At 44.2% G+C, this 144,179-nt stretch overlaps 1 protein-coding gene across 3 annotated transcripts; it reads right to left on the bottom strand.

The window, feature by feature from the left end:
- Window positions 1–31,850: 31,850 nt before the first annotated feature.
- Window positions 31,851–136,536, bottom strand: CYRIA (CYFIP related Rac1 interactor A). 3 transcript variants are annotated; one of them, XM_087437121.1, is made up of 12 exons: window positions 136,491–136,535; window positions 94,049–94,204; window positions 64,005–64,084; window positions 48,505–48,626; window positions 47,164–47,269; window positions 45,178–45,314; window positions 44,627–44,704; window positions 44,337–44,453; window positions 44,167–44,246; window positions 42,589–42,715; window positions 37,320–37,390; window positions 31,851–35,210 (listed from the first exon to the last, which is right to left on the bottom strand). In XM_087437121.1, exons 3-12 carry the CDS (start codon window positions 64,072–64,074, stop codon window positions 35,147–35,149), a joined length of 972 nt encoding a protein of 323 aa, XP_087293247.1. In that variant the 5' UTR covers window positions 64,075–64,084; window positions 94,049–94,204; window positions 136,491–136,535; the 3' UTR covers window positions 31,851–35,146. The 3 variants fall into 3 exon arrangements, with proteins under 3 accessions (XP_087293247.1, XP_087293248.1, XP_087293249.1); XM_087437122.1 differs by lacking the exon at window positions 94,049–94,204 and having other exon boundaries at window positions 136,491–136,536; XM_087437123.1 differs by lacking the exons at window positions 47,164–47,269; window positions 48,505–48,626.
- Between the last annotated feature and the right edge of the window lie 7,643 nt (window positions 136,537–144,179).

Here is a 144,179-nt window from a genome sequence, read left to right as displayed (position 1 = left end):
GCGGTTTTCAGGCGTTTCCACCGGCTTTAACCTCCTCAGAGTTCCTCCTCTCACCATCCTTTCTCCGAGCGCTCGTCTTTGAAGCTCTGGCCCTGTTTGGCCCATCCTTGGCCTCCCCCGAGGCAGGGCTGTGTCTCATTCATCAAGAAGGTCCCCGGAGCCCAGCGTGGTCTGTGGGCGTGAGCAGGAGCGCGGGAAAGGTTTGCTGAATGGACAAGCAAGCAAGGTGGGGCAGGCATCTGCACCCCCATTTTACAGGTGGCGGACAGAAGCTCACTGCGGTGAAGGGACGTGCCCAGGCCCCACGGCGGGCCATGGCCTCTTCCCGCGAGTTATTGGTCATGTCCCTGGCAGCCCAGAATCTGAGGATCAACAATCAGTGAAGAAGTGACAGCCAGAGGAACCTGAGTTGACGAGCGGCACGAAGTGGCTTCCCAAAATGCCAGGGCCTTGCGTGAAGGAGGAGCTCACATCCCAGCTCCCCAGAGGCCCGCTGGAGAGCTCAGCCCACCTGCTTCCGGGCAGCGGAGAGTGGCGGGGCGCGTGGGCAGACGCCCCTGTCCCCAGGCCCGCCCACTCTGTCGCCGCTCAGCCCGGGGCCCCGGCGCGGGCAGCGGTTCCCTCTGCGGGGAAGCGGGAGCTCCGCATTGCAGGGGTCCCCGCGGGCCGCCCGGTCGCCGCGCCCGCCGGTCCTTCCTTTGTCCCGACCCACCGTCTGCGGCAGTCGCCGAGCGTGGCGCTGCCCGGCGCACCAGCACCATCTAGGGGCTGGCCGGCTCGCTGGGGTGGCGCGCAGACAGGGAGAAGAGCGCTCCGCGGGCGGCCGTGGGTCACCGCGTGGCCTCGAGCACGTACCGCTCCAGCCCCGGCCTCGGTTTCGGGGATTAGGAGAGGTAATCATGATACCACCCCTCTGGGCTCGCCTGACTAATCTGTGATGCTGTTTTACTCCTCCGATCGTGTTTGATCATCCCATTGGGCCCTGACAGGCAAGGAGGGAAACTGGCTCTGAGAGGTTAAGTCACTTGTCCCAAAAGGCACAGCAGGTTGGGGCAGAACCAAGAATCCGAGCCAGGTGCATCTGAGCCCCAAATCTGTGCAATGAGCTCCTTTGCTGCACCACCTGGATGAGGGCAGTTTCTCCTGAGATATACATGCTTGTGGGAAAGCTTATCTTGCTTGTTCCTTGTCCTCTGCCAGCCACTTCCTGTGTGATCTTGGCCAAGCCATGTGACCTCTCTGAGACTCAATTGTGTCACTCAACCGTAGGCATCATCCCAGGACCTTCCTTTGTCCCTGCTCACAGGGATGCCTGTGTCAACCATGGGAAGGTTTCTAAGTCAGAATTCACTCCAAGCAGGTAATCAGATGCTGTGAGTCATGGTGAGGATCCAGAAGAAAGGACCTCTGAAAGAAGAGCTAGCTCCATAAACTGTCAAATTACCATTCCCACAAACGCAGAGCTCCGTAACCCTCCAGCCGAGGCAAGCCTCCCTTAGACCCCAGCTTTGAGGCCTGCAGCCCACGTCATTATCTCCATTTTACAGGTGATAAAATCGAGGCACAAAGAGCCATAGACATTTTCTCAGAGTTGTGGTCCTAGGTGAGCCAAGACTGAGGTCATTGCCCGCTGGTGCTGCTCAGGCCCCTCTCCCAGCCTGGGGGCTCCTCTCTAGGGACTCTGGGGCGGTCTGAAAGCACAAGGCCCTCTGAGCCCCCACTGGAGGGCAGCACCCTGAGGATACTCTGCAGCAGGAAGAAGGAAGGAAGTGGGGGAGTTGGATCTGGAAAAGAGAAGACCCAGAGGAACACAAAGGCTATCTCTAGCAGAAGGGCTGACACAGTGAGGCAGAGAGGGGATATATGGGGCGGAGGGCAAAGCAATTGGGTTTCAGCAACAGGAGGAACAGAAGCTGAGACAGACAAAGACCTGCTGCCAAGCGGCATCTCCCTGAAGCCACAGCCCGGCTGTTCCTGGGCTCCTCTGGCATCCCTGCTTACCTTATTCTCAAAGATATCCTGACAATAAGCCTGTGGTTGCCAAGAGCAGGTGCACCACTTGGAAAAAATATTTTTCTCCCCTCCCCTGTGTGGGTGGGTTGGTTTTGATGTGCAGGATAGCCCAAGCGTCCCTGGAAACTGCTGGGCTGGTCATGCATACAGCCCTGAAGAATCCCCATCACTTTGGGTAACCAGGGTGAGTTTATTTCTTACACCCGAGAGCCTAACTGATGCAGCCCACAGTCATCTGTCCTTTCTCAGAGCTGTGGCCTGGGTGTGAGCCTTGTTCCCCAGGCACTGGGGACCTCTGGACTGTTTCTCTCATTCTCTCCCCTATGTATACACTTCTGCCGCAGCACAATGCTAACAGCAAGAGAGAGATTTCTAGAAACACTGTTGAAGTGATAGTGCTTTAAGCCCTTCCCGCAATGTATAGTCACTCTGGGGGCTTACTGCCACAGACGTTGGCTGAGGATCTGCTATTTGCCAGGCACTCTGCCAGACCCAGATGATACACTGGCAAATTCTCCCAACACACCTGTACAGGCGGATTGCATTAACTCCAGTGTACATGTGACTGGAGGAACTATTTTACCAGCTCGGGAATGGATACAGTCAAATATTTCTAATGTTTCCAGTTAACATCCCAAGCCCATTTGCTGAGTTTAGCAGGAAGTTCTTTATCTCCCTCTCAAGGCCAACTATTACCCCACCTCCAGGTATCCACCGACATATTAAGGACCTTTAGGTCTTAGTCAGGCTGAAGAGATCATTCCTACATCCAAATACCAGAAGAAGAGAGAAGTGGAGTCTGGCAGGTACCATAGTGGACTTCAGTGGAAAACTGGTCCTAGACAGACTGATGAGTCCCTGTCCACTGTTTCTATGATGCCCTTACTGGTCTGTGTCCCGCCCTGGCTCCAGTCCTCCCAAGGTTACAGCTCTTGCAGTTTGTAATCACATGCTCAGTCATTGTAACTAAATGTCATCTTCTGGGCCACCGAAGTGGGCCTGCAAGGGCTTCCACCCATCCTCAGCCAAGCGTGATGTAAGATCCCTCCTTTCCCTCACAGCACACCTAGCTTTGCCCCTAAGCCGTCTAGATCCCTCTATCCTTAAAAGAGGAGTTAAGGTTCCAGCCTCTTTCCAGAAGTTTCCTTGGCCCTTGTGCAAACTTGCCCGCTGCTTTCCCATTATTCAACGCTACTAACCAAGGCTATCAGGAGGTGTTGGCTTTATTAAATAGGGCCAGAAAAAGTTCCATAATTCCCTTCGATTCCCAGAGCAATGGAGTACAATTTACCTAATTTTTACCTGACCAAAGGCAGCCACTTGGCTGACAGAGCAGAGAAGATCTGCTGAGCCATCTAAATCAAGACAACCTGTAGTTCCTCTCACCAACATAAACAAACAGACAAACAAATAATGAGCTCTGCCTCCCCAGACACCCTGTCACAGCAGATGGGGAAGCTACAAGGCAGCCAGGCTGAGCCTTACACAAGGTCACACAGCTAGTGGGTGGGAGAGCTGGCATTCAAATCCAGGTCTGCCCATTCCTAGAACCTATGCTTTTTCCATGATTTTTCTTTCTGGTGGGGATATTTACTTGTCTCAAGGATGGCTCACACTTGCAGCCTGTTGGATATCTGGTTTTCTTACTGCCAATACTTTTTAGAGGACAGCTCCCTATCCCGCCCCATCCCTCCCAAACTCTAGTAAAAGTATATTGGAGTCAGTGGGCCTATTTTTGCTCTCTGATCCCCCAGCAAAGTCTGCGGTCAGTGCTGGGCGTTATATCATGCAGCTGATCAAATAGACCAAAATGGTGCTCTTAGACCTGAGCCAGCACATTAAGGTATCCCAGTGAACCTGACATGACCCTGGACACCTTGCTTCTCTGTGCACTGGCAGGTCCAATGGAGGAACTTGTTCAATCTTTTCTTTGGAGGGTGTCCACATCTCTGTGAGGTGAATGGGCAAAATGTGCTGGGTCTTGCAAGAAATCAAGACCCAGAAAGACCCTTAGTCAAGGGTCATAAGCTATCAGAACTAAATGAGTCCCCAAAAGGCATTTGGATCACCCCTTCTATCATACAATTGGAAAGACTGGGGCCTAGGGAGGGGAGGTGATTTTCCTGTGCCCACATAAAAATGTTGATGGGGCTAGGGTTAGAACAAAGAGGTTGCATGCATCATAGAACCTCTTTGATTCAGCATTGCCCTCTCCAGATATGGTATTTTAGATACATTATCACTGAGAAGTATATAGGGTACAAATTAATATCACTAATTTGTAAATAAGGTGCTGGGGCCCAGGTAGTCAAAATATCTTGCTCAGAGCCACTTGATTGGTTGTGGAGCCAGAACTAGGATCCAGATCTCGTAACAGGGAGGTGTTTATTCCCTTTGCTTCTCCTGGCCAGGAGTGAAGCTCTAAGAAGGTTGTCAACCTGTCAACTTGCAGGTGAGGTTGCTTTCCAATTCTTTCTTTCTGGGCAAAAAAAAAGTGACATTCTGGTACTATAAAGGAGTTGAGACTTCTGGGCATGGCTCAGCAAGAACCCAACTTTCTCCACGCCCCATACTCACTTGCCTTTTGACTATAGAGAGTGGCAAGGGGAAAAGGACTCGGGTTTGGTATCATAAAGACTTAAATTAAAATCCTGACTCTATTTCTTAGGACTCACATGCTCTTAGCCACAATTCTTCAAACCAGAGCGTCATTTCCAGTTCCCAGAAACTAATGAACATCTTTGCTTCTTGGCCTTTGCTGCTGGATGCTACTTGCATTGTCCATGTCCATGCGATGAAATTTCGGTCTCTGTTTCTGGGCCTGGGATTTGATAGGAGCCCTCAAGGTGCCTTCCTCTGGGTACAAAGCTTTGGGCGCAGCAGGCACAGAGCCCAGCTTGGCATTGTTCCTGTCTGATTTTCACTTGGCATAGAGGTCTCTTAGTTCTGGCTGCCAATGAGTAGACCAGGCCTTCATTAAGTTCCACATCTAAAGAGGCGTGTTATTCATTCCTTGTAGGATAACTCCTTTGGTCGAAACTTAAGATGATTGCTCAGCAATTAAGCCTACCACCTTGTCCTGGCTACAGTTGCTGCCATTGATCTTTGGGGTCTTCTAGACTGTGAACTACCTGGAGACTACACCCAGGTGGAGTTGAGGGCAGCCACAGGATGCTTACTTAGTGCTAGGTCATCTGTCACTCCCAAGCATCCTTTTTTTCTTTTAACATTATTTTGCAGACCTGCATTAGTGCAAGGATTGAGTCTATGCATAAGACAGCCAATAAAGAGTTCTAAGGCAAATGAGAAGGAAGAACCGGCTTTAGCTTGAAGAAGGACAGTAGAGTGAAACAAACAAATGAATGAGAACTAGTGATTAAAGATAAATGAGCTACATTGCACTCATTTTTTTAAGCTTGTACTGTAAAGTATCTCCATAAATAAGAGGCTCTAAAATGTTATATTTAGCTAATGAAAAATATTTCACTTCTTTTCAAAGAAAAAGACAAGTGTAAATTCTTTTGTTCTGATCTAAATTTCAAATTGAAGCATGAGCCTTACAGTTTATACGGCCAATTAAGTTTGGTGGATGCTTCTCTATATTGAGCTGGCAAAGATAAGCACCTAAGTTAATTACAGAAATATCACTAGCTTATTTATTAAACATCTTCAAATATGATTTTTTTTAACGGGGATGGAAGGCAGACTGCACTGTATGTGAAGTACACTAGGCAGGGCCTGTCGCATGCTGGGGTATCAGGAATCAGAGAAGAATAATTAGCAAAGTCATTTATTGAGCCTTTATTCTTGTTCCTTCGGAGGAAGGGTCATGCTTCCTTAATTCAAGTAGAACATTTGATGTCTTGATCCTAGGTACCAGTACAAGAAAGTCTTGGCTGAGCCTTGGTCCCTCTTGAGCAAGGCAGGATGTGTGACCTTCAAACGCACATGCGCCCTGTCGTCTTAGTCCCTCTACTGATTGTCCAGAAGTGAGTTTAATGAAGACAGAATGTCTCCTGTAAACAAATCATTATCCCTGATCAAGGAAGTGTAAACAGAACCTGGCCTGGGAGGCAGGCTCTTTGTCTCTCCCTACCACAGACATGTAAAACGCCGGGGCTCTGGGGATTTGCCGGAGTCTGGAGTCAATAATGAAACTTCCTGGAGCGTAGGGGGAAGACCCAAAAACCAGACATGCTGAGAGCTCCAACACTGTCTTCAACATCAGATCTTATTCGAAAAATTGGAAAGATGGAATTCAAGCAGGAAGAGGTGAGCCTTATTAAAAAAATTCGAATGATCTTAAATGCTTAACATGCTGATATGTAAAGGGATAGAAATGCATCACAAAAACATTTGCTACAAGACTATGTGGATTTACAGGACCTAGAGTGGGTTTCAATTCACCTAATCTTACTTAAATCAACAGTTTACTTTCTGTATGCCCTTAGACAAATCATTAGAACCTCCTAATTCTTCATTTATATTATGTACTCTATGTACTTTGTTTCTATTTATAATAGATACTCTATAAACTTCATTTAGTTTTTTGATGAAGATAAAGCTGCTTAGACAATTATAAAGTGCCAGGTAAATACACGAGGTTATATTCACACAGTGTCTAGCACATTGGTCCTTAATAGATGGTTGCTCTTATAATTGTAATTATAATTATCTTGATCATCACCTTTCTCATCATTTAATTACCTCTGTGTAAAGTGAAGCATATAAGAATATTCTAATTAGTAATGTAACAATGGGTACCTCTTATTGATTGTAAACTATGTGCCAAGTCCTATACTAGTGCTTTGTGTACAAATTAACATTTTAGTCATCTCAAAACCCAGAGACAATGATGTCATGATCATCATTTTACTGAGGCTCAGAGAAGCCAGGCATCTTATAGACAGTCCATGGGGCCATTTGGAAGAGCCGTGACTCAAAGCCAGGTCTGCCTGAGTCCACACACCTTGTTCTTTCTACCATCCTGTGCCACCTGTTTTGGAGAGACTGACAATGCATTTTAGAACTATTTCAGGTTTTTTTTTCCCCCTTTAAATGTATATTATTCACACCAACTGTAAAACCATCTGAAATATGGGATGAGCCTCCTTTCTGAAAGACAATGTAAGCCTAGAGAAGTCCCTTGGAAAGCTCAAGATCTTCCTTCCCATTTCATCACCCTCGTTGTCATCCTGATTGTTGTCATTCTCACATGTGTTGACTCCACATTTGTTTCCTGAGCATTGTCCCTATGTCAGCTATTTGTGAGTACTTTACACTGTAAACCTGCCTTCCCACCGTGGATCTAGCCACCAATTGCCTGCAAGGGGTCCTGTGGCTCCAGGTTCTCTCTGCAGTCATAAACAGCCAGAACCGTGGGCAGGATGCAACAGAGATGCTTTCTGTGTCCTGCATTTTCTCCCCAAACTCAGGGAGTGGCTGCATATCAGTTCACACTCAGCAACATGCTCTTTAGATACACTTGAATACCTCTAATAACAAGAAGCTCACTACCTACTAAGGAAGCCCATCCAATGATTGAAAAGTTCTGGTGATTTGGAATTTGGGCATAAGCATTTCTATAAAAAAAATTAAGGGAACACAAATTGGTACAGATTTTCTGGAGGGGAATTTATCAATATGTATCAAGAGCTTTAAAATTATCCCTACTTTTCAATCGGTTGATTCTAATTTAATCAGCTAATTCTGTTCCTGGAAATTCACACTACCAAAAGAATCCAAAATAACAGAAAAACTATTATATTTTTAGATGTTAAAATTGCATTATTTATGATAGCTTATATATTAATTAGTATATGCATAATTAAGTATTTCAGTTATCCTAACTCTTGCTCAGACCACATGGTACGTCAATCCTAAAAGTGGATTTTCTAGAGTCATGTTTCTTCATAACTCCCCAGACCAATTAAAGGAGAAACTCTAGGGATAAACCCAGACATGAGTATTTTTTCAAGTTTCCCAAGTGATTCTCATTGTGTAGCCAAGGTTAAGAGCCATGTTCTAGAAGTTTTATAGTCATCAAAATGGCTTGTTAAAATGGATCTAGCTCATATTCTTCAGAAAGGGAGACAGACGAAAAAGCATGTCACTTGCTTTCTATTGGGCTGTTGTGGCAAAGCATGACCAGCACTGGTACCCCAGCAGCTAAGGCATTGAGCACTTGGATCATCTCATTGTGTCATACTCACACCCCACCATCCACAGCCCCTCGTTAGCCCCTCATCCAGATGAGTCTGCTGTTCCTGCTGGGAAGCGAAGGTAGTTTTGAAGAGAGAGGGCTCGGGTATGACAGGCAGGCTGGGTCTCTTTAACTTGCTGCAGGATCCTGCGTCTGTCAGTTCCAAACTCTGGGTCTCCGTTTCTTTTGTAAAATGAAAATAGTAACTGCTGCCTTACTGGGGTGCTGCGAAGTTTGCAGCAGAGAGTGGGGTGGAGCCACTATATGCTCTATTCCGGCTAAGGAATGCACACCCACTGGAAGTCAGCTGTGTGAGGCAGGAGAGAGAGCGCTTTACACTACACCAGAGTGTGTGAAGTGAAGAGGACAGACTGAGGAGCCCAGGATATGCCTAGCCAACCTGGGTGGGTTTTACTGAGACCAACCTGTAATCCCCCTACCTGTAAGAACCCTGTGCTTGCCCATTTTCTCCAGATGGAGCCTGACCACATCAGAGCCTCCCTCTGGTGGTTTCTGTGCCAATCAGCCAGGCTTCCTGGTCCCTCACTGCAGTCTGCATTCCTTACAGGTATTGGCCTTTCTCTTAAATGCCGTTCAGGGGGATCAAAATTCCCACTTTTATCCCCTCTGGTGATTTCTCTTGCACAAATTGGAAAAAGCAGCAAAAAATGAAGTTAACTAGCTCTGTTTTTTTCCTTCTTCAAAAACAGCTCTTCTTATCCCACACCACAGATAGGGGCATAATTCACAGTTTCTGTTCCTTTAGCTTCTATGTCCCTCAAAGTGGCAGGTGAAGGCCAAAGGGAGACATCTGGGAACACATCTCTCAGAAGCAGCATCTAGATCCTCCAGATCTGGTGCATCTGCTCGTTTGCTTATTTGTTCATTCTTTCATTGAGAATAAAAAATGTCGCTGCCCCACCGTGCAGTTTCAGGCACATGGCAGCGTTCTTGAATCAGCACTTGCCTGGAGTCAGAGGACAGATAATTGGGAAGCAGACTGCAGACTACTTCCAGGATCCGACCATTTTTCAGCACTCACCATGCCCACCTGGTCCAAGCCACCACCACCACTGCTCTGGATGACTGTGCTCTCTCCTAACTCCTCTCTCTGCTTCCCTTCTTTTCTCCTGCCCACCTCACAGGCTAGTCTCTACAAAGAAGTTGGAGTGTTCTTTTTAAAATGCAATTTATAATATGTCGCTCCTCTGCTCAAAACCCTACAGTAGCTCACCATTTCACTCCGAGTGGAAGCCCAAATCCTTACTATGACCTATAAGGCCGCTGGATCTTGCCCTGCCCCAGATGGCTGGTAGCTGTCTGGCCACACATCCTCATGCTCACTCACCCCAGCTACACGCGGCTCCTCCTCACTCACCCTCCAACACATCAGGCATACGCCTGCGGTGGGGGGTGGGGGGTTGCTGTGCAAGGCCTCTACCCTTCCTCCCTTTCACTTGCTTCTTGCATTTCCAATCCAGAGCGCTTGATTGTGCAGCCCATTTAAGAATGTTGAATTCCCTGCAGCCTCGGCACAGGAGACAACAGGGCAGTCTGGAGGTTGGACATGTTGAGAAACACTAGTCTGTTCATTAAGGATTTCCTAGTCTGCTTGTACCTGAAGCCAAACATCTGGATGGAATATGCAAAAGCCAGACCACATATTTGGGTGTTCTTCACATGTGAGTGTTTGCCAGCGGAACGCAGACCATCTGGTGACTGTTGCAGTTTCACTCTTTATCCTTGGGTTAAGGTTCAGTGACTTTAAATTTAACAAACATTTGTTTATGCCAACTTTTTGCTAGACTGTGTGCTGGCAGCAGGGGATATAGAGATGCATGAGTCCCACTGTGGAGGAACTGGCAGCCTAAAGGGATGGGTGACAAGGTCCCAATTAATTCTACCCAAGGCAAAAAGTGCCACATGAAGGTTCCAGATCCAGATCCAGGGGCTGCTTCGTGGCGGGATTCCTGATAGCCAAATCATAGGCAGTCAGTGAACTGGAACTTTGGAAGTTGTAGTCTGTCAAGACCGTGAGACATAGCCTAAAGCTCAGTTGTTTAATCTGTAGAATGGGGGCAACCCCCCCAGGGGGTCCAAGGTTGAGCTGGACAGTAAGGAAAGAATTTAAGGTCCATGGTGTAGCAGCACTGCTGTCCTTATCAGCAAATGGTGGTGTGTCACTAAAATAAAATCTTCCCTATGTTTGAAAGTACAGTATAACCCATGCGCTAATCAAATATAGGAGTTTTCTCTCTTTTGAAAGTAGATCCTTTCACTGCTCTCTCTACTGGGTAAACACTTAGTCACCACTTAAGACACAGCATAACTACCCCCACCCTCCTTGAGAAGTCTTCTCTGATTGTGAGTACATTATCCACTTTTATTTGTCTGCGGCCACCTCTTGCCAGGCTAAGCTCCACTGTAGTTTCTATCCCACCACGTTCTCAATGTCTATGTCCAGGACCTGACACAGACTAGATGGAAGGGAATGCATGCCCCCCTCCCTGAACACTTCAGAACTCACCATCCTTTACATTCCAGTGTGGTGGCTTCTCGAGACACTCTCTAGGGAGCAAGTCCCGAAGGGACGATGAGGAAGGGACATAAGGACCCTGGATGGCTGGGGCGGGGGATGGGGGAGGAAAGGGGCATTGCCTGGGAGCAAATAGCACCAAGCCCTTTGGCTTTCCTGCCACAGGGGGCATGGGGAACACAAGAGGAGAATTTCTGACATGCACCGTTCTGCCACGTGTAGATATGTCTCGTGAAGCTGGGTCTCCGGGTGCTCAGGGCAGCTCTCTCTCGTTGCTCCCTTCCATTAACTCCACATTGATTTTCGTTTTCCTTTCTCTTGCCTCCTTTTTCCTTATTCCTCGTTTACTTTTACTCTGTCTTTCTTTTCCTTTTCCTTTCTACCTACCCATTTTAATTCCTACATCTTAGAAAGGCCTGGGCTCCTAGAACTGAGGAGAGATGTGTAGGAAGAGGGGAGCAGCACTTTTGAGCTAACTCGGGGCTTAGCATACATGGCCTGATTCAGTGCTCATCACCGCTCTGTCAGGCAGATTTTCGTGTTCCTACTTTGCAGATGAGAAATATGAGGCTGGAGAGATAAAAGGGTGTTTCCAAAATCACATGTGTAGTAAGGGGCCTTCATGCTGTTCTTTGAGTGCCAACTGCATACTGGGTCCTGTGCGAGCCCTGGGGTACAGAGACAAATACAGCATTGGCTGTCAAGGCCTCATAATCCAGCAGCAGCCAGTGCCCCTCTGATTGTGCTGAGATTCTGCTGTAGCACTCTGGTTGGCACAATCAAATCCCAATCTGGGGGAAAACATACCAAGTAAAAGTGTATGGGAGTTATAGATGAAGCAAGAATGGGCAAATGTTAGTAATTGTTGAAGTTGAATGATAGATACCTGGAAGTTCATTGTACTACTTCCTTTACCTAGTTAATGTTGAAAAACCCCATGTCAAGTGGCTTACAATTGTGTCCTTTCAGAAATAGAGATTCCCAAATTCAAAAAGGAACATCCCTTCTCAGAAATTAGGATTCCTAGAAACAGAGACCACCAAGACAGGTTTATCCTTATGAGCCCTGTTCTCTCTCTGGTTTACATTGTGTCCTGTGGATAAACACGGCCCTACGGAAAGGAGGAGACCAAATGTCATGAGCAGCATACCCCGTTTGCCTGTGGTCATACACAGGAGAGCCACGTGGAATGAGAAGGTTCTTGTCTAACTGGGACATTGTGGGGTACTCTATCCTCTGTGTTCCAAGTCTTCCCTGATATGTGTTCTATTTATGATGATTGTTTTAGAAGACACTAGAAAAAATTATGATACTCTCAGACACATAGACCATTGTTCTTTGGTCTTGCAGGAAACCATTTTCCTCAATATCAGAGTCTCCATTTCTGAGAAGGCAATAGAATAATCAATTTCCTACAAGATTGCTTTCCACGGGAAAGAGCTTGATTAAAAGCTGAAGTAGCTGATTCTATCTCCCATCTGCTGTGAGCAGGCTTTTCCTCCTGGTCCTTTGAAATCTTTGGCTATGATGGCTTGTTGGATGCATGGGTCTATCTCTACCCTGGGGATGGCAAAAGGCAGATTTCTGAGCTAATGCTAAATCTCTTCCCACCCAAAATGCTACCATGTAAAAATGTTAGAAAGCTGCCCTTCTGGTTCTATCTGGGTTTAGAAACTGGTTATAACTGCTGACGTGGTACTTCCATGGCCTGCACAATCTGGATGCTGAGTGGGATCAAACCCAGCTCTGTGGGTGGGGCAAGTCTCTTAGGCCACGGGGAATGGGGTGATTATACTAATCTGTCACTTTGGGGCTTTTCCCTGAGTACATTCTGCACTCTGCGGCTTGTGCTAGGAGCCTGAGGGGAACAGAGAGGAGCATGACTGAATCCATCCACATGGGAGCTGGGTGGCAGAAATAATGTAACTCAACTGAACATGTTCAAAAGCAAGGTTCACTGGTTTCCTCCACAAACTCACTCCTATTTCTGTGAATGATCCCCCACCCTACCCCCAGTCACTCACATCGGAGACCTGGGATCACCCTGGAATTTTCCCTCCCTTTCCCCAACCCCACATAACAATCCTAAATCCTCTAGATGGTTCTTCTGTTCTTCCTTTCCCATCTGGTGAGCTCTGCTTCTAACCAGCTGTCTCTCCTGACCTCCCTCCCTGATTTTCCCTGCCACCCCTTCCCAGATGATAGTTCATGACAGTTTACTTTTTAAAACTGGTCCGTGGCTCTCCAGTTCCTTCCAGGTCAAGCCTGCCCAGTCATCTGAAAATCAGGAGCTCTCCCTGCTGCAGGCTCATGAAACACTTCCCATCTCAGTTCCCACTCTTCTCCTTTGGGAGTCAGACTAGGTTCTTTACTCCTTTAGGAATTCCATTCACATTTCCCTGCCATCTCTCCTTTCTTCCTGACTTATCCTGTCTGGAATGTATCTCCCTTTATCTAAATGCTGCCTGTCCTTCACTCTTAACTCAAATGCCACCTCCTATATGAAGCCTTCCCTGATCTTCCAGTCTGAAGGCATCTTTCTTTTCTCCAGATCCCTTGAAGACTTCTGTTTGTAGAAGCGTTGTGGCTAGAGGGGAAGCTTGAGATAAAACAGGCTTGGGCTTAAAATTTGGTTAAGCTGCTAAATAACCAGGGGCTCTTAGGGAGTTGACTTCTCTAAGCCTCAATTTTTTTAATCCATGAAATGGGGAATAATCATACCTCATACATTTGTTGTGAGAGTGAAAGAGAACATAGGCAAAGCTCTTAGCACAATGCCCATTGTAGGTGTTTGATAAAGGGTAGGTGCTGTTGTTATTATTATTCACAGTCATTGTTATGCATTATCTTTAAGTTATGTTGCTGTTGGCCAAGGCTCCTGGCCTCCAAAACCCGAGTCCTCACAGGGTGGCTGCCCCAGGGCCTGTCCGGTGGGTGTTGGGTGATGGCTGCATTTCCTGCAGGGGGTGGGGGAGTCTGCTCTGGGGCTGCTGAGGGCACAGAGTGGTCACAGAGAGCAGCAGGCCCAGGACCGACACTCTCAAAGGCCTGAGGCCCCTCAAGGATCAGCTTATTTCATTAAAACAAAGGGAAGAGTTTCCTTGAAAATCCCACCTTTTCCCCAGATTTTCCTCTCGGCTGCTTCTGTGGCCACACATGTTTCCGATGAATCCACATTCAGATGAATTTCTGCCGACAAATAACTCGATACAGCTCTTTGGTGGGAGAGAATTCCTTCGGGATGAGGTCATGGTTTGGCTACAGTAAAATTAAAAATAACCCAGAGCCCCCTGCCGCCCAGCCTGGCATCAGCCCAGGACAGTGCATTTGGGAACCATTATCGGGTTTATCAGGGTAACGTATCGCAGAAAACCTGCTTCTGTTTATAGACCATTTTATTATTCCGTTTTGACATTTCCCTTTTTTCTTCAACCTTTTTCCCCCTTAAGCAAATATCTATTAGACTGAATTGAAATGTGATCCAACCAAATATACTCTTTTTCAACTTCAGGCTAAAGCAGGTCTGACTAGAAGCAGAAATGCTTAAGTGAAAAGTTATGATTTACTTTCTTTCTAAAGGGAAACAGTGTCAGAAGGAGAATTTTATGTGACAAGGAAACTTTCAGAGCAGAGAGCAGGGCTGGCAGCTGACAATGACCTTGCCTGGGAAAGCGATAGTGCTTAGAAGGCGGGCCACAGCCTTGCCCAGCGCCCCCAAGAAGTGAACTGGGAACAGTGCACAGGCAGAACCAGAGTTAGTTCCCAAATGGCAAAGTCCCCAGATTGGATTTTTGGCATATGGATGGTGAGGTCAGGAAGAGAACTTAGAGATAATGCACCCCCCTCCAGCCTCATTGTCTACTACTGGGTGAACTGAGGCCCACCGGGCTGCAGTGGCTTGCCCAAGGTAACCACGCTGAGATATGGTGTTGAGGGTGGGGCTTAGACTGGCGCTAGGAAGGCATGAATTTGAGAACCAGCTCTGTCACGTGATCTTAGGCAAGAGACTTGCCTTTATTATGCCTTGAGTCCATCATCTATAAAATGGGGTGATAATTTCTGCCCTGCCTATATCGTACATTTATGGAAGGATCCAATGAAGAAACAGCTCACATAGCAAATGTTCACTGAGTACTTTCTGTGTGCACTATTCTAAGCCTTCAGACAGCCCATCTGCTGTTTACAGCAGTCCTACCAGTAATGATCCTGAAGATGAGGCAGCTGAGTGAGGCTCGAAGATTCCGGTGACATGACCAAAGTTACATAGTTGGAGGATGGTAGAGGCTTTATTTGAACCTAGAGTGTCCGATGCCAGAGTCTGTGCTCTTCACTGTGACACGATCAGATCTCTGTGACCAGTGAAATCAGAACCCAGATGCGAAAGTGAAAGGTGAGATCCGGGCTGAGCCAGAACAGAGACCGGGTCTCCTGACTCCTGCTCCTGTGTCCTTCTCCAGGACCCTGCACTGCCCCAACCTCTGGAAAGGGAGACCATTAGGCTGCTCCCCTGCCCTTTCTGTCAGGCCTGGAGCAACAGATTAAATTATGAAATGGGAAGATGGTTTGAATTCTCTTTAAATGCATCAAAGTACAGACCTGAAAGGAATGTGTGCTGGTGAGGGTTGGGGGCTTGAGAGGCGGGCCTTCCCTGAAGGCTGACACACATAACAGCATTTCACGGGCCTGGCTGTGAGGTTGTGAGGGCCCCTGTCCTCGCTGAATTGGGCTTCTGCCCTTGCATTTGCTCCCCTCTCCTCTTCTTCCTTCCCTCCTTTCAACTTCTGATTGTTCCCAGGCGTGCCTACCTCCTGGCTTGCCTCCTCTTAAGCCCCTGGATGATCTGATGACCTGGCCCCCAACTTCCTCTTTAATCTCTGTGTTCCTCTCTCGTTTGCCCTCTGTGCTCCAGCTCCACTGCTGTGTGTGCTGTTGTGTGTTGACCGCTTCTTGAATGCGTCAAGTCCTTGCCCTCCTAGGTGCTGTTGCCTCTGCCCAGAATGTTCCCTCCTCTACTCTTTGCCCAGCTGACAACTCACCCTTCAGGTCCTGGTCCAAATGTCCTTCCTCAGATACAACCTCCCTGGTCCTCAGTCTTAAGTGATCTCTCCTACATCTCCTTACTTCTCTCATAGGACTGTTTCTTTTCCTTTGTATCCTTCTTACACTTTGCACTCACAAGTGTATTTATTTTTTATCTATCTCTAGCTAAACGAGACATCAACAAACTATTACTATTACATAAACTGTGTATTACAACTTGCACAGCCTCTGAGTCAAAAATGATTTTTACATTGTGAATGGCTACATAAGCACCTACATGATATCCTTGTTGTTGCTTCTTTGCTCTGCTAAACCTAAAATATTATTCTTTATATTTATCTTTTAAGATAAAGTTTGCCAACCCTGTTCGCGTCTGCAAGCTCCATGAGAGCAGAGACCACGTCTCTTTTATCTACTCTGCATACCCAGTACCTGACTCAGTGCCTGGCATGTGTGGGTATTCAATAAATATTGGGCTACTGAAATTATTAATGGATTCTCCTTTCCTTCTGTTCCCTCCAGGAGAAGGCAATAAGTTCGATGGGAAGAATTCACGTTGCATCCAAAATCTCGTTTGAATTTCAACTCGGCTTTTACTAGCTGTGGGACTCTGGATAAGTCAATGTCTTTGAACTTTAAATTCTTTGTCCTTTAAGTGAAGTTAGTAATTGTAGGGATGAAATAAGGTAATAAATATAAAGGTGACTTGACAAAATGCAAAGACCATATGAAATGTTAATTATTATCACAAATTGATGCTATTGTATCAAATATCAACTTATCATCTCTCAGCTGCCAATCCACCTATCATTGCCTGCTCTGTGATAACCGAGAAGGACCCTGTAAATATTTCCTTTGCCAGCTCACACCATGTATAGGGTGCTCAGTAGAGGGTGTTGAACGGACACGTCAGGAGGATGGGGCTTCTCTTCTTGATTCTGGTGTAAGGCTTCTTGCTTTTATCATTCTGCTGCCAACTTCACATGTGGGGACATCCACTGATGCTCACCCTTATCAAGTTTTGGTGGCACCCCTGTGGACAATTTCCCCTTGATTTTCAGTAGTACCTCTGTGGGCAGATTCCCAGCGAGTCTCACAGGCATTCCAGTGGCCAGCTTCCCATCTTTGCCTGAATCGCGGTAGCTTTCCAGCTTGCAGTCATGGCTGTGGGTGCTTGCCCATCTGTCTCAGCCTACCTGTACCCAGAAGGGGCATTTCCTGTTTGCTACTCTCAGTTGCAGTTCCCTGCCCACCAGCTGCATCCTGGTATCTGTGGACCAGCTCTGATCTGGGGCAACCCAGTGAACTTCCCTACCATGCAGCAGAGTACAAACCACACCTTCTCCAGTGAGGTGAATCCTATCTTTGTAGAGGATCCCCTGCCTTTCAAATTTATTTCTTCCTTAGATGCTCTCCATCAACCTTAGGGAATTCTTTAGAGTACTATTCACTCCTCTATAGATTAACTATAACTGTTATAGTTAATAATTCCTTATATTAAATTTTCTCTGTTCAAATACTGTATGCTTTCTGTCTCATGATTCGACAGTGACTGATATGGAATTGTTAGTGAGAGAGAGACACACAAAGATGGGACTTAGGGATTGGTTTGGTTGTGCCTTTGAACCTGAGTGTAGGGCTGTTTGTTGTCAATAGGAAATGAGATGCTAGTAATCCATGGCATGCAATGGCATTAGGATTAGTCAAGCTATTACTTGTGGTTGAATGTGATGAAGTACCAACTGAAGACGTGCCTTGGAAGCCCAAGTGGCTACTGCCCATGACCATTACGGCAGTAATGATGACTATAGGGACTGTGGTGTGGAGGGATTCTTCTGAGTGCACTTGAGCAATGGCAGAAAGAAAATGACAAACTCTAGTCCTTTAACTGTCAGCTCATGTCACAGGTTGAGGAGAAGAGAGCCTCCAAGACAGCCCTAAAATATGCTCTTATCTCTCCTAGCCACTGGGCTGATACTGTGAGAAATCAACAAAAATTTATTGTGCAAGTTGCTGAATTACAATAACAGTTGAATTCAGAGTCTTGCCAAGTTTCTCATGTGAAAGTTAGGAAATTTACTGGAAAAGATTAGGATACTAAAACTTGGAATGGGAACATCTGGTTTGACCCAAATGAAACTGACAATCTTGAGCCTCCAAGTCGTGCTGGATTTTTTTTACCACTGAAATTAGTTTATTCTTCTTGTACTCTGAAATTAGACACACCTTCTTGTGCCTGAAAACCTTATTGTAAACTTACCTCGGGTAGATGCCTTAATTGTAGATGATCAATCTCTTCAAAATCCACCACAGCCATCCCCTGTTGCCACTAGACCCACAGCTAGAGTCACATCTCTTCATGCTCCAGAGGTATAGATACATACTAAGGCCTAAGTGGAAATGGCTTACACCAAAAAGGATGGAAATTGTTCTCATATATATTGGCAGAAACCTGGAGAACATGAGTGAGAGTGGATTTTATAGGTGCTAGACCAAGGAGGGTAGAATATAACAATAGATTTGGCCAAATCCACTGGTATTGCTAGATACTCCAGATAATGTGTTAGCTCATGCATCTAGAGGTGGCTCTAATAGCTTACTTGGAAACTATAAGCCAGCAGGAGGGGTGGGGTTTGTGCAGTGAGGAGATACACAAAATTTCAGGCCTCATCTCCACCCTCAAAAGACCATAACTCTGCTGGGATAAAAGACACATAAATCCAAGTGAAAAGTGAATCAAAAACAATCTCTCAGGAAGGCAGCCACCTTGTAACAGTAGGAAAATTAGCAGCATAAATAGCCAGAACTGTGGTGTTTGAGGGAGAGAAACTCTTACAGGCTGGAGGAGTCAGAGACTGTTCCTTGGAAGGGAAGGAAAGGGCTTTTGTTGGAGCTGGAGGGATGCCTAGGTTTGAGGAGGCCAAGACAATGGAGTGGGGGCAAGTGAAAGGGGGAGGCAGGCTTTTAGATCAAGAGTGAAAGCATGGCCACAGATCAGGGATCAAGAGACCTGCGGAGCTTGACAAATGTCCCACAGATGTTTGGGGAGACTGGAGGTCCCAACAGGGCACTTACTCCCAACGTGTAAAGCATGACCTACGACCTCAACATCTTCAGCCTGTGTCCAGGGCTGCAGTACCTCCTTTTCAGATCCTAACATGTGGTGAGCATGATCTTTGCACTTTACTCCCATGTGCCCACACATCTGGATATTTACCCTCGTCAGTGTCTGGATCCAAGAACATTCAGCCTCCGAAGAGTAGGAATCACCACAGCTGCAAGTTAACCTCCTCATTGATTCTAGTTTCTTGTCTGAGGAATAGACCTCTCCCCTGAGGCAACTGACAAATAGGAATGTCTGTTCCTTTCAGGAGATATGCTGCTTCTACCCTCAGAGTGTGGCCAACACTCATACCAACGGCTTACAATCCAGAAATAGCATTTTGACAAGATACAATAGTTCTCTCAGAAGAGAATACCCACATATAAATCATCATGGAAAGAAAAATCAGTGGGCTCTCCTTGTGCTGCTTTTGGACACTGATGTTCATAATGTTGCCTCGCTTTAGCCTTCCAAGCAGTTGCAGTAGTTGGTTAGTCGAAAATGCCACTGAAGGCGTGACAGCCTCCTGGGCCTATGTGCTTGGGAAAGGTGAGGATATGTGTTGTGTCTGTATCCAGATTGTGGTGCATTAAAATCTGTTGCAGTCTGATTCTGGGTCCTTCCTATGGAAGCTAAGCTGTTCTCCAGCTGGAGACAGTCAAATAAGCGCTCTTGGACTCAATGGGACAGAGTTGGGCTGAAAAGTCCAGCTGACTGTCCCCACAGGAGCTTCTCCTTCCATTCTTGCCTTGCATGATCTGATTTATATCTTTAGTAATAAAGGAAGTTCCATGTAAAGGCATCTTGTTTTGGAGAGAGCAGAAATCAGGCAGGGATCTGGCCTTCAACAGTAGGTTGATCACCGTTTCAAATTGAAGGAGAAAGACCAGAGTGGTGACGGAGCAGGACAACAGGCCACAGGAAGGAGAGCTAAAGAAACAGGGGAAAGAAGAGAAATGTAGAAAGGGCTTAGTCACTGTCCTCAGACCTCTGAGAACAGGGGGTAAACTTGCTTTGGCTCCAGTTTATATCGTTACATTTCATTCCACTGGAATGTAATGGAGAGTAAATAAATATTTGAATAAATGAATGAAGAGTGGATCCAACAAATAGATCTAGAATCAAATGAATGTAAAGTAAAAACAAGACATATTTTAGCTGAATATAAAGACTGTATTAAAAATCACTGTCAAATAGTTAATTGACCAGTGTTCCTTTAGAGGTATAAGCTCCCCCTCACTGGAGTGTGCAGATATCAGCAGAATGCCCCTCTCCTAGGTGCATTATCCTAGTCATGAAAGGGCATTTCCGAATGGCATAGACCAGGGAACACATGCCAAGCTGTCACTGTCTGGATTTATGCTGATTAAGCTGTGAGATATATATGTGCAGTGGTGACTTGGGGTTGCCTTACTCCACCTATCACAGCAGGGAAAGGAGAACTTCCTTTGTTCATGGGTCTATCTCTGAATTTCATGGATATTACAACCCTAATATATCAGTATCTCAAGGTTTTTTCTTAAGTAAAGCACAGACTTGGGAAAGAAATAAGAGAAGACACAGAAAGCTGGGTGACTGCCACAAGGCTAAATTGGATATGTCATGAATAATAAAATAAAGATGAAATATGCCTTATTATTTGCAAATTTTAACTAAATCTATTAGAAATATTTAATTATAGCTATAAAAGTTGTCATCAAAATGGCCTACCCTAATATGAACATAAAGAGAGTAGACAATGAAATCTTCATTAGTTAATTAAAATTTCTTAATTTAATGAAGTAAGTGTCGTTCTGATAGATTAAGTTAAATAAATATGGTAGGCCCTACAGTTTACAAATGAAACTCTGAAAATAAAAATGGTTCAAAAGAATAACATTCTGTCTTTGTTTTGTTCATTCAGTGTGCTCACTATAGTTTAATATAACGTGCATGCTATCAGATGTGAGAGCTGGAAGATCCAGACAATGGATGACTCAGTAAACAGTTCTGCATACACAGATGATCATCTATTCCAGTACTCAGCCATGGCACACTCAGAGGAAGAAACACCAGGTGCCAAATGCAGTCGCATTCTACTAAGGATAAAATATGTCTACAAGGATGTTGCTGTACTGGTGGCTTTACAGACTTTATCTGACATCTTTGGATGAATTGCTCAGAGCAGACGCCAATGGCTGTTAGATTGAGCCTGAGGTGGAAGTATGAGGACGATTGGATGCCTGTCTTTCCCACACTGCATGGCAATCATTTCTCAAGATGGTAGAAAATTCATTAAGTGATAAAAGTCCCAGTTCAGGGCTTGCTGCAGGCGAATGCAATAACATTGGCTCTTGTAGGAAACTGGACCAACTTCAAGAACCCAGCAGGAGGCAATATTCCATCCTTGGAATGTATGCAGTGTTCACCAGCCAGGATGTCCAGATCCACTTGGTGAAGGATTCCCTTTCCCCTCCCGTGCAAATCTGTCCTTTGACTGAGGTGATAGTTGTGTATACCACCTGAGCTGAAATCTATCCTGGATCCAGTCTTCCAATGATCAGAGATTGACTGAAGTCTCCATTTCCAACTCTCCGTTCGTATCTCCTCACTGCCTCATGAGGCTGTCTCTTCCCTTGCTCTGTGACATATCAGTCCCTAGGTTGTGGAGACCCCAAGCCCCAAGATCCAACTTTGAGGTTACTTAGGGCCATAGCATGCTAAAAACTAGCATGTTGAGAAGAGCCCCACGAGATGTGTGATTGGAAGCATACAGGCTAAGAGAGGAGCATATGACCCAACTCCTCACTTCCTATCGACACAACGGTGATTATCACCAAGCCTGGCTTACTGCAAGACACTTAACATTTAAACCTTCACGCATATTTGTTGTGCAGACACACATGTTCAAATATTGCCCATACTTCCAGGCCCAATTTATGCATCATGCGCCTTAGGGTGACGGCCCTAATAACCCCATCTTTACATCGTCTATCTTCCAGTTCTTTAAGGAGTTAGAAGCCTAGAGCTGCTGGGAAGCTCCCATAACCTCTGGACGGGTAGTTTTCAAAATGTGGAGTTCAATATCTTTGCTCTTGCCTGTGCCGTGGAGATCAAGCAGTGAGCAGGTAGGTATCCAGAGCCATCATCCGTCATCTCGCCCACTGCCGCCCCTGAAATTGTCCTTGTTTCACCTGCTGGGCTTCTAGGGACATTTTTGTTTGAACAAAGGGATTTTTAGGCAAAAATATTGAAAACCAAAGGTCTAAACCAGTGTTTCTTAAAAGAAATCATATAAGTTCATATGAAAAATGAAGATTCCTTGGCTCCCTGCAAAAGACATTCTGATTCAGTAGGTCTAGAACAGGACCCAGAAAACCACCTTGTAGAAAGCTGTCCAGGGGGGTTTGACACAGACATTTCAAGGCCTGTGGAACATGCAATTCCTCTTCAATAGAACTTTCTGCCGTGATGGAAACACTCTCTATCTGTGTTGTCCACTACAGTACTCCTTACATGGGCTACTGAGCATTTGAAATGCGGCTAGTATGACTGAGGAATTAAATTTAAAAATTTACTTGATTTTGCCTAATTTAAATTTTAATCGTATGTGGTCAGTGGCTGCCATCTGGATGGTACAATACCAATGTTTTCCCTGTGAAAGAGTCTGCCTGTTAGCATTCTTAATAGGCAGACATTCTTCCTTTTTTATTCAAAGACTTCTTTGCCTATGCTGAAACATTTTTGAGTTGGGTAGCATTAATTAATTTGCTTATCTCCATATTTATTATGTATCTGGGAATATATGGTCAAACAAATTAGGGTTCCTTTCTTCAAAACCTCAGAATCTAGTGAGGAAGATTCTAGTGAGGATGATTCTAGTCAGGGAAATCGGAAAGTCCAGTCACGTCAAGGGAAGTAAAGAGATTCTGATCTTGGCAGGCTGACTTTAATTCATTCTGGATCCTTCATTTTCTAACGTCCATGATGGCTTTATATCAGGTAGGTTTCTGCATCAATAGTCAGAGCCACTGTGGAATTACAGCAGTCGCTTCCTGAATGAGAAGTACCACAGTGATTAAAAGCACAGGCTCTGAAATGAGACAGCATGGATCCTAATCCTTGGTCTGGCCCTGATTAGCTGTGTGCCCTTGGGAAACTTATCAACCTCTCTGTGCCTCAGTTTCCTCATCTATAAAGTGGGGATAATACACTTACCTACCTGCCATCGTTCTGAAGAGTAATTGGGATAAAGTATGTTGAGTGCCTAACCCACCACCTATGCATGGTGAGTGCCGTAAACATTCACGTTTCTATAGCACAGTGATGGAGAGCACGAACTCTGGAGCTCAGTGCCTGGTTCAGAATCCCAGACCTGCCTCTTGCAGCTCTGAGAACTTGGAGCATTTACTTCACATCTCTGTGCCTCAGTTTCTCCTCTGTAAAAATGGAATTTTTAAATAGTAGGGATCACATAGGGAGGGTAATATGCATAATTCACTTACTGGGCCTAGCTCCTGGTAAGTGCTGCATAAGCAGTTAGACTTGTTTGTACCCTCACTGCTGATTGCTGGTTTCCTCTCTTTGGTCTACATTTTCCAAGTCATCCTCCCACTTAGCAGCCAGAATGATCTCTGGAAGGCATAAATTTGGCCTTGTCACTTCTCAGTTCAAAGTCTTTCTCTATCTTCCTATCACCCTCATATCCTTTCACCTTCTTGTCCAGCCCCACCTCTCACTGGGCTCCCATCTTTTATCCTCCTCCAGGAAAAAAAAAAAGAAAGCAAACCATGTGCTCCAGCCATAGAAAGCCCCAGATGGTGTGATGCCCTCTTGCCTTTACACATGCTGCTCTTCTGTCTGACACAGTCACTCCCTTGTCCTCGCCCCTCTCGATGTCTCCCTCTAGTCTTGAAAACTCAGCCACCACGGCCAGGATGACTGCCTGGACTTCCACCAACCCAAGCCGGCTCGCTGAGGTTTTCCATGTCCCTCCTCTCACATGACTTTGTGTCTATCTCTACCACAATAATTATCAAATGGAATCATATTTTTATGCCCCCCCACTAGAATGTGAATTCTCTGACTTCCACAACCATATCTTTGGCAATTAGCACATGGTTTCATACTCAGTAGAAGTAACTCAGTAACGGAGAAATGAAGAAAAGGGACTGAGTTCCAGAGAAGAAATGAAGGATGTTTTCACTGAGAACTTCCTCCCTTTTTATCCCTGGGTCAATGATCTTCATTTATCACCAAGGAATTCAGAGATGCTAATTTGACAATCCTTTGAAAAAATTGTGTGTGGGAAATTATAATTCTACAGGTACAGTCTAGCAATCTATCTGGAGGCTACAAAATGAGTTAATAACACGTAGTTTAAGTCAACATGCCATGCATCCCACTCTGTCTAAGGCCAGAATGGGACATTTATTAAAAACACTGGCAAAGTCTGTCAAAGTGAAACCTTTCATGTCCATAATTCCTACCATCTGTAACATCTTATGTTACATAAGATTCCCAATTACCAGTAGCAGTGTTAATCCATCATCTGTCCTAAATATTTTTAGATGTTCTTTATATACTCTACTTAGCTCCCCATTCTGTTTTTATAAGTGTATGTTCTTTACTTGCCACAATTCATTTTATGCTGACTTTATCATATCATGGGGCTATCCAAAATCCTTTGGGAATGATTTTTCAGAAGCAGTATAGGGTGTAATAACAATTTATAGTGAAATCAAAGAAAAAATTACAAGTCTCTTAATTAAGGAGAAGCACTCAAGTTTTCCCCTCGCATTATATTACATTACAAACATAATTTCCTACAGGATTAGTATTTCTGCCTAGAAAAGAAGTTACTCTATAAAATCTATGTTATTTTTCATAATAATAGGAAAGACAATACATTTTCAGGAAATTTCTAAAGCTAATGATTTCAGAATGCATCTGTTCTATCTATTCCTAATCAGTACTAGAGAGTTATTTACTCTTCAAGTTCCAGTTTGACATAAAGAAACTCTTAGTCAAATAAATATGAGCAATTACTTATCATTTATTAAATAAGAAGAAGGTATAGAACTGTACCTTTATTTCTTTTGAAATGCTAATACTATCATAAATAGAATTGTCTGCCTTGTGAGGTATTAAGCTTCTCCTTGATACAAATTCAGAAGCAAAGAATGGAAATCATACCCCAAAGAGCCTTAAAAAATAAAACCTTACTCTTGGCACACTTTAAAATGGAGATGATTTATGTGCAACATACAATATGGGCTCCCACACCAGACCCCCTAGGCCTACCCATGACATCAGTGGCAGCTGTGGTATGTGGTTCCCATGCGCCTTGTCAGTGGCCTGTCCAGGAGCTGAACTAATGCTCTCTACTTTTCTGTTTCCTGGCTTTCTCTGAAGTCAAGGAAGCTTGCTCAGCCCATGCACAGGTGCAGCCCAGGGGGCTGGCAAAGAATGGACAAATGTCCCAGCATCCAGCACTTCAAAGAGAGGATACTTAGGAGTTTTTGACACAGTTCCTTGGAGGGTTTTGAGAGGACTGGGCCCTAGTTGCCCTCAGAATGCATCTGTTCTTAGATCCTCCTCCTTCTCTCTGTTCACTTTCCCCTGCTCCCTGGTTCATCTCCTAAATAAACTGCCTGTGCCTGAGTCCTGGTATCAAGCTCTCCTTTTGGTGGGAATTCAAACTAAGATATTAGGCTACAAAGAAAACCTTGATGAATTCCAAAGTGGTAGCAATAATATAGATCACGTATTCCAATCATGATACAATAACACTAACATTAATGACAAAAATTAGAGTGCAAAACTTGACAAAATCCTCAACTCTGTAGATATTTAAACTTCTAAATAACACTTAAACGAATGAAAAATTACACCGAGTATAAAATAGCGTAGTAAAATGATAATGAGGTGCAGCTAAATGTATTATCATAGAAAACTGCATTTTCTGAAAGTTTTTCAATGAACAGAGAAGAAAACACTAAATATTTCACATAAGACATTATAAAAATAAGAAATAAGTTAATAAAAATAAGGAAATTTGACTAAGAAAGCAGGAAATAATGAAGATAAAAATAACTACAGTAGACAATAATTATAACTAACAATTAATGATTAGTTACTATGTACAAGGCCCTTTGTCAAGTTTTTATAATTAACATCACTTTACAGATGATAAAATTGAGACACAAATAAAGTCGCCCAAGATGACACATTTAGTAAGTCATGAGACCTGAACGAAAATCCAGGCTGCTGTTTGGATTTAGGGTGGCCCTCTTTCTCTTAAACCATGAACTGCTATCCAATAGCTACTTCTTACAACATACACACATATACATGCATGCATACACGCACACATGCATGAACAGCTAAATCATGTATTTGTCTAGTCAAAGTAAAAAAAAAAGAAGAAAGACACATTCAAAAATATTAATTCCAAAGAAGTAGATATAACCTCAAGTAAAGAGAAAATAATGAAATGTATCCAAAACCCAATAATAAGAAAACAATCAACACAATAAAAAAAGAGAAAATATGAAGAGACTCTTCCCCAAACAAGATATATTGATGGCAAATAAAGCACATGTATTATATAGGTATATGTGTGTGTGTGTGTGTGTGTGTGTGTGTGTGTGTGTATACATACTCATTCCCCATCCTCTCCCATGCATATGCATGCACACACACTATTCTGGAAAGATGTTCATTATATATAGTTTAAATGAAAAATTAGGTTACAAAATTATATGTATATAATGATCCAATTTTCATTAAAATAAAATCTTTCCATGTAGACAACAGAAGCAATGCATGAAAAGATGTCAAAATATTAAAAATAGTTTTTTTGAGTGGTGTATTATAGGAAACAGTTATTTTTTCAAAAAAGATATTTTCCATATATCACTTTATCAAACCCAAAGCCATATATCCCAGGCCAGTGGAGTGGGATCAGTCCTTGAAAGTGCTTTTAGTTGTAGCTCTTCTGCTCCACTGGCTAATCCTCCGTTATCTTATTGGTGCACCAGTCATTCACTGTTGTTGACCCAGGAACCTCACAGATAGTCGATTTTCACAGGCAAGCAAAGAGAACTGTTCTCCAAATAAGTGCACTTTCCATTGTGAAAGCATATCCCCTTATCTGCCAGCGTGTCTGTATTTTTCCCTCTTGTTGAGAACAATTTCTACTTAGACCAATCATCTTAAACACTATGCCACCTGTTGTGTCTCTGTGTCCATATAATCATGATTGCAGTGGACTAGGACACTGTGATACAGCAAGGTCCGTGGGAGTATATCAATACTGGTCCTCTGAAAGCCTTGGTCTGGCCCAGGCAACTTTCAGCATTTAAGGCTGCTTACCCTTGCCTCTACCATTCCATCCTCAGATTTAGGCTATACCAAGGAGATTCATGATGAACAGTTGTGCCTAGGTCTTATTTTTTCTCTCTTGCCCAAATACATCATTGAATAATAACCCATATCTGAGGCCTGCTTTAGTTTGAAAGTCTTGGAGAAATGTTCTCATTGGAACTCCCTATCGTACATCCTGGGGAGATTTATCTAGCCGAGAGCAGCAGAGCTAAGGAGAACCAGATACATTGGTGGGAGTGACAGGGATTCAATGGATCCTGGCCTAGAGTACAGCTGTTGTGGCTCATACTTGTTGTTGTGAATATAGAAAGATGCTCCTTCCTCCAGGGTGACACAGCCATGCCAGGATCATGGGCTTAGATAGTAGAGCAAGAACCAGATTATACCCCTCATCACCATGCTCTATTTCAAATCGTACATAGTGGCCCTGGACCAGAGTTTTTGGCCAAGTGAAACTCCAACCAGGAGGCCATCAGGCAGAGCTGCATTTGTGTAAAGCATGAGGTCATCCTGCTTTGAGAAGTGGCATGGCCTGGGCTTCAGCTCTGGATGAGAGGAGGGAATTCATTTAAACATGCCCTGAGTACATATTGAGTGCCAGGCATTCCACTAGGTGATGTGAATAGGGAGATAAATTAGACACAGGCATTGCCTTCAAGGCATCCATTGTCCAGTGAGAAAGAGATAAATAAACACATAAATGCAAAATACTATGATGAACATCTCTCTCCTGTATATTTTACGAGGGCGAGGGAGATGGGAACATGAGAACATACAGGAAAGAGTAACTAACTCTGCTTGGGTGAGGCAAGGAAAGGTTCAAAGAAGAAGAGATGTTTGAGCAATGCCTTAAAGGATAAATAGGATTTCACAAGACAAATGAGGGGAAATATAGTTTCAGGCAATGGGGTGGTGTTATTAGCAATATATAAATAGCAATATATAAATAAAAAAATAGATGGTATGTCAGAAAACTGTGAATGGTTTTGTGGTATGGGAAAATGGGATGCACGTTTGATAGAAGATAAGTGAGATGTGAAAATTAAGCAGAGTTTATCTCATAGAAGGCCTTGCATGTTAAGCTATTGGGCCTGTTCCTGACTTAGCAGTGTTTTTGCAGAATGCTAATGTCCATGAGAAATTATAGACGTTCTGTGAAATAAAAGAGTTCTGTAACAAATACAATTGAGAATTGCTACATATCGTATGCTCTAGCCTCCTGTGGAGATTTATAATGAATAAAAAATTCTGTTAGTAAAAAGAATAAGTAAATAAAATAATCTGTTTAACCTTGTTTCACAAGTACTTGAAAATTGAATTTTTTTTTTTATGGGACACTAATTAACATTTCCCAGAACATATTTCAGGAAACTTGCCAAGGGCAATAGTATGACACAGACATTGTCAGATACATGTCACAGAAGGATGAGTGTCGGCTGTGCAGAGAACGGGTTAGAGGAGGGAGAGAGTAAAGGCTGAGTGATCTTGTAAGAAGAGATAATGAGGCTTGGAATAAATAAAGCAAATGAACTAGGGAGAAGTTGATAGATTTTGAGAGCCTTTTAGGAAGGATATTTGTTAGATCTTAGTGATCAGCTGGAAGATTGAGGGTAAAGAAGAACAAAGAGTCATTCCCACGAATTTGGCTTGAATCTAAAAACATTGCAAAAATAAAAACCCGAGATGATACCTGGGCCTTTCCAAAACTACTTTCTGCCCATCTTAGGTGATATTCAGAAGACACGGGACAAAGAAAAATGCTTTTTCAGCTACCTAGCAACTTTATTTTTAGAATGAACATATTATCTTTGATAACCAGAGTTCTAGAGACAAAGTTTAACCAACTAGTAGGGCTTACAGATTCCAGGTTAAACGGCCCTGGACTGTTAGAGCAACACTCCCAGATTGCTATCCAAGGTGCTGAATTTGATTGTCTAGTTTGTGGAAACTCTGCTTCTGTTGCCCTTCTGCCTCTGCCTCAAGCTCAGCTCTCTGACGGAGTAGCAGCCTTGTCTCAGACAGAGCAAGGTTTCACCTGACTAGCATTGCTAGGACTAGCTGACTCTGACTTTTGATCAAGATAACAGCCTGATTTCTCAGCCGGACTCTTGGCAGATCAGCTGCAGGCTGCAAGCTCACTGTGTCCACAGAGGTTAAAAATATCCTGACAGGTAGGTAAATATTTTCTCCAGGAATAAAATTGACCAGCCAAGGGAGAAGATAATTTGTTACTGTGGATGGCTTTGAGCTATAGAAATTAATTGTCAGGGTTTCATTTCAGCACACTCAGGTTTAAGGACCCTGTAGTTTCCCCTTTGCAGGCAGCTTCTATTGGCCACTGGCCTATGTTGAGCTCAGCCCTGTAAGGGACACATTTTCTGCCTTCAGAATCTTAAAATATAGTGGAAAAAACAAAACACATAATTTAAAGTAGTAGGCAGTAGCCTAAATTTAGCATCAAATAAATTAAATGCATTAGAGACCAAGAAGAGACAGGATTAGCGTGGATTGGGGTAGTTATGGAAAGCTTCATGGAGGAGGTGGAGTATGCCCTGGGCCTTGATGTACTGGTAGATTCCAGGTAGACAGCAAGGAAGAGGGTGTGCATTAATGACAGCATCACGGGAGTGGAAATGCCCATGGCACATTTTGGAGATGGTAAATACTCACCTGATTCAACCAAGAGTTCCCTATTCTTCCATCCTCCCCACCCACATTCACACGTCACACCACCACCTTTATACCACTCCCCACAGTGATTGCATTATTTCTTTCACACAAAAGGAAGAAAAATCCTTTCAAACATATTGACACTTGGAAGAAAATAATTTTATAGCCTCCCCCAAGTATTCTTCATATTTTCTAGAGACATGCTTCTTCAAGGTGTAAGGAGCCTTGTAAAACTACTAGTCCTTAAGTCACAACATTGAAGACTTTAGCTCCTGGGTGGCTTAGGAATGACTAATGAGTATAGCTCCTGACTTGAAACAAAGCTTGTCATGGTGCAAACAAAGACGATTTAAAAATGAAGAGAAAGTGCAGGCAGAGAGGAGGAGGAATCTGGAAATACGCTATTTGATAGGAAAAATTGGAAGATTTCACAGAGAAAAGACTTGCTTAAGTGAGTTTACAAGAACTTTCAGCATAAAAGACTCATTCTAAACTAAATTCTGGGGCTTAATTAAAGCCCTACTATCACAATCTCAAAGGGTATTTTGATGGAGGTATTTTGTAGAAGGTATTTTCAGAACATCCATCTCTAACAATTTCAGGATTTCTAGACTTTGTGTAAAAGAAAACAGGAAAGAGAAGAGCTAGAATAGTAAAAATACAGTCCCAGGAACTTAATGTGACCAGGGCAGAAAAGCTCCCTTCTATGGAGTTTGACTATTGAGCTTAAGCAGACCAAATGGCCAAGACCTCTCATTATTGGCTATGTAAGAGGTACCATACAGGCGTGATCAGCAGGGTCTTTTTTTACTAGTAGAGATCAGGATTTTGGCACTGGATAGATTAATGTACTTAATGAATATTATTAATTAAATAAATTAGTCGATATTATTTAGTATTATTTAATTAGTCACTTAATTTGTGATGACTAAATATACTACAGATCTTTAAAACAGTAAATGCCTGGAAATTCTATCTACTCATTGATAACCCAAAGCATGAAATCAGGTGTAATACAGATTGTAGATATTCGCCAGGTTTCATGAATGTGGCCAGCTGAACTCCTTATCCCCATCTTTCCAAGAGAACCCTGATTAATAATCGACTTTCTGGCTGGTATGAAGTGTCTTCAATTCCTCACTGGCTGTATTCCTTTTGACAATCACACATACACTCTACTCATTTTTTCCTGTCTTTTGACTCTCAACACTCATTTAATTAGGCTCTCTCTGTCTCTCTCAAGGTACCTTTCCTCCTCTCCTTCCAGCTTTTGTCCACTTACAATTTATCCCTGTGTCAATTTACAGAAAATTTCCAATTTCTATTCATTTCTCTTTGTCTTTTGTATAGGGCATCATGGAAGGTCTTTCTTAGGGACTCTGACCCATTGAGAACACACACAATTGGGTCTCATGTAATCAGCTTAGAAGTTGCAGGCATTAAAAGTAATGTTCTAGAACAGTTTCAATGTTCAACAGTTAAGAGAATTGCTCTAGTGCTTAAGTTGCCTGAAAAATGTACTTACATGGAATAGCTTATTTGATGATTTTGCCAAATCTATAAAGTGCTACTGCACTCAAAGAAAGATTGAAAGAGCCTTTATTAGGGTTTCTTAACCTCCTTGGACAAGTAGATCTCTCATGTACTTCTCGATTACAATTGTCTCTCTGTTTACTTTATGCCTTTTTATAATGAAGGGTCTCTGCTGAAATGAGTAAGATATAGCTGGTACCAAGAGCAGTACATTTTGAGTATTTCATGTTGTATATGAAGAAACTGAGGCATAGGGAGGTGAAGGACAGATGGTGTTGTTTCCTAGTCCCCAAAACAGATGTTTGGCAAATGTCTATGTTTACCATGTATTTATGATTATGTGCTTATCACCCATTCAACCTTGAACATCACATAAAATAGCAGTGTATTTTTAAATATATGTACCAAACTTTAATTTTCATTTCACACCCAAAACTTCTGTACAAAAAGAGGCAAAGCAGGCAAAAAAATTACAATAACTTTAGCAAACAACATGTGACAACTTTAAAACAGCTTTGTGTATGCAACAGCCTTTATAGATGTAGTGGGGAAACTGGGCCTCTAAAGTTTTTGTCTTTTAAGATAAAATTCCCATATTTATTATTAACATCTAGAAAAATTCATAGCTGTCTAGGATACAAGATGGAATGAAAAGTCTCTGGATTCTACTGGACAATTGGATCCCAAGACTGAGTAGGCTTCATTTTTCTTTGAAGGAAGCATGAAATTATTTTTATTTAAATGCGATGATGTATCAAAAACTTCAGTTTACCATTAATACCTTGACATAATGGTGATGACTAGGAGCAAACGTTGATGAAGCGTGATACTAACTAATAGTTAAAAGATAGTATCCAAGACTTTCTTTCTTTGTGGTTGTCAATTAATATTCTAGCCCTAACGGGTCACCACAATTCAAAACATTCTTTGCCACTTTTTTTTTTTATTACTAATTCCTCGTGGCACATGAAAGCTTTCTGAGAACAATGTTATAATGCCAAAATAACAGTGCATCTGAGAAATGCAATTTTCACCTTGTTGCTAGCCCAAAAATAAATATCTGAGTAAAGGAAAACAGAGTTTGTTTGAAAACTATGAGACACCAAATATGAAATATAGTTAACATTGACATGGATACTGTCGCTAGCACTTTCCCCTAAACCACCCACAGGTCTTGGACACATGTGCATGCAGCACAAAAAAACATGATTGTTCAAGGACTTCCTGATGCCTGGAGGACAATCTGTTAAAAGAATTTGTCTCCCACAATAGTTCTGGAGTGGACCCAAGATCCATGACCTGTTTGTGATCACAGACATTCAATTAACTTGTCCTCCTGATAATCTCAGGCAACAGTTCAGGCCCTGGGCCTTTGAGAATCCATGTACTGGTGAGTCTTGGCTTTGAGAGAAGATGGCCTGGCTAAATTAGGGCAGGCCTGCAGCCCCTCCTCTATGTTTGGTCCCATTTTATAGAAAGTCTAAGGAAAAATTATAAATATGCTCAACTATTTACTCTGCAAGTCCCTTCCTCTCCCCAAGACTTCATCTCCTCACCTGATACAGGAGGAAAATGGACCCAATGATGATAAACATTGAGTGCCTCTATATTTCTGGTCTTGACAGTTGTTGCCCAAGGATAACATGTGGCTGCCAAATAGAAGAACATTTCTTAAGTTGAATGTTTAATGAATTTGTTGACTAACTATTACCCCATTTTCTGGCTTCCTCTGGGATTGTAGAATCCCTGAGTTTGAAAAGGTCTTGAAGGCCGTCGAGTGCATTTCTGTTCTGATGAGAGAAGCCCGATCCAAGCAGCTGTACTTGTTCACCTTGAAAAGCTCTAAGGAAAGGGGTCTTTCCTCTCTCTGTTGACTAACATTTAGATACAGTCCAAGGAATCTCTTCTGCCACTCAACTGGACTTCTTTGTTAAAAATAAAATAAAATGAAATTATGTCTCCCTTTTCCTTGGAGGACTCAAGGGAATGCCAGCTGGCCACTAAAGTCCAGAAAGCAATGGTGTGACAGCTCATTCCTTGGGACATTGTGAATGACGCCAAACCCTGATGCACCCAGACCCAACTTCTGGAATTATCATTCACTGGGAAACTCTTCCTTTCTATCAGAAATACATAAGTAATTTTGAAGGCCAGACTGAGGATTTATTTAAAAATGTCCAGTCTCATCCCATAGTATGTATGTATAGGCCACGTGGTGAAAAGGAAAGAGCATGGAGTCAGGAGTGAGGCATCTGGGTTCTAGTCCTACATGCGGGTGATCCTCTTTGACTTCATCCTCTGTCTCATTTTCCATTGGAAAGCAGAATAGAAGATTTCCAAGATTCCATTCTAAGCTCTGATCTGCAGGCAGAACGACTCTAGGCCTTGTCATATTGTTAATCATCAAGACAAGGTGGGGTGATGCTTACTGGACTTTACTTACTAAGGAAGAATGTCAGAGTCAGTCATTTTAATGGCTCATAGCCTTGTAGGGCTCCTGGAGATTGTCTGTTTTAATTGTCCATTTTACATATGAGGAAGGTGAGACACAAAGAGCTTAAGTGAATCTCCTAAGATCACACTGTAAATCACTGATAGGGCTAGGACTAAATCTAGGCACTCATACCAGAGCTTTACACATTGCAACAAGCAGTGGGGTTGGAGAGGAGCTGCATTTTAAATACCAGGTAATCAGAAAATGTAGACATTGCCCCCTCCAAATTCTCCCAGTTTTCTGGTAACTCATGAAGTAGCCTAGACCCCTGTTATCACATGAATGGTCCACACAGGACAAGGCTCCAATTAGGAGGGGCTGTGTGCCCAGCACTCCACAAACAACTGGAATGTCAGCAAATTTACCCACAAGTTCAAAGCCAGAGCTCCATTTCCCTGTCCCTGTGGACAGAGGGTTGAAGCAGAGAGCTGACTCTCCTGTTGCCTGCGTGCCCTTCCTCCCAACCTGTCCCCCACTTCCGAGACAATCACCTTCATCAGCCCAGCTACCACAGCATATCCATCTATTCTTGCTGCTCTCTCATGAACTGAGTCAAACACAGCTGATTTTCCTCTTGCAAAATTGAAAGGGAACTTTAGAGGGATATAAATCCAGACAGAAAGGGAATATGCTGATGAATAAAATATGTGCAAAAGTTGCACGTGTGGTTTGCAGTCTGAGGAAAGAGAGGGGGCGTGCTGAAGTCAAAACACTTCGGTTTGAGTCTCCACATGCATTCTTCCTTTCTTGGATTCCTCTCTCCCTCTATCAGGATAACAGTTGTGTTTCTTGCAGCTGAGTAGACACAGGAAATCAAATACTTTGTGTTTCTATAACTATACTTCCCAGAGAGATTACACATCTAGAATTAAAACACTACCACAAACTATTAGGAATTTCTGATTGTTACAGGTATAGTTAAAGGACTCCAGTAGCAAAGATCAAGGTCTCCAAATGCTGCCTTTGGAGAAGGGAATTTTGTTTTAGACACCAAAGGTAAGGCTCTCAAGTCAATTTATGCTCTGCTGGGTTGAGTCAATCAGGATACAAATGAAGGTCCATATATTTCAGTGACAAGAAGGAAACGGTTATGTAAATACACAAGTATTAACATCAATCTGTATTAAATTATGTAAACATATACATCTTCTGAGGTCAGTACATAGATCCTCTTCTTTGAGCAGAGTTTTACTGAAGCATCGCTCTAATCTGTTTGGAAGTCGATTCATCATTCAAGTGCTTTGTAGTGAACCTGGATGGAGAGAAAATGATAGAGTTCAGTGTGTAAACAGTACTCAAAGCTCCGATGACTCACCAGCCCATCTTTACCTTGGGAGACACAGTTGATATTTATAAATCAAACTCCGGCTTGGTTCTTTAGACAAAGAACCACACTTCAATGCCCAGAGTATTCTCAGACAGATTTAATATTTGATTCTTCCTTCCAAAGGAATTTTGTCTTCTGGTTATTAAACAAGTAGATCTTTTATCTAATCAAATAATTTCACAGAGGACATATAAGCCATCTCATTTTCCAGGAGATAGACTTCACAAGATTGAATGCAGAATCTTGGCCATTTATGCTACCCCTGCTGAGCCACAAATTTCAAAATACGGATTTGCATAGCAACATTACCCAAAACTTAAACGTTTATGGTTTTCTACTTTTGTGGCAACGCTTATCCTCACTGCCACCACAAGGGGGCACAAGGGCAGGTAAACAAACCAGGGAAAGTGATGCACTCTGCAGCCTCACATTAAACTGGTGTAGAAAGTTTACGAAAAGGAAGGAAAGGAGAATTAACAGGTAACAAAATCTTGCCCACGCCCTAGGCACTCCATGTAAGTTTACATTTCACTCACACTAACTCTTTGCAGGACGGATTATTGCCTCCATTTTACAGATAAGAAAACTGAGATTCAGAGAAGTTAAATGACCCATTCCAGATCAGAAATATGACAATGCATGATTTGTGAACAATTTCTGATTTCTGATTTGGACCCAGGTCTGCATGCTTCAAAAGCCTGTGCTCTTTCACTTCATCCCAGTGCCTACAGGAGACACAAATGCCAACACTCAGATGGGACTCACAGCCTACCACAGTGCCCTGCTCTCAAAGTCTTGTTTCATTGAATCAAGCTGGAAAGTTCAAGAAATCCAGAAGCTAAAGTCTTACTGAGTATGGAAAGCTAGACTTTTGTGAAGTGGGCACCAATGGAGAAAACCTTAGTTTACCCACAGAATCTGGAAGGCTCCTATATTAATGCTACATCTGTTCTGAAGAATGATGACTTAGCAGCTCCACAAAGCAGCATCAACCTCGGTGTCTTGTTTATTCATTCCCTGTGCATCTCAGTGGCTTCATTTATTAAATGGGGATACTAGATCAGCCTTACCTCTCTGAGTCGGGATGATTAAATGAGACAGTGTGACTGGGAGTGGAGAATAAAACATAAGTGTTGCACAGAGGTAGAGGATTACTGGTCCATTCCACTTATACTTATTGAACACCTACTGCATGCACAACGTTGAGTGGAACTGAGGGAAATCAAAGATAAATAAGACAGCAGGGACCATAAACCTTCCAGATTGCAATCCAGTACTAGAATGATTTACAGAGTAATATGATTCAACAAACTGATATAAATTTGTCACAGCAAAAAAATAAGAATCCCTTCCCTGAAGTGGCTTAAGCACATGTATCCTTGGGAGAGAGGGTACTGGGCGTTACTTGGTATCAGTGAGGGGCTGTAACAAGCACAGGTGGCCAAATACTTGGCATCCAGACAGTGTGGAGCAGGGTTCTCAATTCTGGCAGCTGCACATGTGAACACCCAGGGAGCCTTAGAACAATCAAACGCAGAACGGATGTGTGAGCCCCACCCCAGAGATTCTAATTCATTTGGTCTGGGCTGGAGCCTGGGTATTATTGCTTTCAAAAGCTACCCACATTAATTCTCATGTGCAGCCAGGTTTGGAACACCAGTGAAGGGGGAAGTGAGACCTGGGAAGCTGCTTCTTCTGACGAGTCCCCACTAACCACAAAGCAGCATGGCCAGGAGTTAGGCCCATGACCTGCGGGGTCGCAGAGACCGGGGTTTAGGTCTTAGCTTGGCCATCTGCTATGTGACTTTTGACAAGTTATTTGACTTCTCTAAATCTCAGTTTCTTCCATCTATACAAAAGGAATGATAAAAATGGTGCCGACCTCAACAAGTTGTTGGGAAGATTAAACGTGTTAAGACATGCAAGAGGTTAATCCTGGGGCTCTAGCCCTCAGTCCCCAACAGCATCTAAACTTGCAATCGATATGAAGGGTTGGCTGCCCCACGGTGAGTCTACCCCAGGACTGAGGCTCACCTGAGGGCATTCAGCAGCCCCTCCACGCTGTCCGGGGCCTGTTCCTTCAAAACTTTTATACAGCCTTTCATCTAGGAGGAAAAAGTACAACATTCTGTTAATATCCTAGAAATTCTGTCCATAATAATATCTGTCCATAACAACATCTGTCCATAACAATATCACACTATTTCTGCCCACAGAAATCAAACACAGAAATGATCAACAGACTTTCCTACCCCTTCTGGCCAGCGGGTTGCTCCTCTGGGCTTCTAGAAGGTTCTGTATCAGTTTTCATACTATACTGCATTTGAACATTTCACATGTCTGGCATTTGGGGACAAAGACTTGAGGCTTTGATCTTCTTGTCTTGGACTCCAGAGCCAAGTGTGGGGCTGTCCCTCCAGTCAGTGCTCAGCTGAGATTGACTAAATAAATTACAAACCCCATCATTTTGTGCCATCCTTCTTCCCAGAATGCTTTTCCTCCTTCAGCTGTTTGACTGACAAACTCTTAACAATTTCTTTTAGGACTCAGCTGAAGATCACCAACACCGGGAAGCCTCTTCTGACCTCATTAGCTTCACCAGGTAGAAGTAACCACCACCTCTTTGTATTCCCAAATTCCACTGGCATTTTTTTTTTTAAAACATTTTATTTTTAAATTTTATTTATTTTTTTCCCCCAAAGCCCCAGTAGATAGTTGTATGTCATAGATGCACATCCTTCTAGTTGCTGTACGTGGGACGCGGCCTCAGCATGGCCGCAGCAGCGGTGTGTCGGCGCGCGCCGGGAATCCGAACCCGGGCCGCCAGCAGCCAAGCGTGCGCACCTAACCGCTAAGCCACGGGGCCAGCCCTCCACTGGCATTTAACAGAGAACCCTGGAGATTTTAGTGCCCAGATTAATTTGTCTCCCTCACTAGACCAGGAGAGCACTGGTGAAGGACAGTGGTTAGGAATGTGAACCACATGTGGGCAGCTTGGCTGGATTTCATCCATGCATGCTTGTTTAGCATCTTCATGAACCTAGGCAAGTTTCTTAGCTTTTTGTGTCCTTGGAATATAATATATTCATAATTTGGGAAGTGCATGAAAGCTAAATTTATATAGATCACATTATATTATGCATATCCTGGAATGTTTTTTTTTCCACTAAAAGAAGAATTTTTCTGCAAAGAATACAATCATTCATTTTAAACTCAGATATTCATGCACTGTATTAGATTTGAGTATACTAACGGCCTCTTTTATAATGGTCATTTATAAATATTTTCTGTGGGTATAATTTTGGTATGTTGAAAGTTTTTTCTTAAAGGCCTGATAACCCTGATAGATTGATGGAGGCAGCCGGAACACAGGTTGAGAATCATTTGGGGCTCATGTAGAAGCTCATGAAGAAAGAATGTCGTGGTCAATCAGAGATGTCTGTCACGGGTGCAGGATGGGATCAAGCCTAGGCATGCAGAGATTTGGTCCTTCTCCCAACAAAGCTCATAGTCCAGTGGGAGAAGAGAGACAAATGGCTCATTATTATAGTGTGGTATGTGTTCTTGTAAAAAATGCCACAGGAGCAGTGGGAACATAGATGAGAAACGGGAAGGAAGAGCAGCGGGTACTCTTTGGGAATTTCCGGTTCTATTTCAGGCCGATTAAAGCCTTGGGTGTGAATAACAAGATGCGGTCAGGGATGTGGTCAAAGCCAGCTCTGCTGTAGGTTTAATAGCATGTTAGGCAGTTGGGGGGCTTTACCTGTAGAAAACACACTTGATAGATGTTAAACAATTAAGCAACGTGGTTAATATGGAAAAGGATCAGGGGAAGCAAGACTAGAGGTAGGAGGACCAGTGGGAGCCCTGAGGGTGTGGCGTGTGGGAGAGCAGTGGGCATGGAGAAGCAGGCAGAGACGGGAGGATTAATCTGAGGTCCAGTCCATAGGACATGGTGACTGATAAGATATGGGGGTAAAGAAGAGGGAAGAAGACAATTCCTGGGTTCTGAGGGAGAATTCCAGGTTTCTGGCTTAGAGGCTGGACTGGAGGAAGGTGAAATACCTAGGACAGGAACCCAGGAGGAAGAACAGGTTTGTGGGGAAGGATTGCCTTTGACTTGAGGCCGACCATATTTCAGGTGTCCAGAGGAGGCGTGGTCTGGAATTCTGGGTGAGGTTTGGGCTAGGGGCCGGGGCTAAGGAGTTATTCCTTATTGAATCATTCCATACAATTCTAAGGAAATCAGTTGAAAATGCCATCTCACTCCAGGCTGCCTTTCCTGGCACCCGAGAATAGCCTATATTCTCTAAATGATGCATAACCGCTTGCTTGGGCCTTGGTGACCCTACTCTGATGATTCCCTCTGCCTGGAGTACTTTTCCTTCTCTCTGTCCATTTGGTAAAATCCTACCTCTTCTTCAAGGTCCAGCTCAAACATCACTCTGTCTCTGCCTCTAAGCAGAATGAGTTTCTCCCTCATCTGGGTTTCTAGAGCTCACTGCACGTCTATTTTGCACTCCAGGGCACGTTCTTTATAAGTGCATAAAACAGTACCAATTTCAGGATATCGCAAGTAAATATTTGTTTTTTCACGGTTGATGCTGATGCCCTAAGGATTTATAAATCTAGTGCATGTAACGGCTGGCTTACAAGCAGACTGATATCTGGAAAAAGACCCTTTATGTCATCAAAGAAAAAGGCCCATCAAACAAGTGTTGTGTTTGGTAAACCCGAAACATTCTTAGAGACGCATGCAAACTTCAATATGAACAAACTTTTCTTAGTGAGACCTATATGAACAAATAGACTTCATCAAGACTGTGTGTGGTTAGATTTAACATTATATAATATTTATGACCTCAACAGAAAGACTTAGTAAATGACAAACAAGGACAAGCTTTTGAAAGGTTAGGGCTACAAGACATAATTGTATCCAGTGTATTTTTAATTGTTGACTCTGTGACAAGTTAAGAGATGGCTATGGTAAATTAGAATGTCCTATGAGTACCAAGTAATAAACCTTATCCATATTCAAATGATATTCATGGAGTTATTAATAGAGTTTTTAACACTCGATCTATAGTATAAAAATGTTAAAATCTCACAAAGAATATAGTAAAAATATTTATTGGTATGAAAAAATTTCCATAATATACTGTTATGCAAATTAAATTGTTTAAAAATAGCAATTATAGCAGGGTGCTAATTTAAGTACATACACACACATACACACAAATATCTATATAAAAAGAAGGGATATATATATATGCTGACATATTGACAGTGGTCATCTGTCTATGGTGAGGTTATTGCAGATACATTTAATTTTCTGTATTTTTATTTCCTGTATTTTCCAAAATTTTTTATACTAAATATTTATTTTCTCAGTAAACAGAAATATTTACATTAAAAATAATGAAGACTCTATGAAGAACCATGACTAGCTGTGCTAGGAAGCCAGAACCTCAAAATGAGTAATCCAAGTTGCATTTTTAATTGATAAATTCTTCTTACATTCTTCAGACTCATGGCCCCTCAGGGCATGTAGACTTTCTGTCTGCACAGTACTAGAGCATCAAAGATGCTGTTCTGGGAAGATGAATGAGCATAGAGTGTGCCGCCCAAACTTCACCATGTCAGAATAAGTTAGGACCAAGAGGTCCTATTTTGTACTTAAAAGGCTTTAAATTTATAATTAACAAGACAAGAAATAACAAGTGTTGGAGAAGATGTGGAAAAAAGGGAATTCTCATACACTGCTGCTGGGAAAACAGTATGGAGATTCCTCAAAATATTAAGAATAGAACTACCATATGATTCAGCTTTTCCACTGCTGGGTATTCATCCAAAGAATATGAAAACATGAATGCATAAAGATATATGCACCCCTATGTTCACTGCAGCATTATTCATAATAGCCAAGACTTGGAAACAACATAAGTGCCTATCAATAGATAAAGAAGAGGTGGTATATATACACAACGGAATACTACTCAGCTATAAAAAAGATGAAATCTTGCCATTTGCAACAACATGGATGGACCTTGAGGGCATTATGCTAAGTGAAATAAGTCAGATGGAGAAAGTCAAATACCACTCATAAGTAGAGGATAAAACAACAACAACAACAACAAACAAACACATAGATACAGAGATTAGATTGATAGTTACCAGAGGGAAAGTGGGGAGCAAGGGAGGTGAAAGGGGTGACAGGGCACACATGTATGTGACGGATGGTAATTAGTCTTTGGGAGGTGAACATGATGTAGGCTACACAGAAATCGAAATATAATGATGTACACTTGAAATTTATATAATGTTATAAACCACTGTTACATCAATAAAAATAAATAAATAAAGAATGAAGAAAAAGGCTTTAAATTAATACGTGGGATACACTATTGGGTGACGCTGCAGGCAAAGGCTGGATTGAGAGGAGGTGTGCTTTATCTCATAATTAGCAGGAAATCACTTGTACCCCAAAATCATTTGTTTTCCAATTATATTCTTCATTCAGCAAAAACTCTACAGAGCATGTATTGAATGCCATGTTCTATGTGCTGAGTACAGCACGAGACAGTACAGTGCTAGCAGACATGAGGTGTACAGATCGTGGTCTCTGGCCTTGTCAACAAACTCGGAGTTTGTGAGGGAGTTAGGAAATCCAAAATGGTAAGTGCTCTGGGGACCAGAAGAGAAGGAAGGCTCTGATCCATGCAGGGCACAGGAGATGTGCTCCTAGATGAGGTGACATTTGAGGAGCATCTTAAAGGAATCCACCCATCACAGAAGACGGAGGGCACTATGGGCAGGGAAAGGGGATCGAGCATATTCCAGTGACGACAAAAGCCACAGGAGGCAGGTGGAGCAACTAGCAGGGGTGGTAGGAGAAGAAGATGAAATGTCATTTGGGATTTGACCATGGCGTCTTGTGACCCAGTATCTCCCAACGCTTTTCACATTAAGACACATATAACATACGAAAATATATATATGTACATGGGATGCTGGATAAACCGAAGGGGCAGCTTGCAACTAAATGACTGCTGACCTGCTCAGCTCTACAGGCTGAGGGGATCAGCATCTCCGTGTAACTGCTATGCTTTTGAGGTTGGATGTTTTGTTGGACGCATGTGAAAAAGATTGGACTTCTTGCTGTGAGGAGAGCTGCCATGATGGGGCTTGCCTTGGAGAGATCACACTTAGTGGGGGATGGAGGAGAGAGAGAGAAGGAAGCAAGGTCCATCTGGCAACATTCACGAGCTCTTATTTGGAAAGCACATTTCGTAACTATTCTTACATCGATCTTGGATGTCTTGCAGAAAGCTCCCATAGGGTGGACGTGGTCGTAGAGGATGATGACCCCCACCATCACCCTCATGCAGAACATCAGTGTTTCTTCACTCGTAAATCTACTCCTGTACTCCCTGCAAGAGAGAAGACATGGCAGTGGCATTACTTCCTTGCCAGAGCACATTTGTTTCTGGCTCCACAACTGGCTACTTTAGACTCCTCCAATGCCCTCTTGAGAACAATCCCAGACCTGCAACAACCAGGTTAATATGCTCTTAAAGAAACCCATGATGATAATTCTCCTTGAATCTACCCAACCAGCAATTCAGTGTGAAAATAAGGTAAATTAGAGGGCAGTAAATTCTTTTCTCTTCTGCTCTTCAATGGGCCAGCTCATCACGTACATCACTCCCCCATCCATCAATCTTGAATATTTTATAGCAGGCCTCTCTGGCTGTCCAAGATTATAGAGAATAATGGCTTCATTATGGAGAAAAAGAATCAGGCTCATTTCTACAAGAGCAGCTATCATGTCTCCAGTCAAAGTAACTTCCTTTGTTAAGACACAGGTTGCAGACTGAATTAGATTGGTAAAGATACCTAAAAGAAATTATATACCATTCACTGGGCTGAGAGTATTTGTGGAGTTTCAATTTTTTTCACTTACCTTGACAGGGTCCCCGATGATTCCGATAATTCAGGGCAATTCTAGAGGTATTCTTAACATCTATTTCATTATGAATTGGCCCCTCAATGAAGATTACTACTATTTGTGTCTTGGAATAAATCTTAGCTTTGGTATAAGCGAAATATTTGAAATTAACGTCATCTTACATTTGAACAGAGCAACAAATTTTCTCAGGCACTCTTGACAACTTCAGCCCTCCCAAACACTCTGCAAAGTAGATGGCATTATGGGAACTTCATCAGATGAGGAAATCAAAGGCCAAGGCAGGTCAGACCACCTGTCTACGGGCACAGAAGGGGCTACAGACATACAGGGAACCCTGACTTCTGAGTGTGGATTTCCTCATTGCCATGCTACCTCATCCTTAACAACCTCAACCATTTTTTAAATCTAGCAACTAGTACAAAGAAACTGCTGAGAGAGAGAGAAATCTCCATTATCACTCTTGCAACGGCCTTACCACTTCTACTCTTGGTTCTAAGTCTTCTCCCAAATCTTTTCTCCAATATATTTACAATAATACCCAGTCTTTTAGCCCAATCCTCCATTTGGTCCTTCCACATCTTCTACAGCATCTTTGATTTGAGTCTTGGTTCTGCCATCTAACAAGCTATGCAACTTTTGGGAAGGTTAACCAGTCTAACCTTTGGGACCCCAGCTTCTCAGCTATAAAATAGGGATAACTACATCTATCACCCAGAGTTCTTTATGAAACTAATTCAGTTAATATACTTGTAAATTTTAATGTCCTGACCCAAATGTTAGATGTCATAATTGTCATCGTCATCATCATCATCCTCATCATCATATTAACAGTCATCATCATTATCATCCTCATATTAACAGACCCTGTCTAGGTGAACTCTAGACCATGAATACACCTCTGATTTAACTTACGGAGTTTCCAGCATGACTTTACAAACACTTGTCATCGTACTGAGGCAGTCTGTCGTGTTCTCTATTGGCAGGGTTTTGTTCTAAATGGGAGACACAAATGTATGTTAGCCCTGCCAGCAGCTTTTACGTGCAACTAAGAAAAAAGCACCTTGTTGTTCAACTTCACTTACTTCGGAGACAAAGTGCATCGTGGCATTGCTAAGGGTTTTCAGCATTGGCGTGGCTTCTGCATAGAAGAGAGACATTCGATTGGCCATCTCATTATTGACTTCATTCTCAATGTCTAGCTGATGAAAATAAGAAGAGAAGATGCAACTGATAAAGAGATGGTCAAAATCCCAAAACTTTGGAAATTGAATTACAGACAAAGACTCTGATCATCTCCCTGTGCCCTCCCTGATGCAGAAATCAAAAGAGACATGGAGGATGGCGTATAGACCCAGAAGACCCAGGGACTCACATGCATGTTGTTGATGCGATTGCGACTTATTGTCCTTCTGTAGTAGCTGAAGTCATTCTGAATAGCTGGGTTCCTCATCTGAAATTCAGAAGAGAAGAAAGGTCACTTCCTAGCATCAGATGGGGGATTGCATTAGGAGCCTAGACACTAGATTTTGTAAATACCAGACTTCTCTTTGTTACACAAGAGTCAAAGCAACTTCTAATTAAAAATAAGTATTCAGAGCTTCATTATTTTAAAATATGCCCTGTTTTTCTGTAGGCTAGATTTCAGGCAAAGTATATTTGTTCTCAATGAGGAACAGACTACTTGAAAAGGTTTTCTCTTATTGCATCTTAGCAGATTTTGAATTTCCAAGTACAAACCACCATCTTAAATCACTTTTACCACAAGGAACACAAATTGTCACTACAATATTGTCGCTGTAGGGAAGGGGCTATGTCTTACTCATCTCTCTATTACCCTCTCCCCCCACAGCATTAGCAGAGTACATGTACACAGTAGGTAGCCAGTTCAAGTTTGTTAAATTGTCACAGCGTATGTGGCCTAACCTTCAGCTCATCGAATCGAAGGGTAAAATGTAGAATTTCCGCAAACTCCTTTGCCAGGGCTTGCTCCCGCTCCAGGTGCTGGGTTGGCGTATAGGGTGGACAGGTCAGAGATTCTAATAAACTCTGAAGAGCTTTTTCTGAAAGTCAAAGGGATAAATATATATTTAAGGTGGCCCACAGAGGTCCTTCAAAAAGCACAATTCTTAGACCCAGTTGACATTCTCAGAGAGAACCTGCTTGGCTCTTTCTTCTCTATGTCTTTCCCCATAACTGTGTGAGATGTGTTGCATATGGATAAGGAGAGAAGAAGCCCCTCAAGTCCAAACAAGTTACCTCCACTGCAGAAGACCCCCATGGCCACACAGTTTTGGAAATGTCTCTCAAAGCTCAGCGGGACCCTCACATGTTCGGTAGTCTCAATTCCCTAACACTGTTAGAAAACTACAAATACATGTTTTTGGATCATGTGCTTCAAGATCCAGGATGAGATAAGACAGCTGTGGATACGTGGGTTAGCTCACCTGTCTTGCAGGGAAAGACTTCTGGTCCCATTCCAATTCTTCTCTGCATCTACACTCTAATCTAATCCCAGGAATATTCTTCTGCGAACCCACCGCTATATCTACCTCCATTATCATCCTTGAAACAGTCTCTACTCCCTCTTGCCTGTTTCTAAACGTTCTCTCCAGTTTTTCCTTCGATATATTTCTAACAGCACTGAGTCATTTAACCAACCCTCTATAGCAGGGGTTGGCAAACTATGGCCCACAGACCAAATATGGCCCACTGTCAATTTTTGCAAACAAATTTTTATTAAAACATAGCCACACTCATTCCTTTATGTATTGACTAAGGCTACTATTGTGCTACAATGGCAGACTTGAGTAGTTGCAACAAAGACAGGATAGCCCGCAAGCCTAAATATTTATTATCTGGCTCTTTACAGAAAAGTTTGCCAGCATCTGCTCTATAATCCTTAAATGTCTTTTACACCATCTTTAAAAGGGCATCTCTAGCCTTTTCCATCTATGGGAATGGGCTGTCTTCTGAGGCAGCTAGTTCTACCTTGGCCTGCTCTGTCAGACAGATCTTTTTCCTTCTGTTGAGCTGAAACTTAGCTCCTTAGGATTTCAGTTCATTGGATTTAGACATACACTTTGAGGAAACAGAGAAGTCAATCTCTGTTCAACTTGAGAGTCTTCAGAAGATCCCTCTTCTTGAACAATTGGTTCAACTCATTCAACTACTGCCTTTGGGTCTTGGCTTCAAATTTTCTCAACATTATGGTTATTATTCTGAAAAGCATTTCAATTTCTCTTAAAATGTGGCATTCACTTATGGCAAAAGTAGAGTAGAACATGACTACCCCCTTTCTCATTCTAGATATATTATATTAACTAATGAAACCTCAGCTAGCTTTACTGTTGGAAGGAGCAGTTATATCACAATGGTGGACACCCTGAGCCTACTGTCAACCCGACTTGACTTTACTCTTCCTTCTACAAAGCCACCTGCACCTGTACAGGTTTTTTTTTGTGTGTGTGTGTGTTTATTTTGCTAAAGCTTAAGGGCAGACGCTATGTTTGTTTTTCTTGTATTTTACTATATTAAATTCATCACATGACTATAGCCAACCAAGTTATTTTTGGGTTAGCAGGTCACCTGTGTCTTCCAACTTCTCTCTCTCTCAGAAACATGCTCAGAACACAGTAAAACCGTTGAGAGTCAGACTTAGCTGAGAACAAGACCAAAGGGACATCCACCATTAGAGATACCTTAAACGTGCCAATAACTTCAGGAGAAGAGACTTTGAGATAGATTGAAAGAAATGAAAATATTAGGTGGTGTTGTCCATGGATGCCTCTTATAAGACACACTGGATGGATGTAGGACATTTTCCGATGCACTGAGCTCTTCTTCCTACTTTCCCAAATGCTATAATGGAACTTCATACACGGGACATGAAAACTGTAAACACACACTCACCTAGCCTTATGGAAAACTCATAAAATCTCTTTAGCCTCACGACCAGAGGACACACTGCATTCCAAGCTTTTTCTTGAAGCTGAATGTCATTGGGATTTTGAATTGCCTACAAAAACATGATAGAACTGCTTAAAAAAATAAGCTGCACGTTAAAACGCCATAAGATTGAGAAAGGATTTTAGTTAAAAAAAAATACAATTCCTGATGTACTTTGCTAATGCGTACTTCCTAAATTGACATCAGTTCATCGGACTCTCCTTCAAGATCCTCAATTAGAATGGAGATTTTAGTACTTGAATATAGTGCAAATGACTCTACAATTAGATCCCATGTCATCTTACTTGTTTCTCTTCTCTTAAATGCAAAAAAAAAAATACATATCTAATTGGAAGCAATTCAGCCCTCCTCCATCACCATTTGATTCTTCTAAAGCAGAGCTAGTGCTCAATATGAAGTGCAGATTCTGTAGATATTTTCTTTTCTCTATAATATGTCCTACATTCTTGCCAGTCTGTGATGTTACCTAAATCACCTAAATTAATGGTGACCCCTTAGTACAAAAACAACCTTTCCATAGACTACTACTTTCTTAGAAATGCTGTTTTGCCTGGGTTTCAGCAGCTTGAAGATTTTGATGTTAATGGTGTTTTTGCAGAAGGATGACCAGCAGTGGCAGTAGCGTGTGTGCATATGCGCATGTGGGTATGTGTTGATACTTCCACAAAACTAGATTATTTCAAACAAAAGGAGTGTGAAGTTTCTTGCCTTTAAGGCATTATGAAGTCTCAAAGCCACACTGACAGTTGCTTTTTTTGTTTTGGTGTTGTTTTACAGTTTTTCATGTATTTATTTTTTCAATCTCATAAGTCATTTCAAGATGGCAGACCTGCAGGCTACTTAAAGCAAGATAGTTTATGGCTGTTATTTGTGATACTGGTGGAACCTGCCAAAAGTATTACAAAATGTTGGAAAGTTCATGTAAACTCAGATCTCATGACTTATATTTCAATTGTTGTTCATAGACTTTATATGTACTTTTCCCTTAAATGAAGTTATATACTGACAAATTATTGTTTAAATGTGAGTCCTGTGATATCAAATATGTCTGAGAAGAGAATGGCTAATGTTTTACATAGTCTATAGCACTGTGTGCTCAGATTAATGTACTAGAATAAAAGCGGTCATTCATATATTTTTTTAAGGACACATTACCCTCCTTGTTCTTCCTACTACGCTAGGAAATAATGTTAGGGCTATTACTTAATCTTGCTGTGTGTGCGCGTGTGTGGGTTCCCCTTCTCCTCCAAGGGTGTTGTCAGCTCAGTATTATCATTGACATACGTCTCGGATCTCTGGCCCCGCGCCCTTGTAAGCCTGCAGGTCTGCGAGGATGCTCTCGGAATCCTGGAGGACGGCGCTGATCTGGTTCCATATTTCCCTCTCTCCTTCTGTGGGCTGGGCATCTAAGCAGAGGGGAAACCAAAAGACACAGAGGGTGTGTGTTCACGAACAGCTTGGGAAGAGGATCAGCATTCAGTTCTACCTGCTACAGAACCCTATTTTGCTCCTGCAGGTTTGGTATTTATCCTTTAACATAATAAGCTACTAGGAAGGGAAAACTAATACAACTTTTGCCCATTACTCAATTCAAATAGTCACCAATCTTCCTGCACACATTAAACCAAGCATGTTGGAATCATTGTAGGCACTCCTTTACTTATTTGTGTAAAACACATTTTTTGCACACGTACTATGTGCCAAGTTGATGCACTGGGTGATAGAAGAAATAAACATTGTCTTTTTGAGTCCACTTTTAATAGCAGAAGCTATTGAATATTTCTGTTATGATTGAAAATCTGTGAATCTGAGTATAGAAAAACCATCTCCCTTATATTTCCATATTCAAAAAAGCTTAAAATATTGGATAATTAACTTCACGGCCATGACAGAGATGTATCTTTCTGGAACACAACGATATATAGAAAGCATTGATTGAAAACGAACTCAAGAAGTGCAGGGAGTCCATTTTAAAAACACCTGTACTGTTCATCTTTGGTCTTGACTGGGAATGTTACCCACAAAAATAAGTGACACGTTCAAGCTTACATAAATGAAGAATGTATTCTAACCATCACAGAAGCATCCCCTTAGCTCTTCAGTGAATTCCCACCTGATTATATTCCTACAGCCAATGTTGTTGTTCCCAGCTGCATTTCGGGGAAGTTGGTGGGTGGAAGTTGAGTGGTGGTAGGGACTGGGCTTTATTTATCTCACAATACCTATACTACAGGCTAACTTGCCCAGGCTAGTAAGGAGGTTAGTCTCCATCTAAAACAAAGGCACCACTAATGGAGAAAGGGAGTAGATATCACCTCCCAAAAATCTGTTTTCAAAAATCCAAGTCCAAAGGCACTGAATTCTCTCAGCAGACCTCACTAATGAAAGGGTAGGATAGAGTGATGCCTGGTCTAACACTCCTCAGATCAAATTCCAGTTTTGACTAATTTTGGTAGGAGCACAAAGGATTGATCCTGTGAGAAGCAGTAATTCACTAGTGTTACTCTGGGGTATGAAAGACAGAATTCACAAGATAGGTGATAACTAAGTGACGCATTGACCATGCTGCCAGGGCCTTCAGAGAGACTGAGCATCAGAGCAGGGATTGGGCCAGACTTCACTGCTCCTGCCTCAGTGGTCATCTGCTGGGCCTACACCAATTCAACCCAAGAGCCTTGAGAAGTGATGTCCATGGAGACTTTATACCATTTTACTTCCCACTCCTGCTAACACCTAAGCAATTAGTAGAGTTACCTGGGAAATGAAGGGTAAAATTCATCAGTGTATGGTAATTCTCTTTAGAAAAAAAATTATAGGCCCTCATAGATCATCCAGAAATTTTGTAAACTATACCTTCTAGGAATGAGATGGATTTCAACTAAGGAATGATGAGGGACTAAGATTCATGTGCACCAGGGTTCAGAGAAGGAAAGGATGAGTGTTGTCTGAGAGGAGTGGAAATCACTTAATGTAGGGACGGAACTTGAGCTGGGCAGATGGAAGGCTGAAGGGAGTGCATCCACGAAGGGCATGAAAAGGGCTTGGCAGCTCGTGAAGGCAAGCCTGGGCCTGGAGGAGGAAAGAGACCTGCCAGGTTAGAGGACGGAATCTAGCCTAGGAAGCAAAAGGGGAAAAAGAAACACGTTACTCCATCCTTTTCTATGCTTCCACTGTTTCCCACAAACACTTGCTAAGTTTTCTCAGGTACGATGTTATTAACAATATTAACCACTTTATATTTTATCTTTTCCTGCTTTTTCAAACTTTTCTGAAAGTGATACGGGTGTCTTAAACAGAAACCTAAAAACCCACGAGCTAGGCAGTCTGTAATTGAAGAAAGCATTTCAGTGGAACAGAACTCCAGGGTAATGCTGGAAATTTCCAAGTAAGAAGAAAGTCAGGGAAGAGAATAGATGACAAAAACACAAAGTAAGGTCCTAGAAAACAAATAAAAATCCAAAACTCATTCACTCAAATCCTTTCCCCTTTTGATGAATGTACTGAAAAATCACAAACTAAACAAAGAGAATTTTCTAGAGAGAGAGAGATATTTGAAGAGGAGGAAAAGAAAAAGAGCCTGTGACCAAGATTCTGAGGGGTAAGTCTATTTGAATATAGTAGAAAGTATATCTGACGAAGAAGACACCAGAAAAGGAAGCCTTCTAACCTTGACTGTCACATGGCTCCAACATAGCAAGTCACCACTTGATAAGTTTTAGACAAAACAGAATTACAGCTAAGTAGGCCAGAAGAGGAGTGCTGGAAAAACAAAACCAAAAAACCCACCCTTTTGATGATTGCTTAAACACAAAAGGAGAAAGATTTTAAAGTCAGTTTTTTAAAGTAGAGTTCTTTCTTAAGTGCTTCAAAAATAAGACAGTTTCTGATAGAATGGCCTAAAAGTAATTCTGGCTACAGAGAGGGGAGCATCTCTTTCCCTCCCAGGTGAAGTGACACTTTCGGATACAAATCAACTCTGACAGAGAGTTGGACGAGTAATGTGGGGGTGGTGTCACTTCTCTCCCAGAGGCGGTCGAGTTGGGGGGCTGTGGTGAATACCTTCCATCACACAGTACCTCTCTCCTGGAAACTGGAATGATCTGTGAAACAGGACCCTCAGTCCCTAGCCTCCCTCTCTGGGAAAATGTTTCTTTTGGCAGATATCCTAGTGTCCTATTTGAAATGCTTCTCATGTGGCCCCGCGTAGCAGGGGTGGGTGGGAGAAATTCAATCCGTCCTTCCTTCTTTCAGCCAGACTTAGAAATGTGTTGCCTCATTTTCTTCTATAATTTGTTAGTCTTATTACATACCCTATTTTTTCCTCCTTCTCCTGTCATGGAACTGAAGTCACCTCTTCTTCCAGCTAATGATTAAGCCTTTGGCGCCGACAGCACGGTCTCTGCCTTCTGGGCCAGGGAGCTGTGAGATTCTCGGGAGACTCAAATCACTGGTGGCATCAACTTCCCAGGTAGAGAGTGCTGCACGGGAGAAGCCCTCATCTGTTTCTCTTTTCAAATGGGAAAAGGACTGTGTAACCCTAAGTAACATTTGGCATTGGCCCATATCCCTATGGAAGTTCATGATTTATCCTACTTTGACCCCTCAGCTAAATGATCAGATAGTCAGGACTAATTAATGAGAATCTGATCCATTAGACTGTGGGACTCTGGCCCTGTTTGTTTCACTTGACATTCTATCTCCAAGACCTAGCACAGTTCTTAGCACATAGTAGCTGCTCAAGAAAAATCTGCTCAATCAACAGCTGAGTGAATGACTTAAATATACTTCTCACACTGTGTTTTGTGATAGTTTTTCTGCTTGTCTTTGAATTCTGAAATCTTTGGAGACAGGGTGTGTATTCTGTCCTCAGTGCCCCCATATGCCTTACCCATTGGAGGCAGTCAATAAATATGTCACGACTCAATGAATAAATGAAGAAACTGACCTGGTGGTGGAGAATGTGAGTGTTGGGAAGCAGCAAAAGAAATGAAGCTCCTATCACTTCTAGATCCTCTCCTCTGTCTCTTCTCCCCACATGGCTTTTATACTGACATCTCTTACCATTCAGATATATGTATTTGCCCACAATCAAATTGGCTAGTCACACCTTCACTAACACTTGTTTAAATCATCCATCATTTATCTATGGCCTCAATGTCTCCTCAGTGTGGTTTACACACTAATAGGATATTTGTTGAGTGAAAAATTGCACTTATATTTATTCTCCTGATCCTAAAGCTGTTATTTTGCTTTCTGGAATATCCTTTAAGAGGCTTTGGGGTCCATACTTTTGGCATTCTCCGTATTCAGATTCAGTTGGTAATCATGTTTTTAAAATTTATTGTGTCTTCAGACGTCAGAGATATCTTGAAAAAGACCTTGAAGAATTAATGATTGAAAAGGTTACTATATTTAACCTATAAGCAATCTCCTAAAGCATTTGCTGAGTGAACAGAAACTCTGAATTATGGGTTTTGTTTTTCTATTTTTAACACAAAGATTGAACTGCAGTCAAAGATACACACACACAGGCATACCAATAATATTACTTATGGAAATGGGTCCTTACCTCTACTAGCAGCCAGAGAATTCTTCTAAGAATCTCATTCTAAACCAATCATCACCAATTATTTCATCAAAATTGAGAAGAATGGTTACATAAAGCTGGTCTGTTTCTGTCTAATAATGAAGCTGTTAAAAAAAAATCCCTGTGATTTACACAGGCAATTTCAGAAACCAATACTTCTAGAAGCCCTGGAACAAACCTATGGAGGCCATTCCCCGGGTGATGATTTAAACCCTGTTCTGGACTTGCTATTGTGGAAAGTATGAAAATGTATCATGTGCACTGTGACCTTGAATACATGCAACTGTTGTCAAGAATTCACTGAATTCCAAGTGCCTAGAATTTTTGATGGAAAAAATTCCCTCTTATCAATTAAGATAGTTAAACAGTATTCATTTTTTTTTACAGGGAATCTATTTATCCTCCTTTGGCTCAATTTGCTAGTGACAGTGGATATTCACTGTCAGCATGTTGGTGTCACAGGGTCAGGTGGAGGTTTCACTGTGGAGGACTATGGTATTTACCGAAAGCAGAATGCTTGGCATTCCACGCCGGGATAGAGAGGAAGGTGGCTATGTGCTTTGTTGTTAGGAAGGAACATCTTGGGTGAACATACCCCAGGGCACAACTACAAGGCTCAAACCAGAGGAGGGCTGTCCAAAGTGTTCTTATCTTTGTAAATCAGCCAAGGACGCACTCTGTCTTCACAAGCACCAGGAACACACATACCTTCTCCTAACAACCTATTCAGTACTGTATGGAAAATCTGACAGAGAATCAAACAAATTAACCACAGATAATGTGAGTAGAAGACACAATTTATTTGGAGCTGTCTTTGTCTTTGAAGGAAGCCCCAGCATTTCGTCAATAGGATATATCGCTATCTCTGCACCCCACCAGCTTTTGTAAAAACACCGAAGAAAGGTACAGAAAAAGGATGTGCCAAAGCCATAAATAAATCTATAGCTCTTCTTTCCCACCCACTTCCTCCCTTCTCCACTCCCTCCCCTTCAGGATAAACTCTAAGCAACATAAATATCTATTATTAACATTTGGGGATGTAACATGGTAATGATTAATGGCAGAATACTAACTGCTTACAGAAACAACATAAAATTGCAAAGGTCCATTGGAAAATGTAAGTGTGACTGGGCTGACATATTTATTTGTACAGGAACATTAGCCATCCTGTGCCACAGCCCAGAGCCCTTTCCCATGGAACAATCAGATGAGGGACTGCAAAGAGCAGGGAGGGTAAAGGCACTTGAAGGCTTGTCTATTTCATTCACATGCAGTGGGGTCCCTGTGATATCATGGGGGAAGGATGGAGTTTTTAGAGACCCAGGTCCTACTACCAGTTTTGACACTCACTGAATATTAGACCTCAGGGCAAACCAGTTAATCTCTCTGGGCCTCAGATTAATTCTTGGTAAAGGGAGGGAAGCTAACAAGAGACTTGTCTCCTCCCTGTATGGTCCTGTGGGGACTATGAACTGTAGGATTATAATGAGGGTGTTGACATAAACGAAAAGCACTTAAAAAGCAAAACTGCTAGAAATTTAAGGAATCTTTGTGAATGATGTTGGCATAAATTCTTTCCCAAGTCTGTTCTGTTCCTTTTTTGTTTGTTTCATTTGTAAAGTGACCAAAAACATCTCTTATTTTCCCCCTTTCCTCTCCCAAGATTATCTAGCCTCCTATGAATAGCCATAGCAGATGTGAGGGTACCAGAGAGGGAGAGATGAAAGAAGGGCCAGTAGTGGCAAGAAGTGGTCTGCGTCAACAAAAAAATCCCAGACAATCAGTTCATCCGACACCCTCCTTGTTTTAGAGTCGGAGCTTGTAGCCCTAACAGGTCAAAATATTCAGAGCCTTTCTGAAAGTGCAATGGTTTGGAGGTGTTAGAACTTCCTTCTCAACACCGCCCACCCCCAACACACCCCCCGTTACTGTTCTTGGCATTCCTATTATACTCATAAAGCGGGGTTTGTCTTATAAGAAAACCATTTCTCAGTTACTGTCTTCTACGAAACATGTCTTCAGCCCAGCCCGGAACCAGCACTTCTGGCTAGCCCATCACCTGCTCTTTGTTCTAACTATTACAGACTTCTTCTCTGCTGCCTGTACTCATGTCTCATCAGTGTGCTTGCATCTTACCTCCCCGAAAAAATGATATACTCCTTACAGAAGAGGTCACGTTCTTCTAATGTTCTTATATTTATGTGCCCTATGTCATCCCTCTATGCCTCCCTGCCCCACTAAGACCCCATCCTCACTCCTGCTATTTTTGCCTGACGCTACAGTGCAGGAGGTGCTCTGCATATAGTTACCAAATTCCCGTCAATCCAAAAATCAAAGCTCGTAATCTAATATTTCAAGCCCAACCCTATGCTGGACACTGGATACGAGATATAATGATATAAACATAAGCTGCCGTCCAAATCCTCTCTTAGGGGAAGTTCTTTAGGCTAAAATGAAATGATACCAAAGAGACCTGGTTATGTGAGAAGGAAGGGAGAAAGCCAAAGCAAGTAAATATAAAAGATCTATTGAAATTATACACACAGACACACACACACATTTAAAAGACTGTTGAGAGTTGAAAGTAAAAAAAAAAACACATTGCAATGAGGAGTTTAGCAAACATTGAAGCAAAACGGAACAAGAGCACAAAGGTAGAAGGGTGGTGATTAGAAATATACTGTGATAGGTTCCTAAATTCTTCATAGAGTAAAGAATACATTTTGAAGATAGATTGCAGTAAATTAAAGATTTATATTATAATCTCTAAAGTAAGCAGTAAGAGGCATAACTAAAAAGTCAACAGAAAAGAAAAGAGAGAATACCAAAAATTATTTGTTTTAATCAAAAAGCAGGAAAACATTGAGAGAAACAAAGAGCAAATATAACAAACGGAAATCAACACCAAGATAGAGTCAAATACAAACATTAATTAAATGTACAAACAATAATCAAATGTAAATGGAGTAAACACTCCAATTAAAAGTTAGATATTATCAGCTTGGATGAAAAAGCTAGGGCCAACTATGTTTTGTTTATAAGAAACACACTATAAAGATAAAGGCACAGATAGGGAGGGGAAACACATACCATGTAAACACTAAGCATAAAAAAGCTGTTATAGTCAAAATATGAAATGTCTAGGGATATATTTATCAGAAGATATTCAGGACCTCTGAAAACTATAAAGCATTGCTGAGTGAAATAAAAGAATATCTAAATAAATGTAAAGGTATACCGTATTCATAGCTAGAAAGAATCAATATTGTTTAGATGTCAATTCTCCCCAAATTGATCTACAGATTTAATATAATTATAATCAATATCCAAGAATTTTTGTAGAAATTGAAATAAATTATAAAATTTATTTAGAAGTGTAAAGGAGCTAGAATAGCCAAAACAATCGTGAAAAAAAAACAACCAAGTTGAAGGACTTACTCTTCCTGACATTAAGACTTCTTGTTTGTTATATTTTGGTATTAATTCGGAAAAGGATCAACAAAGCAATGGGAGAAAATAGAAAGTCCAGAAGTAGTGCCACACATATTACAGTTGCCTGATAAGGGTGTTAAAGCAATGCACCTGTGTAAGAACAATTTTATATCACAGGAAAAAACATAAACCCAACACTTCTCTCACAACATATACAAAAATTAGTTCAGGATCAGTCATTGACCTAAATGTAAAGCTTAAAATTGTAAAACTTCCAGAAGGAAACATAGTATCTTTACTAATGTCTTTATGATCTTGGGATAGTCCACGATTTCTTAAAGAGAATATAGTATGCACTTAGTATAAAAGAAAAAAATGACAAACTGCATTTCATCAAAATTTAAAACTTCTGTTCATGAAGACATAATTAAGAAAATAACTAGGCAAGCACTGACTGAGGGAAAATATTTGCAAGCTATATCTCACAAAAGACTGGTACCCAGAATACAGTAAGAAACTCCTACAACTTAGTAATACAACGAAAAAACAACCTAATTAAAAATGGGAATAAGATTTGAGTAGACATTTCCTAAAAATGATAAGCAAATATCCAATAAGCACATGAAAAAGTATATATTACCAGTTATCATGGAAATGCAAATTAAAACCATAATGAGATACCATCTCACAACCACTAGAATAGCTAAAAGAAAAAAGACTGACAATGCTAAATGTTGGAGAAGACGTGGAACACTTGGAGTTCCCTATATGGCTGGTAGGAATGTAAAACAGTACATCCCATTTGGCAAACTGTTTGACAGTTTCTTGAAAAGTTACATATAACTACCCTATGACCTAGCAATTCCACTCTTAGGTATTTCTCCAAGAGAAATGATGCCCACAAAGACTCTACAAGAATGTTCATAATCAGATTACTCATAGCAGCCAAAACCAGGAAATAGCCCAGGTGTTCATCAACAGGAGAATGAATACACAAACTGTCATACAACGGAGGAGAACTCAGCAAAAAAGAGGAAGAAACTATTGATACATGTAATAGCATGGTTGAATCTCAAAAACATAAGGTTGAATGACAAAAAAATACAAAAAAGCATATACTGTATGATTCCATTTACATGGAGTTCAATAACTTAGAGATTAGCTAAATTAATCTTTGAGCTAGAAATCAGATCTGATCAGTAGTTGTTTTTGTGGAGTTGTAGTGGGGTGGATTCACTGGGAAATGGCATACTAGAACTTTCTGGAGTGATGGAAATATCCTGTTTCTCGACAGGGTGTGGCATTTGTCAAAACTGATTGAAAAGCACACTTAAGATCTATGCATTTCAACACATGCAAATTGTGCTTCAGTGAAAATAAATGAAACGAAAATAAATTTATAAAAGTAGAATAGTGAGGCAAAGACGAGAAGTTGTCTATTCTGGGCAGGTAGAATGGTGTTAGCATTAACCAGAAGCAAGAAATTGAATTTTCCAAAGGAATCCTTTGTTTTTTTTTTTTTTAGAACAGCTTTATTGGATATAATTCACATGCCACACAACACACCCATTTAAAGTGTACAACTCAATGACTTTTAGTATACTGCAGTGTTGTGCAACCATCACCACAATCAGTTTTAGAACATTTTCTTTATCTCTCGAAATACTTTATCCCCATTGGCAATCGCTCCCCATTTCTCCCCAACCCCTCCATGCCTAGATAACCAGTAACCCACTTTCTAACTCTATAGATTTGCCTATTCTAGGCAGTTCACATAAGTGGAATCATACAATATGCAGTCTTTTGTGACTGGCTTCTTTCACTTAGCAATTGATTTCAAGGTTCATCCATGTATCAGTACTTCATTTCTTTTTATTGCTCAATAATATTCCATTGAATCCATACACAACATTTTATCTGCCCATTCATGAGTTCGTAGGCATTAGGGTTGTTTCCACTTTTTGGCTATTATGAATACTGTTGCTATGAAAGTTCATGTTCAAGTTTTTGTGTGGACATATGTTTTCATTTCTCTTGGGTATATACCTAGGAATCATTGGGTCATATGGCAATCTCATGTTTAACCTTTTGAGGAACTGCCAGACTTTCTCCAAAGCATCTGCACCATTTTACATTCCCACCAGCAGTGTATGAGGGTTCCAATTTCTTCACATCCTCACCAACATCTTTTATTAACTCCCTTGTGAAGTGCTATCTCATTGTGGTTTTGATTTGCATTTGCCTCACGGCTAATGATAGTGAACATCTTTTCATGTGCTTATTGGCCATTTGTTTATCTTCTTCGGAGAAGTGTCTACTCAGATCCCAAAGGAATCTTTTGATAGATCGAGTTATTTGTTGAAACAGAGTTTCTTTGAAGCAAGGTGCCCTTGCATGGATTTCAATCTACTTAAACTTCTATCTATCTTGGACACCTTCCACTCCAAGGTAGATATTGTGTGAAGGCCTGAGGAAGTGTGTCACTCTAGAGTCATAGCCCTGATTCACAGCTGGCTCTGTCCTGCTTGCTTGGCAAGGGAGAATGGGGAAACAGGGACTAAAAGAGGCCCTCTGTGACCAATTCTGGAGACCTCAGCTCTCGATCTTGGATCTCGAAAAGTTGCTTGGCTATCTCCCCTGTCCCAAACACTAGGGTGGGCTAGTGCCTCACTTGGATGCATGAGTTAAATGTGGTTCCCAAACTGGCTTATCATCAGAAGACCTGAGAAACGTGGGAAAAACCAGATTCTTGGGAATAGACCCAAGTTCTGAATCAGAATTTTGGGGTAAGGCCCTGACAACTCCATAAAGAGAAGGCTCACCAGATGTTTCTAATGATCATTTTGGTCTGGGAATCACTGGAACTGCTTCACTGCAAGGCTAATGGCTGCTGCCCAGTTTTGTTACCATAATGGGTGGATCTGACTGGACAATCATCAGCAGACCTTCAGCACACATCTCCCAATACACTGTCCCTAAAACCATCACTCATGAAAAATTAGGCTGCATTTTATTCCCCTGCCCATTCTCCCAGCCTTCAAAGAGGAAATAGAGACAAGACAAGGAAGTGGAGAGAGAAAAAGAAAAAAGCAGTAAGGATGAAAAAGCAGTAATGAAAAAGATGTTAACCGGTTTGGAGAAATGTGAGCATAAAGTGTAGAACTCACTGCAAAGGTCAAACAAGAATTTACATCAGATCTATACAACTGGAAAACCTAAGGACAGATGTGTCTAATTTTGTATTATATTTTGACCCAGCTTAATTATATCTATTTGACCCAATTCAATTATATTCCATCACTGACTTCAAAAAGAATATTCGGCACTCAAAGTAGAGGTGCCAAATTCATTTAAGCTGTTGCCACATGCTGTTCAGCCTTCTTTCCTCCCTCCACTGCTTACTCCTTAACTCTTTGCCATCCAGCCTCTGTACTCAAAGTAATAAATCCTGAATCTGTTCTCCCAGTGGCTACCAGTGGTTGGGCGGCTCACTGCCCAATTCGTCATCCCCTTTTCAAGCTTTATCCTTGTTGACTACTCTGCGGCATTTGATTCCATTTACACTCCCTCCTTCTTGAATTTCTGTGCTTTCCTGACTGCCTGGATCTAGCTTGTTCTATTCTGCTCCTTCACACAGCTAGCATCTGTTACTAAGGCTCATTCGGTGCCCAATGCTCTGTGCTCAACACAGGGCTAAGTGCTGGGTCACAAAACGAAGTGGTGCCCCGGCCCTGCCTTCGGGAATCTCAGTTTAGCAAAATGTCCTCCTTTCTCTTCAATTTAGCCTCTTTCCTGGATCCTCTAACTACTCAATCTCCCCTTAAGCATAAGCACACCTGAAGTTCCCATCTGCTCAGCTCTTTTCTGCTCTCTACTTTTCCCTCAGAGATTTCAGCTACTCTCTTTGGAGATGAGCTCCAATTATGGACCTCTGAGCTTCCATACCTGCTGTGGTTTAACCCAAGCCAGGCTTCTATTTCTTTTCAACAAGCATTTGGTGCTCTGTCTAAATTAGGCCTCTAGCTGTTCTTTAAACACGCCTTTCCTTTTCCTATCCCGAAGTTTCCATCTGTTGGAAAACTCCTCTTCCCGTCAACGCCTGTAGAAAAACCACTCATTCTCCAAAGCCCATTCTAAATGCCACCTCTTGCAAGAAGACTCTCCAATTCCTTCTATAGCCTTCCATTTACAGAAACGAGATATACACTCTTTTTCCCACTTTACTCCCAAGCCACACTGTGCCTTTCTTAAGCCCCTTATTTTATTTTGTCTTAAGCTGTGTGCCTGTGTTGTCTTCCACACTAGACTTCAATAGGCAATTACTGCCCTTGTTTAGCTCTGTCTCTTTGATGTTGCCTGGTTTACACAGATGCTTATAACCGTACTCAACGTACTGTTACCGTATTGAGCTAACGTCTACAGACTCAAGGAAAAATTATGACCACGGCACTTCCCTTCCCTACCTTTCCGGTCCATCATAATCCTTTCTTGAAAATCATCTTTAGGAAATAGGATTTGCAGAATCAAGAAGCCAAAATTATTTTTTTTCCGTGAGACATCTTAGTTTGTAGATGATAAAGATGTCCCTCTCTGGTCAGGAACAGAATGATGGCTGTAGCTCTTCTAGGAAGCTGCTCGTGATGAGCACTTAAGGGAAGCAAAGCAGAGGGGGAGGAAAGCCAGAGGGATCTGAGTTCCCTAATCATTCCCTGTGTGACTTCAGCCTACTTATTTATCTTCTCAGAGTTTCAGTGCAATAACATTAATCTTCTCCTTGGGATCGATGGGGAAATAAACAGGATTTTATATATTTTTATCAATTTATAGTTTTATATTTTCCTTAAATACTATTGCTCTAGCCCTAGTACTGAGTGACCAGATATGGGAACTCAGTCCACATTTCCTCTTCTTAAAAAAATTATATCTACAAATGGAGTTTTGGTACCATAAACCATCATCAAAGTTTAAGAATTTTTTTTGTGAGGTAGATCAGCCCTGAGCTAACATCTGATGCTAATCCTCCTCTTTTTGCTGAGGATGATTGGCCCTGGGCTAACATCTGTGCCCATCTTCCTCTACTTTATAGGGGACACCACCACAGCATGGCTTGACAAGCAGTGCGTCAGTGCGTGCCCGGGATGCGAACCTGCGAACCTGGCCACCAAAGCGGAACGGGCACACTTTGGGGCACCACCGGGCCAGCCCCAAAGTTTAAGATTTTTAAATGCTCTCTTCAGCCACAGCGACCTCTATAAAAAAATGTTAAGAAAATGTCCAAAACACAAGATTGAGCAGATCAGAGTACTCTGGTTGTAGGAGAGAGAAAGAGATGCTCCTCTGCTAAGCATTGGGGCGTGGGATGTCCTGAGGCATAATCTCAGAACTCTGGTGCTCCAGAGAACACCAGTTGAAAACCACTGCTTTAAATCCCTGCAGATTTTACTTTTGTCACTTCAAATGCTCTTAAAATTAGACTTGACAAAGAACTCAACACTACTCTTTGTGGAAATATGGAAAGCCAAGAATCCAAGAAAAGCTAAACAGGCAAATGGGTGCCACTGAATCTGGTAAGCATTTGCGAGCAGCATGCACAGGTGCATGTGGAATTTAGAGCTTCCAAAAAACAACAGGCATATAACTCCCCTAGGAGTTTATATGCCCCCACAGTTTTGAGTGACTGGAGTGTTTTATCACTATTTTGGCCTTTGTATATGCCAGATGCAACAGTGTAAAATGCATGTCACAAGAAGTGGAAGGAACCAACTAAAAATGCAAGTAGTAAAATTAGGGTGGTGGAATAATAGGTAATTTATTTTGTAAAAATTCTTTACAGTTATTAATAAATCTTCATTTTTACAACAACAACAAAGATATGTATATTGTAGAGGAGTAGCAAAAGTTACACAAGTAAAAAAGCCCATTTTTTTCGGAGTATCAAATCAATCTGTTCTTGAGCTCCCAGCTGCACCCCTTACCAAACCCAGCCCAACCCAGCAAACCCAGCCTAACCCAGCAAACCCAGCCAAACCCAGCAAACCCAGCCCAACCCAGCAAACCCAGCCCAACCCACCAAACTCAGCCAAACCCAGCCCAACCCACCAAACTCAGCCAAACCCAGCCAAACCCAACCAAACCCAGCCAAACCCAACCAAACCCAACCAAACCCTGCCAAACCCAGCCAAACCCAGCCAAACCCAGCCAAACCCAGCCAAACCCAGCAAACCTAGCCAAACCCAGCCAAACCCAGCCAAACCCAACCAAACCTAGCAAACCCAGCCAAACCCAACCAAACCCAGCCAAACCCAGCCAAACCCAGCCAAACCCAAACGCAGCCAGACCCAGCCAAACCCAGCCAAACAACAAGAATACAAATACGAACAACAGAAAACTGAGTTAAATCAGAAGTGAGATATCTTTCATTGAATATCATATAGATTAAATATTTTTTTCAGAACACATGAGCTTTTGGGGCCACTTTTCCTTTTCAAGTAGCTATTTTAAAAACACCAAAGATAGTGAAAAGATACACTAGGGAGCTTTTATCTTTTGGTTTACTGCACCCTGGAAATGTCTTCTAACATTTACTTAGAAAATCTCTGCTAGAAGGTTTAATCTACACATAATGAAATCGCAACTATTATTATTATTTTTTGTATGTGTGAGGAAGATCAACCCTGAGCTAACATCCATGACAATCCTCCTCTTTTTGCTGAGGAAGAATGACCCTGAGCTAACATCTATTGCCAATCCTCCTCCTTTTTTTCCCTTTTTCTCCCCAAAGCCCCAGTAGATAGTTGTATGTCATAGTCGCACATCCTTCTAGTTGCTGTATGTGGGACTCCGCCTCAGCATGGCCGGACAAGTGGTGCGTCGGTGCGTGCCCGGGATCCGAACCCAGGCTGCCAGTAGTGGAGCGTGCGCACTTAACTGCTAAGCCACCGGGCTGGCCCCGCAACTATTATTTTTAATATAAATAAAATACTTCAAAAATTAAAGCAGATTAAAATTTGCAACAGATAGTGAATACTCTGGAAAACAACATTTAACTGTGCTTGGAATTGTAATTCAAAAAAAGGGGAGCACAGGAGTGAAGGTGGAAACATGAGCTTAGTTGATTAAACATGAATATGTCATTTATTTGTAAATATATTAAATCAAGAAAATAAACAAGGTAAGAAAAAATCTCTGTATTTATTCAGTCCTGATTCATAAGCCATTTTACCTTAGGAAAAATTTTAAAATTTTTGATAAAAGAAACATAACCTTTCAGATGAAAAGAGTATATCTCAAAATCCTAAAATGGTTTTGTGTAATCAAATAACATATAAAGAACAGACAGAGATGACTCAAAAATAAATCATCTGGAAGCCTTGTTTCTGGTATTGATCACTTTTTCTTTCACATCTAGTGATATCTCTTTTGTATTAATCCATGTAAATTACTATGTCTACTATTTTTCTTTGGAATATGACACAGTGTTTTAAGAAAATTATTAGGAAAAATACATGGTGATGATTTATGCTAGACCTACCAAAGCTTATCACTTCTAAAATCAAAGAAAATTATGTACACATTACAAAGATTTTTCTCTTGGGTTTATTGAAAAAATAGGAAAACAATCTTTGAAGACTTAGAAACAAATGCACAGTGACATCTGGATTTGGTTTAAGTATCAGATAACATCCTTATGTTAAAATTTCTCTATCAACAAGCTACAAAGAAAGTGAAAAGTTTTCATCATTATCTTTTAATTTTTGGAACTTACTTTCAAAATCCAGGAAAAAATGTGGATAGTTTTCAATTTCCCTGGTAAGGACTTTGAGCAGGTTTCCCATCCCAGCAAACCTAGGAGAGGCAACACAAAACCAAATACCATTAGCAGTATAAAAAATAGACTTCTTAAAGGGCTGGACATAGTTGATGAGCTTCCATAAATACCACTGGACCCCCAATAACTACACTCAAAGACCAGATAGAGCAGTGATTCCAACACCGGGAGATGACTAATAACTTAGCAACTCATTCCTGAATCAGTGGCTGATAAATATCTCTGAGGTGCTGCATCTCTAAAACTTAGGGACATCTGGCCTAAACCATGCAAAGTATAACAATGAGAAAAACGTCATAAGCTCTCTCTGGAGAATACACTTGCATCCTGTGTCTCGTTCACTGTAAAGAAAATTAACTGAAGAACACTCTATTCAAAGAATCAGGAGGTGGAGTTTAGGTATATTCTATGAAGTGTTTCCATTTCCCCTTCACTAATCCCCTGAATCCTAACAGTTAATATTGCAGCTTTGCTATGTTTCTGTTCCATTGATGTGGGGATATACCATGTCAATGGACAGGCACAACACTGAGGCCATTATTAAAATATCTGTCCAGAAAGGGAAGTTTCTTAATGTTCCTGAGGAAAAGGGATTAGAAAACACAGATTTACAGCCCCAGGGACCCTTCTTGGTCTGTACAGGAGGCCAGATTTCCTAGAACTGCAACTTCCAGGCAAGTCAGAGGCTCTCATAACTTCACATTTCAATAGTAACGATCTGGGGACATCATGAAGCATAAAAAAGAAAAGGCATAAGATCCAAAAAGTTATTCTCAATGAAATTGCACAGGTGAGTCAAATCAACAGAAAAATACAAATTTGTTACATATTTGCAATCTCAACCTAACAAAAAGAATAGGGAAAATGTAGTTATTATTTAAGTAAACAGCAAAATTTCTACTGCTCTCAACTGTAGACATTAAACTATCTTCTTCAGGAGGTCATCATCCATTCCTTCAGTCAGCATGTATTTATGGAGTCACAATTCCATGCTGGGTGCTATGCTCTTTGGAAGGCATTTCTCTAACTCACAACTCAGATACCTCAGTTGTGAAGGATCAACTTGTAAAATCACTAGACCAGTAGAAGGGAACTGCAGGGCTGCAATTTCTATGCACATGGCTTCTGACAGTGTTTATGCTGACACAAGGAGTTTTTTAAAATATGCCACTATCAGAAAGATGCGGTGAGAGAAGAATGCACTAAAAGGATGATTTTGTAGCCAGCAGCTCCCTTGGGTGCAGAAGGTGGTGTAATCTAGTCTCCATAATCCTCCCCTGAGAAAACACTCATACACTTGCAGACATCACCTGGTATGGTATAAGCTGCTAAAGGGAAGCTAGAAAAGAGACTGCTTAGGGAGGTCGATTTCAATCCTAGCTCTGTTTCCTGCTAGCTCTGTTATTTAAGGCAAGCTACTTCATCTCGCTAAGCCTCAGTGTTCTCATCTGTAAAAGGAATTTTTGAATGTAGCTATTTCATCAATTCATGAGGATTAAAAATACAAAAATATAAAATGCTTAGCACAGCACTTATAGGAAGTGCTCAAGAATGTTATGTGCTTTTACCATTGATGAAGATGATGATGATAATTACCACCACCATCATTATCATGATTATCATAACAGCCTTCAAATACTTATTTACGATTTTCCTATGGAAGATGGATTAGATAGGTTACGCGGCTCTAGGGAAGAGCACTAAGATCGTTGAGGAAATAATGAGACAGATCTTCATTCAACATCATGAAAAAATTTCTAACCATCAGAGTTGTCTGAATATTGAGTGATTTGCCTTGTGCAATAGTGAGCTTCCTGTCACTAGTGGTTTTTAAGTAGAAATACACTATATCAGCTCTTAAAAATATTGTAAAAATGAGCTATATGTTGGGAAGAAGGTTGGATAAGATACTTCTTAGACTTCTTCCATCTTGAGGTATATAAATATTTGGGCAGGCACGCACATGTGCACACACACACACACACACACTACATGCACACACACATGCACAAAATGGGAAGCAAACACCACGCTTGTCTCTTCCAAAAGATTCTTCCTTATTCTTTCTGTCATTCTTCTCTTCCTCCCTTGCCTTGATGCACATTTCCTTTTAAGATATTTTTGAGCAAAGCCCTGTTTGAGGTAGGTTCTGCCAAAATAAAACTCAGAACTGGTCTAGTCAATCCCTGCCACTGAGCAACATTCACAAACCCTCCTGGATCTCTCGGAAAGAATCTGTTTCCAGCTTAAGGAACAATTCCAATTCAGACCCAGAGGCATTTCTTGTAGGAAGATGATTCTACTGTTTAGGAGCAGCCCCAATTTTGATACAAAATGCCTTAATGGAAGTTAAATATTCTTAATCTCCCTAGTTTGGTGCTATTAATGTGTCATAAGAGACCCGAATGGATTTAGCTTCCTCTGAAAATTCTGTCTTGTGCACGATTTTACTGTCAAAGTATCTAGCTGAGAAATATGTCAAGCCTTTAAAATTAGTTACAGACTGAAAGGAACACACGTGGAAATACATCCAAATATTAGCTGGCTGTAGAATTCTATCTGTTCAAAAGGTTATTTAAGCTGGCTGGCTGATATGGTCAAATATTTTGGAACATGATTCTAACATCAAACAAGGTCAATTAAGGAACTCTTAGCATCCTAGATGTTTCACATCTGAAACAGGAACTGTCTGGAACAACAACTTCAGGACATTATTATAGTATTAGGGGTCAAGTCCAGTCCTATGGAACCTAGAAAATGTGCATTTCAACACAAACTCCTTGAATAAGTACAGAAATACTTCATCTCCTTCATGGCCAAAAGATTTGATGCTTACTGCTCTCCTCCAAAAGCAACAAGAATTCATAAAAGTATATTGTGGTTTAAGGTCTACAAAGTGAGTTAACATCACACAGATGATCACTGTGTAGAGACCATAGTTGTTTTTAATTGGAACCAGGGCTCTACTTGGAAAGGTCCCTTACTCATGGGGCTTCCACTACAGCATCAGCCATATTCCTCATGATAGAGACTCTCCAATCTTTTCCAACAGCTCCTCAGTGCATACAAAACACATTGTCATGCACCACATTATTGGAGAGGTGGCTTAATTAATTAAGAAGGAGATTATTTCAAAATATTTTATCTTGTTCAATAAAAGATTTTAAGATAAGTTATTATACACTATCAGAGAATGCAAATACTTACGTAATGAAAGTGGAGGGAAGAGAAGAATACCAGTAGAATAGGAAGATGAAAGTAGAGAGGCAAGTAGTACACAAGCTACAGGTCATCTAGGCCATAAAGTCTCCACATTCACCGGACATGACTTATCAATTTGGACCTGAGCTTCCAACAGCCAAAGCAAAGGAGAAACAATGGTCTGTTTCAAGATTTGGTATTCAGAAAATAAAAACAAATGGGTTTCACTGAATCAGTACTGCATTTTTTGATTCAAAAAAAAGAAAAGAAAAGGAAGTCATCATGGCTAAGAGACAGTTGAGACAAAGAGAAATCTCCTCCGGCCAAGAGGAGACTCACACAGAGGAAGCCATATCGGAGGAAGGGCTGTCTCAGAGTTCCAATAGGCACAGCGGTGGTTTTGCAGCCAAATGGGTGGCAAAGCAGCCTGGTCGGCAGTCCAGGGCTGTATTTGGGAAAGCTGGAAATCTGGTTTCCAGGTTCTATTTGGTGACTCCATGGCTACACTCCTAACGTGACCTGCTGCTGTCTGTCCCAAGAGATGTCAGCTACTTGCCACTCTCCTTTACGGTGCAGAAGCTTATATCAGAGAGGAATACCTCAACCCAACCGGTGTTCTGAGCCCCCTGGGAGGACTTTAACCCGAGGACCTTAGCCTGAGTCCCTTAAAACGATGATTCTGATGATGATTCTTGGCTGTTTCTATAGGTAAAGGAACTGCTTACGTAAGTTCCAGGGATAGGAGAAGTCTCCCCAATAATAAAGGAGGGGGAGGAGAACCAATCTGAAGAAGGAAAAAAATAGAGTAAAAAATGTAGATACAAAGGTACTCAAATATTAGAAACAGAAGTCATAAAGGAGGATAAGAGGGATTCCAGGCATAAAAGAGCTCAAGCAATAACGTATAGAGCAGGTTTATTCTTTAAAGGTAGCATGTTATCTATATTGTAAAGTTTAGGCTTACTTTAAACTCACACATACACACACATCGACTCCCTTGGCATCTTCAGAGACCATCTTAAAGTGAAACCTCCCTGGGACGTGATATAGTTACAGTGTGCACATGAGTGTTGTGAGATCTGAATTCATTCCTGTGAGGAGGGTCTGGTAGGGGCGCAGCAAGGGAAGTACAAGGTCTTGGCTACCAGGTGGAGAGACAGGAAAGGATATACCAGCTGGATAAGTACTCATGAAGGCATGGGCCTGCAAATACACTCACTGACTCTTTTACTTGAGATGTTTCCTGCTTTTGGAGAATGGCATTGGAAAGTGGTCCTCTTTTCATTGGTGACCACTCTGAATGGCCTTTTGCTCTTAGAGGCACCAGTCTTCCTCCATGGCTGGATTTCCCAGGACTGCTCCTTCTCTACCAAAGTGAAGGTATGTGGGCATCTGGGCCACTGGGTCTTCAGCATGACGGCTTTAGCTATTTGCTGAGCCTGTTTTCCTGTGGCATTGCAAGCTGGAAGTTACTGACAAAGATTAAGACATAGGCTTGAGAATGTGAAGCACAGAGGAGGCCAAAATAACAATATGACCAACTGATATTTTCAAAAGACATATAGTGTAAGTAGCAGATGAATGAGATCATAGAGAAAAGTTTGAAAGAGCTGCACAAATATAAGCACATCTAATTCTCCCATTATTCTGGAGCAACTCATTTTAGCTGTGAGTCTTGGGTCCTCAGCTATACAACAATCATGTAATTATATCTCCTGCATGGGATTCTTGCAAGGACTAAATGAAAGAAGTGTAAAAGCACTGTGTACGCTGTAAAAATCTGTGCAAACATTAGCTATAATTATTCAACATTACAACTCATTTTATGGTTTAAGATATTCAGGGAACCAAAGAAATGTAACATCCCCAGAATCATATAAGTTGCGTTTTTCTTTATCTTTCAGGTTCGGTCTCCCAAGATCCATGATTCTTTATGCAAACCGCTTTAACTATAATCAGGGAAATATTTAAAGGTATTAATAGCTGGCACTGCAAGCTATTTTTCCATGTCTCAAACACCTTATGTTAGATACGTTTTCCTATTTTATCTTCAAAATATATGAAGGGGAAGATATATTTTTTAGGGATTAGAAAACTTAGATTTAGCAAAATTAAATATAGAAGCTGACTGAAAATATATAAATCCTTATGAAAGAAAATTAAATTTTCAAAAGAACAATATTTATGTAAGTTTGTGATAATTAGAGGCTGGGGTCTTCAGATAACTTTATATAGATTAATACCCATTTTAAACACAAAAAAGCCCAAGCATAAAAAAATGCTTTTGCAAATAGGAATAGCTAGGTTACTCTTTCAGCAAATGCCAGAAAAATCATCGAAAACTGCAATTTTTAACCAAATGGTTGTGTCTATGCATACCCCATTTGATAAATACAGCATCAAGCCCAAGGAAAATACAAATATGTAACAATGAAAAGCCGACCAAAGTGGCTCATGAAATATCTCTATTGAAAAGGAATGAAATGCTAAAGGACGGGGTAACACAGTGATTGCCAGCAAACTACAGAAGAGGGGGTTGGGATGATGGCCAAAAGACTTCCTCGGCGCTGACTCTCTTGGTGACCATGACCTATCTAAACAAAAGGAAGAAGCAGATTCCTTTCCCAAGAAAAGGGAATCTGTAACAGTGTTGTGGGACGTTTCCTCGTCCCCTTTTGGTTTTCTAATAAAAACGCCACCTTTACTAATGACCCTGGGGGAATTAGTCGATCCTTGTTGGACACTCTGTATACACAGGGCACCTCGGGGTGGGGATGCAACGATGGAAGCCAGAGCCTGGAGTTCAGGGGATACACATCCTACTGAGGGAGACAGCCTAGGTTTAATTTAAGAATGTGATCGACCCAGAAGCACGTAATAAGTTTCTGATAAATGGCAAGTGCTCAAAAATGTTAACTGAATGTGAAAATAGTATGTACCAGTACATACTATGTACCAATCAGAGTGATTAAAGTTATTATTATTATTGTTATTCTGTATGAGAGGCACAAGAACATGCACATTTTACTGAGTGTCTCCGTGAGCCTGGCCCTGTGCTGGATCTTTCACATACTTTACTTCACTCAAAACTTCCAGCAACCCTCAGATAGCTATAAGTATCTTCACATTTATTGGAAGAAAAAGAGGTTCAGATGGTTAAGCATCTTTTCAAAGACTACAGGAGAATAAAAGATAGAGTTACATTTGACTTACAGGAACCCAAAATCTGTGTTCTTTTCTGCACAGGAGACCTGGGACTCCAGACCCCTAGGAAGTCCCTGTTTGGGGACTTTGAGAGACTGTGGTCTGTGGAAAGTGCATGCAGGGTATCACATGATTATATGTACATTCTCATTTTTCTGGGAGAGAGTCTACAGTTTCTGTTAGATTCCAAGGTGGCCAGCTCTACACTAGTACCACTCGATGGCATGCATAGGGAGGGACATATTTCTTTAGGAATTTAGAGAAGAGAGAAAACCATATGGGGTGGAGTCTCCCAGAAAAGTTAGCCTCATAGAACAGGTGAGCTTCCACCCAGGCATGAAGGACGCTGGGAATCTGGATTGGCTGGGAGAAGCTCTCCAGCTTCCTGGGGGAATTAAGAGTGAGAAGAGAGCAAAAGACACAAGTTGGGTGACTCGGCAAGTCTTCCACAAACAGAAGGCTTATTCCTCAAGGCTCATTTACTGCAATATAATTTTGAAACGAATCCTTTCACATTTTTTCCCAAATATTTTAGAAGGAGGGCGTTTCTCTAGTCACTGTAGGGGTGCTAAGAGTGCCTGTGAAGACTGCCTGCATGTCCCTGCCAAGGGAGGCTCTTATCCCACAGGGGTGACAATTTGGGATGTACACATGGTACTATGACTACTTTCTTGGCTCTGAGCTCAAAATCACTTCCATGGGAGTTGGCTCTCAGGCTGCTCAGTAGAAAACACTGACTCTCTTAAAGAAAGAGTTCTCTGCTAACATTTCCATTTCCCCCAAAGAAGAGAGAATTAAAGCACGCGTGCACACACACGTACACACACACACGGCCCCACCTCCACAACCACATGTATATTTTTTTCCTATCCGGAACTCTGTTTTTGTTTGAAAGAAAAAAATTAAATAATAGCATTAGCTGTATTCCCAGAGTGTAAAACCAAATAAAATCAACCAGAGCTTGTTTTAAAAAGATGTGGCCATTAGTTTGTGAGGAAATTTATTGGTTTACTATCAAACAAAGGACTCAGGCCCAGGGTGCAGGCCTGTGAAGCTGACCTTCGCCTGGGTACGCTAGAATTTCAATGCCCAATTTTCATGATGAGAGAACAAGCATTTATAATATTTCTTTTGTGGCTTTGACTATTTGAAAGGAGAATTCCTAAGCCCATACCACCTTTTATCAATAAAGCACAGAAGGTGAGAAAAAAATAGATAAAACAGCAGCCCTTGGGATTTTATTTTCTAATATTTTTCTTAAGATGATAAATGCCCAATGCCTCTATCAGAAAGGATGGGTTTTGTTAGCACTTTGAATGAGCCAATACATTCTAGAATCTACAATATTTAGCAACCTTTGTGCAAATACTTTAAGAAATCAAAGACTTAGATTCTTTGATCTATAATTCAATATTTGGGAGATTAAGAAGTCCTGGCTGATCCTAATGTTTTTCTGCAACATAGTTAGCATACAAGCCACAGACCAGTCATGAATACAACACTGACGTATATTTATGTAACATCACATCTTTGTCAAAGATGAGTCTGACCAAATTTATCCTCCAAGGAGCATGTGTCGAAGGTAGGGAAGGTATTATTGGACCCATTTCACAGATCAAAACTCATGGGTCAGGTAGAGTAAGTATCCTTCCCAAAGTCTTCCAGATGGATTCTGGACCTCCCAATCCGTAGTCCCAAATGTCATCAGAATATGTTCTGCATTAGAATGCAAATTATCTTTTTAAAGGCCGCATTTTACAAAAAAGCACTTGCCCAAAGACCCACAGGACATTAAGGCCAAAGAAGGGACCAGAACGGAGATGTCCTGGCTCTCAACCTCAGGCTATGTTCACTAACACAAAAAGTAAATGAGACATCAAATCCATTTTTTAAGACACAAAAATATAAGGCGCCGTGTATTGCTGCCACTGGAGGATTTCTGTTGTATGTTAGTGGGGTCTCACCAGAACGTGCTCAACAGCGGACATCCCTCGGTGGTTCATAAAACTGTGCGCACTTCTCTCTGTCCCTACCCTGATTATCCTAATGCAGACCCTCAGCAGAGCTTGCCTGCGTCCTGCAAATCGCCTCCAATCCGATCTTCCTGACTCTAGTCTTGTCTCTCTCCCATTCATTTCCACATTGCTGGCAGGGCCATCTTTCTAAACACAAATCTGATTATGTTACTTCCTTGCTTAATCTGCTTCTGTGGCTCCCCAGTGCCTGCAGGATATAATGCACCCAAATGCGTGCTCTGGGCACAGAACACCTGGCCTCTTGCCTCTGCTTCTCTCCTCTGTCCGCTCCCTTCCTCCATGCCCCTGGACCCTACACTCTAGCCACATCCTGCATTTCTCAAAGGAGACCTGCTCTTTACTGCCTCAGGGCCCTTGCGCATGTTGCTCCTTCTGTTTCAATTATAATGACAGCTAACATTTTTTATTGATCTGCAGGCCATAGTGAGGAGAGCTTTTCATGTATTATCACGTTTTAATTTTCACAACAACCACATGAGGTAGGAACTGTTATCCCAATTTTAGAAATAAAGAAATAATCTTAGAGATTTAGAAACGTGCTCAAGCCCACAAGTGGCAGAGCAGGGTCTGGAATCCAGTTCCATCCAAACTCTGAGCACTGGCTCTTGGCAACTGCCTCCCCAAAATTCCCTCTCAAGTACGAGTTTGGAAATCAGGGCCTTCAGAAAGAACGTCCTCAGGCCTCCTTACCCTTTGACTCCACCTCAAATCAGACAAAACCCACACCCTTGAGTGAGGTCTGCCGCTCTCTGCTCACCTCATACGCTGAGTCTACCATGTCACACGCACAGACCGTGATTACACGCTCTCTCTCGTGTCTGTCTGAGGGTAAGGCCTTCCTGGGCAGGGCTGTCTTTACATCTCATTGTGTTCCCAGTACTTAGCACAAGGCCTGGCACACTGTTGGCACTGGAAAAGAAATCTTTAAGATTGCCCTGTCCAGTGGATCCACAGCAGCAATGGGTCCAAGGGAAAATGAGAAAAACAAATGCTATGCCACGAGCCTTGCAGAAAGCTAAAGTTATTCCAACATTTTTGTGCTACAGTGTTTTTATTTTACAAAATGATGGTGATAGCTGCATTCTAAATCCCCAAAGTTTATTTTGAAATTTTGGTTTATGAAATTCAAAAGTCTAGGAGCTGCTAACCTAGTCAGTGACTTGCCCGGGCTTGGTAGCGGAGCTACAAGGGGGACCTGGTCTCTGCTGTCAGGCCAGTGCCTCCAGCTGCATCCTCCTACTTGCCTTCCTTTTACCATCTGTCTGACCTCCTGACTGCAACGGTGCCCCAAGATTTCCCCAGTTCTGGCTCGAGGAATGTTTCTGGGGACGGGATGTGATTTTAGGAGGGTTGTGAAGACAACCTACCTTTCAATCCGATCAACAAGGTTCAGGGTTGGAGAAATCATGAGGGCAGCCAGGATGGCAGCTGCTGTCAGTGACACCAGCTGCTGGCAGACTCCCCACACTGCCCAGCAAAGCCAGCAGCCCCGGGCTTGCCTCCCATGAACCACGAGCAGCGTCCAGGGAGCTGTCCCAGAGGAAAGGGGACAGCCCTGACACTTCTGGTATTCACACGGCTCAGAGACACTTCCTCCTGGTAACCACAGAACCTCCTTATACAACATTTACACTGCTTGATTGTTTTGAATTATACAGAAAACCAGTTAACCATTAACCTGCCTATAATATATCAGATACAAAACAGGTGGTTTAAAAAAAAATACTTCTCAACTAAAGTAAAGGTACATTTCTTAAATTATATAAGCACCTGTTTTTCTGGGGGGAAAAATGCACCAGTGGAATCAAGTAGGTCAGCTTATAAATTCCAGGAGCCTGAATCTGCTAAACCAGGTTAGCGATTTTCCATAGCTGGGCTGGGCTGGAATTCCCTTCCCCATCTGCCACTTCTGCAAGGAACTCACAAGGTTTTCTGTTCTGTTGCCGAATGTGTGGCCAAGAATCCAACAGATGATTTCATTCCAAGATAAAGGAGGAAAACTGAAGTAGAGTGAAGTCTATTAAGCACTTTCATCTGACAATAAAGATGAGTTAATGGCTAAAATGTGTTTTCAAACTGTTTTAACACTACAAGTAATGGCACTTAAATGGGAAAATGCCTTGAATATTCTCATCGATCATTAACACTACGGTGTCCCTCAAAAGGGCTTAGCGTTCCCCGTGGAATACAGGCTGCTCGAGTCCAGTTGTAAGGCAATCCATGGGAATTCTCAAAAAAGTACCGAGAGACCATTATGGAGCGGAACGATTAAGTGCAGGTTTAAAATAGCCCTTTCAATACCTGAGTTCAGTTTTCTAAATTAGATTATTACCTCATCATAGCTAATTTCCCCATAAACACCAATATTACAGCAGCAAAAAGCCTCCAAGAAATGAGGGCAATATTAGATTCTTTTTTAGGGAATGAAAGTCAATGCGCCCCCCAATTTCCAATGCTGGTGAATATGGAAACAATCAAACTGGGACTTAGTTCTAGACCAGGCCACCACAGGGAAGTAATTAGTGAATCTGTTGCCTTTCACTTGTGAAATCAAGGACATGGTTATGAGGAAGCTGCTTGATAAGTCTGCCCCTTACCTAGAAGGAGGGCTTACAGTCTGGGCCCACTCAGGCCAGTCCTGCGAAAGGTCAAAGGGAAAGTGACCCCTTGCAGAGCCAGCAGCCTAGGGACCTAAGTGCTGGTCTCGGACATGCCTTTTGCTTACTGAGTAATGTTGGGCAAGTTATCTATACTACCTCTCTCAGATGGCCTTCACTTTAGAAAATGAAAGGAAACACTGAAAAGTTACCTAAAGTTTGGGCTGTTTGAGCATCAGTGATTTAGATTAAACAGACTGTCTGTTCTCTTGGATGACAAACCTCCTTTTTCCAGAATTCCCTCTCAGGTATTTATTTATTTATTTATTTATCGGTGAGGAAGATTGGCCCTGAGCTAACATCTGTGCCAATTTTCCTCTATTTTGTATGTGGGTTGCCACCACAGCATGGCTTTACGAGTGGTGTAGGTCCGCACCTGGGATCCGAACTCATGAACCCTGGGCTGCCGATGTGGAAAACACTGAACTTGACCACTATGCCATCGGGCCAGCCCCAACCTTCTCAGGCATTTAAATGAGCAAGAGCAGGCCCCTCTTCCTCAGAGCATGGAGCTACAGAGGAGGACTCCCATCTGCACTGTTGACCCAACCATCCTCCCTGAGATGCCTGATGACCTCTGTCTCCTTGCTCCTCTCTCATCTCTCTGAACGCTTTTCTTAAATTTCTGCTTCCTCCATCTGACCTTTAAATGTTGGTCTCTAAGATCTTTGTTCACACCTTTTCTCACCCTCCTAGGCAAGACACTCCCAACGCCAATTTTTGCCCTGTGCTGATGACTGCTCAACTTCTAGCCCCAAACTGGACCTCCCTCCTCAACTCCAGGCCCATAAATCTAAGTGAATTTGCTGCAAGCATAGAAATTTTGGAAGGGCCTTGATATCCTCACGTTCTGCCCTCCCCAAATACCCTCCTCCTCCCTCGTTCAATGAAAGGCATGATCATCCATCTCATTACATGAGCCAGAAACCACAACGTCATCTGAGATTTCTGCATCGATGCACCCCTTAGATCCATTCTCTCACCAAATTCTATCCACTGAACTTTCCACGTCTCCCTTAGAGCCACCTCTTCTCCATGCTCTTCTCCTTGCTGCTATCTCTCTTGATCACCTCCAGTCACTATCTTCACCACTCTCTCACCTCCCACTAATCCAGCACCAGATACACGAAGCACCTCAGATCCCCCACAGTCTCTGAGCGTGTTACAGGAAATGTCCGTGGAAAATGAATGCTGGTGAATTAAATGGCTTCCCTTTAATTAAATGGCTTCCCTTTCTGTTATATTACAGTATAACCTAAAGAAAAAAAAAAAGGCTTTGCCCTTGTATCTGCCTGGGTTTCATTCCCTGGGCAGCTGCACCACACATTTGTGCTTGAAGTTTCTCTGCCTCCATAGTTCACTGGCAGGTGGTGAGATACGACGGAGGAGGTCGAGGCACAGGGAGGACAGAGCTATTGGAAGGAGTCCTTCTGGGAAGTGAAAGCCCCCAGGAGAATCCCCCTCACCCTAGTGCCATGGATTGACTTGATTTTTAAGTCCAGGTTTTCAGATGCTGAGTTTTCTTAAACTGGGGTCCACCTGTATACCAAAGGAGGCTTTGGAATTGACATGTCAAAGCTTTAGGGGTGTTACATCACAGGTCAAATTTATTTCAGGGGATGTGGGATGCCAAAAATTATATAAGTACCAAAAAGATCAATCAAAGCCATTTCTCATACTAAAAACCTGAAGAATTTGAAGCCAAGGGAAGTTGGCATACTCCACTACACCTCAAGCATCAAGGGCGTCCAAAGGGCCAAAACCTCCCTAGAAATCGCACAGGCAGTAGTGGCTCTATTTCTGTTTCCAGTTTCTGGAAGAAGCAATCACCTTGATTTCAAAGTCCTCTTCATTGCAAACCAAACGAACATTCTAAAATAAAATCCCTGGCTTGAGCCCCAAGCAAGTGGCGAAGACCATCAGGTAAGCTGGGACAGGAAAGGTGAGGGAGGTGAGAATCTGCCAGCTGCCAGGCCGGGACGCTCTTGTGCACAGAGGTCCTTCCAAGGCGACTCCATGGCCCAGTGGGACATGGAGTTAGCTGGGTAGAAGGAAGGCAGGTTTTAGCGTAAATGCTTTCCAAGCTGGCTGTTAAATTAAGATGAGTACAATTTTTTACATGGTATTCAGCGCCATAAAACCTGACCCGAAGCTCTCTTTCAATTTTTAGCTCCTCTGAACCCTCTGCACTTGGGTCACACCAGAATATGCACAGTGCCAACAGCTCTGACCTCGTTCTGGCTTCTGCTTTTTTTTTTGGTCACGCTGTTCCCTTTGCCTGCAATGCCCCTGCCATCTCCTCTGCCCGTGGATGTCCTGTCTATCTTTCAAGGCCCAAATCAAATAGCATTTTTTCCCTGACACCTCCTACCTGACCCTCAGGCTGAATTAAGAAGCTTCCTTGCTGTGAATTCTTTCAAGGGTTGTGTCTTTTTCATTTTCAGAATGTTACCCATTTCAGCTCCTCCTCCCCCTCCTCCCCACCCAAGCACCAAGCACAGTCAGCACACGGCCCTCGTCATTCACGTCCCCTGAAACGGACTGGAAGTTAGGTAAGCAGTCATCGCATGGCAACAACCATGAGGGGGTCCACTGCAGAACACCTGAGCGTTCTAGAAGGCAGTCATTGGCAAGAGGGACAGGTCAGAGAAAATCCGCATTTCCCTGACTCTGATATTTTATGATCATAGATGACTTTGAAAATCTGATGAAAATCAGCCTTCTCAGAAAAATGCACACATGCACAGATCCACGTAGTCTGGGGAGTATAATAAACACACTGCAGCCCAGGAATGGAAATTCCTCATCTATTTTAAAATCACCAATTTCAGTGCATGGACAGCCAGGCAGGATGAGGAAGGTGTTTCCAAGTATGTGGACCATGGACCACACTGAAAAGGAAAAGGAGTCATTTAGTGAAAACAGCACAAGCTTTGGAGACCCTGGGCAAGTCGTTCTGCTTGTCTGATTTTTCTTCATCTGTAAAACGCAAATCATAATACTTCCTTTGCGATGTTATTGAGTACATAATAAGATCAGGCAGGTAAAGTACCTAGTGTAGTATCTGGCACGCAGTCAGCCCCAGACAACAAATACTAGTTTTCTGCACCTCCTATCTTGCATATAAAAAATTGCAACCACAATGCAAACAAGTCATTTCCCTTTTAGCAATAAATTCCGCACTGCTGCTTTGGAGGGAAGGAAGAAAGCCAACTCCGAACACCGCCTCCGTGAAGACATGAAGCTGGGTGCTGAACGGCTGCTGCAGGCTCATTCGCATGGCTATTCATCATACAAGAACCCATTTATGACAAACACAGGTCACTCCCTTTGCATGACAAGGCGTATAGGTCCACAGAGCCCCATTATCCAAAAAAAACAGAGCATTGTGGGAGACGCGGGCGAAGCCGAGTGCACACACACAAGCAGACATTGTAAGGCTGTTTGCACAACCCCGCAGTGCTCCTCGCGGATTTCCTGCCAAGGAGACGTTTAGATCTCACAGAGTCTGCTGCAGACATTTGCTCATTCAACATGGCTTCAGGCAGTGGGCTGGAGAAACCCGGGTGCGCAGTCCCCTCTGCTGGCCACCCCAGGAACTGCATTCTGGCGATACTTGGATAATAAAGCACACAACATGCTCTCCGGACCCCAACCTCTTCTCTCCTTTCCCTTCTTAAGGAGTGCAGTGCAACAGGCATGAGCTTTGGGGTGTGGAAAGCCTAGTTCAAATCCCCACTGTAACACGTATTAGCTACAGGACCTTGGAGAAGTCGTGTCACCCCTCAGATCTTGCTTTCCTACATGGAGTCCGCAGCACTCAGCCTTCTCCACCTGCCTCCAGCAGAGTGGGCATCGTCATCAGACCTCTGGAACCAGGAAATGAAATCAACAAGCACCTGTGCCTATGTCTTTGCGTAAACTGCAGCCACTGGTTAGAGCAGAAACGTGACTTTATCTTCCTGATGTCTCCTCTCTCTCTTTTTTCAAATTGTTCCCCCTTGCTTTACATAGTGTGTTGTATGTTGGCCTGGGCAGCATCGTGTGTCCTGACGTGCACTATTTCAACAGGCATGTGAAATGCCTGACAGGCTCAACTGAAGATGGGGTGGGGGGTGAGCCAACAGAAACTCTCAAGTAGGTGTATTTCTCAAAGATGAGAGAAAGGCCATCTCATTGAACTAGTTAAACTGAACTGCGATCTGACTTCTGACGTTCAGTGTGGCAACAAGAATATGAACTTGGGTTTGAATCTAGCTCAGCCATTTATTAGCTAGGTGGTCTTAATCAGTGTCTTTAACAACATTTACTTAACCTCCCTGAGTCGGAGTTTCATTATGAGTAAAACAGGGTCTATGGCAACCTCTTCAAGGGTAGATTTTAGAAGTAATGAGACAACATATTTAAATAGCCAGACACATAAATGATAGTTGCCATAATCACTATTACTACTGTTATTTTTATTGTTCTACCCGCTAGTCTTAGTCTTGCCCTCCTGGCCATGAAGAAGAGTTCTGTATCTATTAACATCTACAAAGGCTTTAAATACCATCTTAAAGCATGCATGCTGATGACTTCCAAATTTATAACTGTCGCCTCGATCCCCTCACTTGAACTCCAGACTCACATATCCAACTGACTACTTGACTTCTAACAGAAACCTCAAATTTAACACATCCAAACTTAAAGTTTTGGTTTCTCCCCTCGAAATCTGCCCCTTCTCCAGTGTTTTCTATCTCAGTCAATGACAATTCTGTGTTTCCAGATGCTCAGTCCAAAAATGTTGGCATCATCCTTGACTTCTCTCTTTCTCTCATACACCATACCTGAGTTAACAGATCTCATGAGCTCTCCTTTTAGGATCTACTTTGAATTCGATCATTTCTCACACCCTCCATCATCGGTGCCATAGACCAGGCCACAAGTCATCGCTATCTCTTGCCCAGAATGTCATACCTGCCTCCCAAGCAGATCTCCCAGCTCTCCTCTTGCCTACTCTCAACCCCTCTGGCAACTGCCTGTGCAGCAGCTGTAGCGATGCTTTCACAATGTATCCTGTCAGTCCTCTGCTTAAATCCCTTCTGTGACTTCCTGTTCCACTTAGAGTAAAATACAAGATCCTTGTCACAGTCAACAAGGCCCTGTGCGGTGTTATCCCAGAGTAGTTCGTCTCCTACAACTGCCCCTCCTGCACTCGGCTTCTTATGCTTCCGGCCTCCTCATCTTTTCTTTCTTGAACCTATTGCCTATGTTTTTGCCACAGGCCCTGTGCACCTCCTAGTCCTTCTTCTTGGAATGCTTTCCCCCACTGTATCTGCATTGTTTTTCTTTAGGCCTTTGTTCAGGGTTTACTTTTCAGTGAAGCCCAACCTAACCATCCCATCCAAAACAGTACTTCACTCCACCCCCCAGTCATTGTCTTTATTTTTCTTTTTAATCTCGATCACCATTGACATATGTATCCCCTACTCCTAGACTAGGGCCTGACACATTGTAGGACCTCCATACACACATGTGGAATGAATGGAGTCATTTTTTCGTAAACACAACTCCCATGACCCCGGGAGCTTCTCTTTCAACAAAACGTAAGTTTCTTCCTCCATATCCCATGGGAGGAGAGGCTCTCAGGTCATCGGATATTTTGGTCATACACTGTCATTTGGATAAGAAAGGGGGAGAAGTAGTCATTCCAGGGGATGAGGAAATGCACAGTCAACGAGCATGGTCCTAATGAGGGGCAGCATGAAACTATAAAATAGAAAGCGTGCTTTGGGGGACAGAGGAGGGAGAGAAGTTCAGGAGAATCAGCTGAAGACTGATTACACGGGAACTCTGAAACCAGAAAGCAGAGGAGAGACACTCCTGGGCAGAGATGCAGCCTGGCACCTTGGGGGAGTCTGATGGCTACTGTGTAACCCTGGGTCTGACGGACACGGGAGAGACCAGTGACTGTAAGGCCACCGAGTGCACAGGGAGACACAGTCTCTGCGTCCTAATTTCATTTCAGTCACCTATGTGCTATGGGGCCTTGGAAAAGGTCACTCCCCTGCTCTGAGCCTCATTCATATGGTCTGTAACCTACCAGGACTGGCTAGATGATTTGGGAAACTCCCTGTATCAACATCACAGGGTTTTATAAAATGGCAATGCCCAAGAAGCTCCAAATATGTATCCAGGCAACCTAATGCCAAACTATTAGCTAAGTCAATTAGAAATGGGATGCAACTTCCATTTAAGTAACAGAGCTGCACACCAACAGCACTTCCGCAGAGCATCCCTGGTCTTCTTCCTTGAAGCTCTTTGGATTTCAAGTTATTTGGGAAGGGCAGTGATGACAGAGTCCCAGCATTTTTGAATGTACCATGCTATATCAAAATTGGCCACTGCTGCAATCAGAGAGTGCTATAGAGTTTATCTCTGTGAAAAAGCAGTGATTCAGAAATCGGGTGGAACACTTAAACTACTAAGGAGAAACTGTTTGCAAGCCTTTGTGTACTTTTGAAGCATCAAACACCATGAAATGCACAGATATTGCATTACACGTGAAAAATGACAAATAATTTTCATACATTCAATAAAGCGGGCCCCAAGGTCTCTATATTAGGCAATGCGTGGACAGCCTGGTTTAATCTATCATGTGTATTCAAAGGTCTAATATGACGTCCTCTAATTCAGACTCTTTTCCTTTGGAATTTGAGAAGCAGTTGAGGACCTGCTACAGTCCCAGTCCTAGGAGCCCAAATCAGGTCTCACTGCAATTACAGTAATAGTAAAAGTGTAACATTAAGGCACTGGGTTGGGGATAATTTGCAAACACCAAAGCTATGTCCATTGGCTTTCAAAAAAATTCCATGAGATTACAAAACAATGCTGTTAATACCAATCCCAAGGCTTTGGAAGTCTACTTACATCGCCCAGGAAATGGCAGCACTTAACTGGAATAAGTAACAAAGTTTTTCAAAATTTCCAGAAATTACCAGTATAACCAAAGATTCTGTTTAGTTGGCAAAACTCTGTTGGCTCTTTCAGGTTATCTGTCTCCCCATATTTCACTTCATATTCAATATAATTCAGCTGATCTCCCTCCCCCATGCAAATGCAACACCCCTCCTCACCCTTGCCACTTGCTCCCAAGTTAGAACTGACCTCTTCCTTCCCATGGCCCTAATATGGACACCCTGTCTATCGTGCATATATTTCCATCAAAAATATAATATTCATCCGTGTCTGCGGAGCTCCTTGAGGGCAGGCCTTAATCATTGCTCCATATTCCATACCTAACACAGTCCTTAATAGAGTATGGAAAGTTGGTAAACAGTCAAAGAAACAAATACATGAACATTTGCTCTGTTCCCTAGAGCTAAATAAGACATGGTCCCTGAGCTGGTCTGGGAGCACAATCCAATGAAAGTGAGAGGCTGTGTTCAAAGATGATTGTAAAGGATGGAAGGTTCTAGTGAAGACTGTTATGTGGTTGAAGGGAGAGTGTTCGAGGAAGGAGGTGCAAGAAAGAAGGTGACTCACCTGGGCTGGAATAATCTGGGAGGGTTTTCTGCAGAAGGGGGTTGAGGGGTGGGATGGAGGAGAGGGAGAAATGGTCAATGGATATCGGCTGCCAGGGAGGCCGGGGAGCTGGGAGGAAGGGAACCCAGATCACACACTCGGCGGGGTGCGTGGAGAGGAGGCGCCTTTAGAGTGACAGCTGTCACAGGCTCAGCCTTAACATCCGTTGGCAGATCCCAGTCTTCTGGTTATGATGAAGTGGTGGGACCAGTTTTCCTCTGTGGCTTTTAAACCTGCTCTAAACTGCCAGGCAAACTTACATCCTCCACCGGCCCAGGGCCTGCCATGATGTCTGTCTGTGCTGGGGGGACCCCCTGCCCTCTGCAACTCTCCTACATCCCCGTGAGTCCTGTCATAGTGCCTTTCCACATCCTGTCACTCTCTCTTACCTGTCTGCTCCCCTCCTAGAAGGGGAATACCCCAGGATGGGAACTGGAGCTTACTTATGTTTGAGGCCACAGCAGGCCACTCAGGGAGTGTGGGTTTGCTGGACACATGAGAAAGTGAACGGACACGTGATGGTATGAATGCCAGATCTGTATCCAAGGACCTGCTGTCTGAGTCCCAGATGTTTACTTAGAAAGAGAGAAAGAGGGAAGAAAGGAGGGTGGGTGGGCGGGAGAGGGGAAAAGAGGGAGAGGGAAGGAGGAAGGAGGGGAGGGAGGAAGGAGAGAGGGAAGGAAAATTGTTTCCCTACCTTCACACCTAGTTTAATAAAGACATAACTAGTTTCAGGCATATGAAGAAACAGACTCATAGGGATCTCATGCTATGCTTGAAAATTAAGAGAAAGAAAACTTGGGTCATCGGAAAGGAAAACATGGCCTCAGTGATGCACAAATTAACCCATGAAAAAGACAACAGGATTTGAGAACAGCCCTCCTGCTGCTAGGAGGAGATGACCAGTGACTCATGTTCACGAAGAGAAGCTTGTGAAGCTGTCTCAGCACGGCCTCCCCGCCTCTGGCCCCACCAATCAGCTTCGAGAGGCCGAGTTGGGAGAAGTCCAATGTCAGGGACAGGCGTGGTCAGTACCAGGGTCTCCTCACCAAGTAGGGGTGGAGCTGGATTTTGTGGATGCTCCTCTCAATCAAAATCCCTGCACAGAGAGAATGCATCTGGCTGAGAGAGCTGCTGTACCTTCAGAAGTGGTACTCACCACCTTCTGGCTCTGGGCAGGTGGGCCGGCAGTAGGAGTCCTGTCTCAGGTAAGGATATGCTACTTTTCAGCCACCTGTCCTAATACATGTCAGAGCTGACACAGAGGGCCCTGAAACCGAAATCCTGAAGACTCGAAAGATCGCTCATTCCCCTGCTTCCAAAAATCCTCATTATCAGATAACCACAAAAACAGCAGCTGTGGCTTGAGGGTCAAGCCTGCATTCAATGCTATTTTAAGTGCTGCCCACAGATTATCTCACTTAATCTCAAAATAACCCTCAAAAGTAGATAAGTATTTTAGTTTTAAGAGTTACTAAAGCGATATATTTCTGCTAAAACAGAGAACTTTTCTTTGAGCAAATGCAAGAGCTTGCAGTTAAGTACTTTCTCCACTAAGGGGCATTATTATCTCACATCAAAAACGCCAGACCCGGCAGGGTAGGCCTTTAGTACAAAAGCAGAAGTTTGTAACAAGGACAAAGCAGAGGGATCAATTTCAATGTCCTGAATATTTTCTAAACGTTATTCCTCTTAGTAGTAAAAAAGTGTTCAAATTCACAGTGTAGTACCCAATGCTCACTTGACACGGTAACTCAACCTGTTCAAGGTCATTTCCCAAGCACTGATCTTGACTAGTTTGCCAGAAATGGAACCATGACATTTGGGGGAAAAACATTAATAGATTCAGCCATTTGGCTTAGTAATCATCCTCCCCAGTCCCTTACGCTAATTTCTTAAATCACGTTTTCCATTCTGGGAAACATCTGTCTTGTGGCTGAATCAACTTGACTCCAGTTGTAAAGTGTAAAGAGTAAAAACAAAAAAAAATACTGAAATCCTACCCCAAGCTTATCCAAATGAGTTTCTATAGCTCACTTTGCTGAAACTTCCACTTAAAATTATATTTTGGATCTGGAAAACACTCTGCAAGTGCACATTGTGACAGTGGGAGATCCTCCATTAGCAATCTGTACCTCCAACCCTGAGTACGAGGTTTTTTTCACAGAGGATGCTCCTTCAGGAAACCCTCAATGCACAGAGAAAGCAGCAAAGTCACCGTAGAACTTCCCTATCTGGACTGATCAACCAAGACCACAATGAAACCAAACAAACGAACTTCCCAAGTTGATCTCCAAATTTGTGTTTAAGCCCAGCCCTGCTCTTGATGAGTCAACCACACACTATCCTGATTGAAACTGCACCCTGCAGCCAAGGTTCCCAGGCTGGTGTCTGTGGCCACAAACGACTCTAAATGTGAAAGCTTTGCCCTTCATCCGCTGTAGGGCTCGCAGGCCTCATAGACAGATCAAGTACTGTTTAGGTTATTCCTTAATTCCACTTGAAGATAGCAAACTGTCATCCAAACACTAGGGCTGGAGCTGCTCCTCAGTACATACCATCTGAGAATCCAGATAAACAAAATAATCTCAGGTCACGCGGTGTCCAGTGGAGTGTGGGAACCACGTGGAAGTGACAGTGGAGACACTGGCTCATCCTTCACTTACATGGCCTGGGCCATAAGTTTGAGAACCATTGCACTAAACTAAGGATTTGAAGTTCCAGTGTCAAAGCCCCTTGTAACATGTATCTTGGAAGTAAATGGTTGTTTTAGCATGGGTTGATTTAGGATGAAGGAAATCAGGAGTTCCCCTTGTACTGGCTTAATATGCATTTTGTTTTATGAGCGAGTTCATTTATTGATCCCACTTGGCACAAATGAAGGTTCCAGAAGTAACCAGGGGTCACATTTTTTGAGCCCGCACTGTGGACCAGGTCTTGCGCTACGTGCTGTACATACAGTATCCCAGTCCTGGAGCCGGGGACTGTATGGCTATAAAGGCTTTACTCTCCATTTTCAACTCTGCCTCTCACTCTCCCAGCCTCAGTTTACTCACCTGATAAAAAAGATCAGACAAAAGCTAGACCAGACGATCTTGCAGATCCCCCTCGAGAGTAAGCTTTTATGAAATTTCCAAGGCAAAACTCTATATAAATCTTTGTTAAAATAGAAAACCCAGCTGCTTAGATGCAACACCTGCTTATTTCAGATAAAAAAAAAAAAAAAAAAAAAAACAGAAAACAATCGACCCATTGTATGCAGCAATTAATTAATCTGACCCTCTAGTATTTTGTCCATTACCAACCAGGCAGCTAGCGTCTGCTGGAACCGATCCCAGCAGCTCCCGTTCAGGGCTCTGACCAGGAGCTCAGCAACTAGGGGCTGTCCTGGGGTGTGACCTGGAAGGTGCACAGGGTGCTCCTGGCAGGCGCCATGTTCCTACGCTCTGCTCGGGGAGCGGGTTGGCATGGTGATGCTCCAGACAGGCTTCACTTGCTTCCTCCCTTCCCTTTCACTCCATTATCACTGTGTGAGATCTTGCCCCAGAAGAACAGAGAAATCCTGAGGGCGAGGTCTGATGTCAGGGGAGAACAAGCGAGTCTTTGTGGGGTGCTTCTAGGAGAGGAGGCCCGGCCAGGGCTCTCAGGCGGCACACACAGGGGCTGTCCGGCCTGGAGCAGTGGGGCCTGCTCAGCCCTGCGTGGTGGGGGCCTCAGGAGCACATCATGAGCCCCTCCCTCCCTTGACACCAGAGCTGGGCAGAGTGGAGGGATCTCTGCCCGGTGCCTGCAGGCATTCACACTGAAAAGGCTAAGGCAGAGCTTACTGCCCCCACCAACACCAAAACCTCACTAGCAAGCAATTCCTCTCTCATCAGCTATTCTCCACCCTCCCATTCAGAATGACGCCCCATCCCTAAGTCATCCTTACTCAACTCCTCCGTCCTCTCTCAACCCAGCATCTGCCCCAGTCTCCTGCCTCCATCTGCTCCTTGCCACCACCCCCACTCTGGACCTCTCAGCTCCTCTGAGAAGCCACCTGGTTCAGGGAGCTCTCCTGCCTCTGGTGTCCCAGATGCTTTGGCTGCTCTCATGGCACAGAGGGTGACACACACTAGTGATGTCTGATGTGTTTATCACTGCTGCTGACTTCTGCTTTGAAACTCCATCATCTAGGACTAGTTCTGCACACAGGAGATGCTTAATAAATAGCCATTAAATGACTGAACCCACAGCACATCCCAGACACTTACTTTTCATAGAATATTCACTGAGGCTTTAGATCAAAATAAAAACAGCTAACACTTATGGAGTCCTCCATACTTACGGAGTATATGTGCCAGGCCCCCCTCTGAGTGCTTACATATATTAACTCACTTAACGATCAGAGCAGCCTTATAAGGCAGGTACTACCGGCTTTCTCATTTTACAGAGGAGGATGCTGTTGAACAAGAGGTGCAGTGACTGACTGCCCGGGCTCACCAACTGGTAGGCGGCAGATGAGGATTCAACCCAGGCGGTCTGGCTCCAGTCTGCGCTCCTAACCACAACGCGACACAGCATTTCATGATGACCACAATTAAAACAAGTCCCACCTAAAAAGTCCACCCCAATGCACAATATTTGTCATGTGGCATTCCTTAAACCTGGAGACACGTGTCTTTGCAAATGTCATCACATTCCGAGGCTCCTGTATCCCACGTTATGGGAACTGAAGAAAATTGAGACTGCCATTCCCCTGCTTCCTTGACTACCAGCAGAGCCAAAGAGAAAGAGCTGACGAGCTGGGAAGGTGGTCCTTTTGGGGGCACTGATGGCCAAGCAGAGGTCCTTAGAGCAAACACTTTCCAAGCCTGCTTTCAGCAGTAACAACTCTGCAGAACTCCTCTGCCCGTCTGCAGCCTCGTCCTGACCCCTGGATTCCTTCCTCTTTCCAGGCCAGGTAAAGCCTCCCTCCTGGGGCAACTGGGCCGGCAGCTTACAAGTCCCAACAAGGAAAGGCAGGCTCCCTGTCAGGGCTAAGCCAAACACTCCAAGCTGAGTCTCCTATTTTCCAGCCCAGAGAAGAAGCAAAGTCAGATCTGCGAAGAAGGTAGAGGGCTGGAAACGAAGGGACGGCACAAGAGCTGTAGCTACACCAGGGCTCACGCACAAGGCTGGGTAGGGTGGATGCAGCCGAGCCCCCTCTCACTCTGTGAACTGGATCAACTGCTCTGCGCTCAAGGGCTAACGGAAGCCCTGCCTGCCATGAAGAGGTGAGGGGTCCAGTTTCTTACCTTCCAGGGGCGCTTCCTGGTGGTGGTGACACAAATGCGAACCTCACACTGGGGTCCTGCTGGACCACGTGGGGATTCAGCGGGATTCAAGGACTCTCCTTGGAGACAAGTTCGGAAATGGAAGGCCTGGACAATCAAGGCCAACTGCCTGGTAGTGAGCATGGAGCAGGGGAGGGGGTGCCCAAGGTGAAACGGTGAGTCAGGGCCAGAGCTTGGCCAGAACCCAAGTCAACTCTGATGCCACAGTCACCTCTTCTTTCCCTCCTTCATTTTCCTTCTCGTCTTTCTTTTTGAACTTCACCTTTTGTCTGTTAAAGGCACCCAAAGGAAATGCTTACTCCCCCTGGGTACAGCCAGGGTTCTAGAGAGAAGGGGGTGAAAGAAAATCATGTTGAGGTCTCCTCTTAAGGGAGAAGAGAAGAAACCTAGGTACTATGTCTTCCACTTGGCCTAGCCCATCAGGAAGTGCAAATAGGTCCCCCAAGAGCATGAGACAAGGAAGCTCTGGTGAGGGCAACTGGTTCTCAGAGGAGAGATGGAGAGGAGGGCATATCATGAGGCTGCCTGTGTCTCCCAGAGACTCCACTCAGAGCAAAGCAACCACCCCTTAAGCCACTTGCTGTTGAGATGTTTAAGCCAACTAGAAATGAGACACAGTTAGGTTTAGAGATGGTCTGTAAGGAAGGAAAATTGTCCAGCTGCCTTGACAGGTAGTGAGCTCTCTGTCCCTGGAAACATGTGAGCAGACACCTGCAGGGCAAGATGTAGAGAGTTTGCCGGCACCATGGGGAACTGGAGAGGACTTCCAGACACACGCATCCCTGACTCCATGACGGGATGCCACTGCTCTGCCCAATCCTGCATTTTGGAGCTCTAGATGAGGGCCATGGTCAAGGATGATTCTTAAATGCTCCTCCTTGGTTTACCAGAATCTTCACCTATTTATAGACAGGGTGACACAGCATGTACAGTGGAAGAGGAGACAATTAGAGAGAGTTTGAATCCTGACCACCTAGTAGCTGTGGGCCTTGGATAAGCCGCTTCATCTCTGAGTCAGTTTCCTCTTCTGTAACTGGCACCGACACTCCTCCTGGGGTTCCTGTGAACATCTGAGACCACGAAGTGCCTAGACTGTGGCCCAGCGGGGAAAGTGTGCAGGTTGGCAAGGTAGATTCTAACCCATCTGTTCGTCTTCCAGCCAGCAGGAGTGACTGAAGGTCATCAGCACCAGGCTCTGCGCTGGGTTGAATAAATTCTATATAATATACATGTATGTAATACATATACACACACACTTATATATATAGCATACACATATACACATGTGTATGTGTCTATACATACACGCAAAGATATATTTATGTTAATATGTATATATTAATTTTTTTTCCAAGAGGAAGGAGAGATAGTTTTAAAAAAATCTCTCCCAGTTTCCACCGGAAAGAAGCAGACCCAGTTCTCTGCAGAGTTGACTTTCGCCACCAGAGAGCTATGGCACAATCTACGTTGTTAAATCAGTGTTTCTGGATGATGGAGTTGGATTCATCCTCCTCTTTCTACTTCTTTTTTGGTCCCCCCATCCTATTCTGCTCCCTAACACCTCCATGGGGTCAGAGAAGAGATCAACTCAAATTAGTCAATTTGATTATTTTTAGTCACAGTCGGGAACAAGGTGGGAGGATGAGGAGGTGGCTACTAATAGATTTTTTAAAAGCAGAGTTGAGGCATTATCTGTGCATGATGATCACTCTTTCTTCCCCACCACCATCACAGAGAATTAGTGTTGGCCCTTACCTATAGAGTGCTGTTCTGTACTAGGAGTGTCTCTCTTCCAGCTCCCAACCCCTACTCATTCTTCAGTGCCCAGCTCATATGGCGCCTCTTGGAAGCCTTCTCTGACTTCCCTAGGCAGAGAGCACGCTCCCCTTCTATACTCACATCACTCTGTCTGGGGCTCTTGCCCACTATCTGCTCCTGTGACTGCTGGCTCCTCTGTCTTTGTCACAAGCTTATGGACTCCTCGAAGAGCTAACCGTGTTTGCTTTGTCTTGATGTTCCCAGGCCTAGCAAAGTGTCTGGCTCATATAGGTACTCAGGTGTCATCTGTGTAATGAACACGCACATTTCTAAAGAGAACGCTCATATTTTCGTATTCAGTGGAGAGAGGGTTAAGAGATGAGTATCACCCATCCATTTTCTGACTAGCAGAAAACGTATCGAGCCCTAAGTTCCATCATTTCCACTAGAACAGCATGGGCTTTTGCCAGCCACTCCCTGCTGTCAGAATCAAGGCTCATGCTCTCACCATTTCCCAGCAGTGTGTACGCCAAGACCGCACGTGAAACGGTGTCAACATTTCACATCTGCTATGGCACTGAGTGGTGGAAAAGGCTGCGTATTCGTCCATTCTCGACAACCACCTCATTCAGTCAATCTGGATGAACCTATTTTACAGCTGAGGAAACTACAATCTTACATTATTACAAAGAGTGGGTATAAAATCAGCACTTTAAAGAACCGAGGGTCAAGTAACATTAGACCCTTTGCTTCACAAACTCCAATCTTATCAGGCCATCAGTCTTTGCCTAAAGAACTGTTAACAGCTCTGAGTTGTCCTTGGAATAGACTCAAACCTCGTGGCCTGGCATTCAAGGTCCCTGGTCCATCCTTCCAGCTTGCCCCTGTGAACGTGTCCCTCAGTCTCTCAGACTCACTTCCCCTCAGACTCCACAGCCATGATGAATGATGGTGCACACAGTTGCTCCAAGGGGGGGCCTTGCTTACGCTTCTTCTTGCCCTGGAAACTCCCGCACCCTTCTCTGAAGTTTCCCACCACCCTGCTATTCGCCTACCTGACCAATCCTTATCTCTAGGACTGAGTGGAGACCACACGTTCCAGAGAACTAGCTTCCCGGTTCTGCCCTCGCCTGGGTCAGGGGCCCCTCCTCTGGGCTCCCTCACACCCACTCGTACCACAGCACTGATAAGTGTGTGTTGTCTGGTCACCACCAGGTCTCCAGCAAAACCAGAAACAACTCGAGGGCAGGGGCTGGGTCTAGTTGTCATTCATCCTCAGTGTTCAGCACTGGTGCTGACATATACTAGGCACTCAAATGTGTGCTGAATGAACTGATCCTCCCTCTACTCTGAAGGCAGGTCTTGGCAATAGTCTAGGTGAATGAATTCCATGAGAACTGTAGAAGAGACCTGTGGGAGGTTCCAGTGGAAAGTTCCCACGCTAGTAAATTGGTCCCACAATGACCAAATTAGGACAACTGCTCACCTTGACCTAGTTTATCAATGCAACTTCCCCAAGCAGCCTTGAATTAGTGCTGGACCACGGGCTCCTAGAATGGGGCCAAGCTCATTCATCTCCAGTCTCAGTACCCAGGTTTTTGAATGAATGACTAATAGTCTATTGGGCAAAAGCATCCATCCTTATTTCTATTTAGGGATGCTTTAGGGATGGGGCCTTGGAGATGTTCTGGGATGAGGGAGGAAGGGTAAAGAATCTCTGGCAAAGCCAGCCAGGACATATAAGCCCAAGTCCTTACAGGGGCTTATGAGGCCCTGCACGATCTTCCTACTCTCCTCTGCCCTTGCCTCCCTCCACTGTCCCCTTGTTACTTCTGCTCCAACCCTACTGCCCACTTGCAGTTCCTTAAAGCCTAAACACACTCCTACCTACCTCAGAGCCTCTGTTCCTTCTAGTCTCGCTCCCTCACTGTGTTCAGGTCCTCCTAAAGTAACGCTTGATCAGGGAGACCTTCCCTGGCACCCTACACAAAACAGAAATGCCTGTTTCCCCAACTTCCTATATCTCTGGCTTGGATTTACCTTTTTTCTGCTTTTTTTTACCCCATAACACTTTACGCTGCCTGATGTAAGGTACATATGTTTGTTTACTTGTTGACCATCCCTTGATCAATCCCACTAGAGTGCGAGCTCCATTAGAACAGGAATTTAGTTTTGCTCCGTGCTGCATCCCTAACACCAAGAAAGGCACCTGCCTGCTCCATAAATATTTGTTGAGTGAGTGAATGACTGATGAATGAATACCCCATAAGAGCTAACAGACAAGGAAGAAGGCCAGTACTCCGCCCTGAATGAACATGTGCGTGAAGCCTAACTGTCTTGCTGAGTGCTGGGCCAGGATGCCTGCCCCCAGATCAACTGATCCCAGCTGTCTGGACATTCCGTCTGGGTCTCGGGAGTATGCTGCTCTGAAGTGACAAGCTTCTGGGAGGGAGTTAGTTTTTAGCTAATGCCTCATGGGACAAAGGATGGAGTCATGGGGCTGGGAGAGTGGTGGGCCCTGAAGTTGGCTACAACACACAAACCTTCCAAGTGGCCGTGTTCGAGAGGGCAGTCTGGCCTAAGCCAAGGTGAGAGAGGCTGCTATTGAAGAGGAGCTCTGAAATCCAAAGTCTGTTAACAGCTTCTCTCTTTGTAACTGATTGGGACCTAGGGTGTGTGCAGACAAAGTCTGTCCATAGATTTTAGGCTCAAGGCTCAAATGGAACCCAATGGGGGATCAAAGCTATATTTAAATAGCTCTAGATAAGGTTGGGCAGGAAAAGAAGCTAATATTTTTCGAGGTCTATTATAAGCAAGAAACTACGCTAATGCGTTATTATCCTTTGATCCTCTCCACCAGCCTACAACATAGGCTCCTGTTCCCATCTTACAGATAGGGAAATGGAAGCTTAGGAATTTAAAAGGATCTAGGCAAAATCACTCAACTAATACATAGCAGAACTGAGATTTGAGGTCAGGTCTGTCTAATTCCACAAGCTCTTCTCCTTCTTCTGAATTACGCTATAACTCAAGGACCACTCCAGGGAAAGAAACCATCAGAGGAAGAAAGGAAGGGAGCACAGAGAAACTTATTTCCCCAAAGAATGAGAATCTGGTATAAAGAACAAATCTGGGATAAGATGCTCCCGGGAACTCAGAATTGGAAAATACTTTAGAAATCACCTGGTCTTACCTTCTGTATCGTGCTCAGCTTTATGAAATGCTTCTGGTTATAGTTTTCAAGGAAACTCAAGATATCGAGATGAAGAAGAAGAGCTTTAGGACAGAGGACAGTGAAGGTAACATCAGCAGCTAGTGAAAGAGTAGCAGATGTGGCCATCTTGGTGTACTGGCATCTGGATGTGTGGGTGCCCTGGACTAGCTTAAAGGAGATGTGTTAATATAACAGAGCCCAGGGAGCCAAACCCTCAGTAGATCTTTAGTCATCTGGGAGGGATGTCAGCTCATGTCAGGTCCAAGTTCAATGAAGAAGTTCAAGTAGACGTGGCCCTGTCCTTGCAGATAAGAAGTGTCCATAACTGACTGGGAGGAAGTGAGAGAGGAGGCAGGTAACAAGAGAGACCGACACGCTGGCGGTGAGGGAAGAGGGCGAGGGGAATGGAGACCTGCAACTTGTGCACCACAAGTGCTCCTAGATGATAACTTCACAAACTGAATTTGCCTCTAAAATATGTTATAGCAACTGAGACGCCAGACAGTCCTCTGCACAAGATCTACATTCCATCCCAGGTTGGTAACTTAAGGACTTCCTCCTCAGCTCCTCTACATCTGGGTGGCCAGGATGGGCAGCAAGGAATCCCGATTGTGCTTAATCTCAAATGGATTCTGCAAGGAAAAAGGCAACCTCAGTCTACAGCTCTAATCTGCTCTCCTCCTGCATATGGTTCTAGGCTACTCTATTTCAAGCCTAAACACTCCAAAGACTGAAGATAGCAATAGCTCCCACTCAGAATGCAGTTAGAGAACCCAGGGACCTCTAATCACTTCAAAATTACAGTGACCTCGAAATGCATGACAATTATTATGAATCATGACCTTGTTTTTTCTCTTTCACATGTATGTGGTGTTAGGAGGCATGGCTTCTAATCAAAGATGACAAATCTGGTGAAATGACTGTCCTTAATACTTCCAAGTATTCTATAAGCATATATAGCACACATTCCCTACACTAAAAGTGTTGACTATCACTGTGCTGTCTGCTAAAAGCAAAGTCAGTTGTTTTTTACCTGGAGATCTCTCCTGTGATTCAGGTTCACCAATCCAGGCTGATGTGACGAACCAGCTGAGCAGCTGTCTGGCCAAGGCAAGTCTGGCTCCCCAAATCAGGGCTGTAGCCCCCTAGAGTCCTGTGGTTTCTCTGTCCTTAAGTGGGTGATAATCTACTGAAAGGGAATACAAGTCACGTTACTATGAGAAGCCATTTCCTGTTCTCCTTTGTAACAACACATTTTTTAAGGAGAGCAGAGAGAGTCCCAGAGTCATAGATTGCCGGGGCTCAAAGACATCGAGGCCGTAACCCTGTCTAATGCTTTCATTTTGTAGTTGGGGCAACTGAGGCTCAGAGAAGAAAACAGCCTCATTCACTGCTTCGGCAACTTGGGAGGAGAATCCAGATGAGAACATGTCTCTGACTCTCCAGCCTTTGGAATTTTTTAAAAAGCAGCCACATGGTCAGCCTGACTTCTCAAACAAATGGTCACTGACCCTGAATGGGAAGTCTTTTTTTTTTTTTTTTAAACACATTTTCAAAAAGGGAGGTGGCACTTTTTCCAGATTGCTATTTTTGTAGTTTTCCCCCTGGGAGCTAAATTAGTAAAACAGTCCACCTCACGCATGTGGCTGTGATGGTTCTCCCTGCTTCCCATTAGAAAAATATTGTTATGCAATAATGTGACCCATGAACACAGCAGTGGCCGGGCCTTATTTTCAGTGAGAGGTATGTGTTCACCCGGCTGCCAGGTCTCTTGGTCTCTCTCTTTCTCTGTCTCTCTGTCTTTCTCGGTCTCTCTCTGTTTCAGGAAAACACAGTAACAGACATGGACTCTTCTCCCACATGTATCATTTATTATGTGATTTTTCTGGCTACTGTACATTTGAACAGCCACTCCTCTGTGCACAAAACCAAAACCAAAGAAGGGATCTCACATTTGTTAAGCAAATAATATCTACCAGGCACATCATGTGACTCTTACAGGCATATTTTCCTAATTTTTCCTGAAAAATTCCCCATGAGGTAACAATAACTCCATTTTTTCAAGGGGTTAGGGAACCAAACTTCAGAGAACTAGAATGATCTGCAGAGTCATAAAAAGAATACGCTGCAGAACCAGAAATGAACTCATATCTAACTCCCAAATCGACGTTTTGTCCATCTCAACTGGACTATAGTTATTAGTCCAAAACACTAGGAGTTGTCTCATTTTTCTGGTGTTTTAGCTTGAATGCAGGACATAGTTCTTTGGAAGGTAAATTGTTGTAAGGACATGAAGGATTATTCTCAGCAGATTCTCTTTCAGATGGGAGGTAGGCCTCTGAAGGCCATGGCTTCCTGCTGTGCTCCAGCCAGGCTCATGTGCCCCAGAGATGTGGGCTGGCCCTGGCTCCGAGCAGCGAGAGGGCTCGTCAGGAAATCACGATTATCAATGCTCGGCACTTTGTTCCTGTTCTCAGACAACAAGGGACATGGCTGGAGAGATGGGGTGGGGGTGGAGAAAGAGGAAGAAAAAACAGGAAGTGAAGGGGGGGAGGAGGGAAGGAAACGATAGAGAAAACACAGCAACTTTGAAAAGTCCTTGGCCTGACTTGATATCTGAGCCGACGTTGGTAGAGCTGGCCCTGCATTTTGGGAAACCAGGTCATGATGGTAGCAGAGAAGAGAAGTTTGTTTCCTCCAGATTTGGGGTTTTACCCATAAGTTCCCACCGCAAAGCATAGCCTGAGGAAAACAGTGCCCTGGCACAGGTGCTGTTTCCCACGGACACTCCAGTGTCGACTGACACTGAACGAGGTGAATTTCCAAAGAAGGATCCTGGGGTAGGACCACATCGCTCACCTCTTGGCTGTGGCTAAGAGGCCAGATGTGCCACAAAAAGACCTGGAAACCAGAGAGAAGCTCTTGAAGTGATGGGTACCAGGGGGCGCGGTCCCATCCCCATCACTTTCTTCTCAAATGCCCTCAAAATGATAACGCGTTTTCAGAGTTGTATGATTGGAACTTGATTTACCCAACTGGGTCCAGCAAGAATCCCGCTTTCTTCTACCACAAAACCAAGGCGGTCAGGCCAGAAGAACGCTGAGTCTCCTCCAGACCATGACTCTAAGGTACTTCCACAGTTTTTTCCTATCCATTTTGTCCACTCTACTTATTTATAGATGTTTACAAAAGTTCTCCAACTCCCAATGCACATCATTAAGGATGGCAGTCACCTGGTGAGTTGAACCATCACACAAAGAGATAACTTTAATCACAGCCTAATCATACTTTAATGCTAATACTAATATTTTACAGTACCCTGGGTACCAGGAGGGTACAGGGAATGCAGAGACCCCTAACAGGCAAGCCCTCAGATACTAGCCCCACCCACCCTAGTGGTTTCCCAAACTGGCTGTGTGCCTGGAAAAGCTAAGAAAAAAGTCGCAAACCGGGGAAGGGGCCAATGTTTCCGGAGAATTTTGATGTCACCGACCTGGCTCTGGTCCCTGACCAGCATTTGGATAACTTGGATTCTAATCCAGCTCTCACCATGCCCACCTCCTCCCATCTTATAGATTCCAACACCGAGGCCCTACCAGAGAGAGGCTCGCTCCACAGATCTGCCCTTGATTCTGTAAATTATTGCCACATCATCTAAACAAACACAAAGCCACAACAAGTAAGCATATCTTTGAGAGGATTCCAAGCTTTTTGAAGTGATGGCTGGTGGTTTCCTGTTTGAGTCATCCATGGGCCAGATGTTCATCAGGAACAGAGATCAAGCAGGGAAAGACACTTACAACTCCCATCTCGGGTCTCCACAAGCAGCACAACCTCACACAACACCAACACTAATTTGTTTCCGTTGCTTGCACTTGTGGACGGCTGGAGCCGTTGCCACAGTCCCTCTGCTCCATGCCTGGAGGAGACTCACAGCACCTGAGGCCATCAGGAGAGCTCACTTCTGCAACACCTGGCAGCCAGCAGAACGCTTTTCAATATCTTGTCTTCTTTGATCATTTTAAGAGAGGTACAAAGCAGAGGGGTCATTAGTCCATTTTAAAAATGAGGAATCTGAAATCCAGAAATATGACATGACTTACCGAGGGTCACACAACAGAACCGGGACTAGAACAGGCATCTCCTGACCTCCAGTCTAGTGACCTGTCACTTTTTCACTATATCATGTGCTCAACCCCCATTCAGTGGAGGGGCTGAGGAATAGCTTAGAATAGCTGCCTGTCTTCCACTTTTGAATGGTTCTAGAAGTGGGAGGGCAAACCAAATAGAAGGCAAAATAGATGATGCAAGAACTAAAGAGGCTGAAAGATCACATTCCCACCCTCCAGGCTCAGCAGATAAGGAATCTAAAGACCACAGTGGGAGCACGCTCGTTCAAAGTCCCAGCTAACCAGGGGCAGAGCCTAGACTCTGAGTCAGGAGACGTGAGTGTGGCCTCCTTCCCACAGCTCCAGGAGCACTGGCCAACATGAAGAACTATGAACGGGCACGCTTTTAGATAATGAAACAGCATCCATTCATTGAGTACTGTGGGGGATCAAGATTTGGCCACCTGAAATATATCTCTTTACCTCGATTGTTTTCTCTGATGGACACTTGACCTCCCCCACTAACTGCCTAAAGAATTTGACATAGTAACTCCTTCCTGGAACAGATCTTCTATCTGATGGCTGTAATACAACGTAAAATAGATGTTACAATAGGAAAGGCACCAACAGGCCCATCTTATCGGAAGTTGTGTCTCTCTGGGCACATTCTCTGGATGGCCCTGCCAGGAGTTGCCAGACAAACATTTACATTTTTAAGGGAAATCTCCATTTGTAAAGGTATCTCCCTCCCTGTATGGGGAAGAGGGGGGATGACCTCATTTCTAGAAACTTATCAATGTGGAAGGTGAGGCCTTAAATCTGCATAATAACCTTACTCCTGTTTACTGTGCTTTAGTGGTAATCTCCTGTAACTGACTCCCCCCACCCCCAACATCCTCCTTTGTCTTTAGCTGAAGATGGTATTTAAGACAAGAATTTCTGCTATTGTGTTGAGAAACGCAGTGTCCCTGCTTTCTCCCATGTATACATGTTATTAAACTTGGTATTATTTTCTCCTGCTAACCTGTCTTGTTAATTATTTGGCCAGCCATAAGAGCCTTAAGGGAAAGGGCAGAGGGGGATTCTCCTTCTTCCCCAACAGTACCTACTGTGTGTCAGGCTTTGCTGAGCACTGTCCATCTGGTAACTCCCTGAAACTCACAGCGAGCACGCTAGGTAGGTATAGGCTGCCCCCTTTCACAGGTGAGGAAACTGAGTTCTTTGTCCAGGGGATTCAGCTTTTGGGTGGTAGAGCCAAGATTTGAATTCAGACAGTCTGGCTCCAATTCCTGCTATCAACTACTCTGTAATACTCCCTCTCAAAGCAGTTACACTGAAAGGAAAAACAAAGGAAAGAAAGGGTGAGGCTTGCAGAGAGGCAAATCAGTGGAAAGAAACAGAACAAAGTAAGTGCAGCAGGAAGAGATGACACCTTCATTCAAAAGGCAGAGGAAGGGAGGGAACTCTCCAGGCGGGGAATACTGAGAGGTGCTGCCCAGGCAGGACCAGGAATTTGGTCCCCAGCCCTCTTGGGTGGTAGCCTCCCATCAGTCAGCACCAGTAAATGACATCGTGGTCTTGGTGTTTACACAGCACAGCTCGTGGGAGGAGGAAGTGGGCTCGGCCAGGGAGGGGATGGAGGGAGGGCCCGAGCTAGGAGAGTCTTCAGGGAGAGTGGAAGGGATGATGTCTTGGGAACCCAGTGACCATGTCACAGATGGATGGAGCCGCTGGGCAGGTGGGCAAGCGGGACTCAGCTGGCAGTCCCCAACTCTAACAGTGCCCACACTCCCAGGGACACTAGGCTTCTGGGGATGCTGCCTGGTTTCAGCCTCACGAAGACCTGGGGAGCAGGGCAGAACAGGGATCATCTCTCACCACTTCACAGATGGAGAGATTAAACCCCAAATAATAACAATCATGGAATAACAATCATAATAATTTCAGACACCATTTGTTGGCAGCCTAACACGTGTCAAGAAATAAGCTAGATGCTTCACGGAGGTTATTCAGTAATTACCCAAACTCTGTGAGGGCTGAATGATTATTCTTAATTTGTAGTTGAGATAAGCTAAGTAATTTGCTAAAGGTCAAAAAGCTAGTAGTCCATGAGAAAGGGTCTGAACCACTGCCTATTTGACACTTTGGCCCACAATCTCACCTCTAAGCCGCATGTACTGTGAAATGGTGAAATGCCTTACCCATGATGGTGGTGCAACGGTGCTAACCCACAGCCAACTTTGGAGCTGTCACAGCACACAGACACAGATTTTTACTTAAATATATTATCCTCACTACATCTGTACTAAGTGCATGTGCATGGTCACACACAATCAGGGTGACCACATGATTTATCATCCAAACCTGGATACTTCTGAGAATGAAAGGGGCCTATTGATAATGCCACTGGGACAACAGGCATAACCCAGGACTGTCCCAGGCACACAAGGGCATAGAGACACCTTGACATGATCCACAGTCCCATGGGGCCGGTTATTGTTACACCAGTTGTGCTGGTAGAGAATTCTCCTGGACAATCTCCCGCTTCCAAACCACACAAACACTCCTTTGCAGCCATTCATTCTAGCTTTACTCACCAGAATGTCTTCTAAATCCACTGAGCTTGTAGACTTTACATATAAAACAAGCCACTGCAACTTGATTAAAAAGCAGTCATGCTATGATTTGAGAAGTGAGGGTGTGACCAGTTTTAGCAACATATTTTAAAAGGACAGTTGAATTCCTTGTGCCCTGGCACCCAGAACCTGAATGTGCAGCTGCCCTGACAACCAGCCAGTCCTCCAAACGTGGGGGCTTGGTGGCTCTCCTAGCTGGGGCGGCCTAAGGCAGCTGGACGGGCAAGCAGTGCGGGGAGCAGCTGCTGCCCAGACCCGCTGGAGAAACTGCAGCCCACTCACAGGACACGAGGCCGTTTCCTCAGGGGGCAGTGCGTCGCAGGCACAGGCCGGCCTTTCTCCACTGCCAGCGGGCATGGACCCCTGCCTGGAGACTGGGGAGCTGGAGGCCACTGGCTGGGGATCTCCCCTTTCACCCCACTGGCCTGGGGATGAAGGAAGTGGCACTTAAAGCCTACTTTTGTCTTACTCTTTCCCCAAGAATCTGCCTTCCCAAGAATCTCTGACCAAGAGCAAAAAGAATCTTCTGTTCTTTCGAAACCAGGAAATCGATCTTGACTCAAACTCACACATCAATACAGTAAAGTGAAGCACTAGTTAAGAAAGCAACAGGTCTCAGTCCATTCTCTGAAGAGCCCGTTTCCGGCAGTTAGTTAATCATGGGCATCACAGGACCTGTAGTCCAGCGGTTTTCTGACAGCTCTAGAGAAACTCACCAGTCTGGGGAGCCCCAGGGACGCCTAAGGGGCTACTTGGCAAGGCTCTGGGCCCTCGTCCTGCAATAACGCAAATAGGGAGGCTTTTTAGCTGTTTTGCATAGAAGCTTCTGCAAATGATGAATTTTGGTAAATAAGACCCTTTTTCCAAATAAGGTCACATTCACAGATTGTGGGGGTTAGGGCATGGACTTATCTTTTTGAGGACCACGATTCAACCCACTACTGCTATTATCGGTATTATTATTACTACAATTAATATTATTATTAACGTTACTCAGGGGATACCTGAGTTCCAGAGAAGAGAAGAGACTTGTCTAATGCCGCTCAGCAATTAGGTGGAGAAGCCAGAACTGGAACACTGTATGTGAGCCCAGTATGAGAGCAGCCTAGAGACCAGATAGTGGCTGACCAGGGTGGCCTGGGCTCAGGCAATCCTAGACCATCAGAGGTCAACAAGTGGATGATGATAGCACAGAAGAAGATGGCTCTTCTTCACTGCACACCACTACATGCCAGGCACTGTGCCGAACATCATGGGACTATTTCCCTTGGCCCTCATATCAATCTTAGTGAAACTGGCGGTACTTTCATTAGACACATCTTACAGATAAGGAACTGGAGAGTAACTCACAGAGGTTGAGTTACCAGCCTAAGGTGCACAGCAAGTTGGTGGTGAAGTGCACATTTGAACCCAGTTTCAATCTCACCACCCTCGCTCTAACCACTGTGCTCTATGGCAGTAGAGGCGCCCAGCCCATCACTCCCAGGTGAGGTATCTGACATGGGGCAGGGAAGGCAGTCACAAGTGGCAGGTGGTAGCAGAACCAGGACCAGAGCCCAGGTCTCTCCTCCCAGGTTGTGGCTTGACATCTGTGTGTGATCTCTGTCACCCCTAAACAGCCATTAAGATAAGTGCCCCCATGTGGATGGTGAGAGGACACTGATCAATGACTTCAGAAAACCCCACCCAGCGTTTCAGCTGAACAAAACTGCTGGAGTGAATCCCTTCTCTCTGCGACAATACTTCACAGTGTTGGTTACACCAGGCCCTCCTCCGGAGAGGGGGAGTGGGAGACACTTTAGAAACTGCATGAGATCAGCCTCCTCCTCTCCCTGACAAGCCTGAGCAGCAGCACAATTAAATCCGAGACCACTGGGGTGCTTTCATGAGCCCTCTTCCCTTCCCAGGGCTGCCACTACAGGCGCATCGCCTTTCGGGAGGGAGAGGGGCACAACTTCACAGGTTTGAGGCGTCAGCAGCTGACACCACCTTGCCTCCATCAGGCAGGCAGCAATAAAACAGAGACAAACACGGTCCAGGCTGCGACGCCATGCTTGAGCACCATGGGTAACACAGCCAGGAGGACGCCTTGATATAGAACAAACACTTTGGGGGGAGGGCAACGAAACCTGGGTCTACCCCCGACTTAGCCTTGGCTGGGCTGTGTGACCTTTAGTCAGTCACTTCTCCTTTCTGATTTTCAGATGCAACGCTGTTAAATGCAGACATTACGACTATGTACCCCAGCAAGCCTCGTTGGGCTACTTTGAAGGTCAAATGAGCGTTCTCTTCTAAAAACCACCTTAGCTATTTACGTTCACATTTTATCTCTGCCGCTGGATGGAAAGTTCCTTAAGAGAAGAGCCCTGCACAAATGACGAGTGTTGATGGTTGAATTTGTACAATTCTGCTTCTCTGAGGGCAGTAAACAGCTCCATGTGGCTGGGGAGGGCAGAAAGAGGTGGCAGAGATACAGATGGAAAAGAGGCTGGTGTCAGGCCATGGAGCACCTTACAGGCACTGCTCCTCACTGTGAGGCTGAACAGGAAGCTTGTATATCAAACGCTTCTGTACATATTAGTAGGAGAATGGGGCTATGGAAAGAACCTGGGGTCTCGGGCCCAGCAGTTGTGAACTGTAACTTCCGTGAGCCTTGGCTGCCCCATCCGTACACTGGGAACAATAGCTCCATTTCAGGGTCATTAGGGTTGCCCGACATTAAAAGGACTGGTGCAGTATTTGGCACCTATTTGAACTTCAGCTGGTATGATGGCCCCTAAACAAGCTGGGCAAAGCTGACCTGGACTGTCAGAGTAAATGATTGTTATGGAAGTTCAAAGCCAGTCCTGCCTAGGAGTAAGAAACTAAGAAATGGTGCTGTGACCAGACTGCACTAAGCACGACCTGAGAGCCAATCTGGCTGGACTCACCTGTCGTCCAATTTCCCGACGACTCTGGCGTGCTCCAGCATACCGAGCAAACACTTGCAGCACTCAAGTACCCAAAAGCCACGTGGGTCCACACAGCAAACACCACCGAGTGCCACAAACCACCTGTGAACACTCCAGCGGCCCCTGGACTATGGTACCATCCACAAAGGGCACCTTTTAAGTGGCTTATGTCGGGTGTTCTGTAGAGACCCCACTTAAGCCATGAGGCTGGGTGGAAGGCAAAGCGCTGTGGGTTGAGAAGCAGGAGGTCTGGACCCCAATTTCTGCTTTGACTCTAAATCTCTCTAAGACACTGGGCAAGTCACTCACTCTCATCTACATAATGAAGGAATCTTTGCAACTTGGGACTCTCCATGTCTAGAACAGCCCCTCCATGGAGCGTTTCTGTAAGAGCTTCACTGATGATATATCCTGCCCTTTGAGAAAGTAATTTTCTTAGAAGGCAGACCTCTGCTCAAAATGCATGAAAATGGAGCCTCTCCTGCAGAATGCCCCACTCTAAATCCAACAGGAATATGCTGAACTCCAGGTGTGCCTGGTTTTAGTTCTCATCCAACCAATTCCTGGCTGTGCCATCTTGGGTGAGTTGCTTTCCCCCTCTGAGCCTCAGTTTCCTCATGTGAACCTCAGAGGGAATGATATCTAGCTCACAGCATTTCCCAGCAAACTCTGTTTTCTAACTTCACAGAAAGTACAAATCTCATTTCACTGGGACACTAGGAGGCTAGCTCTCCTTCACCTTCGTGCACAGAGCCAGACACACTTTCACAAAGCAGGCAAGGGGGAAAGCAGGGAATTTCCATTATTCTTAGCAAAGGGGGAGAGAGTCAGAGTCAACACGAGGAGGAATGATTGAGAAGTACCTGCGACAGCTGGGAGCCGGCTTATCTACACTGCCGAGAACTGTCACTGTGGCCTAGACAGACACTGGAGATTGTGCTCAGACAATAGCACAGCTGCTCCTGTTCCTGGGCCCCCAGCTGCGAGGCAAATCAGGAGTCATACGATCAACATTCTGTCCTGCATTCATTCTCAAGACTCAAAGGGATTCTGCCTTCCCCAACAGCACAGGGCTGCAGAGCGAGAATGCACAGCCCCCTCATCAGGATCCGTGCACCCCATGCCGTCCATGGGCAGAAGGGAAGTGGGAGCTGCTGACAGGAAAATGCCCGAGATAAGATCCCCACAGAAGCTGAGACTACAGGAAAACGCACTTTCCCTGCAGGAACCACCACCTTCTAACAAAACCATATTCCTAAGCCTAATGTTCAAGTCGCTCCATCAACCGGTCTGTACTACTTGAGAACCATCCTTTGTAGGAACTTTCAGTTTAAGCCCAAATGTGATTTACTGCAGCTTTGTGTTTTCTTGCCCCGTTCTGCAGCCTAAACTTACATCCCCATCCTTTCTAGCATCCTTCAAAGCCAAAAGCAGCCTCACCTCCTCCACGAAGTCTTCTCTGATACTCTTCTGATACCCCGGTCCACACTGTGCTCTCCCTTCTCTGAACTCTCACCGCACTTTCTATCTGCACCACTCAGCATTTGCACCCTCAAGTTGCCTCATCACTTTTCAACTGGACTGTTGCACCAACCTCCTAACTGATTTCATCCTGCCTGGACTGTGGCCCCGTACTCTGCAGAGAGAACTTTCTAAAGCATGCATCTGATGATGTGTCTTCCCCGCTTAAAACCCTTCAAGCATTTCCCACCACTTCCAGGATCAAATCTAAATTCCACAACATGCTCCCACCCCTCCACTACTCCCGGAGGTTAGTAATGAAGTGGTATTAAACGTGGGACGAGAACCCAGGTCTCTAGATAACCAGCTGAGGGTTCTTCCCACAGCCCGAGGCTCCCTCAGGTCTAATGCTGGGCCACACAGAAGATGTCTAGGAGCATATGGCACAGAACCACGGTCAAGGTGAAAAAGTCAAGATCAGATAAATCCTTAGGCTTGATGAGTTTTCAATACTATAACAACTAGTCAATCCACCAAGCAACTGAGTGGGTGAGTAGACATCTCAGGTTCAGGCATAAGATAGCTTATTTGCTCTTTACATCAAGAAGCGGGGATTTTATTGCTCCTTTTATACATGTGGAAACTGAGGCTTACAGAAGTCAGAGCTCATATCTGGACGAAAATTCTAGCCAAGACCCTACTCCTGTGCTCCAGCACGGTATGCCCAACATTCCATTGGCCATCACTACCTGGTAGCTCCAAGCACCTCCCACTCAACATATCTGATACTGAGCAACAACACTTAGTTCCTGCCCAGGAGTTCATTCCACCCAGGAGATCCCCTGATGAGTTCCCTGTTTTCTGTTCTAGGACCAGAGCTGTCCTACTGCTCCTACAACTCCTTATATGGAAAGATTGTGAAAACAGATGTTCATTTAACAGAAGAAAGAGGAAATGCCACTTTAACTGCTCTATACTACCAAAGAGGTGATCCAAAACCCTTACCAGGCTAATGCTTCCCCCATCATGCCTCATAGTAACAAGTGTGTGTGTTTACAGGGAAGGGAAGGGAAGAGGGTCGGAAGACCAAAGTTCGGAAGAGAGCAAGACTAATATTTGAACAGAAGCACACATGGATCCAGTGGCGTCCTGGAGCCAGTTGGCACCAGCTCACCAGAGCCAATTATACATATCTCTTCCCAGCTTTAAGCGAGGTCTTGCAAGTAGAATGAAAATTGGCAAACATTCCTAATCAGGTGTGTTTTGTTTTTGTTTTTCCCAGAGAATCAGTTATCAAATATTTATCAACACACCACTAAATGCATCTATGAGAAGGAAATGCTTTGGGAAGACAGGAGATGTAAATCGTAGCTATAGCTCTGCCCTCAACTCACTGTTTGACGGACAAGTTTCTTCCCTTCCTGGTCTTCAATTACCATAAGTTTAAAAGAGGAGCAAAAATCCTTGCTTTCCTTACACACAACTATATAAACTAAGACAAGAGACATAAGAGCATTTTGGCAAATGTAAAGTGATGAGGACATATTTGGCAATGTCTGTAGACATTTTTGGTTGTTGTCACAACTGGAGTGTGTGTGGTGCTACTGGTATCGAGTTTATAGAGGCCAGGGATGCTGCTAAACATCCTACAATGACAGGAGAGCCCCCAACCTGTCCTCACACAGTAGCCCCTTCAAATTCCTTGAATATACCAGCAAGCAGGAGAAAAATAAAGGAAACTGGATCAGTCCATGAGAACCCTGGAAGGCCAATGGGTGGAGAACAGTGTGATGTGTGCCACAGCGTGACAACACAAGAATAAGTCACAACTCTGGCCCCAACATGGTGCCGGGCACAGAGTATGAGCTCAGTAATGGTTTGTGGAAAGCGCAAATGGGTCCAGTTGAAACTATAATGCAGTCTCTCTAGCAGGTCCACATTCCAGTGTGTGCACACCCCCTGCACAGTGACACCAGGTAGAAGAATCTGACAAGTGCTATTTCACCTCCTCTGGGAGGGAAAGGAGAAGAAATGGTGTGGAGACTCGGGTTAGTAATCACTAGCCTGACAATCCTAGAAGCAGTGGTCAGAAGAGCGATTTTGTTTAAGTCACTTTCTAATATGAGTTGAAACATCTTGAAAGGTGAGGTTTTCAAACCATCCTCTGGGGAGGCAATTGTTAAAAACACACAGCAGGCAGCCTTGCTTTCCACACATTCAGAAACCACTTTTTTTAGACAATCCTTTTATCCCTTGTACCACTTGGGACTGAAAATGCATTTAGCGCAAACCACCCGAAGCGGAAACAGCAATGGGTAAAAAACACTCCCGGCGTTGGTGGCCACCATGGGGGAACTGGAACCGAGCCGGACGAGGTGGGCACAGCTCAGACACTCACAAGGATAAAAGGGATGACATGCAACATACCGACTGTCCCTGAGCCTCTGAGGCCTGGAGTCAGCGAGGCTTTGGAGCGAAGCTTAGTCACAAGCGTTTCCTGGAAGTCGCCCTGCAAGACGCCCATTTCCCCGTCGTCCCTACACTGGGAGAACCAGCCAATTTCTCAAGAGTGGATGACAGGACAGAGGACTTCCCTCGCTGTCTCCCTGAAGATCTGAATCTGAGCATCAACCATCTAACTCACAAAGCCCCTTAATTAAAAGCTCAAGGGTTCAGAGCTAATTCTAGATGTGGCAGGACCCAGTGCCTTCCCAGGCACCAGAACTGCGAGTGGAGTAATGAGGATCACTTTGCCCTTCCTGTCTATGAATGACAAGTCACTCAAATATAAATTAGACTCACAGAATGCCAGAGCTGGAAGCCACCCGAGCAACTGTCTGCCCACCCACTGTATTTTATCAATGAGGGGCTGGTGGCCCAGGGGAGGAGGCAGGTTTCTGTGTGCCCAGAAAATCTTTTTGTTCAAGTCTCTAAACTCCCTCTCTAAGGCTTACTTGGAGCTCAGGAACAAGCTGGTTACAATCCAGGGAGGATCTGGGGCTTCACGAGGAGAGAAGTAACCAGCTCTCACCTTTGCTAAGCTTGGCCCCTTCCATCCTTCACATCCACAACCCAGCAACATGGGTCTAATTATGCCCATAATGGAGACAAGGAAATCTAGGCCAAGACAAGTAAACAATGTGCTTGGGGCTGGCCTGGTGGTGTAGTGGTTAAGTTCGTGCACTCCGCTTTGGTGGCCCGGGGTTCACAGGTTTGGATTCTGGGTGCGGACCCATGCACTGCTTATCAAGCCATGCTGTGGCCCATGTAAAGTAGAGGAAGATGGGCACGTATGTTAGCCTAGGGCACGTCTTTCTCAGCAAAAAGAGGAGGATTGGCAACGGGTGTTAGCTCAGGGCTAATCTTCCTCACACACACAAAAAAATGTGCTTAAGACCAAACAGCTAGTGAATTTCTTTGACTCCGATGCTCGTGCCTTAAACAAATTGTTTCCTTTTTAATATAAAGTTGTATTATCTAAAGCAACAAAATGATAATATCAGTAATGTCAAAATCATTTTTCTACATTATTAATAATCTTTTGATTTATTGGACTGCAAGCTTGACTTTTTTCATACTAATAATGCCCAATATTTCTGAATATCCTTTCTGCACCATGTACTTTACAAAATAATCTCTCATTATTAAAAAATAGCTTCATGTAACATCTCTCTCATTTTACTGGCAGATACACAGGCTCAGGGTGTTTAGGTGAATTTCCTGAGATCACACAGCCCATCCATGGCAGAAGTGGGATTCTCACACAGGTCTGTCTGATTCTGAATCCTGTGTTCCTTCTACCCTAATGACCTGCTTATCCTCCAGTGACTGTTGACTCAGTGCTAGATCAGACGCCACAGACTTTCGAGGGCAACCTCTTCATAAACGTGCCAGCTGGGCCTGATGCTGAGGGCCTGGGTCAGTGGAGGTGATGAATGGAGTGGTGGTTGTGACCTCATCTTGGGGTCTGGATGCAGTCACACACCAAGGCCCACCCTGCAGCCTATCACTAGCTTCCTGTATTTCTTCCACTCTAGGGAGGAAGATTCTGAGAATAAAGTGTGACACCTCACCCATGTTTGCTAGTAGCTCATGAGCTACCAGAAGAGATGAATACATGAAACGACAATTAAAATACAGGGTGGCAGTTGCTGCAATGGGAAGCGTAGGCTGACGTGGAGGCACCAGCGATGGCCACCTAACCCCACCCACGTGGTGGGAAGCCCGTCAATCGAGGCTTCATAGAGGAGTCAATGTCTGAGCCAAGTCTGGAATCCATACAGGACTGAGCCAGGCAAATGGGGGACAGGAGAATGAGAATGGGGACAGAAGATGCTCAGGCAGAGGTCACAAGGGAATAAAAATGGATAGGAGTGATGAACTTCCTGATGTAAGGAACTACGTGCAGTTGGGTATGGCTGGAGTGTAAGAAAATGATGGGGTGGAGGGAAGCCTGGACCGAAAAGTGAGGCAGGGGCTGAGCCAGACTACAGAGGGTCTCCTCTAAATGGGAGCTGGAACATCGAGTTTTACCTTTTATTATTTGGCAAGGACAGGGCAATTTTGTCGGGTTTGTATTTTATATCATATACATGTGTGCATGTGTAGATCTATCTATCTATCTACCCACCTACCTACCTATATCTATCTACCTGTCTCTATCTAAATCTTTCTATCTATCTATCTATCTATCTATCTATCTATCTATCTATCTATCTATCTATCTATCTGTCTGTTTGTCTACCTATGACTACTTTAGTAGTAGTGATGTGAGTCTAGTTACTTCTTCACTCTGGCTTTCAATGATTTCATCTCTAAAATAGGAAAAACATGATGTGCACTCCATATCCCAGAAGTGTTATAAGAATAAAGTGAGATGGTAATGAAACGGTTATTAACGATGACAAAAAGATGAGAAGCCTATATGAAGAATTACACACGGCTTCTCTCAAGGCTGTATAAAGGAGCGCTCAGAACTGTAAAATACCCACCCCAGAAGAAGGAATTGGGATGGAGATTACGGCACATGGAACAGAGAAGACCAAGTCCTGTCACCGTGGGTGCTCCTGTCTGGAAGGCCCTGCCCTGGCTGCACCTGCCTGGGAACATCTTGTACTTGGCACCTGGGTACTGGGCTAACTTTCTGATCCACGCAGCAGTTGGAAGGAAGCGAAAAAAAACAAACGCCAAAAACCCATCTTTCGTATTTATCCAGTTAATGTTTCCAATTTCAAATAAAAGAATTATTTTCACAAAGCCCTTCTTGAATCTCGGAGAATATACAGGTGGGCAAAGCATATTTGATCTTCAGCTGAAAGGGCAGGTCTTTGCCATCAAGGGTGGGCACAAAAGCCGGGCTGATTTGTGTCCTCTCTCAGTCAGCCCCGGCTCTGTGGAGGTCTGACTCCTGCTGAAATCAGGCAGGACAAATCCGAAGCAGGCTGCCCGTCTAAGCACCTGGAGTGCAGGGCCAGTGGGTGGGGGATAAAAGCTTACTTCAGAGGGGAACAGAACGGTTTCCACCATTTCACAATTACCTTTATTAGCATAGCGTCTCATCTCGCATTTTGTAAAACACTTTCCTTTTCCATCTCAGGAAGAATGCAGTGACAGAAATTGCTGCCACTGGGGGGGAAATGTCTGTAAAATTTAAAGCATGGGGCATTTGTTCGAGACTCCTGGGTAATGCTGTCTCTTGATATATAATTCACGATAGCCTTAAAGCTTGGCCTACTTGTGACACAGAGATCATATATTTTGGAAAAGTCAGGGAAGGCGAGTGAGAAAATCGCTTCTAAATGGTTCTGCTGTACTTTGCCTTTTGAGTAGAGCCAGACAATATTTTGGACCACTCTTTGCTACCATAAGGGCTTCCCTTAAAGAGTCTATTTTATTTTTCTCTCTCTCTTAAATTGAAGAGGCAGCGTATCATCCAGTTTCAGTTTTATCTTCTGTAACACTAGATAAAAGATGAGGCTGACTCCATCTGTTATTACATACAGGCTGCAAACTGTGTGAAAGCAGACACACATGCACACACACACACACACACACACACACACTCCTTGCAAAAAGGGGAAAAAAATCTACACTTTTGAAAAATTTATCATCAGCAATCCTATCCAATGCCGACCAGATAGCAGCACTTTTATCCTTTTATGGGCAGATCCAGGAGAAAGCCAGCCTCGCCACAAAGGCTGTTCCCCCCATGCTGCCACATGAATTGGGATGCTGGGATTGGCTGCAGGCCAGGCCCTTCCCCCACAGCCTGGAGTTCCAACCTCACTGAAATCCATGATGATCCCCCTGGGTGCCATTACCTGCTATGTCTCAGCCCACCCGAGCTGATGCTGAGAGAATTGCAGAACAGTGAAAGGGTTTCCGTCCTCTGGTACAAAAGCCGTGCTCCTGGGGCTGGATTTTCTAGGGGAAATGAGCCCCATTTGAGTCACTTGGCATTTCCTATGGCACTGCTGGTTGGGGTGACATCTTATTTTTGCCCTCTCTGGATTTTGACAACTGCTTTCTCTCAACAGTTCCTGAAAACGTGGTGTTCAATTGATCAGATCAGATGCAATAGAGGATCAGATATTGGAGGCTGGAGGTGACCGGGATGGGCCCTCGCCACTGTTCACATCTCCACAATTACCCCTTTAAGGTGGGCATAGTGCAGGTGGAGAGATCTGAAATTCACAGAGGTCCTTTGTTTCTTGAATGCAGAAACCGTGTTAATTACAGAGTTCCAAAAATAGGCAAGCTTCGTTTCATTAATGAGGTGAAGTTTGAGCACTCACGGTTCGGAAGAGGGTGGGGGTGGAGGTGACAAGCACCAGTGACCACCTAGGCCACTGCACTTCAAAAGGCTTATGTGGTTTTTAGGGAGGGACCAGAGCCCCCGCTACACCCCGAGCACCCTGCCCTCTGAAGCGCTACGGCCTGCGGACTCCGCTTCAGCGGTGTCTCACGTCGCCCCCTCCTCTTTCCTCCCACTGCGGCTGCCCTAATTTTGGCCCTTATTATCTTCCTCCTGGATGGTTTTGCACACGCAGCCAGATGACTCTTCCTGAAGCAGCACAGCTATTATTGAGTCACTCCATGGCTCAAAAGCCTTTAATGATTTCCTCATTGACTGAGAAATAAAGGCCAGCCTCTAATTTCTAAGGCCCTCTTCATCAGGTTCCAGCCAACATTCTAGCCTATCCTCCCCTTCCCTCTCTCCTTCCCACACTCAGCCCTCAGCTCAGTGCCACGTCTCCAGCTGTCCCACCTGCATGTCCTTGCTCTTATATTTCTCTCTACCTAAAATAGTCTTCTCTCCACCTCGTTCATTGCCAATCCTATTCATCCTTCAAGACCAAATTCAAAGGCCACTTCAGCCATGGACTCAACCCTGATCCCCAGAGACAATTTCTCTGTCCTCTGAACTCCCATAATTTTACTATAGCTCAACAACTTTCTTTTGCTGTAACAGATTCTATAAGCCTTATTTTTCTCCTTAGACTGTAAGGCATCTGAGAGCAGAGGAGTGCCCAATTGACCTTTGCATATTCACTCTATCTAGATAGGTTCGAGAAGGTGCTCACTAACACTATATAAGTAAACTAGTGAGGATGGCTCCAGGACTGCAGACACAAAGCTATTTTGTGGGGGCAGAGTGACCTAAACAGATCGTGTCACTGCAGTGTAGAAGAGCATCATTAGAGGAGCATACAGCATGCAGAAGAGGCAAGCTGGGTGGGCTGGGGTCATAGGTGGGTGACACTAATGACCTCCATGGTGCTAAATCCAATGGTCAATCCTCAGTCTTCATCTGTACTAGACCGACAGCAATTTTGACACAAGTGAGTCACCATCCCTTCTAGAAAGTCTTATTTACTTGACCTCTAGGAGTCCACAGTCTCTTATTTTTCCCCCTAGTTAATGTCTGCTCCTTCTCAGACTCCTTGGCCGATTCCTTTTTTCCAAAACTCTTGATGTTGGTATCCCCCAGGACTCAGGTCTTCAGTTTCTCTCTCCTCTATGAGGTCTCACTCCTAAGGTGATCTCACCCAGTGTCACGGCCTTAAACATCTCTATTTTGATAAATCTGAAACTCACATTTCTAGCTTTGACCTCTCCATTGCTTGCAATAACCAACGACTTACTCAATATCTACACTTGGATGCCTGCAACTCAAACTTAAAAAGCCCCAAATTGAACTCCTCATCTCCCCTCCCAATCCTGCTTCATCCACAGTCTTTCTCATCTCAGCTAATGAGAATTCCATCCTTCCAGTTTCTCAGCACAAAATATTGAGTCATCTTAGCCTCCTCTTCATTTGATGCCCCACATCCAATCCTTCAGGAAATTCTTCTGGCTTTACCTTTAAAATATATCCAGCATAGATCAGAATGTACCCCCTCTATTCTGCTCCATTTTCCCCCTTTGCTCTTTTGACCTTTTAATATACTAGAAGGCAATAAATATTACTTTATTACCTTTACCTGAGTTATTATCATTATTAATTTATTATCTATTTTTTATCACTAATGTATCACGTCCCCAGTGCCTAGAACTATGCATGGCACCAACTAGGCATTCAATAAATATTTGTTGAATGCATGAATGAATGACTTTAGCCAATGATCTATAAACTGTAGCTTAAACAATAAATAGCATCTAGCCACAGAGGAATGCAGCTGAAAGGCACCTGTAGGCAGGGGGAATACCAGAAGCAAGGGCCTGGGACAAAAACTTATCTAACATCTTAAGAAGTGACAGTGTTGCAAAAGCCTGCCTGCATTATACAAAACCACTAAAGATGCACAGTTGAGCTCTTTCCAACTTGTCTAGATCAGCCAAGGAAAGTTCCGAGGGACTTCCATGGACAGCCATGCTTTTTTGTAAAAAAGACATACAGTCAAAATGGAAATGAAACACATGAAAGCTAGTAAATAACTGTGCATAAACATCCCCTCGACGATTTTATTTACATTACACATTTTTTCACACCTTTTTTTGCCCCTAAAATATTACATAGACAATATCCCCAGTTCTGTCTCTATTCGCCCACAATTAGACTTCCTGCAAGTATGTTTTCAGGGCCAAGCTCACGTCAGTCCTGCTCCTTGTCACACCCTCAGTGCCCACCCAGACACAGTGAGTGTTTGCAAATTATTTGTTCAAGGAATGAAGAAATGAATGAATGCCTTCTGAACGTCTCCTGCCAGGACCAGTTCCACAATCTAAGAATACATTCTTAAGTAGAAGATATATTCTCCACTAGACTTGTCCTCGAGGCAGAAGTTGCATTAGCCTTCACTTTCCCCTGAGTGCCTAGCACAGTGCCTGGCTTCCAGCAGACATTCGATAAGGATTTGATGCCTAAAAGTCAAGTTCATCTACCTACAGACCTGGAAGTGGTAAAGGGCGCTGATGTACACTCTTCTTGACTCCCTATGCCAGCATCTCAGCATTCTCTACTCCTGCTGTGATTTAATTCGAGGTAGAAAGCTGGTGTGGGGCCAAGTCAAATACCCCACTTAGTTGCATGTCCACCCTGCCGCATGGGGAGGTTAGAACTGGAATCAGAGAGGCTCTACTTGAAGATCTGTCCCTTTAGTGGATGGGCTGAGTCACGGAAGCCTTAGCATTTGCATCCATAAAAAGGGAATCATCACACCAGCATGGCACACAGGCTGTGGTGAGGATCTGTAGGGCCCTTTGAAGACTGAGTTCATTGAGTTCTAACCTCAGATAACCATTTCCTCTAGGGCACTCCCTGCCACACCCTCTGCGAGCCAGAGCTTATCATACTATTCAAGACACATCTGTCCAGCGGGTGCTGTGGCTTAAGTACTGTTGTCTGTCAAAAGCTTCCTCTAAGCATGTCTTCCTCACAGATGTTTGTGAAAAGACTTGCCAAACTCAGAAGCATGATTACGGGCTTTCGGGCTCTGATTAGAGTCAGGAATTAACTGGGCTTGAGAAGTAACTTCCTTGGAAGCCACACTTAGATAATCACATGGAAAATGAACCCAGCATTGCTGTGCATGCTTTCTTCTACCTTTGGCGGGTCTTTACCATGGAAGGGGGTCAATTATTGCTATGGGAAATAAGAAGAAAGGAGAGCAGAAAAATAAAGCAGGATGTTCATAGCCCTGCCGCCCATACACACACACACACAGCCACAACCACTGAACCTCCTAGAGGTCACCAGCTGATTGGATTTCCCTCATAATGCAAGACTTATCAAGGAAACCGATTAACATCAAAATGAAAAAGTGTACAATCCTGTTTTCATTGTGGTAGCAATCAGGGGAGAAGGACTTGGGACAGTTACAACATTCTTTCATCTGAAAGTCATATTACAATTGAACCTGCAGATGTTCCAGGGGACAACTGGCAAGCAAGCAGAACAATCATGAGAACCAACATTCTTTTCATTTTTTCCAATATGAGGGTACTTTTATGACCACTAACAAAAATCACACATGACTTACGTCTGGCATTGGTTACCCTCTAACTAATTAACTCACCTCTTCTTGGCTTGTATATTTATTCAACAAACATTCTCTAAGGTAAGCAAGGAAGTATCCTGGGCTGGTGTAAAGGGTATGGGATTTAGAGCCAGAGGTCTTGGCTGCAATTAAAACAGTCTTGAATAGGGACCTCCTCTTCAAGCCTCAGTTTCTTCATATAATAAAATGAAGCTAATATGCCGTGTCCACCTCATTTGGCTGCTGAAGTTTAAGTGAGCTCTTGTAATAACAGACCTGGTGCAGTATCTGATATGTAATAGACCCTCAAAAATGTTACATGAACCACATGTAATTGTGCTTTCAGGGTGGTCGTATTTTTGGAGGGGGAGACGGAATACATTCCCCTAATGCCCTAATATAAGATAGAAAACAGTAAAAGCTCTAAGATGTCACAAAGAAAATGCTCTGGAGGGCCAGACAAAGCAGAGATTATTTACAGCCAGCGACATCAGGGAACACTTTCTGGAAGAAGGGACATGACGTAGGAGGATGCTACAGTTTATTTAAAAGGATAAGGATGGATGATTATTCATTTATACTTTAATAATAGAAAAGCCCAAGCCATTATGCTTCGTAATTTGAAGGGTGTAAGAAAGGAGAGAAAGAGAACACGACAAAGACCTTGTCCATAGATAATTTATGACCTAGTTGGGAAGAGGTCACGTGTGTGTATACATGCACACACACATACACAAGTCAGCTGTCCTTGACAATTTGTGACAAACGACTGATGAATAATTCAGAAATTTGGAGTGACTAAAATGGTAAGGGAGGCCATGTAGTGCAACCAGAAGTGTGCTTGAAGGTCTCAAGTAGAAACCAGGCAGCTCTGGTTTTTCCCTCTCTGGGCCTCAGTATTCTCATCTGTAAAACAGATGGCTTGGTCTAAATCAGATTTTTCCAACCATGTGACAAGAACTGCTAATTTATGTTCTTAGACTAGAGAGACAGCTAGGGGCGTCAGAGTGGCCAGAACCCCCAGGTCACTCCACTGTGGCCACAAGCAACTTCATCCATTTCCTCTGTGTGCTGTACAAATATTACCATTTTCCATGTGGCCATGACATAGAATATTTTGAAAATCCCTAGTTGAGATGATCACAAAGAATCCTGCCTGTTTGGTCAACCTATCAAGTGGAGCTTGAGTGCTGCCCTGAAAATAGAGAGGGCTTGAATTGGCTAAAAGCAGAGTCTTAGGAATCTAGAGAAGCTGGACCATGCGAGGGGAGACAGGCTCTGGGTGCTGTCCTGGCAAGTGAGCTCAGGCCTCCCACAAGACCAAAGAAGGCATGTCTAGTGTCAGAGCCTCCTCATTGTTACTTTCTGCTTTCTTTAATTGTATTTACATTTATAAAAATGGTCTCTGTGATTATTAGTGTTGTGTGTCACCTTGTTGGCCCATGGGGTGACCAAATAGTTGGTTAAACATTATTCTGGGTGTGTCTTTCAGGGTGTTCCTGGATGAGATTAACATTTGAATTGGTAGACTGAGTTAACCAGACTGCCCTCCAGAATGTGGTGGGCCTCATCCAACTCATTGAAGGCCTGAATGGAACAAAAGGCTGAGAAAGGGAGAACTGCTCTCTCCGCCTGATTGTCTTTGAGCTGGTACATGGGTCTCCTCCTGCCTTCCAACTCAAACCATCGACTTTCCTGGTTCTCAGGCCCTTGGACTCTAACTAGAACTTTACCATCACCGTCAGCTCTCCTGCGTCTCCAGCTTGCAGAATGAGACTGCAACTCTAGGACTTCTTGGATATACATGTATCTTGTCTTTGGATATACATGTATCTTGTCTACTTGTTCTGTTCCTCTGGAGAACCTACACTAACACTTCTAATACATACCAGGTAACAGGGCATGTATTAATTTTCTCAAGCAATGAAACCACATCTGGCACATTCTCCTTTCCAAAAAGATGTTTTATAGCCATTAACTGTGTTAATGCAAACTAGTGAGTGGAAATTCAGCTTTCCTTCATATCATCACGGTTGATATGAAGCAGAGAAATGAACAAGTATATTCAAATACTAAATAATTAACAAATGTCTAAATTTGAAGCAGGTCTGGGATGTGCTCTGAAATCCAAAAGACCTTGTCTAAAGGCTGGTTTTGCCATTTGTGGTGATCTGACTGCAGACGAGCACCTCAGCCTTCTCCCCTGCACCACCTGTACCAGCGCCTCCTGCAGAGTTACTAAAAAGATGAGACCCAGCCCAGAGCTGAGTGCACAATGGGTGCTGAGGAAACGTTAGTTCCTTTCTCCCTGTTGAAAGTCCATTCCACAAGGCACTAGAGGCTCTGTCTGGCCTCCACCTCATCCCTTACCACTCCAGGCTTCATTTACTCTCCCCAGACATACCTCCAGGCCTCTTCTCCTGCCTTTGAATCAGCAAAGCACACTCTCACCTCGAGGTCTCCCCATTTTCTTTTCCTTCTGCCTTGTCCAATCCACACTCTTCCTACAAGTACTGACATGGCTCACCGCACACTCCTTTCAGGTGTCTGCTCATCGACTGCCTTTCTGAACCGCCATATAAAAGGGAACCTCCTTCACTCTCTACCCCATTGCCCACCTTTATTTCTTACAGTACTCACTACTGCCCAACATAGTGTGTGTGTGTGTATGTGTGTGTGTGTGTGCACATGCACGTGTGCATAAAAGATAAAAGCTGGGGCTTTGTTTTGTTCAGTGCCAGGGACACAGTAGATGCTCAATAAATATTTGTTGAGGGAATGAGATAACGAATGAATGAATGAACCAGGATCAGTCACCACAGCCCCACTGCTACCGAACATGTGCAGAAGGACAAAGGTAGACATTCAGTCTTGGGTAGAAGCTGACGACATGGGGTGGGTGGGAAGCACTCACCCACCGGGGAGCCCAGGCTGGATTAACCCTGAGTTCTCCCCACTCCCCACCCCGCTGCACGGTTGGGAGGAGGAGGACTTTGCACAGGAGACCACGTCTCCTGACTACTAGGACAGCCCTCACATAAACACTTTGAGCCACATTATAAAGGTTTTCACAAACACAAATCCTCACCCACTTTGGCCCAAGCAGCTGGGGAGATAAAGTGCCCCCAGAAAGTCTGGTCTGATCATCATGCAACACATCGCTATCCTATGCAGTGCCAAGAACACACGCTCTGGGTGAGACACACTTGTGGGTTCAAGTCCCGGCCCTTCCGTTTACCAGCTATTATAACCTGAGCCAAGCGCTCATATGGGCCCCTGAGACTTAGTTCCCTCTTCCTTAAAATGGGCATAAATAATGTGTAATTTCCGACGCTGTTGTGAAGAGTAAGGGAGATAGTGTAGGTGGGAGTCGACCAGAAAATAAGTGTCCTTGTGCCCCTGAGTGACACATATCATCAGAGATGTACACAGAACATTTCACCCCACTAATGTTAGCAGAAGGGAAAAATGATTAACATGTAAATAAGGCTTATATTTTCCCTGTTATTACTAAAACACAGCATTTTAAATGAGCTGTTTTGTCTTGCTAAAATCTGTTAATCCTAGTCACAAAAGGATTAGATGTTGAAATGCATTTTGAAATGTCTGGATGCTCAGGATGAAATTATTTAAATTAAAAGTGTTAGAGAAAAGGTAAATCTCAATCACAGAATAAGAAGCAGAACGACGTTTTATTATTTTCAAGTTCATACTGCAGTTCACACTGGGCTCTTAGAACGTTGTCTACTCGAGGTCTTAGAGGGAAATAGGCGGTGATGGTTTGCAAGGACCCCAGAGCATCTTACGTGTGTGGAAGGTGCCTCCTACTATGTGGGGCATCTGGGAGGAGGGGTGCTTGTCTGCATTTTAAACATCCTCCTGGAGCCCCATGGCCCCTAACCTGAGACTGGCTCTGAGCGTTTTTCCTGAGCTGCACTTCACACATAGAGGCCTCACACCCTTGACAGACTAGCCCTACACTGCCTGACCCAGGCCGTCACGGGAGACACAATCAGAGGCCCAGGACAAAGATGGACAACGTCCCTATGAATGTCCTTATGCCTCAAATGAGCACTGCGTTGGGAAGCTCCTGCCCAAGTCACCAACATAGCAGTTTGAGGCTCGTGGCTGGAACTGACTAGAAGACCTGCTCAACCAGGAAGCCCAGGAGGTCCCCTGACCACCCAGGCTCAGGTACGTAGTAACAAGGACCCTGAACCTGAGGAGCTTTCCAGTCTCTGCACTATATCATGTGTTCAAGACAGGAATGTGGCTGCACCTGCTGCAGAGGCCCTGCCTTCCTCCCCATGCATCTCAGTCCCTTAGCACATGGAGTCCCACATCCCAGCCTCCATCCAGAACCTCATTTCTGCTTTTGCTCTCCCTTCTCAAAAGACCAGCAGCACAGAAGACGGTTCCCAAGGAGCAGACAGCTGTGCTGCTCTCTGCCTGCTGCTCTCCCTTCTGTGCCAAAGCTGGTCAGGGGCTAATAACTAAAATGGATCATGAATGCACTGAGCACTCACTGTGTGCCAAGCATGGCTCCAACACTTCACATGTACCACCCCATTAAACCCTCACCGTATGCCAAGGTGGAAGATGCTACTATGAGTATCCATATTTTGGCGATGTGAACAATGAGACACCGGGAGGCTGAGTAACCAGCCTGAGGTCACACAGCTGGCGAGCGGAGGGGTGGCCTACATCCCCCACATGGCCTTGGCCCTGCACTCACATCTTGGTGCCTTCATTTTCCTTCTCCAAATTTAAGAGGCTACCATTGCTTCCAGCAAGACAGAGTAGGAACAACAACAACAACAAAAGATATGAAGAAGAATAAGTGTTTTGGAAAGCCCCAAAGAAAGACACGACAGTAGTCAAAAGCACTGTCATTACCGGCCCTGACCAGGACGGTGACCATCAACAATGCTGGGCACCTGGAGTCACAATCGCACCACGAGAGTTCTTTGATGCAATGACGTGTTCCAACATAAGTGAAAAAGAGCTTCAGAGATGTGATTATATTTGAATTTAAGAAATAAATTGATAAACCTGTTTATCTAGTGCACTTAAAATACATGCTTTGCCAAATCTGCTAACTTCAATAGACTGTGGAAACTTTAACTATATTTGACTCTTGGGTTCCCAGAGTATTGGAGCAGCTGTGACCTCATGCAGTTATTTAGAACAAGTAGTATTCAGAACAAGTGTCAAATATCTACTATTTGCCAAGCACAGTGCTAGGTTTTACCCCAGTATATGTGGGTAAATAACACAGAACATCTTCCATCCTGGAGCGACTACATTCTAGTATAATTGAATGTTGGCTAGTACCGTGTAGTCTAGTTGACCAAAATATCAACATTGGATGTAAGCTTAATTTCTACTATGCCATCAAGTATTATCTTACTAAGAACATAACATTCACATCTTGTTTAACAGGCTTACAGTATATGGGTTAGTCTGCAGTATTTTCTCAATTGTAAAAGATTATACAGCCCTTCTGGTCACCATGTGACTTGCATGCACCACCTCCCCTCCTATGGGAGGGGAGACACATTTGATATAGAACTTGGTCATTTGCCCTATTTAGCAAATGGAATGTGAGTAGAATAAAGTGGAAGCTTCAAGAAGCATGTCAAGTTTCTGCCACCTTGCTCACTTTCTTCCCTCTGTCAAGACACATTCCAAGAAGCAGCTGCCCCTTCAGCCCAGGTCCTGGAATAAGAAAGGTGGAGCAGTGCCACAGAAGCCCCTGATATGCGACATAAGTGAGATGCTCATTGCTACCAACCACTGAAATTTGGGGGCTGTTTCTACTGCAGCAAAACTGACTAATACTCCACATGATCCCATATTAAATCTCTTCATGTTCACAGGTATTATGCTGAGGTCAGCGAAGAGGGAATTATGTCTATTTTATAGATGAGGTTCCTAAGACCTAAGAGTGGTTAAGTGATGGCCCAGAATCAAACAGCAAAGAGATGAAAGTAATGGGAATAAAACTATAGACTTACCATAGCCAGATGTGATTAAAAACAAGACTGACCCATCTTTAGTGTAAAACTCTCTTTTGAAAACTGCAATTGATTAAAACACTAGCAAATTGTAAAGTTTTCATTGGTCTCTGGGCCAGTTCCTGATAGCAGGGATGATGTAGCAAAAGAACAAGAGATATACAATAAAAGAAATGCAGAATCGAAGGACAGAGCTTCCATCTCCATTAAACTGAACGGGCTGCTGGCCTCAGCTCTTCCGCCCCATGGCTGAGTGGCTGCACATCGTCACACTGAAACTTCTCAGGGACAGTGGCTATTCTCCACTGGTCCCAGGAAGGCTTCCTAGGCTGAAGAGGGAAGCCCGGCAGCAGCTACATGACAAGCATCCCCGGAGTGCCCATCACCCGCCTGGATCCGGCGCTGGGAATGGTGTGTTATTTCACCAGGAAATTCAAACATAAAGAGACCCTGACCTTAAAACCCAGGCAGGGAGGTAGTAATTCAGGACAGAGGCTCACAGGATCTGACATGAGTGACTAATTCAATTTTCTTGTTTCTATTGTTTTAAATTCGAGCCCTATTGTTCTTTGTCTTTGCTTTGTTCTCTTTCTCTCTTACTTTCACTTTTTAAAAAAGCTCCTTTCAACGGGAGTGAGTGAGTCACCTTAATCATTTATTTAGACACATTTCGGGCCGGCTCTGCGCTCTCTGTCCCGGCTTGCTGACATATATGGAAGGCTGAGCAGCCGCTGATCTTTTCACCAGAGAGCTCAGTTTTCAAAAGTTATTTTTGAGGGGGCTGCACGTTGCCTTTCACAACGATTCACACCGCTGGTTTCCTACTCGGACCCGAACTCGGCTGACTTCCGACACCTCCCTCCCCCATTTACCCACAGAGGCTGTTTTCATTCAGCACCCGAGGCTTTTCATATCCTGAGCAACAATCCTGGCATTTTTCTTCCATTGGTATAATATCAACCAAAAAAACAATCGGCCCCATAGCGTTTAGATAAACATACACATGTGTACATTTTTAAAGCATTGCACTGAATTGCAGAAACCAGACACTAACATAAAATCAGGAAAAGCGGTTCTGAAAGCTGGAAGCAAGCCCAAACAGGCAGCCAGAGACATACCAGGAGAAGCAAAGCTGATACAAATGGAGCTGTGAGCAAATGTTCGATTTCATCCACACCTCTCACCAGGTCCCACATTGCCAACAGAGGTCCCTCATAGGCATGCTAGTAACACCCTGCAATTTGTACAGAGCTTTTCACTTGTTTTCAAAGCTTGTGGTGTTCATAACATCCCCGAGGGGATGGAGGACAGAAGATCAACTCCACAGGTGGGTGAGGAGACGAAGGCCCTTCCGGAAAGGCTGTGACTTGCTTTAAGCAGATCGTTGGCAGGTGTAGAAGTCACTCTCCATTCTTTTCATATCAGGTACTGTGAATTTTTATTTCCCCATCTTTAAACATTTACAACATGCATCTGAAGCCAGAATATTCATCATCTCAATCCAAGTGCTCTGAAGTACAGTCCATCTAGCCAGGCCCTGTGGAATGCAGTCTCCTCGAGGACTGTGTTGATCTGTTGTATCTACGCAAGCACCTAGCACTGTGTCTGCACACAGTGGGTTCTCAAACAAAGTTGTTGAATAATTACAAGAGAAAACTTTTCTTTCCTCTTCTATTATTTTTAAACAAACCCAGCACCTGAAACAACAGCTGAAAAGGAATTACTCCCCTCCCCAACTCTCATTAATGAGCACTCCACAGTTTTATAACTATGTCATACACACTTTGACACACATACGGCTGGTGAAAATCCAATTTCATCACTGCCTTGTTGAAATTCCTTAACGGCTTCCCACAGACGTCAGGATGTCCTCCAGCTTCAATTTCCACGAATGCCACAGCCTCCCCCCATGCTCCGACCCTCCTGAGCTACTTGTACCAATGGCTATGAGTTAGGACAAGTTGCTGTAAGTCTCCTTTTGTTCTGAGGATGCAGGATTCAGATTGGGAGGGGATATGAAGGTGGGAGCTGACAGCCATGGGAGGTCCCTGACCCTGGCATGTCACCACAGGCTGAATGCTTCTGCTCAGCCTTCTTCTCTCCCCTTGCTTTAACAGATCTACATTTCCTAGGTTCTCTCCCTGCCTCAGAAGAAGCCCAAGCCTCTCAGAGACCAGTGTTCAGCTCTACAAAGGAAACTCCCCACCAGGGAGAATGCTCTTTTCTTTCTGGAAAAGTCTCCAGAGACAAGGCCTTCCAGGTCCCCGGGCCCACCCCCCCAGCTACCCTCTGAGTCAGCAAAGTGGTGAGTGGAAAGTCCTGGCTGGACTCCTGACACGCTTTGAGGGTTTCTCGAGAGCCTCCTTGTTCCAGCCTGTGGTTACTCTTTGTAAACACCCGTCCCCAGCAGGGATCCGCACAGTCCTGCTAATCCCTGGGGATTTCTGGTGAAGCCTTCTTCCTCCTGACTCCAGTTAACACTCCCCTCTCCACAACTTTCACTTCCAGCTTCTTCCTGGCACCTTATTCCGTCTCTAGCAATTCCATCCATTTGATGGTTGTCCAAAAAGGAATTGGCTAATTGGAGTTTAGAGCCGACATTCCTTCAAAATTCCCATTTTTCTCAAACAATCAGGAATAATGGTTCATTAGAACTCTTGGCCTTAAAAAAATAAGAAAAGAGGGCGCAGGGTTATCATAAATGCTGCATTCTCCCTCTACCCCAGTCTGGAGCGAGGTGCTAGGGATGTAACACTAAGGGTAAGTGCGCCTTCCCTCCAGGATGCCCAGGCCGGTGTGGGGACAAACCAGAGACAAAGGAGACAGTAAAAATACAGTGAAGGTTCTCAGTCAGAGGGAGTGGGGAGGGCACTGCAATCGAAGCCTGGCTCTCGTCTGTCTCCCGGACTCACCCCCTGCTACCATCCACTTGTCCACTCTGCTACAGCTCCTCGCCTCCTTGTTGTTCCTTCAATGGGCCAGACACACCCCACCCAAGGTTTTGCAATTGCTGACTCTGCCCAGAGTACATTCTCCCTAGCTAGCTACATGGTTCCTTCCATCACTCCCTGCAGAACCTCCCTCATCACCACCTTCTCGTGAGGCCTTCCCTGACCACCCAACTTAAAATAGCATCGCTTTCCCCCAAATTCCCCCTCCCCACCCCTCACTCTGTCCACTCATCTATGCTTCATTTTTCTTCATGGAACACAAAACCATGGAACATAATAGACATTTTATGTGTTTATGGTCCATCTTTCCCCAGTAGACTATAAGCTCCATGGGAACAAGGAGTTTTGTCTCTTTGGTTCACTGCTGAATCTCCAAACTGACCCAGGGGAGAATGGCCTGACTCACTGCAGGTGCTCAATAAATATTTGTTGAATAAGTGGATGGAGGAGGGATGGAGGTATGGATGGATGGATGAATTTGGTGGGGAGTTGGGGAGGTTTCCAGCAGAAGTAACATCAGAAGTGAATCTCAAAGGATCTGTTTGGCTAAAGAAAGAGCATTTTGGAAAGAGAATGCTCACGTATGATCTAGGGTAAATCACATTACTGTTTTCTTTTCTGTAATATGAAGCAAGTGCATAATACTGGCAAGTCTGTGATGAGCTATGAAACTAAAGTAGGAGTCTGGGCCAGCTAAAATGCACCAAGGATGGTGCAGCTGATGCAAGATGGAAAAAGACAAGAGGAACCGTGCCCTTCTCCACAACCACTAGACCAAGTTCTGACCTCAGCAGACAGAGACTGAGGAAGCCAGGCACGATGAAAGTGAGAGCTGGGTGGGTCTGCAAGACTTGATCTCATGGGTCAACACGGCATGTTTAGGTTCTAAGCCAAGGGCAAAATCTCAAGCACGCTACAGAACTATACTCTGTATTGTTAACTCACAAAGCAAGCCACAACCTTTCATGTTATCTGCCTTTGGGTAAATAATTGTATCTCTTTGAGTCTTAGTTTTGCTGTCTACAAAATGAAGTCCACAACATCTTCTCCCATTAAATGACATGTGAAAGCTTCTAGAACAGTGTCTGACGCTTTGCAAGCACACGGTAAAAGTTTGTTATATGGAAATACATTATTTGCATGAAATTTACATTAAGGTAGGGAGAGCCATGGGACTCCATTCTGGAAAAAGGCAAAGAACTCCAGCTATGATTGTATTTTCTGAGGCTTAAGTAGAGTCATGACAGGAAAAAAGATTTTATTTCCCTAAAAAAATAAGACTGTGGCCTGGAGGCAGCGTGAACTATGTGGTATGGGAAAGTGAGGGATTTTGAGAGCCAGGTGGACTCGAACCAAACTCCTGGTGCCCCATTTTCAATCCCACGTCTTAAAACAAGTTTTTAAAACTTTCTTAGCTTCAGTGTCTTTATCTTCAAAAGAGAAATATATCTACCTTGCAAAGTTGTCTGTAGGGTGAGAAACATATACAAATAGACTAGCAAAATAGAATTAATAGGTACTAAATGCATGTTGAAGAGCATAATTCATTGTATTAACATCACTGAAAATTTGGAAAATTAGGGGTCATGTCAGTACTGGGTAATCTGTAAATAACTAGGTAGAAAAATAATCCACGTGCATATACCACAAAATAGCAAGCACACTGTAGCTATTTTAGTTTTTATGAGCTACTCAAATTATTTCCTGAATTTGAGGTTGAACAGAAAAATTTGCACAACCCACAAACTTACCAGCAGGTTACCGAGTGGACAGTGTGAAAGGGAAGGAGGGATGGAGCCTTGAGACACAAGTGGTTTAAGGGAGGAAAAAACAGGGGACATGCCCATAGCACTTCATCCACACCAGCACGAGTTTACACACTCGCCCCCAGTCATGAGGAGGAAACCCCCACTGTGGACCCACGGGGAAGAGGGCTCTCAGCCACAGCAACTGCAGGCCAGAGCCAGGCAATCCTCTCCCTCTCCACAGAGCCTTGGGCCTGGAGTCTGGGGCCAGGCTTCCCTCATCAACCCAGGAATTGCTTTAGACTTCAGAGATGAAGGAACAGGGTTCAGAGAGGGAAAGAGTCACAGAAGGTTAGCTGAGTCAGTGGCCAACCTCAATTCCCAGGGGACTTCTGGGCTGTGCTCTCTCCACACCCTGAGAGGTCTTTCCGCTCCTCAGAAGCTTAGTAAGCAACAGTGTGCAAGGATCCCTAACCCTCTCCTTCTGTTCCTTCTCCTCCCTCACCTCCAGTCTCCTGACTCTGCTGGCTTCAACAAGGAGACTAGAGCAAGCCACGTTCCATCAGGCGAAGGCAGCTACAGCGGTTTCTCCTCCGTGTTTCTCTTTCTCTTTCCCTTTCTTTGCTCCTTCATCATCTTTTCCTACCTTCCCCCAACCAACTATTAAATCAAACTAAATATATTCCTAGTCCTTTATTTTTTAAAACCTGTTTTAGGTTTTTCTTTCATTTATTTTTATTTTTAAAGTAGTATGCTCAAATGGTTGGAGTCTTTACAAACATGTAAAGAATAAGATTTGAGAGGGTTCTGTGTTTCTGAAGCAGAAGAATTAGATATTTCTCCCTAAGAAAACATTATTTAGTTGCTTCCTGCCAATTCCCTCAGAATTGTCTTTCTCGGTGGTTATCGGTCCCTGAAAGACAAAAGGTCCCTCAGCCCTGCGGGAGCACCTCTGTGGTCAGTTCCATTTGTGAGCCACACAGAGGCCAGGGGACAGGCTGAGGTAGAGGCTTGTCCAGGGGGCGCCCGGCAGAGCCCTGGCCTTGGCAGCAAGTCCCAGGATCCAAAAGGACCCCCAAAACACACGTGCATATGCACTCAGACATGGCTCCTCACACACACACACCCCTACACGTTTACATACTCATGTACCACACATATACCCACACTCGCATACCATGCACACACTTACACATTCACACACTCACACACCCATGTACCAGCTACACCCTCAGACTCACAAACACCCACTCACAACACACAAACACACCTGAGTCCGGGCTCTCTAATTTATAAGGACCAGCCATCCCTACAGGTATCCTCAGCTCAGTGTGCCTGACGTCAACCATATTTACAACTCCCAAGTGGCTCCACAGTCCATGCAAACCGAAGGCCTCAGGATCCCAAACTTCAAGGTCACTTCTCCATCATGGAAACCCCCTGTCCATGGTCAGGCTCCTGGTTCCTATCAAGAGTTACTGCTAATTGAGAGTCTCCTCAGTGAGCAGAGCTAGTGCTCAGAGAGAGGCAGAGCCACTCACTGTTTAGATTCTAGAGAAAATGTTAAACTTTCAACCTGGCAAAAGTCAGAATTATGATACATTAAGCATAAACTCAAAAGACAAGAAATAAAGACAGAATGAGAGAGGGAGAGAGAAGTAGGTTGGTCCCCACTCCTCTTTACCTAAAAGTTTTATATTTCAATACCTAGCCCACAGAGACAGGCCATAACAAGGACCTATTTCCTTTCCTTGGGCAGATCTTGCACTGGTCCCATGCTCTGCAGTAGGGAACTTTCACTCTTCTTCCTGACGCTCCCTTAACAATGCCTGGCGTGGCCTTAGCTATAGTCCCAATAATGCAGAGCAGCCACTGGCAATGGCCATCACAACAGGACAATGGTCACCTACGATGCTTGGATAAGCATTTACTAAGCCCTCACTGGGCATCAGTGGAGGTGCTGGGCCCAAAATGAATGAGACACAAACCAGCCTACAGCATCAGAAGATCAGTGTTGTGAGAGAAGGAAAGGAATGGCCAGGAGGAAACCAAGGCAGAGCTCATGAAAGGCTTCCCACATCCCTCCAGTCTGCCTGGAGGCTGGAGGGAAACTACAGGAATGCAGCCAGGCAGGCTGCTTAGCACTTTTCACTCTCTTGTAACACCCTGGCCTCTACTCCTAGCATCTGAGAGAGAGAGAAAGAAAGAATTCATTTACTCAGGAACTGAGTTTTTAGGGCCCAGAGAAGGGAAGCGACACGCCCAAGCTCACCCAACAAGTCAAAAACAGACCCAAGATAAGAACCAAGACCTTCTCACGCTCTGCTCGGGGCTTTTCACTTCCCCATGCTCACTCTTCAAGCCCCGCTTCCTCCTCATAAGGCTAAAATGATGAGTAGGATTTAAAAATTCCCTTCTCCCTTCCCCCCAAAGGCCAATGATTAAACTTGGTTATAAGCCACACTAGATCAAAAATTCCCAGCTTATTTTTAGTTCTAAGAAAGTTTTTAAAAATTTACTTCGTCCCAATGAAACTTTGGATGCTTTAAACAATGCTTGAAAAAGATGTTGTTGCGGGGCCAGCCCCGTGGCGTAGTGGTTAAGTGCGCGCGCTCCGCTGCTGGCGGCCCCAGTTCGGATCCCAGGAGTGCACCGATGCACCGCGTGCTAAGCCATGCTGCGGCGGCGTCCCATATAACGTAGAGGAAGATGGGTACCGATGTTAGCCCAGGGCCAGTCTTCCTCAGCAAAAAGAGGAGGATTAGCATGGATGTTAGCTCAGAGCTGATCTTCCTCACACACACAAAAAAAGATGTTGTTGTTGTTTTATTTTTGTGCCAATCATGGTCATTTAATTCATTTCCTATTATTTAAATTGACCATTAAGGCTTTTGATGAGCACAAGATGAACCATGTCACCAGACCATCTGGTATCCAGAGCTAGGATACTCGAGGGAGGGCCCCACCCATGTCTTCCCAACCCCCAACCCCAGGGACGATGTGAGTGCCTTTGGGTTTTTAGAAAGAGAGGTCCACAAATCCTTCTTTGAAACTCTTTCCTCCGATGTGCTTCGAAATTCAGAGTTTTTCCAATTTCAGAAAGATAATCAAGTACACATACCATGTTATGTATACCCCCAGCAGGGTCTGGGGCACTCATCTTTCCAGCGAAAACTTATTCATTCTGAGAGGGATAAATGAAAACCATAAATAGTCTCATGTATGATCAGGCCAGCTTTTGCCTCCTAAGTTATGAAAAAAACTTTACATTTTCAGAGCATTTTGGATTTTGGACTTGTAAATAAGGGAATGTCAGAAAATAGTTTATGACTCTATTATTCCCGAAGGTACTCAAGGGCCTAGATCTGAAACTTCGACACTCCAGAAAAAAACAAAACAAAACAAAACACACATTTACAAAATAAGAAAAAGATGTAGGGTGGGAGATGGATTCTATAGTATGTGTAATGCTGGATGCTGACTGGAATCATTATCCTTGTTACAGTCCAGTAAACAACATTGCCAGGTTCATTTCAAGTATAAAATGAAGGCTTTCGAGCTAGAAATATGAGTCCCAAGGAATGGATTTGGAGCCTTTGTCAGGGCAGTTCAGGAATGTGTCTGTCAGAGAGAGAAGTCCCAAGTCATTTTCCACCCAAAACAAGTAAAGAGGAGCCTAAAGGAAGTAGCAGAAATTTTTCAATCACATTTTCTTCAAAAATCAGGCAAAAAGGGTGACTGACATATGTTTAACTCATTTATTCTTTGCAATATTCTTGAGCCACAAATATTACGAACTTCAGTTTGCAAATTAGAAAACTTAGCGAGCCTAAGGAATTTGCCCAAAGGAAGAGCCAGGATTCCAACCCAGGTCTGTGCACGCCCACCCTGTAGCCCTGGGATGTTCTCAGAGAACTTCTAGGCACACTTTGAAATCTCTGGATTTCAAAGAGTTTTAGTCCAGTTGCAGGTTTTGCAAGGCTGAATTCTTGTCCCAGCCTTGGAAAAGCCTCTGAACTTGGTTTCTCTCTTGCAATCTTTCTCTTGACCTCAGTTTCTGTAAAATAGCAGTTAGACTAAAGGTGTTCTTCCAGGTTTGACAGCATGTGAGTCTGTCATTCTGGAAGCCAAGACCATAGTTCTCTTGTGTTCCCATGACCTCAAGCTGTCCCAGGGAGGGGTCTGAAAAATAAGTTATACACATCCTGCCTCGACTGGGTGGGCTCCACCGCTCAGGAAGGCCAGATGCTGCGCACACCAAAGGCTCAGCTCACGACTGCCGGCTGGGTTCTCTGATGCAGTGAGCTGAGCAACGGCCGCTCTCGAAGGACATCAGTCCAACACAGAGACACCGGTCACAGGGAAGCACTTAAAACACAGCTACATTTTATTTTATTTCTTTCAGTTTCAAGGTATGGAGACATCTTTGGCCAGCTTGAATTTACTAACTCTTTGAGATGAGTATTCCACCTAAGACACATGCTTATTAATGCCACACTCCTGACATGTGCACGGCTCTCATTTCTGGTGTGGATGGTGGACAGAGACCAGGCTCTGAACGCACACAGATGCCAGGCATGCCACCTTCCTAATGAGGTGATGTCATGCAAGTTCCTTAACTTCATGGGGGGACTTCAGTTTCCCCATCCATAGACTGGGGATAGTATCTATTTCAAAATCTCTTTGCGAGATTGCTCAAAGTGGACATTAAATGCTCATTATTCCTGCCAACGATACCCTATATTGCTCAGAAGGTGCTGGTGCCCGCATTTTACCAAGAGGAACACAAGACTCGGAGAGATGAGATAACCTGCCAAAGCTCAGGCTGCTTGGGAGCGGGCAGCGTGGGTAGAAGACCCCTGTCTCCTCTGTCTCTCCCTTTGCCCTCCCCTAACCACAGCTCGCTGTCCCTCTCCTCTAGGTGCCTGGAATCTGGCGTCACTGCTGCTACTGGAAGGGCTTGCGTTTGGCTGCCAACGAGAACGAGGGAATTTGATGGTGCCTTAAGGTAGCTGTGTTTTTGTCTTTGTTCCTCATGATCCTAAACTGATTGTGTATTTTAATTTATTCTAAAACCCGGAAATCATCAAACCAAATGATTGTTTTTTTAAAAAAGGACATTTACCTAAAACAGAAGAGCACACTGCAGTAACCAAGGCATCTGGGAAGTCAAGCCCTTCACATCATGTCAGTGAAGACCCTGAAACACAGGAATAAGCTAGTGACCCTCCTCCCCACCTCTGCTGAGCTCCTGCGTGCCTTCTGTCCCTCCCTTTGGTCATCAGCCTTGACTTTCAATCATTTATCTGGATGCTCAATCAGAACCTTGGTTCCCTTTCTGGGAGGGAGAGCAAGGTCTCTCTGCTCTTTGAGAGGATTTTTTGAAAACACACTTGGCTCTTTCCATCTGCAGCTCTGTCTCAGCAACCCTGCTAACTAAGGCTGTCAGGTTTTGCTTCTTCACCTGTCACTTGGAGAAAGGAGCCCAAGGGCTTATTAGAAGCCCTTGTGGTGGAAGGGCCCTTTCAGGTCATCAAATCCAACCTTCCCATTTCACCAATAGTAAGACTGAAGTACAGAGATGTGCTCCTCCCCACCCAGGCAGTGAAGAGCAGAGCCCGGGGCCTTAGTCTTCCAGGCCATGTGCTTTTCTGTTCCATGCCTTCTCTCCCTACAACATGTCAGGTATCATTCAGGTGCTCCACGGACAACACCCATGTGGAGGGAAATGGGCTGTGTTGCACTGAGTTGAAACAATTACATTTCCCTCTTCCCCTGGCACACTGCACTCTGTATGACACCAGCGAAGCTCCACCCAGGCACCTGTTTCCTCCTCTGCCTCCCGTGGGAGTGAGAGTTCCCTGCAGGCAGGGACAATGCCATATTGATCACTGGATCCTACCTGGTGCAGCACAGGGCAAGAACCCACCCCATACATATTTGATCAATGAATGAATGAAAGATCTCATTTTTATGCTTGATCCATCATAAAACTGCAATTATAACTCTTTAGGGGCACTTCATTTCCCCAGTTTCATTTTAAAGATCTAATTATCTATGCCATACAGAATTTTTATTAGAAAGTGAAGTCATTAAATCAGCAGACACCAGACTCAGGCCCTGAGATAATTGCAAAAAGAAACACATCTGTCTGCAGTGCTAAGCTGGACCTGGTAAGCACAGTGCTGGCAAACATGGCGCCCAATTTCAGCACTTGGATTCACTGGGACAATGGGGTTCTTAAACCAGGGAAATCAGGCTTCTAAACTCACTGAGAAAGGCTAGTGAGCAATTCTATAATCTCTTGTCAATATCTCCATCTAACTAGATGTGAGTTATACTGACTGAATCCAAATCCCCCCTGCATTTGAAATGTCCACCCACATTATCTGACCTTGTTGCTTCTGTCCCTATATCCCTGGGATGCAATTGTCATGCTTTCCTTTCATATAATCAGTTATAAAACCAGTTCAGTTTATTTCAATGACAAACCAGCAACCCATCCTTGTGCAAAGAAAGCTACTTCTAGCATCATCAAACATTTTCTCTTAACTCAGACATGTCAAACTCCTCTTCCATTCGTCACTTCTAGAGTGAAGCCTCAGCCATCTGCAGAAAGCCTCGTTAATGCTGTGCTGAGAGCAAAACCCTAATAAAGTCTCTAAATATTTACTATGAGTCTGAATTACAACACTGACCAGTTCCACCCCTGGTAAAATCTGCTCGCTTTCTCCAAACACAATTATTTTAGGTCACTGAAATGCCAGCCAAGGAAATGACAAGACTGTGTACTCTGGCACAAAGAGTGAGCAGGGCCCAGTTTTAAATTCTGGCCCTGCCATTTACTAGCTGCTGGACTCTGTGCAAGCCACCTCACCTTTCTCAGTTTCCTTAACTCTACACAGGGGACGAGAATACTAATGTCACAGAGTTGTGGTCTTGATTTGACATAATGCATATACATATATATGGTAACTTAAAAAAAAATAAAAGGAAGCTAAACATGTCCAGAATAAAAAAATATGAAGCTTTCATTTTAAAGTATTCTCTGACAAAGGAGCCAAGAATACACAGTGGGGAAAGGAGAGTCTCTTCAATAAATGGTGTTGGGAAAACTGGACAGCCACATGCAAAAGAATGACAGTGGAGCACTATCTTAGACTATACACAAAAAGGAATTCAAAATGGATTAAAGCCTGAATGTAAGACCCGAAACCATAAAACTCCTAGAAGAAAAATATAGGTGGCAAGCCCCTTGACATCGGTCTTCGCTATGATTTTTGGATTTGACACCAAGAGCAAAGGCTACAAAAGTAAAAATATACAAGTGGGACTACAACAAATTAAAATATTCTCACAGATGGTAACGTGTTTTTGAAACTCAGGGTGTTTGTGGCCATTTCAAATTTGTACACCTTTGAGACAACAAATGTGTTGATGACTTGCACAGAGTTGTGGTGTCGCAGAACATAGCTTCTCTGGTGAGAGATAGCTCAAAGACTAACCAGCAGTGTGAGGAACCTGAGCATGGGCAATTGTTAACATTCCCAGATAATGAATGGACCTCCGAAGGCCAGAATCAGTCCAAAGAGCTCCCCACCATGGTTCTAAGAGGACCCAGAGGCCCAGTAACTGCGAACTCTTTTCTAATCAATGTAACTAAATAACAGCAAGTCTACTGTGAGGTGGGCGCCATGCCAGACCCTATAAATACATAAGATCATTTACTTCTTAGAAGACAAGTATCATTACTGCCATTCTACAGATACAAGAATTGAGGCTCAGAGAAGTTACATACTCTTCCAGGATACCACAGCTAGGATATAGCAGTACTAGAGTCTGAACTCATGTCTGACTTCAAAATCCACTTTCTCTGCGATCACCATGGTGCCTTGTCAGGTAATTCACGCAGCCCCTGAGAAAGGATTTTGACCAAATGAAATAAGAACCAGATGCTACCATAAGTAGATAAGTCCAAACCCAGCAAGCAAGGCAGGATGCCTCAGGCACATGCCTCTCTCCTGTGCCTGCTCTCCAGAGCTGAGTGAGGGGCTCTACACCCATCTTCTGTGAGGGCCACACGAGGGCTTGCCACGTGCGCAGTGGTAGGACAACTGTATTTCAGCCACAAAGCACAGGCTGCCTGAATTGACCCTAATGGGTGACTTAGTCAAGTCGCCATCTCTGGGCCCCACATCACCCTGTTATCACACCACTGTCTGCCTGTATTATAAGGATCTCTTTCCATGTCTGTCTTTACCACCAAACTACATTCTTTGAAAACAGGAATACTGTTCATTTTTGTAATCCTCAGTTCCCAAGGCTGCATTTGGTACAGAGTAGACACTCAGTAAATGTAAGGTGCACAAATAAAGAAACAGATTCAACGTCAAAGCTGGACAAGATGAATAGAGAATTCTTCTGTCCCTGAGAATTTAAAACTTAATTATTCCAAGTCAGTTCCCAATCTCTGGGCAGTGGTTCAGGGGTCTCTTTAACACTGAGACCTCCCAGCAGGATGAGGACATTATGGGTCCTTCAGGCTTTCAACTGTTTAAAGCACTCCCTATAAGCTACTTCATTCCATCCTACAAGAACAAGCAGATGTGGCCAGTAGGACAGATGCTGTCAACCCCATTTTGAAGACTGAAACCAAGGCCCACATGAGTGAACTGACTTCCCCAGGGCCAACATCTGACTTTGAGGCTAGTGATTCTCTGGTCTTTTCATGTCACCATGATGCTTTTTCAGCTTATTATGAACAAGCCTATAGCATGAGCAATGTGCAGGGAGAAAGGGGAGAGGAGAGGGTGTGCGACGAAGGGAAAAATAAAAAGGAAGAGAGGAGACAGCTTCTCTGGAGAGTGTCACAGACAGCTGACAGTCAGTGACCCTACGGCCCTGGTGAGCTCTGAACTCCTCACCCAGGGCTGACTCCGGAGGCTCTGCTGGTTCCCAGTGCCCCTGACTCATCCGGCTACATCTCGGCCCTGAGAGTAAAAGCAAACTGAATGCTTCTTGGTGCTGAGTAAAAACAGGAAGTCACAAGTGGCTTCACTCTCCTCTCAGCTTGGGTCTCCAACAGTTGGGGTCAAGGGTGCATGAAAGACCTGACAGGCAGCTCCCTGGCAGCTCGCCTCCCTGGGAGTCCAGCAGCACTCCACACCCGAGCGGCAGGGAGACGGGAAATGCCTTCCGATGAGCCTCCTGGAACGAGGGTTTAGGGGCTCTCCTGTTCCTCTGCGAGCAGGACCAGGAAGCCCACAGGGTGGAAAGTCAGGGAGATGGGCGTTTGCATGCCGGCTCCATCACTTTTCCATTCATTCAAGAAAACTGAGCATGGACTATATGCTAATCAGGGTGACCTTAGGGAACTAGCTCACTCTGAGCTTAGTTTCATCATGTGCAAAGTTGGGACAGCCCCTACCCCACAGGGCTGGTGTGAAGATGAAAGCAAATAGCACCAATGAGCTCCTCTGCCACACTTGGGGTCTATTCTTAGCCCCAGGCAGTATGCTACCCCGTGTGTGGGAACCTGTGACGCTGCTGCCCCCTTCCTGGAGCTGGAGGCAGCAGGGAGAGTGGGCAGGTCTGTTCCCACCTCTCTTCCTCCTCTCGCCTCACAGGAGCCCAGGGCCAGGAGGAGGTGAAGTTCTGCCAGCCCCCAGCCTGGGCCCAGCGCCCATGTTTATGACTGTTTATCTCAGAGCAAGTAGAAAGGAGAAATTAGATCCATAAAAGACAGGACAACAGACCAATAAAAACCAGCTCCCAGAAGAGTCAGAAGGAGGAAGAGAGGCAAAACTGTCACCATAGCAACACAAGACAGTCAGAAGCACGAAAGAAAAACAGCCCTGCTCTGCCTCTTCTCTTCAAGCAAAGCAAGCCCTCGGACCCCATTCGGAACAGCTCAGTGAAAGCCAACGACCCACCCTAAAGCCCCGGCCCCCAGGCCGAGATGCCCAGCCTGACCTGGCTAGCAGCCACCCTCCTCGTCCTGGCCCAGCACAGGTCCCAGCCCTTCACAGTCCCAGCCCAGCTTTCTGTGCCCTGGGGACTCAAAGCTGTGCAGATGGCCCAGGCCCTCTCCAGAGGAGATGGTGACAGGTCAAAGAGAGGGAAAGTGTCCTACAGGGTAAGGAAGGAGGGCCACAGAGCTGTGAGGCAGACCAAGGCCCTGAATACCAGCCCATTACCCTGCTCTGGGTTCCCTGGGGAGCAGGCGGGAAAACAAGGGTATGGCAGAGGAGAGCAGACCCAGAACAGTGGCCCCATCAGTGCTGGACCCTGCACTCCCAATACAGTGGCTGGGGGAATTCTGAGGATCTGAGAGTGGAGTCAGCAAACAGCTTTGGAGGTCTTCAATGACACAGCTCTTGGCCTAGTCTCTGGGGACACTGGCCAGCAAGTCAGGGCAGCTTGGAGGAGGACCCAGAGACCGGCTGGCCCATTTTGACAGAGGCTTCTCAGTCCTTCAGCTGGCAGGCAAGACAGGTGTCTCCACCAAATAGCGTGGCTGGCTTGGGACCAGGCTTTTGGGAAGTGGGTCAAATTGTTCCCAAAGCTCAGGTGCATAAAGTCCCTGTTTCTAGACTGAGATTCTGGGGAGGGTGATGGCGAGGAGGCCTGAGCAGCTTGCTGGCTGGCTAAGAACCTCTGGAGCAGGTGGCAGCAGAAGGGTCCAGGTGTGCAGGAGCTGGGAATGGCAGTCATCCCTGTCTCTGGGGCTGTAGAGAGTGGTGGGGCCCCAGGGCCTCTGATGGTGGGAACAGGGAAGGAGAGGGTTGGGATCTCCTGGAAGAATGGCTTGGAGCTGAAGATACCTGGGGGTCTGGGCGCGGGGAGAGGTTGAGTGGTTGAGGGGCGGGGGGTGGGGGGTGATCTGGAACACAATCAGGTGGCTGCTCTCTCTGGGGAGAAGGGGCAACGGGGAGCATAGACGGACATCTGGACGCGATCGCAAGGGACGGGCTAAAGGACTGGGTCCTCCGCTCTCCCTCCCTCCCTCCCTCCCCCAAGGCTGCAGGGGCGTCGGGAGCTGGGAAAGATGGCAGGGTTCGCCCGGCGCCTCCCGAGCCCGCTTCCCCAAGACCCCCGGCCGCGCCCCCGGCCGCGCGCCGCGCTCACCCCGCGTCGCCGCCGCCCGGCTCGGCCGCCCGTCCGCCGCTGCCCCAGCCGCCGCCGCCGTGGACGCCTCTCCCGCGGGCGCCGCAGCCTGCGAGACGGCCCCGGAGCCCCGCCCCGCCCCGCCCCGGCCCGCCCCCAGCCCGGCCCGCTGCGGCCGCCCCGCCCCGGAGCGGGGATCCCCACCCCCGCTGTCACCCGGACTGGTCCCCACACCCGCGCGGCGACCCCTTCTGCGCCCGGGATCTCCACACGCGGTAACCTCTGCCCTTCTCTCGGCCTTGGGGCCTTGGCCACTTGGCTATGCCCTCCAAGACGAAGCCCGGATCTGCTCTTGCTGTTCTACACACCGAATTCCTCCATACCCACGATTTCCCTAAGAAAAAAAAAAAGAAAGAAAACGGGAGAAAGGCCTTGCAATCAATTCCTAGAGGCACACCACCCTCAAATTAGTGCCCATGCACCCAGCCAGACCATCCCAACCCCTACCCACACCCCCAAATTACTTTGGATTCTGAACCTAGCCTTCCTCCCTTCCCCTCCCTGCTCATTGTATTAACAGATTCCCAGCCCTGGGGGCCGAAGTTCTCTGATGGGACCACCAAAAAAGTCTTCACAACTGCTTAGTTCAAAAAATGTAATTACCCTAAAGAGTAAGTCTGCGAAAACACTTTAAGAGATTCTATGATGCAAAGGGAGAGTAGGGGATTACAGTGTCATTGTCATGATCATTGTTTCAAAACATCTGCCATGGAGGCTTTTTGCATTAGAGAGAGAGAGATGCAGGAAACCAGAGAGGGCTGTGCAGTGCCAAACAGGTTGTGAGTCAGAGCTCCTGTTGGGGGGGCCCTCCTGCAGGCCCAGGCTTCTCCCGCTTCCTTCCCAGTAAGTCAGCCAGAGCATCATGAAGCAGTTACCAAACCCCTGCAATGGGCTGCCCCACGTGATGGAAGTTGTGTCAGTTGCGGGTGTGTGTGGGTGGGGCGCATAAGGTGCCCAGGTCCCAGAGTGCAGGAAGCTTTGGGAGACCTTAGTCAAGTCCCTCCCCTTTCTGAGCTCTGGTGTCCCCATGCAGGACTTGATGCCACCCCAACCTCTGACAATCCGTGGGTCTGAAAAGCTTCCACGAGCTGCCTAGCCTGACTCCTGCTTTGGGTTTTGGCAAGAATTCAGGTGGGGGCCAGGAGGGCACAGTCTAGTTAGAGTGAAATAGTCTCCCAATTGGTAGGGGTCCTTAGGATCAGAATGAACACTTTCCCATTCCTTCTTTGTGTCGGTCAAGGTTCCCCACCCAAGGCCCAGCCCCTGTTGTCAGTCCTACAAAGATGATCCATTCTGTCTTTGGGTGGCTCTATTCTTGCTCCACCACCATACAGACACATAGATACACACCAAAACTTTAGACTTATTCTGCCCACCTTGGACCTGGCGAGACTTTTGGAAGAGGAAAGACAAATCAGCCATAGACGCCATTCACCCCATAAAACACTATCATTTCAGACTACAGGAGGACTCATTTTACACCCATCTTCTCTAATAACACAGCTTAAGTTGGTGAGAAGAGACTATTTGATGTATGAGATTTCACTTCCACACACTTAAAGACGGCTTCTGTTTCAGTAATTGAGGGATACCTGCCTGCTATTGCCTAGCCCATTGTGAAATAATAGGGTTTCTAATTAGCAGTGTGGAATTTAATAATTAAGTGTTTCCAAAGCCACAATAATCAGATGAAATGGTCTTTCAACTTCATCAGTAATACTAATAACAAGTTTAAAGGTTACTATAATAAAGATTACAGTGAAATTAAATTGTCATTGAGGGGGCAGGTGGGTTGAGATCAAATTTCAGGTGGTTTTCATTCACAGTATAAATTTACTAAAATGAACCTTAATATCTTAGTAAAATTAAATTTAAACGGAACTGTTTTAGTTTTAAGAACATCTTCGTCCTGTATTTATTTAAAAGAGATTCCTTGAGCTTTGACACAGTGCCAGGTACTGTGCTAAATAATGGAATAAGGACACATGTCCCCAGCCTTGAGGAGTACACAGACAGGTTTCCAGCCCAGTTTATGACAAGGTAGAATAGGAAACAGGTTAAAATAGAGGTATTTGCTGTGTGGGCCCAGTTCAAGAAGAAATTCATTGTGGTTGAGGGAAATCGGGAGCAGATTCTTTTAAGCTGTACTCTGAGGGATGAGATAGACTTCAATAGGTGGGAAATGGAGTCAAGGACACTCCAGGTGGAGGGACAAAGGGACGCCCTTGTGGGAAGGGGTCCAGTGTGGCCGCAACGCCAGAGGGACTAGACAAAGTGAGGCCGAGGGTGGAGGGCCGGAACACCAGCCTGGCAAGGCTGCACTTGATCCTGGGGGCTCTGTGGGACTGGTGGCCTTAACCAGGGCCTCCAGTAAAGACACTGACAACAGACTGAGGGTGCTTGGGAACTGGGCTAGAGAAAGAAGAGGAGGCAGCAGTGACGACGGTCAAGAGAGAACTACTATCATTGCCCTGGGGCTGTGGGCTGCCCTCCACGGACCAGGTTCTGCTGCCTCACATTAGAAAGCACGTCCTCTGAAGCACCCTCAGCGCTGAGAACAACACTTGGCACAAACTGGTCCCTAACAATATTTATTGAAAGAATGATTGGATCATGAAAGATGGGCATCCTCTCTGGAGACCAAGCCACAAGGGTTGATCCCATCTGAGCCTCCTTTCCATCCACTAACATCCATCCTAGGGCAGATGGAACATTCCCTCTAAAACCCTTGACAAATCCAATTTCTCTTCCTCAGAGTAACTCGCCTTGTTCCTTCAAAAGGTCGTTTCTGCTTCTGAAGCTTTGCTTGTGTATGCACCTAGGATGACTTCCTCCTCATCTCCGCCACCCCTTCCAATGCTAATGACGCCTGGAGGACAGTGGTGGGCACTATGGGCTCACACTTCTTTCCTCTGAATTCCTACAAAACTGACAGTCTGAGCCATTTACCCCTCTGATTCATCACATATGCAAGTTTCTCGAGGACAAGGACCTTATCTGAGACACAGATAAAACCCCCACTCAATTTGGAGTCAAAGCTAAGCATGAATCCTGATTCTGCCACTCACTAGCTGTGTGAACTTAAGTTACTGAAGCCTTTGGAGTTTTGTTTTTTTCTTCTATAAAACGTACGTAATAAAACCTACCTCAGAAGGTTGATGTGACAGATGATCTAAACTGCTTTGTAGCTGTGAAAGAAAGGATGGTTGTCTGTGCGTGTATGTGTTGCCTCCTAGTGCCTTGAATAACGCTGGGAGTACACTCAGTGTTCGTTTCAGATTTGCTGGTTAGTGGGTTGATTCACAGATGAGGACATGGAGTGGAGGCCGAAGGATGCGGTGTCATAAAGCCCTACAGTGCTCTCTGCTTGCTCCTCTGCAGGAGGAGTCTTTATTTTGCCTCCCAGTTCACTTAGTTCCCCAGGAATTATATAGTCCTTTCCCTCTGACATTACTATAATGGCTTCCAAAGGTGGTAGATTTTCTTGCCAATTACAGGCCAGGGTTCCTTTATGTAACTAGGGGTTTCTACGGAAACATGGCCCAGGCTTCAGAGGGAGCATAATAGATTTGATTATGAATATTGAGCCAATTTTCACAGCTGACATGATGCACACTTCCTTGTTGCAAAAATCACAGCCTAAACTACATAGAGAAACAGTAATGGCTGAAAGTCCTTGCCTGTGGCTGAATTGGAGCCTGTGACTTCAGAGATCTGACTTTAATAGCTTTTTTCATCACTGAGTGTGTCAGGGTGATTCAGACCTCCCTTTCTTTGCACATAGTTTCTTTCTGCCTTCAATGACCTTCCATCCTGGTCCATTCATTGAGTTTCTACTCATTTTTAAAATCCTGGCTCAAAACAACCCTCTATAATGCCTCCTTAAACCCTCCAAAGTGGAATCAATTGTTCTTTTTTTTTTTCATGAGGAAGATCAGCCCTGAGCTAACATCCATGCCAATCCTCCTCCTTTTTTTCCCTTTTTCTCCCCAAGGCCCCAGTAGATAGTTGTATGTCATAGTTGCACATCCCTCTAGTTGCTGTATGTGGGACGTCGCCTCAGCATGGCCGGACAATCGGTGCGTTGGTGAACGCCTGGGATGCGAACCCTGGCCGCCAGTAGCGGAGCACGCGCACTTAACCACTAAGCCATGGGGCTGGCCCCCAATTGTTCTTTCTTATAGGATTGCATTCACACGTTTATCACAGCACTCACCAAGCTGTGCGGGTCAGATCAGTTTATATACAGTCAATTTTCGTTATTCCCAGTAGCTATGTTCTATGAAGTCACCACAAACACTGAACTGGCAAACACCGAACCATTACTCCTGAGGGAAATACAGGGTTATGTTCCTGTGAGCCTCTGGTCACAACATTTTCATCAACTGATCAATACATAACCTTGTTTTATGTGTGCTTCTGTTTAAAGACATCTTATTTAATATATACTGTATTGTTGATTCATTAACACTGAACTCATAGCCAAGAGCACTGTAGCTCATGCTTGAATAAAGTTTGTTTAACACAGGCATTTTCTCCATAAGGCCCATCACAGTCTTCTCACTCTTAGGAACACTAGACAGCTCTTCGGCACTACGCTTGGGGGCCATTTCAAACAGTGAAATCACTAACATAAGGCACACCAATGTGAAAAATGTGGCTCTAAATAGACCACGAAAAGGGCGATTGTTCACAGTATGAAAGCTAAAACACAAAGGCAGAACTTTGCCTCAATCAGCCTCAGCTAGGAACATGTACGTTGGTGACTCAGGTTTTTTGCTGTGTGGTCCACCTTGGCAAATCACACACAGAGTCACTACAGCATTAATTTTGAGGTTACAAGTAAATTTTAGTGAATAGGCAAATTAGCAAATACGGAATCTGCAAACAATACACATAGACTGTATGTGCCTCCAGACTAGACTATGAACTCTTTGCGGCCAGGATCTGTGTTTTATTGGTCTTTATATCTTTCCAGCACCTCTAAGATCACCTGATACATAAAAAAATTGATGTTCAATAAATACCAATTGAATGAGTGAACCATTTAATCCAGTCTTGCATTTCTTTAGAGATTTCCTCAACAATTTACAAACATATATTAATAAAGTAGGAAAATGTCTCTGGCTCTTCTCCCATATGAATATCAGGGACCTGACTTGGCTCTTTTCAATTATTTGAGAAGAGTCCTGTCTTTAACTGTAAGGAACGTTCTGTATGGAGTGGATCCCTCATGTGTTTCAAATCTGGATAATACAGATATTGGCTTCCAAAATGGGTAAAAGATTATAGATAACACCGTCCACCCATTTCCCCCAAAAGAGAAGAGGAAGCAATAAATTCAAAGGATCTGGAAAAATAGAGTCAAATGGCCAACAATGGAGAAAAATTGTATGGCCCAAGAACTGCAAGGGGACACTAGTGATGAAGTACAGAGTGGTAAGAGGGAAGGAAAGTGGACAACTAGAAGCAAGGGAGTCTTGGGGACCATGCAGGAGCTAGCTTTGCAGTGAGGTCAGATCTGGGCCCCTTCTCCCACATACGGCAGTATGATTTGGGGTATGTTTCTAGACATCCCTCTTCCTTGTTTCTCACATACATAAAATGGTGATAATAGGACTTACCATAAAATGTTATTTATGCATCTGCCATTTATTGAGTGCCAGATAGAAACATGAATAAGATCATGAATGTGCAAATAATGAATGAGTACCTAGCCCAGTGCCTGCTGTAACCCAGCTACTGAATTTTAAAAGTGATTTTAATTACTTGCACCGTAAACTTATTTCTGCTTTCATTCTCTCTCTAATTTGCAACGTTTCAACGTATGACTTCTATTCTCTTCTAAGTCCAAACCTTCTGATACTTTTTCATAGGTCGGTTGACCTCAATCTTCAGTAGGCCAGGTAAATCCAGAAATTGCTGATTGCATCAATTTTTGGCATCTTTGACAAAATGAGTCAGCCCCTCTAGGAGATTCAACTTCACCACCCACACAGCTCACAACATCTCCAAAATCACCATCAACAAAGTAATAACACATATATAAGGGCCTTTGAGCAAAGGCTGCGAGCATTTTATAGGCATAGCCTAGTCATCTATGCAGCATCGCAAATAGGTAAGTAGGGGTCACTTCTGACTATACCCATTTTATAGCCAGGGAAATTAAGGCTTGATATAACTTGATCAAGTCATCTGAGTCCCAGCCACAACCACAAAAATAAAACACAGGTGTCAGGGCTCACAGTTTAGAACCAAGCCTTGAATTCCTTGGACAACCAGATCTTCCTTTTCTTTACAAATAATTTCTTTGCTTTTCAGGAAATGTATCAGTGAACAAGCAGGCAGGTTGATTAAGACATGGGCCAGGATTCTCTCTCTTGCTGTCAGAGATTGTGTCCAATTTAGGGAGCTGAAAACACAACTGGATACTAAGACAATGTTAAAATTTGTACCAAACAGAATGGTTGACTCTATAGAGCTCTATATAAGTCCTGCTAGTAAAATATGAATGTTGCACATTTAAATCATATTACTATATGTGACAATCACATAAATGACCATTTTAATAGTTTTCAACCTATTGTGTTTGCCTTTTGACTCTTTAATCATTTGAGAAATGCCTCAGAGTAGTGATGCTAGCAGGAACCTTGATATATTTAGAACTCATGTTTATCTTCTTTTTATTATCGTCCTTTGAACCACAGCCCAGATCAACCCCTTATCAACTCTCGCCTGAGTCATTTCAACAGCTTTCTGATTGGGCCCCTGCCTTCCTATTCAGCCCATCCAATCCTCTGTCCATCCTAAAGCTCCAGTGACCTGTCTAAGAGACATACATGGTTATGGCAGCCCTCTTATTCAACCCCCAAGTGGCTCCCCATTGCCCTGGGACAAAGTCTTACATTCTTTGCAGAACTCCTATGGCCATTTATAATCTGCCCTTGCTTGTTCTTTCTGCTACATTTCTTTCTACTCTTTAACTCAAAATATTATATCACTCCCCTCTTCCTTTGTACATGCTATTTCCTCTTCCTGGAATACCCTACTCTCCACTGTCAAATGGATAAACTCCTAGTTATCCTTCCAGGTGGAAGAAATATCACCTTGTAATGAAGTCTTTTCTGAACACTGATCCTCAGCATACCAGGCCAATAACTCACAAATTTTATCTCACACTGTTTTAATTCTGCCCATCACTTCCTGAGCTCTTGGAATTTAGGAATGTTCTATATGGGATATCTCATATCTCTCATATACACATGTATGTGTATATGGACATGTATGCATATATACATATATATGACATCCGTGTTCCTAGTGCCTGACATCTAATGTACACTTAATAAATATCCACTGAGTTGATCTGAGTTAAACTGAATCCCTCAGGATCCAGAGATTAGAAAAATTGCCCTTTGAAGTTATTTGTGGGACAGCAAAATATAGTCAAGCTTGGAAGAGCAACATAGGACCTTTTGAATAGAAGAGCAATTTCAGGGTGCTTTTTTTTTGGAGAATAAAACAAAACTCCTACAATGTGTTTTTCTACTTATGCGATCTTAAAATAAAGTCCACGTTAGTGATTATTAATCAAATCCAACAAATAGTTCTCGGCTTCTGATGTTGAAACACTTCCTTTCCTCGTATGCC

This window comes from Ceratotherium simum, chromosome 11 (assembly GCF_057802395.1).
Source record: "Ceratotherium simum simum isolate JZ-2026a chromosome 11, ASM5780239v1, whole genome shotgun sequence".
Classification (NCBI taxonomy): domain Eukaryota; kingdom Metazoa; phylum Chordata; class Mammalia; order Perissodactyla; family Rhinocerotidae; genus Ceratotherium; species Ceratotherium simum.
This window is presented reverse-complemented; position numbering and strand designations above follow the sequence as displayed.

What these genes read in the sequence shown, in the direction of transcription:
- CYRIA (XM_087437122.1), bottom strand. Translation starts at nt 64,074, where the DNA reads ATGGGAAACCTGCTCAAAGTCCTTACCAGGGAAATTGAAAACTATCCA. An exon ending in CGATGCACTTTGTCTCCGAA is followed by an intron (nt 44,247 to 44,336) that starts GTAAGTGAAGTT and finishes TCTCCCATTTAG; the next exon opens with AACAAAACCCTGCCAATAGA. An exon ending in AAAGTCATGCTGGAAACTCC is followed by an intron (nt 42,716 to 44,166) that starts GTAAGTTAAATC and finishes TCTCTCTTGCAG; the next exon opens with GGAGTACAGGAGTAGATTTA.